This window comes from Ammospiza nelsoni, chromosome 13 (genome assembly GCF_027579445.1).
Source record: "Ammospiza nelsoni isolate bAmmNel1 chromosome 13, bAmmNel1.pri, whole genome shotgun sequence".
NCBI lineage: Eukaryota > Metazoa > Chordata > Aves > Passeriformes > Passerellidae > Ammospiza > Ammospiza nelsoni.
The window spans coordinates 10084113-10228291 of record NC_080645.1 but is presented as its reverse complement, the minus strand read 5'-3'; the positions used below and the strand labels follow the sequence as shown (position 1 = coordinate 10228291).

The 144179-nt window shown below is 41.5% G+C and overlaps 1 protein-coding gene and 1 long non-coding RNA gene across 2 annotated transcripts; both read right to left on the bottom strand.

The window, feature by feature from the left end:
• Positions 1–11968: 11968 nt before the first annotated feature.
• On the bottom strand, positions 11969–18193 carry LOC132079176 (uncharacterized). Its single transcript, XR_009419357.1, has 3 exons — positions 18123–18193; positions 12978–13116; positions 11969–12771 (listed from the first exon to the last, which is right to left on the bottom strand). It is a non-coding gene; the product is annotated as an uncharacterized LOC132079176 (long non-coding RNA).
• Positions 18194–26426: 8233 nt separating this feature from the next.
• Positions 26427–133726, bottom strand: NKD1 (NKD inhibitor of WNT signaling pathway 1). The gene is made up of 11 exons (XM_059481778.1): positions 133629–133726; positions 132862–133016; positions 132689–132721; positions 132221–132378; positions 64836–64893; positions 46657–46763; positions 44059–44154; positions 35634–35781; positions 34558–34642; positions 30719–30849; positions 26427–29982 (listed from the first exon to the last, which is right to left on the bottom strand). Exons 2-11 carry the CDS (start codon positions 132884–132886, stop codon positions 29408–29410), a joined length of 1416 nt encoding a protein of 471 aa, XP_059337761.1. The 5' UTR covers positions 132887–133016; positions 133629–133726; the 3' UTR covers positions 26427–29407.
• Positions 133727–144179: the final 10453 nt, after the last annotated feature.

The window sequence follows — 144179 nt, the reverse complement described above, 5'->3', positions numbered from 1 at the left end:
ATGCTAGCTGTTCCAGATGTAAAAATCTAAACAATTATCCCTGAGATAAGCATCACAAAGTGTATTTATATTTCCCCCTAGGTTTTATTTTGTGTTCATTAATATATACAACATTTTCCTTTTTAAAAACACTTTATGAGCCACATGCTCTCTCTGTGTACTTTTATGGAATTGCTGTTGGAGTTGGATGAAGCTGCATTTGCATTCAAGGGAGAACTCAACTCACTGTAATCATGCCTAATTTGTTGGAGCACTGAGTATTTAAATCAGATTATTATAATGTTTACAGCTCCCACAACCCCCAAATTGCATGATAATTGTCATGTCATGCAATTTATAGCTATGCAGGCTCTGCACTGAGACTGACAGGACCATTGTGTATATTATTAGTCAAACATTTGTGAATCTGAAGAAATTATGAGGAATCCAAAAGAAATGTGAGGAGCAGACATTACCACAGACAAATGCAGTTTAAAGTAAAGCCCTTCCATTTCACTACTGGAAATGTGCAGTCCTTCTGCCCTTTTTGATCCTGGAGGCTTTGCCTGACACATTCAGAGGTTCAGGTAGCAAACAGCCCCCAAGAAAACCACAACTGGCCAAAGATGAAACTCCCTGCAAGCACAAATTCTTCTACTACTAGGCATGTTTACTCCCTCAAGTTTATTCCTAAAATCAGACAAATATCAGGACTGGAGTGTGAAGAATTCAGAAAGGAACTAGGAAGTACCTGGACAACAAAATGCATGAAGCTTGAGTTTCAGCTCTGCTTGCTCTGTACATCAGCTCTGTGTGGAATTCTGGAATCCAGCAGCTGAATTGCAGACTTGTAAGCAAATATCTGCCCCTGAAAGAAACCCACCCTGCTCATTTGACAACACTTAGCAGTGTGCTGATGCTTTGTGCATAGGTTTGTAGATGCCACTATAAAATCACTAAGAACAGTACTTTCTCATTAAGAGGGGAGAGGGAAAGGAAGTTACAAGACAATTATATTTTCTGTCCCCAAAGAATAATTTCCACCAGTACAAAATGCTCACAGCTGCTAGAAGCTCAGTGGTGGTGCCACTACTAATGTTCTCCTGCAGAAATCTGGGAGAAATGTGGTCCTGGTTTTCCATTCCTCAGATGCAGATTCCAGACCCAGGGGCAGTGGCTGCTGCTCCCATCCTGAGCTGCACAGCCAGTGGCAACTCCTTGTTCTCCTCTTTTAACCCAGCAATGCCAAATTAGTGGGGAAGAGAAATGAAGGCCACTGCAGTGATCAAAGGGGAAATTCTGCACAGAGGCATGTGTGGTTGGCTGCTAACTGAAACACAATGTCAGTGGTTCTTTTAAAGCAGGAAGTGGATTCTCCTGTCACTGGTGGAAATTGGTGAGGCCATTGAGAGGGGTTGTTCAGGAGCATCCTCCGGGAGCTGCTGGCAGGGATGGAGTGTGGGGCTTCAGGAGGGGCTTCCCTGTGGCTTGTAAGGAAATGGATTACAAGTGAGCCCCTGGACAGGGGCAGGCTCTGCTCAGGAGGGGTGGCAGCCATGTGGGCAAAGGGGCTGGGAGCAGGTGGCCAGCAGCTCCTGCCAAATCACCATCTTGGCCTCATCAATAGCCAATAAAGAAACAGAACAGGAACAAGTTACAGATGGCAAATAACTAAATAAAAAGTCATAAAACTGCAAAAAAGGAGCTCTTCTGGGGAGTAAATTGGCTCTTACAACACCAGTTCTGACTGAGAAAAAGAGATTAAATTGCTTGCCTAATTTGCCTGATGTATTCAAGGTGTGATGCATGTACCCTAGTATTCTAAATAGTTTGAAGTATTTAGATGGTCAAAGATTATTAACAAGGTAAATAATATTTATAAAGATGTAAAAATATTCTCATTCCAGAAAACACAGTCAGGGACACAGAAAAAGAAATGGACCCTAGAGACCAGTTTCTAATAAAAGTTGATTGCAAAACAAAATGGAGAGTAGGAAAATTATATATTAAAAATCAGAGTATTAGATTACTTCCAAAATCAAGAATGTAAGTAAGTAAAACAACTCTTTTTTTTTTTTAGTATTTAAAAAATTCAACTTCCAACAACCTGCTAAAGATTCAAAATTCAAATTAACCTGTGGGACAGAAGCAGCAGAAAAGCATGGCCTTTGCAATGTGCTACCAGAAAAACGTGTAAGATAAATGAAACACAACAGTCAAAACATCCAAGTCTCCTGTGAGTCATGACAGACTTGTCCTGACATAATTGTCAGGATCGTGGAGGATGTTGATAGCCAGAGAGCTTCAAAAGACAAGGACAAAACATTAGTTCATTAGTTTAGGAACAGCTGTTTACAAAAAAGCAGGGATTCTTTATCCAGGCATATAGAAAGTTGTTAGATGAACATCTTACCATGATGAGGAAAGAAAGATAGGAGCTGATGAAGGAGAAAGTGAAAAAATGGAGTTATGATAATACTGTCTTGTTAAAATTTATTTGTAAGTCAGAATTAAGCATTGCATGCTAGACTTCTCTAATACAGCAATGCAGAGAGAAAGGGGGTGGAGGGCTGTAGGATTTTGTGCATCCACAATGCCCTGGGGTAGCTACATCAAAGAGCAAATGGAAGCAATGTCCAACTGCATCCCCAGGTGCTGAAGCAGAAATACCAGATCTGGGAAGGTGTCCATTCGTGCAGGCTATTATCACTGAAATGCACAAGACAGCAACTCTTGAGAGCTGCCTCATGTTAGCAAAAGTGATGCTGGAGATCTGCCTGGCCTGTCAGCCTCACCAGGTCATTCCTCCCTTGGCAATCTCAGTACAATAACAGTTATTAAACCTTTTTTGTTAACACCAGTTTGCTTGCTGGTTTGTGCTTGTTTGCCACCCAGCAGAAACAAAACAAGTTTGGTGCCTACATTGGAGGGCATGGTTAAAGCCCAGTGGTGCCACTCAGCACGTTTTGATCCCAGTGGGACAGTGGGAGCAAGTCTGCAGGGAAACAAGGCCAGGCACAGCAAGGATGGTGGAGCCTGCACTCTGCCCTGCCCAGGGCTCCTCTCCTGCCTTCCAGCCCAGCTGGGACCTGCACAGGCCCTGTGAGAGATGCCAGACTAGAACAACCCCCATCCCCATGTATTTCTGTGCCACAGAACAGTGCAGTCTCCCTTAAATCCACAGCCTGGACTCTCTGTGCTCCCTCCATCCTGCTGCTGTAGGAGCAGGGGCTGCCACCAATGAGGAACCCCACCAGGGTGGTTGTGTGAGATTCTGCACTGCCCCAGCTCTGCCTGCAGCTCTCCCTTGGGATTTCCCTGCTGAGGGGACAAACCTACAGCCCAGCTGGGCCCTTGGAGGTGGCCCTTTCTGCATGGGCTGTGCCACAGCTGTCAGTGAGCATCACTGCTGGGCAGGGCTCAGCCCAGAGCAGTGGCCATGCACACAGACTTCATGGTTTATAGACACTCAAAAACCCCCAAAAAACATACAGACACACAAACCCTTCCCTGCAGCATGTGCTCCCTGGTTCCAAGATGTCTCCATGCACCAAAGATTACCAGGCCCAAAAGTCCTCTGATTTTCTTTTAAAAACTGGTAACTATTTATTAAAGGTAATTATTAAACTTCAAATTTCAGCAAATGCTTAAAATACAATGTGTGGTAGGAGCTCATATAAACTGCACCTGTAAAGTGACATCTTTGCAATGCTCTTGTACATAGGAGGCTCAAAGCTATTTCTTGCCAGCAGCAGTGATCTGCAGACTTTAGATGTTGTTAAAAAGCTTACAATATCAGCAGGGCAACTGCTGCCTCCATTAGAAACATGATACTAAGATGCTGATTAATACCAGGAGGGGGCTTTAATCAGCCAAAGCCATATGCTATTTCACTTAAGATGAAAGTGCAAATGATAATCATTATTTCAGAAAGGATGTATTTAAAAGAAGAGCAGAACAGCAAGTGGCATCTTTTTATCATTAGAGCTTCTTCATGCAGACCCTTTTTTTCTAAAGCTTCATAAGCTTTTATGAACATCTGGATCATTTCTTCATTATATAGGCTTCCAATATCATTATGTTTGATGTAGTGTTTTTAGTGGAGTTATGCTAAATGTCTAAATATACAATTAATTCCTATTAATTGTAGTTTTCAAACTGGTGAAATTATCCATCATTAACTTAATCACTTGCATTTTATCTTAAAATTGTATTCACTCTTTTATAATCCCTACATCTAAAGCCATTTCTTCCCTGGGCTTTGTGTGATGTTTTGCATGCTGTTTGTATAAAGGTTTGCCAGCCATTTTCAACTGCTTGTAGAACTGGGGCTGTCAGCAGCAGGCCATTTTAAAATAGAATCTAATTCAGCTCAGTTGTTTTACCGAGAAGTGCTTCAGAGAGAAAGGGAAAAAAGAGGTGAATTTGGATCTGTAAAGGGCAAGACTTCATTAGACCTGATGGATCTTTAGGTCTGTATTCCTTACACCAAAGCAAGGGGGGTGAGGGAGGCTTAACAAGAGCAGAGTAAAGGAAGAGAGTTATTCACTGGTTTCCACTTCATGTGGCAGTAATTCAGCATGAAAAGAGCCAAATGATTTGGAAGTCTACATTGACTGTACTTGAAGAATTAGGAACATCTTTAGTGTCAAGTTACAGCATATCTAAAGAAAAAAAACATCTCCAAAGCTTTTTTTGAACACTCTGGCCTCATTTTGGGCTTCTCCTGTGGCTTAAACTGGAACTTACATTATGATACATTAGTCAAATGCCTCCCCTAGTTTTGAAGCCTCAAGTTGGATGGATATTCTCTTTTCTTTCATATGGCATTTGCAGAATGAAAAGAAGAAGAATCAAAGGATTAAAAACACCAGAACAGACCTGCTTGGCTCTCATCAGTCTCCTTTCAGGCACTGAGAGGCAGGAGGAGTGCAGCAAACCAGAACTGCTGTTAGCACTGATGAGACACAAGTACCAGCTTTGGTCCAGTAAGGAAATGCACAGTTACTGTCATTGTCACTTCCTCAGTGCCCAGCACCCCTCCTTCCTGCAGGAACACCTGGCCTGGGTGCTCAGGCTGAGAACAGCCCATGGTTTCACTCCAGTCAGGAGGGTCCTGTGCCCTGAGTGCCGTGGGGCTCTGCTCATCCATCCATCCATCCCCTCTGACCATGCACAGCTCAGCCACAGGAGTCACACAGAGCCCAGCACAGCACAATCTGTGCAGCACAGCATGGCACTCCATCCTGCCCACCCAAACCTCCCTGGCAGCACCTTTTGCTGGATCTGAGGCCCATAAAAACCTGCCCATCTTCTGGACTCTTACCCCAGCCCAGCCCAGGACACACCTCAGGTGCCTGCTTTGACACACCTCAAGGAATGAAAAGGACATTTCTCTCAGAGGTTCATCATCCTGAGCAGCCACTTTCTAATCCCATCACTCTTCTCCACGATTGTAGATTTTTCTCTGCTAGACCTGAAGGAGCTTAAATGACACTTATATGCATCTTTTACAAGGAATAGAGTATTATCCTGGTTTTGTACCAAGGGCTCACAGAATGCCTCCCCTGCTTGAATTTACATAGGAACTGTTAAATACATCACGAGCACAAAGACCTCTAATTCTCACAAATAAAGCTGTCCTCTTGTCTTTGCTTTCACTGGCATTTTGTGGTAGCAAATACTTTCTCCAATACCAAATCTTCAATTCAAATGTCTCCTATAATTTCAGAGTACTCTTGTCACAGCCCTGGATGGCTCATTCTCCTAGTCAGGTCACTTTGGATATTCCCTTTACTCACGATGGGATATGATATCAAATGATCCTTTGGGGCTCAGGGTACCTTGAAGGAATGCACTTCATTTACAGTTCCAGCTGCCTTGGAGTCACAAAACCATGTGCTCTGCTTGTCCTCCAGGCTCCCATTTTGGGAGGCTAACACACTTAAACTGCAGTTCCCAGTACCTTAGATTACAAAGAAGCAGATTCTACATTTCTCCTCCTCTTCCATAACATCTTGGAAAACTCTTTCTTCTGTCAAAAAAAAAAGGAACCAGCCTGACTGACACTGATAGTTTTTCTTCCAGGAGAGACACTGAGCAGGAGCTAAAGTTTGTTCTATTCCTTCTGTAGTGAGACAAGGCTGTTGCTGGTTTTGAAAACTTGTGGCAGCATGTGAGCCCCAGCAGCAAAGTTGTGCCAGCTGGGGATGGGACCCTTTGGTCTGTTCTAATCACTGCTCTGTTTCCTCTCAGCTCCTGCCCCTCCTTTGGCTTTGCTCTCATTTTTACTCCCCTCCTCCAAATGGAAAATTTAAAATCTAAGACAGAGGCATCTGACCCAGGGCTCACCTCCAGGTGTGCCACAATGTGCCTGCTCATCACAGGGGCTGCCTTGGCTCCAGAGGGCAGAGCTTTGGGCTTTGATCACTCCACATGTATTGTCTCCTCATAATAAACTGAAAATTACTATCATCCCTTTTGGGTCTCCAACAGATCATTTACCCTTTATTTCCTCAGTAAGGTGTTCAATGAATGTTGTCAAAAGCTACACAGTCTAATGCAGTTTTCAACCAAAATTCAGAAACAGTAAAAAGGAATTGTCTCTCCACAAGTAAATTAGCTGCCAGGTGCTCCAAGATCAAGACATTGACATCCAGATCCTTCAAGAATTTAGGATTTACTTCAGAAGTTTCTAAAAGGATGGCCCAAAGTTGACTCTCTGTAGTTCTGCATAATGTACATCCCACTCCTTTGGAAATCCCTCCTGACTAAACACAGGCAGAGGAATACTCTCTGTTGCTTCTGGGTAACACAGAAGAGACATTCACATGGCCACTTTTCAAACTTATTTTGCAAAAGACACCATGACTGATTCCAGAATATGAGAAATACTGGACTAGGCCAGTGGTGCACCTAGACCAGTGTTCTATCTCCACCAATGGAGAAATTACCTCTCAGCTCAGCCCTTTATTTCCTGTATCTTAGCCAGTTTTCAGTAAAATAACCTGCCCGCTAACATTTTTGCAATGCAGTTTCTTCAACAGCCTTTTGTGTGTAATGTTCAAAAGGGTCTTTTGAAAATTGAAATATTGATGTGCACATGCTTATTGGCTCCTCACTGAACTGTAGCAGGTCAGGGGCAAGACTTTTCCAGAAACTCTTGCCCACTCTGCCCTCACTGTTCTGTTTATCCCAGGATCCCCTCTAAAGCTCTATTAAGGTTTCATTAAGTCACCATTTGAGTAACCTCAGACAGAAGCACTCAGGTGGAGTCTGAAATCCCTGATGTTCTCCCAGCATAGTTCATGTCTGGAATGCCACAGCTACAGTGAGAATGGTCCCTGGGCATCAGTACAGCCTGCAGCATCCGGGGGGCTCAGTCCATTTGGTGGCACAATGTGTGACAAAAGCTTGCAGCTGCCCCTAGATATATCATATAAACACAACATTTTGTACCTTCAGTGCTGCCACAAATCAGCCCCTTCTGTAAAACCTTCTTTTTAAATTTTTTTCCCATGGTAAGATTCTTTAGAATGAACACACAGAGCCTTTAAAAGATTAAGGTGCTTGGCTCCCAGTGATCCCTTTGCTTACAGAGAGAGCTGGGGTTGCAGCCTGAGGGATCTACAGGATCCAGGGCAAATAAACAAACCAGGCAATTCAGACAACAGCAGCAAGGACTAATGACCAAGGGGCTCAGTTTGTATTAAGATGCCTTGAGCTGGAGTCCCAGCCCTGGCAGGCTGCAGGACCTTTGAAAGCCTTTCTGTATCCACTGCAGTCTGTAATTATCCTGTCTGTTTAGATTGTGATCTCCTGGTGTCAGTGACTGACATGATACATTTGTACAGTGCCAGTAAAACAGGAGTCACAACACAGCCCAGGTTAGGACCCTGAGGTGCTGTTTTAGTAACAACATCCCTCTGCTCCTCTGGCACTGCAGTAATCCACAGCTACATTATAATATCCACCTGCTTTGGGCCATCTGGTATGCATAAATGTCCCTGTGTCTTTTTACATGTAAATAGAACTCTTTGAAGACTCTTCTTATTGTTACCAGACACTGCTTGTTAAGTGCTGTTGGAGTTTTCTGCCCCACAGGAGAGAGGGGTGGATGCAAGGAGCCCTGGAGAGCAAGGACACTCATCCCAGCAGAGCAGCAGACAGACAGAGGGTGAGCCAGGAGCTGGCTCCCCTTCAGAGGGTCCCCAGGAGGGGACTGCCCTGGAGCTGCTGGAGGTTCCAGAGAATGGGAAAGGGGACAGGATGTACATTCTGTTATCAGCTGTGCTTTGGAGTGTGGAGGGAAGCTGCAGGTTCAGGAAGCACAACACAGGACACTGTGCTGACCAAGGAGGCAGATATAAAGACAGGAGAGTGTGAAGCCAACAAAAGGAACAAGAGGAGGGACAGAACAAAATCATTGCTGCTCTCTAGGGACAAAGCAGATCAAAGCTCCTAAAGCTAAAAAAAAATTTAAATTATATGAAAGGGATTAAAGGCATAGAAAGTTTCAAAATTGGGAAGGGGGGAGACTTTGGTTGTCACATACCTTCTAATGTCAGAAAATATAGGAAGATCCCCACTTTTTCTGCTATTGCAATAACATCTGCCTTCCTGTCAACAGCCCTGAACTGCAGAGCTGGAGTGTGACAGAACTCAGATTCTCTAACAGATCAGCTCTGCTAAGCAGGAATTATCTTTGCATAAGATTTGTATGAAGCTGAATAGGGCTTTCAGACCCAACTGGAGAACAATTCACCCTCCTCACCCCCAGTGCAGGCTGAAGCACTGTGCACCCCATTGAAGCATGCTGCAGTCTAAGAGAGGGAATATACCTTGATTTAATTAATCCACTGGTGCTTCTATCTTTTAGATTCAAATGCCAACATCACCCCTTACCTGCCAGTCCCATTTCAAGTCCCTTTGTCTGAAGAAATTGAACTGAGAGAGAATCATAACAAAACAAGGTGATTTAGCCTCCTAGAACAAATACAGTTCCTTCTGCACAAGTGTTGAGGGGTAAAACTTTCTTACTTCCAAAGTCTTCTGAGAGTCCTGAAATTCTTTTCTTCTGTGTTGCATTTTGAAGTTGCTCCCCATGAATATCATTGTCAGACAATAGTAACTCTCACCCACTGACTGTCAGTAGTTTTCACAGAGATGACATTTAAGACTCAGAGCTTGAAAGCTAATCTCTCTTCTCAAAAGTTATATTTCCCAGCAAATATTTGGATGTATACTAGACAAATAAAATGAATGCAAGTGTTCCTTGTAACTGTTCAACTAAAAAGATGAAAACTATATAAGAATGGGACTTAATTTGACAAAATTGTGTCAGTTTAAGACTGGAGTTCTATGTAACTGCAATTCTTTAGGAAAAGAACAATAATCTGAATTAAAATTTTCTTTTGCAAATACAATACTGTTTACACTGTTGTCTGCTGAATCCAGAGTTTCTATGAATAGTGCATCAAATCCTTCAGCATACTAGTGTGGCTCCTGGCAAAGAAAATATCCACACTGCCATGAGAGGTGTGATGGCTGCATTCAGAGCATCAAATCATTCTTAGCCCAGTGTGGCTACAGCTCAGTGCTTGTGTGACAGGGTAGATTTGAGTGTGCTCAGCAGCCCGGAGGAGCTGGGCTGAATTTCACTCTGTGACAGCTTCCCTGGCACCTGCTCCAGAAGCAGTAAGGTGAGCTGGAGGGTAAATTGAAACCTTTCACTGCACTAGGAATACATCTGAAATCCTTGACAGTGTCTTAGGAATATTTTTGCCATCTCTTTTCTTAGAAATTGTTATTATTTTTTAGAACTATCCAATCCAATTGCACCTCAAATTAATCCTAAACTTTGAATGGCAGCGAGAGACCTCAGGCTTTCCTTTTAGACCTCAAGTTGGAAAGTCTCAGATGTTGCACACCAGCAGATGACCAGACACATTATTTCAGCTGTTTCTCTTGCTATGGGTCAGCCCTTTGGCCTAATCAGTGAGATTATTGCAGAAACATTTTCTGTAGCTGTGTCCCTATGCCTGAGAGCATGAGATGTGACTACAGATCTCTGCGAGAGCTTGGTGCAAGGATGAAGAACCCACCCTCTATTTTACTTCTCCCACACAATGGTTGGTGTTAGCTCTGTCCTGTAACCACTGCTGCACAAGGATCTTTTTTCTTGCTCCCATATTCTGTTCAAACCCCAAAATGATGGTCCTGAAGCCTGGCTCAGGGAGGCTCTATCTGTGTGCAATGACATTCAGCAGGAATTTTTCCAAGAGCTCTCCAAAGGGCAGGGCAGTTGCACAGAATTTACAAGAAAGCTTTCCCATTCTTGAACTTTCCAAAGCATTTCTTTACTGGGCATGAAATCCAGAGGTTGATGATAAAACTATGAAATAAACCCAAGTTTAGAGGAGTTATTTAGCAGTTGAGATTTAAAATTGGGCCAGATCTCCCTTACTTATATCCATGATGTGTAGGTTTAGGCAGCTCATAGAACTCACAATCAGATGATCTCTTTTCACTTTTGTCCCACCTTAACTGAGAAAAAAAACCATCTCTCAATGTTGACTTTGGACTTTCCCCAAACTTCTTCCATACCTAATCCTCTTCAGTCAAAATAGCCTGAATCTGGCAAGGAGATCTGGAAGGAAGTGAAGGTCCCCTTTTGTCCAGATTTTCTTTTTTGTCTCTGCACATTATTTTGTTAAAGTAGAACAGAGGAAGAAAAATTCAAGAAATACAAGAGATGATTCTTTAGAGTAATAGATAGCTTTCCAGAGAAAACGTAGGCATTCTCTTGAAAAAATATTGTTATCTCTTACAAGATGTCCCTCCTGTAAGAATGAAAACAGATAATGTGTCAATGTTCCCATGTGTTACACCCTCATTTCTCTTTTAGAAGTTATTATCCCAAAGCTACAAAATTTCAAGGGATTTTTAGGCAGCTCTGGATATGTGTTCTTAAACAGAAAAAAGGTCACTCAATGTTTATGATTATCTCTCCCCCATATTCAAAGTACTAGTAAATACTGTTTTCTTGTTGTTACTCTCAAGTAACAGAAGAAAAGCCTGATGAGAATATAAGTGCCTGAACTGAAGCTATGCAGCTTTACCTCCTATTTCCCTGGATTCCTGTGGATATCCATTCCTTAACTACCATACATGAAACATCCAGTCATTTCTGTGTTCTGACAGGTATTTCTGATCTTAATGGACAAGACTAAGTATCATACAGGTCAATACAGACAAAAGCAGCCTAGCTATGCCTGGAAACTCACCTATATACTCACCTGTGCCTTATTCAGATACACCCCACTGCAACAGGCACCACTGCAAGGTTTCTGTGCCCCGTTCATCAATCTAAACCATTTGCTGCCTCAGTCCTATTTGCAGCAGACAGATGGAATATTAAGACATTGCTGCATTTCAGAGGACACCCCTGCAGAGCTGTCTCAGCAAAGCCAGAGCCTGGCTGGCTCAGAGCCTGGGCTCCTCTGGGTGCTCCCCTCTCCAGGGCAGCGTGCCCTGCACTTGCTCTGGGAGTAAATCGAGCAAAGCACATGCAGTTCATCAAACCAACTTTTTACAGCTTCAGAAATAATGGTAAGGAAGCATAAATTTAATGCTAGCAGCTGGAAGATAGAGTAGAAACACCCTGTTCTGCAGCTAAGTCTCTAGCAACATCACTGGATGTTGTTCTCCTGAAAATTGTGGGGTTTGGGTCCAAAAAGTGCCTTCCCCTTGATCCCAACACTGCTCAGCCTCCCTGAGCGACTATCACTCTGTTAGGGCTTCTAGATCCTCAGAACAAACCAAGTTAAATAATTGACACTTTCCTTTGTTTGATTCAGCATACAGCTCTTGCCAGTGTTCAGACACTAGAGACCACAAAGCAGCCACTATAAATTTCCAAAATGCACTGTGCTGGTGTAGACTTTCCTCTCTGATGCTCTTCCCAGTATTAACTCTGTATCTTCTCAAAATTACAATTGTCAAATTAAGCACAGTTGGTGGCACATTTATTATTGTTAAGTAAAGCCAATGAAAGAACATTCATTTCTTATAGAACAACAAGGATTTTTACAGAATTCCTGTCTTGGTTCCACACTTTTAAAAAAATCTGCTTTTTCTTAATCTCTTAAACTTGGGCTAAGCAGAGTTTTGAGGTTTGCAGAGCTGTTCTCCAGCTGAGTGTTTCCTTTTAGATATGCACACCTCCTTGTTGGACATTCATTATCAAACCTTGTGTTTGCCTTTTATCTACAAGTCCTCTTCAGTGTTCAGCATAAACTACATGGACACCTTGCAGATTGACATTTCTTCATTCATGCTTTACCTTAAACAGCATGCGAAGACATCAAAGAAGAGGAGCCGACTTTGATGTTACAAAATGAAAAACGCCTCATGATTTGCCAAGACCAGGGGAACTTGTAGTTTGCTCTTTTTTTTTCCCCTTAAAGAAATACTACTGCTTTCCCCATGGATACATGAAAATCTTTGCCATTTTCACCAAACCTGTATAAACATTTTGTTCCCAGTAAGAAAGTAAGCCAGATCTCATTGCAGCGTGTTAAAAATTGGCCCCACGGCCTAAACTACACTGGCTTGAACACACCCTTTATTTAAAGAGAGTTTTTGTTTCTCACCTGTGACCTTGCACACTCAGAGTGTCAGGACCCCCAGCATCACCTCACTAATAATGATGCTGATAGTGCATGCACACGTGTTGTGTTCTTCATTCACAGGTCACCGAGAGGGATTTAGAAAAACATGGTCATTCCTCTGCTGTAGATAAAGGAATTGTGCAATGAGAGATGTTATTTGGTTTGGCCATGGTAGCAAATAGCCAGCAATAAAAGAGAGCTGTCCCAATTCCTTGTGGGCACTTGGCTCAGCAGCTCACTCTGATCATGAAATCAAAGGTGATTTATTTCCTCAGCACCACAGCAGACACAAAAAGTGCCAATAATCCTGGGAGGAGCCGGGCATACCTTGTCAGGAGGTGCCACAGAGCACAAGAGGAAAGGCCAGATCTGGTCCAGAACTCACATTCCTGTTGTTTTGAGCACTGGAAGGGAGTTTTCTTTGCGTGTTCTCTTTCATTGTTTGAAGTGAAGAGCTGCCCAGTTCCTTATAAGGACAGAAGGAATGTGCATAATTAGTCCAAGGCTAGAGAACAGAGACATTCAAAATGAACATTTGTTATTGATTTCCCAGACTGCAGTGGAACTGGGAAGAATATCATGGGAGGAAAAGATACGTAATTAAATGTGATTTGTTCGAATGCTGCCAAGCTAGGTCATTACATATGTATCATTTGCATTGCTCCAACATAAAGTGCTCAGTCCCCTTCCCTGGCACAAAATCCTTTGATGAAGCAGCCTCCCTTCACTGCCTCCCTCACTGGAGGAAGGGGCCAGTCCTTTTGTTGTTTTGCTGCCGGCAGTGTTGCTTGTGCTATTTCTTTAAGACTCCTCATCAGATGTGGTTTGTCAGGAACATGCCCAGACTGTAAGTCAGAACAGAGCTCATTTTCTTTGATGTGCATTTGTAATGTGCCTGCTCCAAAAAAGAGGGGAATGAAAACTTTGGTCACACTGTTTATCTGCAAGAACTACACTTTAAGTAACTGGATGTGAATGGACTATGCACAAACTGCAGTGTTCGCTACTCCTTTCAAACAGAATTTTATCAATAATTGGTGCCAAGACAAGAACATGTGTCAAACACTTAACCACAACCAATTCAGGAGGAATGTGTTTAGTCCAGACCTTCTGCTATAGAAAGACTTTATTTTCAGTTTAGGACCAGAATTTTTCCAAAACAACACGAATAGCTGTTTTAACCTCATTTATTGTTGTATTGTGCTCAAGACCAGCACAGATATGATCAGTTTGGCTCTTTGGCTCTGGTGTTATAGGTTTTGTACTCAAGGTTTCTACCCTTGAGCAAGTGTTTTGCATATGAAAAAATCTGAAAGTGAAAGGGTTACACTTCCTGGAAGGTCCACTTAAATGGCTGTGAGAAGAGAGCCAAAATGGTAATCACATCCCTATGAGATCATATTGAAAGCAGCCATGGCTATTGCATAGAGCCCTCTGATGTTGCAGGGATCTGTAAAACATTTAATCACTGGAGTTTCAATAAGTTGAGATTTGTTGTGAGTACTGTAGAGAGCACTTGTCTCAGATAAAATGCTGCCTGGTAATGCTCTTACAGCTACATGAGCCAGAATGCAATCGAATATCCATGGTGATTTAGCCTTGCACCGTCATCCCAGAGAAGGGGATGCAGGATTTTCCCAGCTACATAGCAGTGGATTAATATAACTATTCATTACAATTCATGGGAGGCCTGATCCCACTTCTGTCAGCAGAGGGAAAGATGACATTTGATTTTACTGTGAGTTTGGATGGGGTTTTGTGTGTCTAATCCTGTAACTGCCCTCTCTGCCACAGAGGCTCCTCCAGGGCTATTACTCTGCTGCCCAGGTGGCACCTCCACGGCTGCTGCTCTGCCCTTACTGCTCAGTGGAGCCCAGATGATGCTAATTCTGCCAGGCAGCTAAGCATTGCCACAGAGAGGTTTAATAGCTAAACCTTGTCTACCTTGCTTCTATTTATTCAAGCTTGTGAAGTTCTGACTGACCTAAAATTTAAGTTTGGCATAAACCACGTCAATGCCAGTCTCAGAAAGAAATGAAAAATGGAGTTTTGAAGATGGCTCTGCAAAAGCTCACAGATGAGACTGTGTGAGTGAAACCCAAGTAGCTCCACTCACAATGAACCTTCTCCTCTGGCCCAGAGTGTCCAGAGAGCCAAGAGACAATCCTCATTAGCTTGCCTTCATTAAACTGCCAGCAATCTCTGTCTACTCAAGCTTGCACCAAATAAACCTTTTATTAAGGCTATATTTTGAGGAAGCCCTTCTCCACCAATGGCATGGTTCAAAGCTTAATTTGAAAGATGCAGAAACCAAGCTAAAAGTGGGCCAAGGTTTAAGAGCAAATCACTCACACAGTGGGTCAATCCAAGTGACCCCTCCTGGTTTCTTGCAAAGATCCAAACCTATAAACTGTCAATGCAACTTGAAATATTGAAGAAATCAGAAAGGTAGTTTGTGCCTCTCAACAAAACAAGCACCTGAGCCCATTTTATTGTAAAGGTTCTGTCTTCACTACCATTACTGAGCACAGAATGAGCAAGTCTGTAGATACCTACAGTGAAAGATGGTTCAGTATATGGTTATATTTTGTCCTTTGTGCCTATACAATCCAAACATACATTAGATGAAAAAACCTACCTGGGCTGCTAGAGCCAAACAAATGAAAAGGATGCCTCTGACCAAAGAGCACTGAGTTTTCAGAGACAGCTCCTGAAATGTGCCAGGTTTGAGAATGGAAGCCTCAGAGCATCAGTCCTTTCCCCTTGGCTGACAGGGTATTGCAAAAGAACAGAAAAGCTTTTCCAGCAAATATTTTGAGTGTAAGGGGAAAGAAAACTCTCATGAATTAATGTGGATTTTGAGGAGAATGATATTGCCTAAAAATACCATTGTTAGTACAGGCTTTTCTGACAGACTTGGCAGGTTTCTATAGCACCTTTTGACTATATAAAGTTGTGTGTGCAACTTAATCTTTTTATTTCTGCCTTTTGGAGTTTAGTCTCTGTCACTGTTGCCCTCTGAATTCAACTCCTCTGAACCCTCAGTGCTCCTGACACTCATTGTTATTCTGCTCTCTGCTTTCAACAATATTCCAGTGAGATTCCCTTCCTGTCAAAGCACTGACTCAGTCCACCTTAGAAAACTCTAAGGATCTGTTCATCTCTAAGAGACAAGTGAATATTTCTAGTTTCACTATCATTAATAACTGGCAAAATGCCAGGATTACAACCTTTAACAGAAAAAAATATGTTCTCAATGTTATTTATTTCACTCCCAGCAAAAGAAATTTCACATTTTAGTGTTTTGCTGTGCTTGAAAGTTGAACATTTTTAAGACCTGTTTGTCAGCATCCCATTCACTTCCCACCTGCTTTGCTGCTACTGCCCAAGTCCCACACCATGGCCCCAATTTCAGGCTGTTGTTTGCAGATGTTGTTGAAAAGAACTCTCTGGAGGCATTAGCCAGGTGAAATCCTGTGTGATGCCTTTGTTTTGCAGGCCAAACACTGAAAGCACACCATCTATAAGCCACACTTCTGCCCCTTTTTTAGTGAGCCCAAAATAAGGTCTGGTCAAATCAGCACAAATACTCTCATGAAGCATTAGCTCATTCTTAAGGAAATAGTTGTCAGTATCAACTGCAAGAAGCCCTTTTTGGTTTTGTAAAAGATGTGCAGCAGCAGGCTAGAGATGGGAAGGTAAGTTCTCATGCAGTTGTTCCAGTTTTAGATGCCCACAACTACAAACTACACCATTGTCTGTAGCAACAGCAGTCGCTTCCCTGTCATTTTTGGTGTGTTCAGGCATCAGGGAAATTCCCCAGCATGCAAGGACCATATTTCCAGGCATGGTTTCAGCCAACCCCAGGACTCCGTGAGCTGCAGCCAGCAGGGACTGCAGCTCCTGCTCTCCCTGCAGCCCTGCCAGGACCCTCTGACACCCCATATCTTGCTTGACCATGCTCAGTATCTCCCTAAGGGCAAAAGCAAAGCCTCCCACCTGCTCTGAAATTCCACCCCACACTAGAAGACTAAACCAGCCACAAACAGAAGTAAAAGCCTAAGTAGCCTGCAGTAAACAAGAGCAAAAAGAATCAGCAGAATCCCAAGAGTGAGACCATGACCCAGCACAAAGGTCTGAGAGCTTTGCAGAGGGCAGGATCCCCTGTTTGCCTCATGCCCCAAGGAGTCTCTGGCTGCTGAGAAGCCTTGGGAAGAAACTTCTCAACACTAAGGAGTTTACCCCATCCCATGCCAGACACCCATGCAGCACTGGCTGCTGTCAGAACTGTACTGCTATGCTGAAATACTGGCTAGCATTGCCTCTTTGCAATATTTGGTTGCACAGATTTAGGACCTTTATGCTGCATCATGATCTCTGAAAATTTCATAAATAAACCCCTTCCTTAGTAGCATAATGAACTGATCTCCTGTAGCTGTAAACTCTGGAAACTGGTCCATTTCCTCCATGCTGGCAGATAGCAAGCATCACACAGCAGTGACCCAAACACTTCTGTGAAACCCTCCACAAAACAAGGGCTATGTTGTAGTTTTTGCTTGGCATTACAGCTCTAGAACATAGCACCACTGTGATGTCAGATTCTCATTCATTTTTCCCCAGTTGCACTCCTGCAATTTTGGGAGAAAACCACTTCACCTGTCTTTAAAGGCCCATGAAATGTTACAGACTTTGAATTATTACACACATCCATCTAAAAATATCATCTACACACTTGTCTCCTTACTAAAGAAGCTCAGAAGCAGACCTTAGACATGTGAACTCCATCAGCAATTAGCAAACAAGGAAGAGGAGAAAAAAATATCAATCTATAGTAAATGGCCAATACAGCAAGTAAGACCTGACACTTACTGCTAATTGAGGTACTACAGTATCAAAATTATTAAGGACTTAGCTGGGTCTAACAAAATACATGAGCAATTAAGGCTCTTACTGTAAAAAAACTAGCAGTATTTTATTTGATTCATCCCCAGCATAGCAGCCTAACAATGTGTTTGTCTGTTCCAGGGCCTGACAGCTCACAGGACATCAGCTCTTCTGTGCATAAAGATGTGGCTTTGTTCACCCACAGCTCCTTCAAGGAGTCAGCAGCTCATGGGTTGTAGTTAAAAAAGATTGGGTTGAGCACTTAGATCCCAAAGACTGAAAAATGGGACTGTTAGAAGAATAAACCAGGAACATCTTGGAAAAAAAGTCACAATAAAGAAAGTGCGTATATCCCATCATAACTGGATTGCTGGTTATCAGACATGGTATAGCCAGCAATGAAAAACTCAAGGTTTCAGCTGAGAGATCAAGTCTGAAATTAAAATAGAGCTAAATTTAAACTCCAGAGTTCACTGGATACTGTATTGGAGTAAAAGCAAGCCTGTCCTATGAATTGAATTGAAGCAGCTTAGCAAGGCAAACTTAAAGCTGACTATTTGTTGTCATCATATTGCAAAAGTTCCATACCTTCTTGGCGATTTCTCATGGGTAGCTCCTCACAACACTGACTCCTCCTTCTTCACAGCACAGCAACAAACTCCAGCTCTCTCCACCACCAGCTAACCCCCTCTTTTGTAGCACTCAGCTTCTTATTGGACACAGCTGTGGCCTGTTAAGGGCAGGCTGGTTCCTAATCTTTGGTAATTAGTACAGCTGCAACTCCTCAGGGGCGAGATTACCTTCTGCACTATCTTTATTTTCTTATATTCTATCTCTCCACAACTATTATACTTAGAAAAAAGAGCATCTGTCCTCATTTTCATCCTTCAGTCTCTAGCTGAGCACCATTACAAGCAAACAATTCAAACCTGGCACAGCCCCTCAAGCTTTAGAACTTCCAACCTGCTCTAAAACCACACTTGAGCCAAGCCTTCCTTGGAGCTTGCTGGAGCAGCGGGTGGGATCACTGGCCCCAAGTGTCTCTTCTGCCTCCTGCTGGAGCACAAGAGACTTTGAAACATCACAAACTCATTTTCCACATGGAAGATGATTTTGAGATTAATTTTTCTCTTCATGTTTATCCTTAAGGTAGTTTTCCACCCAGAGCTCTGAGGAAGAAAAGGGGGGCAGAGGGTGTGGTGAATTCTGGCTCATGTGCAGCCTACATCAAAAGTTACCAGGGCAACAAACCAGTTAGGAAGCCAAGCTGACAGACCTAACCAAGAGTCTGCTGGGCCCCCTGAAGGAAAAAAAGAAATGACTGAAAGACATCAGAGGAGGAAAAATAAAAAATTAAAGTCCATCCTGTTGTGCTAAGCTGGTCAGAGCATGCCCACTTCATCCTATTTAGGGTGAAAGTATCTAATATTATACTTGACTGGAAAAAAAAACTTATAAAGCGAGGAACTTAATTCAAAAGTTCTGAGCATTTTCCAGGCTTTTCCCCCGAGCCTTGGTGCTGCTGAGGGCCCCTTTAGGGCAGGGCAGGCAAAGCTGGTGCAGGGCTGGCAGCCCCGAGCCGGGCTGGGAGCGCTCCCGCGGCAGCCAGGCACAAACCAAGCGGTTATTGTCATCAAAGTGAGGAAACTGAGCTGAGCAAAACAGGCAGAAGGCACTGTTCTGTTTGGGCTGTACACTCTGTACGCTGCCACTTGGGAACTTAATTAGCCCACATGCTTCATGCTGCTATCTTTAGTCTGATGGCATACAGCTGTTGTGCTCAGCATCGCTGCTGCTGCCCTTGCCCTGCTCTTGGGGTCCAGAGCAGGAAAGGAGGGATTGCCTCGAGATTAATCCTCTGCCAGCCCTTGCTGGTTACCTAGAACAAAACATTTTAGCCCAGATTGTAAATGGTTTCATTAGCTCATGGGAGTTTTCCCAGATGGCCAGGGATGGGGAGGAATCCCACAGTCTCAGGGTGCTGATCACATCACAGGACCACCCTTCAGAGCCAAAAAAACCCCAAAAAACCCAACCCTTTTCAGGGCAGTCACCTGCTGGGGTGAGGGGGAAGCATTTTTGAGTCATTGTCAGCATGAGGTGAGGAGAGCTGGTTCTGCTTCCCACCTCTGCTGAGGTGCAAGAAGAATGAGCCCTGGACACAAAGTATGAAGGGACATAGATTATTTCAGGATATGGCACTTTTCCAACAGCATGCCACGGCACACAGTGATCAAGACTGTGCAAGGATTTAGGAATTAAAAAAAATACTCCAGGAGATCGTGCTGAGATTGTGGTGATCCATTCATACTAAAATGCAGGAAAATATATCTTCTGAAGATGCCCAGCTGGCCAATGAAGCCAAAACTGGGGAAAGACTCAGGAATGAGGCATGAGCTCCCACTCCTGGCTGCCTCTGTGTTCAGCACCAGGTTAAGCCTCAGCCCCCCCATTCACAGCACAGGACAAAGCTGCTCTATGGCCCGAGTCTGCCCAGGGAGGGAGGGAATGCCCCTGCACTCTGCATCTAATAAATGAAGGTCTTCAAAATCCCTTGGCTGATGTCATTTCTTGCACAGGGTGCCACAGCCTTGGCCTTTCACTGGGACATTGCTATCTCCCAGCTGGAATGCAGCTGGCATCCCCAGGCCTGGCTGTAACCTCCAGCTCAGAGAGCAGCTAATTTCTCTGAGCAGTTCAGAAGTTCCACATTCATCTCCTCCCAGGCTTTATCCATATCAGTATCCTCCACCTCCTGCCTCCCCCCATTAGTTTTTGTCTCTTGTAATCATTTTTTTTCTCATATTCCAGAAATCCCTGCTTTGCTACCTTGACAGTGATGTTAATGTCAGGTGCTGCACATCATGCCACACTCATGAGTTTTACATTCTTGTGACATGCCAGACTTTGATACAATTACAGCTTGGCTACATATCTTAATTTATGTTACAATATTGCTGCAGTAATATCAGAGACAAATGTTTAATTCACAGAAACTCGGTTTCAAACTACAGTCCCTGAATGCAAACAGCAGACTTCAATATTTTTTCATCAATTTCTTAGTTCATAAAAATCAATTTTTGTAGAGTTTTTACACTGTACATAAAAGACTGTGGCATCAATTAGCCTTAATTCTTTTTTTTTTTCTTTTTTGGAAACCTCTTTGTAGGAAAATCTCATATTTCAGCAATTTGCATTATCCACACAATCTGCTTTGAAGTTCTAAGTTATGGTAAGAAAAGGATCCACTTATCTGCACATAAAAAATGTTCAAAGCTTATAAATTCCCTGAAACAGATGTACATTATCATTGGATTTGCCTTTCTCTCTTTGCTGTTGCATGGCTAATAGAGTTTCATGTGCCCCCTCACATCCTCCCCATTTAGCATCTTTTCTCTACAGAAGCATGCACCCTACTGTGCCAATCCACACTTCAAAGATTTCTGTCTATCTATTAGAAACAAAGCACAAAGTGAGAACATATGGCCCCTTTTAAATTTCCCACATTTAAGTCAATATCGTTTCTTTTCTCCTTTGGCAAAGAAACATAATAAGGTTTATCTTCTCCCTTCCTAAATCTGCTGGCTCTCTCAAACTGCTTGTGCCAATTCAGCAGTTACTTTGCAGTATCAGACTTGGCAGCGCATATGAAAACAAAATCTCTAATTTTTAAATTGCTTTTATTTCTTCAGATCAAGAAGATGCATTTAAATGATGAAAAAGGACAAAATGTAACTGCACACTTTCAGATAAGTGGATTTTAAACCCATGAAAGGGCACAACAGAAAGTCAACAGCAAAAAAATTGTCTTGTTCGAGTTCTTTTCATGGTGACATCTTTCTAAAGTGACTAAAGGGATGGAAGAGTACTGTGGAATGTAAGGGCTTGCTGCACCTGCTTGTCACACGTGCCAGAGCCTCCAGAGAACCCAGTCCTGGGGCTGAGGGGGTGATCAGACACTGAGACACCAATACCCCTCCTGAGGACAAGGGGCAGCCACTGCCTCAATGGCTTTGGCTCCTCAGCCTTCCCTGAGGGTGTCACAGACACCGTGAACATCCCTCTCGTGTGCCAGGGAGAAGCAATTCTGGACCATTCCTCTGGAGTGGCTCCATCCCCACACGCTTGGGGAGGTGAGTACGAGGGCAGGCAGGACGCTCCTGGTGAGAGCTGCTGTGCAGGGGATTTCCTTTGCAGGCTACAGCAGCAATATCCAAAGGAGCACAGGCTCCAAGTAAAACAAACTTCATTAACTATTGTTAGAAAGATCAGCAGACACATAATATCCTGTGAATGCTGAATTCCTGATTCAGTTATAGCAAAAGGGGCTGCAATGATGATGTTTTTAGCAGAGAAAGGAATTAAATTCTTGCCCTGCTCCTGAAAACACAATGACTTGCTCTAATTCACAGTTGCCAGCTCAAATGACTCCGTGTTTCAAGTAAGATATCAAGATTGTAATCTTTAAATTAATTTATTTTAGCATCCATTTATTAGACCAGGAAAGTTCTAATAAAAACCTGTCCCTGACCAGTGCAAGCTCTGAGTGTCCCAGGGCCCTGATTACATGAGAGTATAAATTGAAGGACTTCTGTTGATCCAGTGAAGCTGAACAAAATTTCCAGTGAAACCTATGGAGGTCACATGCTCAGAGCCACTGAGGGTTGTGGCCCTAGCAGATGGCACACTCAAACAGCAAGTTATGATTACAGACATCAAAAGTAAAAAATATTCCCTGAAAAGGCTGTAAAGAGACCAGAGGAATGTGAGGCCCACAGTGCTGCCTTATTGCTTCCCTTCATACTTCTGCACTTACTGGAAACTCAGAGTCTCTGTAATTGGGCTTTTCCTCCCCTCCACTCCTCGCAGGGTGAGAGGGCTAATTGCTTTGGACTGAAACATTACAGCTTTTGTACTCCTGCTTCCTACTGGCACATTGAGTATGCAGAGATGCTGAGTGCACACACCAACAGGAGCCCCAGCACTGGGAGCAGGGATGAGAGCAGCCCCAGAGCTCCATCCATGGGATGAGAGCAGCCCCAGAGCTCCATCCATGAGATGAGAGCAGCTCCAGACCTGCCATCCATGGGATGAGAGCAGCCCCAGAGCTCCATCCATGGGATGAGAGCAGCTCCAGACCTATCCATGGGATGAGAGCAGCTCCAGACCTATCCATGGGATGAGAGCAGCTCCAGACCTCCCAGCCCTGGGTATCTGTAGAGCTCCTATCTCTGGCTTTGAAACTCAGAACTGGCCAAGTGAGACCTTAATGCTAATTGCTGTAGCATTTCACTGTTTATCTTAGTCGAACTAGCATTACCAGTCATGGTTGTTAACAACCTCAAGTGGCACTTTATTCATCTATCAACAGCCTTACCCTGTGAACAAGCAAGCAAAGAACTATAAACACCCACTCCAAAGCCACTCTGTAGGTTTAAGCTGAAGCCCAAAGAAAAAAGGCTATTCACAGATCATCAGAGAGCAGACAAAATACAACCTCCAAACCAATGTTTTAATCTACAAAGTTTTATTTGTCTTTTTAAACTTGTAAACCATAAAAAGAGCTTATCAAATATCTGAAATTAGTACAAGAAAAAATGATGAATCATAGCAAACTGCATTTGTAAGGTCCAAATTCCAAGACATGCATGGGGCTCTTCTGCTTCCATTTATGAAGCTGAAAACAAATTTGGCCCAGTTTGTTAGGTGCTTTATTAGAAAATTCACAAAGCCTCAGCATGCTATACTTCGTGAATAGAACAGAATGGGAAGGATTAAATGCAAGAAAAAGCACTCAGCACCAGAAGGATCTGAACCCCACATCTTCACCCACAAAATACAACACCAAAGGAGTACATACATCCCTTAGCTGGTAGCCATTAGAGGCAGCTTTGTCTCTATGGACTAGGCACTCAAAGGAAGACACACACCCCACCTTACAGACATGTCCTAGAAACCAGCAAGAACAATGCTCACCATTACCACTATGCCTGCTATTGTTAATGTTTGCCCACTGCCAAATTTATGAAGCCCCTTAACATTATGTCTTCAACGTCCTTGAAAATCTTGTGGAACTTTCGACTCTCAGACCCCAGAACACCAGCCTGAGACAACCAACACAGCCTGTTTGTCATTCCTTGTGCTATAAAGATCACCCTGTGTCAGTAGATTTCATAGGCATAGTGAATGCTCAGTGTTTAGAAAAATCAGGACAGATACGGAAACTTTGGGTAACATTTGACCAATTTCTGCGTGTTTGTAATCAAAAAGAACTGATGTCACTGTTCAAAATGTGTTCTAAGGAATATCTAAAACATCTGTAGAAACACCTCTGCTTCCAAAACCACTTCCCTCAGCTTGGACAGGGACCCGGGGATCCTTCCTTATTCTGCCACAGCCCCAGTGATTATCTGCACCTTTCCTGCCTTGTCCCTCCCCCTGCACGCTGGAGATTCACCTCTTAAAGAAAGTCTTTCAAGTTTTCCCAGTGAAAAGCATTCTACAAACTACTGCTGCTGTTTTATGAGCAAAAACTGTACCAGAAGAGATTCACAAAAGTAATATGAATAAGAATTTTTCCATACAGGATTTTCCTGCCTCTGGTGTGTCTCTCCCAGCTCCTCTGTTGGACAGTTCTGTGCTATCCCTACACTTCTCAAATCCTTCCATCCTTCCCTTGCCAGTCTTTCTTCACAGCTCTAACCCTCACAGTAATCTGCTGAATAGCCCTTAAATCCTGGTAGTTTAAACCAAAGAAATTAGAAGACTTCATCCATGTGACTCCTATAATTTCAGCTCATTTAGGATTGAGTTATCTAGAAATATATAGAAATATAAAAGTAAATTAAAGCATAATTGAAAACCTCATTATTTAATAACTACAATCCAAGCTTCAAATAGGATGCATTTCAATGCATATTGAATAATTTCAATATAATTTGTTTTTCTCTATCTGTTCCTTTTAGACCATTTTAAGCACATTTTAAATGTGCACAGAACAACAAAAAACCCCAAAGCAGACCCTTCCAAATCAAATCAACTCAACATCTGTTCAAATATGCAAAAAAAATACATTATTATGTCATAAATAGAGGCTGGTTTTACTGCTAAGTGCATCAGGAAATATATCTTCTTCCAGAAGCTATTTAGAAAACACATTAAGTTCAATTTTTAGTTTATGGATTTTCAAACATGTTTCTGCTGGTATATATAAAAAAAAAAAACAAAAAACAAACCAAACCAAAGAAGTCTGACAATTAATAGGATGCTGAATAAGACTTGGTTCCCAGCAAAACCATGAATAAGTCATGTTTGAAAAAGTATTTTCAGATCTTGATGAAATGCATCAAGGTAATTAAAGGTGAGACATGATTAGCTGACATGTTTCCAAACATGAACATTCTTGCCTGTACTCCAGGCAAAAATTATGGTGAATGTTTTTGCAAATTTTCTAGCATGATGAATTTTTCTCAAGTATAATCTAGGCCCAAAGGGGCCCAACTTTCCTGTTAATTGGAATACAAATGAAATCTGTCATTCAGTAATTGAGGTACATGATGACATATGGAGAACAGTATGCATTCATCAGAGCTCGGTGTTTATGTGGCAACTTGTGGGCTGCTGAGCACACACAGAGCTCATCCCTTTAGAAAAAATCACCTCTGTCAGAGTCCATCTTGTTCCACTCATTAACTTCTGCCAGAGGGCACACACACTCACACACATACATATATATATATACACATATACACACACAAAGCACACACCTTTAAAGTACTTCTCCAGCTAAACATTGCTGTTCTATCCTCACAATGACTAGAGTAGAAAAACCATAATAGAGGTCATGTATTTGGTGATATATTTGGGGCTGCTCTGCCAATATGCCAGGAAAATCTGTACCTCATCTTCCAAGGGCAGAACTGGGTCTCCATTTCTAACAATGACAAAATGATATGAGGCTGTTTCAAAGAGTTTTGGAAGTGCCTTGAGGGCTTCCAATGACATCAGTGTAAAGAGTATTTGCTGCTAATGTTAATTAATTTACCAGCTTGATCTCTTCCAGCAAAACTTCCATTTACTATTAGCAAACCCATCAGCAGTAAGATGCAGAAAAAAATAAATACTGGAGTTACTGGCTGCGCATTATGTAGATTTCAAACCCACCTTCCTGGAATAAAATTACAGGCACCCTGCAGCCAGTGGGAACCTGGCAGCCTTGCCAGAGATTTCACTGGGACAGAGATTTTACTTCACAGGCTTAGCTTAGGTTAATTTGTATTATGAGAAGATCTTAGCAACCCTTCTTTTCAAAACACTGCCCTACCCAGAACTGCAGCTGGGAGAGATGAGCAAAAGTTTTCAATTTAATTTTTTTCAGCAAATAGTGCAAACTTCAGGATTGACTTCATTTTGCTGAACTGCCTTATGTAAAAACAGAAGAAGGAAGTGAAAAGTCTGGAGTTTTCATCTGAAATTACTTAATGCCACTCCATTTTCCTTTTCAATATTAACAATATACTCAACTCTGGTATGTTTTTCTTTGGAAGTAAATGTTTTGATCAACCAGAAACTAAACTCTGTCAAATTTTGATTCAGCTATGGTTTTGAACAACCTAAACCAATATTTTTATTTTTTTTTAAGGAAAAGTTTTCAGAATTAATAGCAAGATGAAATATCAGTTACTCAACACAGGTCCAACAGCAGGGGACAAGAAATTTAACTTTGAAACATGATATTTTAAATATTAGACCAAAGCATACCCAGCCCATACGTAATTTCCTGATCCTGTTCCCAAAAATGTTAATGCAAGCTCTTTCATCAGTGGGATCTGCAAGCACTGACAGCAATTGCAACAGGCCCCTGAAATCCACAACAAGAAGAAAGAAATATACTTTCTGAACTAGTAAAACTTTAATTAACAGGGGGTTCTCTTGGCACAGTTTTTGCTGTTAAATAAATAAAGCATTTAGTCAAAACCATCTATATTTACTATACAAAATACTGAAAAGCAAACATATTTAAAAGGTACAGAAATTTAAGGTTTTGTGAAAAGAAACTGTGCTACATGTTATTCACACTTATAATGCACATAACACAACTGCAACACAGTATTTAGGTACTGTATATTCATACATGGCTGGTGTAAGGTTTTCATAAGGGGATGCCATGTTATTAAGAGGCATTTGTGTTTCACAGACTGTGAGCAAGGCAGAATTTGTCTTTCGAATGTCCAAATATAATAACCCAAACCAAAGCAACGCCAGGCAGTAACGAATGGTCAGTTGTGTTCCACATCAGAGCCCACCTGGCACAGCCAGCACTGCACACCTCTCACTCAGATGGATTTCGGTAGTGATGCTGTTTTCTTTTCCACCAAAATATCTTTGGGTGAAGAAGCAGTTTTACCCCTTTGCTGCCCTTTTGTAGAAAACCCCACAATTCTGAAAGCACTCGTGTTTTCCGCAATGCTTTCTGGTTTTCAGTAACAATCTGCACTTAAAAAAATTGACTAAGAACAATTTCCACCTCTCAGCCTTTGTGGCATATGCTCTACTGAAAAGAGAACAGCTTTAATTACTTCTTCAAAGCAAATAGCATGGCATCCCTTCTGAGATGGAATGTACACTGTGTGTTTGCATGCGGTATAATGTAAGTCACTTGAATACATCAGACTTTTTTAACACTATAATATAAATAAGCTTATTCCTTCTACTAGACATATAAATGCCTTTTTTTTTTCTTTTTGCAGTCCATAATTATATATACATTGAAAAAGAATGATACACAAGCAGCAAAAAAGGCTTAGACTAGAACAACTCAGTGGTAACTAACCAAATTCGTGGCCTTTTCATATTCTCAACACAGAAAATTCTGCATATAAATATTTTTGGACTTTAGGAATTTTAAAATAAACAGAACAGTATAGTTGTCACACAGATCAAACACATTTTAAAAACATTTTGTTAGATTTTACAGAACACGCTGTTGACAGCTAAAAAAAGTAAAATAAAATAAACCAGATTTTTTCAAGGGGACAATAAGTCTAAACATCTGCTGATCCAGGGAGACAAGAGACGGACCTAATTACCACGAAGCAGTGATTCCATTCCAATTCCATGAGAAGGCAAAGTTTCCCCTGTTCTTTACAAGGTGATGTCTCTGTGTTCTCAGAAAGGACAGCATCCCCCTAAACCTGGTCAGCAGTAAGGTAAGACCCCATTTTGGACTGATCAAAACTCTAGTCAGAAAACAAAAAATACCCCAACCATAAAGGGCTTATAACAATGTCGGATAGTTACATTTTACAATATATACTATTGACAAAATACCACAACATTAAAAATAATTAAAACCAAAAGCAAATACATTTATAGAACAATTATGTCTTTATGTAGGAGTTCTCTAATGTTCCAAAAGAAATGTAGGTGTTTTCCAGTCACTTTCTATCTGCAAAATGGTGATCTGTACAAAACCCAACTGAATCTATTTAAAATCCGGGCTCCACAGAAAGCGAAACGTCAATGCACTGACTCCCCCCCTTTTTTTTTTTCACTTTTCCAATTTTCTTTTCACCTTCAAATTTCTCAGCAACCATTAAGGTCTTGAGAGTGTGGTCTGATTCTCCTTCATGGAATGGAAGCCCTTTGATATGGAAAAAGTAGAAGAATCTAGGAAGATTGTGAATGATACTTTTATACATGTGTCTAAAATGGGAGAAGCACAAATTGATAGGTGCTTGGGAAATTCAAACTGGAGGCACCAAGAAAATGCCATGGCATATGTTTCTAAAAAGTCACTGTTGTGGAAAAAACAAATATAATGTTAATATTCAAACCACAGATTTCTAAAACACAACAAAATGTACCTGAGAGTGTGCATATTTATATATATATATTTATATTTATATTTTATATATATTTGCCAACATTTAAAGTGAGAAAGTATATTTTCCTCAATTCTTTCTCAAAACAAAGAACTGTGGATTTAAACAAAACAAACCCCCCAATCGACCCCTCTCCTTCTCAAAGCCCCATGAATGATACTTATGGCCCAAGCACTAAAGCCTAGTGCTGCTTTGGAAAACCCCATTTCACATCCTTCTCTTTTCAAATAGTATCCCAAACAGAGTGGAGAATAAGCAAAAGAAAAACCAAAAATAAAAGAAGTATATTTAAATATTACCCAGTATACAACAGACTGTACTTGTGTCAATGAAGAATCTCCAAGAAAATAAAGTGTAAGTCATACAAATGTAGCCCTGTTGACAAGTTTAGCTAATATTTCCTTGCAATTAAGATGATTTGAAAGGATGTGAACACAAACAGGCTACACGAACACAGTATATTAAAATTCCCCCCTGTAGCACATTACAATCAATAAAAAGAAAATAAAATCTGAATAATACTAGAGGTAGCAGCTGTTTGTATTTTCCATTATCTGAGTATCTCTGGAGTCCAACCCTTCGAACATTGCTCCCCTGATGAAAGGCTTGTGTGCGATCAGCCGGCGTACAGCAGAGTGGAAAGCTGGATGTCTGCAGGAGTGTTTGAAGTATCTTTCTGAGTACACTGGAAGTAGTACTTGTACACAAGTGCGTTGACGACCTGTATTAAATCACAGCTCAAAAAGCTATGGCTGTTTGCTGTTTTACAAGCCACTTAAAACAAAAAAAAAAAAAAAATCCACAAGGTGTTTGAGTAAGCTATGCGGTTCCACAACATATAAATAGGGTGAGTTTCAAGAGTTCCATATAACCTCTAAAATATATGTTAGTAATGATAACATTAATAATAGTAATGCCTTAGTTCTGGTATCACAAGAACGCATTTCCTTCATTTGGGATGATTCCTGGAGGGTGTTGGTGGGATCCCTTCTATGTCTGGTAGAAGTGATGGTAGTGGTGGTGGTGCTCGTGGTGGTGGTGGTGCTCATGTCTTTGTATCATCTGTCCCACTTGGCCTTCATATAAAATGACTGTGGGCAGGTCTCTCACGTGCTCCTTTTCCACAACTGTCCCTGGAGACTGGAAGGTTTTGCACATTTGGTGATTCTCCTTCGCCCTCTGCTTATGCTTCTTGTGGATCTGTTGGGACTGCAAGGGAAGGTACGGGAGGTTCTGGCCCACCCGTGCACTTGGGGAAGCCATGGGCAAGGGCACCCCTTGGAAAGGTTTATTCCTAACTGCCCTTCCAGGATGCACAGGGGCAACGTTTTTGCCCTGGGCTTTGGGAGACCTCACAAAGTGCTTGTTGGAGTCCTGGTTCCGGAGCCTCTGCTGGATTTCTGCAATCTTGGCATAGGAACTTTCAGCCAGATTGATGTGGTTTGGATCCACCACTTGGGACTTCCTATGGTGAGCATGGAAGGTCTCAGGCTCATGAGAACGGGATCTAGTTTGATTCACAATTCTGCCTGGTGGGTCATGTTTTTGAGCTGCTGGAGGAGATCCTAGGAAATAACAAGCTGAGTTAGTCATCTAGTATTTCAAAGTTCTAATTAGTAGCATGCAGTTGGCAGGGATAGCATTATCGGCAGAACAAATTTTTCCTAAGGAAGTGAATGCAATTATAGCTGTCTAGTTTAATTACACTTAATAATTCTGGCCAGTAAATAATACACAAATATGAATACCTATCTAGAGAAGACTGAACACACACTGTGTGTGTGTATATGTGTATAAAAATCTTTATGTTACCAACTCTTGGTCATCAAATTAACTGTCAGGGGAATAGTAAAACCCTGGCAGAGGGCAGGGAAATGAAGGAAATACAAGTCTCTTTGATGTGGGGACTAGAGCCAAAATTCCAGGTACAAACACACATTCTCCTATTTTTGGGTCAGTAGTGAGTATAAAATATGTGCTGGTCTCATCTTGGGAACAAGCTCCAACATCCAAAAGTCAATCCTTACCTCACCCGTAGACTAAACTTAATAATTTAGATGTAAAGATTGTTCTCCTAGGCTCAGCTCCAAGTTTAGCTACACAAACAAGTACATCAAAGCAGTCTTGCAGCACATTACCCACTCTGTAGTGATATCACCTTCACCACTAATTATCTTGCAGTATTCACAGTCCTATTCCTGAGTCACTACAGACAAATCACACAGCTCCACAATTCACTGTCCCTGGCATGGAACATGCAACTGAAGGAACAAAAGATTATGAGGTTACAACATAAATTACCTGGCCCAAACTTTGATGTGTAGTTTTCTATTCCTGCAAGATCCAAATAGTGGTTTCTCCTTTCAATGTTCTCATCAACACAATGACGGTAGCACCCACTTTGCTCTGGATTGCTCTCACTCTGGTGGTATCTGTCAGCAGGAAGCAAAATTACCATTCAGCAGAACTTCTTTAAAGTTCTTATCACCATCTGCAAACCAACAACTAATGGACCCTTTGAAGTGACAGGAGGTGCTCACAAAGAAACAACAAACGCTTGAAATGTGGATGACCAGACCTGCTATGACGATGGGCCCAAACTGACTGTTCCTTCCCCTCACATAAATCAACCTTGGTGTTGCAAAGCAAAGGAGGCTTTCCAATTGCATCACATGTGCAAAGGCAAATAAAACCACTCCTAGCATTTATTACTTTCTGTCTTAGGGCCAAATCATTCAACCGATTCTCCAATTTGGACAGGCCAAAGAAAATCTGCTGTTTGATTCATGACCATTCCCACCACTGTGAGGAAGTGCTGGGGTAATCCAGATCAATGTCCATGTGCTCCTGCTTCAGAGAGACAGGCAACAGCACAGGTGTAGCAACCAGAGAGAGCCTGGGAAGAGAAGGTGTTGGCAGGACAACTCAGAGGTAACTGCTGCTTTCCAAAATATAATTAATAAGGTCAGATCAGACGCTGGCTTTAGAATCTCAACTCCTTTTCCTGCTCAGCTTTGCAATTTTATTTATAGCAGAACTATTTCCTGAGAATGAATATCTGAAATACCATTCATTTATGAGACAGAAAAAAATCAGGCAGAAGTTTACAGTATTGTAGCCCATAATGCCAAACAATTTTATTCAGCAATTTAAATGGGAAGTCTGCAAATATGAACATTTTCAATATAACAGTATAAGCAGAAAACCCTTGATTAAATTGCTGCTTGTCATTCAGACAATTCAGTCTCCAAGACCACGAGATTGGCTTTGCTATTTCTCTGTGCAAGTGCACTGAAGTCAGCCTAACATCAGAATTTGGCCTTGTATCCTACACCAGTTGCTAAATATGGGCTCTGTCCTGTATGGTGCCCAGTACTCTGCTTTTAGTCTATTAACACATTTCCAAGTTTCCAGAGGCTGCTGATCCCCTGAGCTTTGGCACAAATGGCTTTCCTGGTCTAGCTTGTACTGTTCAGGGACATTACAGAACTGAGGCCCCTCGTGTCTCTGTCATGCCTGCAGTGTCTTTTATCAAAGTCACAAGACTTGACCTAACTGGAAGATCATTTCTGCTCTACTTTGATAGAGGTAGAGTCTCCTGAATGGAGGAGAGTCTGCCTGGAAAGCAGGTAAGGTTTAAAGATTCTACTCAGCTTTGAAAAGTGACATGGGCTACTCTCAAAAAATAAAAAAAAAAAAGGAATGTCCAGATAGTCTCTACATTTTGGATACCTAACCAACTCAGTACTTTTCCTGTATCAGACACAACTTTATAGGTTGTTACACTTTAGCATGTCAACATAAAAGATCTCTGGGGCTAGAACTTGCCTAACTGCAGTTGCCAGGCATGAATCACCTACAGAAACCACTGGGACTTGAACCCATGTGCTGAAGACAATTCACAGTTAACCCAGAAAAAACATCACTGAGTTTGATCCAACACAATTAAGCAACACTGCATACAGCACTGCTCTTGGAAATGAAGCTAACAGGGAACCTGTTATTTTGTTACTGTAATAAATTAAATCTCTCATCAAGACAGAGGAAAAAAAATTATGCCAGTAGTGCCACAGCCCTACACTCTAACAACTTTCTTGCATGCAAGATGACGTTCAGCAATATTCATGCAAATACACACAGCAAAGCAATTATCCACTGATGAGAGATGTGCTCAGTGTCAAAGGAACTCCAAGCACTTGTGAGAACTGCAGTGTCTGGCACCCAGGCCCTCAGTGCTGCCCTGCAAACACATGGGAGCCCTTGGGCAGGCACCAACCACGCACCGAGGACTGTGCAAAATGCAGGGTTGTTACTGGGCTTGGGCTTGGTAAGGCTCTGGTTTTAATAAAAAAGGGCATCTGCTGGAGTGTTTGTGGGGTGTATGGAAGTCCTTTCTAAAATTCCCACACTGATGTGTCATCCTGATGGCACACAACAACAGAGCAGGAAAGGGGAATGGAGCACAGGGCAGAAAATGCAGGGACATCCCCTGATGGAGAGCCTCACTCACTGAGAACACAGAGTTTAAGTCAGCCAGGGAGAGCCAGGCTATCTAGCCATTAATCTAGCTACTTATCTGGATACTCATATTAGCCCTACAGGTGAAAACTCCTGCCTGGAGCCTTCAGCAAATGAAAAATCCAACCAATCTATCTCCCAGCCTTCAGGACAAAAACATTTCTATCCATTTTATCTTGAATATTAATCACATCTTGCCTAGAATTCCCTAAATGACTGAACGTGTGAAATGTGTGCGCTTCTCACAAGTTCCCATTGCTGCTTTCAAAGGGGAATCAACTGCATTAATATTGTGAGATTCTGACCTGAGCCTCAGCAGCTTTCCTGAGGGTTGTCAGCTTGGCCAGAGTGCACAAACATCCCTGAAACACACACAGTGTGAACAGCACACTCTTCATCCTGTCTACATTTAGTGGGATCCAACACAAACTGGCAGCTGCTGACCAGTGTCTGATGCTGATCTGCTCAGCTCAAGACATAGATTTTTCTGTGAGGAAGCCTCTCACCAAAGGAAGGAGAAGGACAAACATTTTGGCCCAACTTTTGATGCTTCCATGACTGTGGATTTAATTGGAAATGCCTGCTGTTCATAAAAAAGCTACATTTGCAGAGCCAGGACTTTAAGGTAGATAAGGACTTCAAACTGAAAAGGGATTTTTGCACTAGATTATCAAACAAAACCAATCTATTGAATTCACACAGGGCAAAACTTTGCTAATGGGCAGAGGGAATCTGCACACCACATCTAGGCCAGCAAGTAAAACCACAGAGTATTCTTCAGTTCATAGAAGATTCTGTGCAGAGTTGCTGACACAAGATTAATAGTAATTTTATTCTTCTTTTAATCTGAAATTTGATTGTACTGGGATTTGCTGACAGGGATAACTCACTAGCATTTTTTCTCCATCCAAAAAAGGGAGGTACTGTTCTCTTGTCAGTTTCAATAAGACTGAATGCTTCTTCTCCTGATAAATTTGCTATGTATCCAGACAAATATCCCTAAATCTAAGGAAAGCCAAAAGTTTGTTGTTTTTTTAAAATTTGCAGCTGAAGAAACAAACATAACTAATGAGTCAATGTCATTACTGTAGTATTTCAGCACACACTTCCCTCTGCCTTAGGAGCGGTTTCTGTTATGAAATGTAAAATCCTAAAATATATCAAATACACACCAGGAGGACCTGCTAGCATTCTGCTTGGGTTATGAGCTGGTAACCAAGTTAGCCCATGCAAAGCTTGGTACTGTTTGAGTTGATGAGTGAAAAAGATGGACTGGAAGGAGGACAGAGAAAGGCAGGAGATGCCCTCTAAGGAGTGGAAAAGGTTTTAGGACACTTTTAGCCAAAAAGCTCTGCTATTAACCTCACTTATTTGCAGATGGCATCTAAAAAGACAATTCAGATCCTCCAAAGAGCTCATAGAAAAAGAAAATTCCAGGATTTTTCTTTCTTTTTTGTTAATATAAGTATCCAGCTATGGAATGTGCTCTTAAGTCCACAATGAAAACTCCTGTAATTCTTCTATTTTAAAATATTTTTTTAAAATAAAACAAGCAAGCAAAGAAGGAATGGTTGAGGTTTCCTCAGAGCGCCTGTCAGGAGCCAGGGTTTACTCCCCCTTACCTGAGGGAAGCTCTCTGCTTCTTCTCAGAACTTCTTGCTTCTTCATTAGCTTTGTTTTCAGCTCTGTGCCTGGCACTCTGCAAATCTGCCAGCAGAAAGTACATTATTGTCACACTGCTGTGCTTGCTGATCTGCACAACCAACATTCCACATTCAAACACCTCTGCTTGTGTCAGTAGATCAGATGTGGTGCAGCATTCCCTGTAACCTCCCCAGTCCTGCTTTGCCCAAAGGACAGATTCTATTCAGAGGTGGCCTGGACTGCAGGATCTCAGCCAGGGCACTCCATGGGCAGCCCAGGTGGAGCCACACTCACCCTGAAGGCTCAGTGCTGTCCTAATGCACCACAGAGCTCCCCAGTAGTGAGAATTTGCCTGTGTCTGCTCCTAAGGGAGTGATTATTTTATTAAAATTGAGGTGACCAGGCTCTCCTTTTAGATCTGATGCCTACATTTTCTATTGAAGTATTATTTTAAATACTTCTAAGTATTTCAATTTAGTACTACTCTACCTACTGAAGTAATTATGCTGATACAATTATTATTACAGTGAAGATAAGCTAGATGAGCCATCATGGTACAAACACTTTTATAATGGCAGACTCTGCCAGCACAGAAAATGTACAATTTTTATGCACAGATTATTTAAGTTTCCTTATGCTTAATTGTTTATTTTTACCCAGCAGCACTGGTAGCTATGCACTGGCAAGAAACATTTTATACCCCTACAGCTCCTCCCACACAAACCAAGGGCTGCAATCTCAGCAGAGATAGAGTGGTGCAAGTCAAGATGTGCCTTGCAGTGCACAAAGACAATTGCACTACATTTGGGTTACTGCTGCTTCCAAAAGAAGCCATCCATCAGAAGGGGGAACCCTCATTTGCTAATGAGACACTGAGAGGAGGGCAGGTAATTTTACAGTTAAGATCATAAAGCAGGCTCATGGGGTTTAAAAGACCCACAAAATTATTTGCCTTTAAGTATATATGTATTTGTATTAACAAAGCATAGACATGGATTTTCAAGGGACTCTGGAGGTTTTTGTATTTTTCCAATGGCTGATTGCACATCCTTACCAGTATGATTTAACAAGATACTCTTTTTCTTCTGGCTGCTGTCCGGTGCCACAGTAAGTTTCACTCTCAGAGTTTTGCTGGAACTAGGAGAATGGTTTACTGATGCATCAACTACCTCATAGATGGTATGAAGCAAGCTGGTAATGTCCTGGAGAAGGATTGAAACACAGAAGAACACAGCACTGTGAAAATGGCATGAAACCCACAGCTCCAATGCTTACAATTGTTTTCGATTTGGCACTACTAAATGCTGAACTATCCTCAGAAGTCACTGAATTTAGAAGACTTCAACTTGCACAGTTACAATCATGAGTGTTACAATCTTCATCAAATGGGTTTATGAATTGGGGCAGAGCAGATAAAAACAATAACAACAGCACAAGATCTGCAGTTTTCCCAAGCTCTGAATCTGCAAAATGGTGTTCTGCCTTCTTTTTTCTTCGATTTACACAGAACCCAGGGATAATCATTTATACTCCACTAAAAATTGAGTTAATGTGGCCAATACATCGATTGAAGAAAACCTTGGGCATCACAGTCTTCCTATTTGTTTGGTTTTGTTTTGGTGGGTTTTTTCACTTGGCATAGTTAAATGGTTGATTATCTAGAGGAAAATCAGTAAGAAAAGTGGCAGAACTGTAAACCTCAGGTTTAGAAAGAAATTATGTCTGTCTGAAAGTCACCCTACCATCTGTGCTTAGGGGTTTAGGTAATTTTGCAAAATTCAATAGTTTTAAACACACATTTCGAACTGCAAATATTATCCACTCAGGCTTATTACAGAACCTTCTTCACAGATCTCTTTGAAGGCAATGGGATGTGATCAGAGGCTTACATGTCTGGCTATATTGGAAAGAACAGCAGCCAATTTTAACAAGGCAATGGTTTCAAACAGGAGAAACACTGTTTAGCAGCTGGTGATGCTCAGAGGTCTCCCAGATGGATTTACTCCAGCCAGGCTCAAACAGGGCACTACCTTAAATTGCCAGCATGAAAAAGGGATCTCTTGGCTCACTGCTTTTCCACAAAGGGATTTTACCCAAACTGGTCTTGGGCACCAAACTAAGGCCAAAGCATTCTGATAAAGCATTCTTATCATTGCAGGCTATAAAGAGCCCATTGAATGCATATCTGAGAACTTCCTCATGCTGGTCTTTCTTTCCCTTGATCTATCCTACTACCTAAGCTCTTTCCAGATGCCTGCAAGAACAAAGGCAATACCTGAATCATCATTTTTAAAGTATAACTGGTTCTGAGGATTAAGAGTCAGGTCTATAAAAATTCAAAACCTCTACAACTTTTCCTATGCTCAGGAGTCACACCTGTAACATGGGCAGCTCAAAGTTTAGTATGCCCTAATGGAGCCTCCCACCACTTTAGAAGTCAATACACCACACAGTCCTCATTATGGAACCAGTTTGATGACATAGAAATACTAATTTCTACTCACACCGAATTTAGGGAAACATTGACCTTATGGCCAGGACCAATGATATTATGATGGGTGATTTTCCAGCTCAATAGCAAGAATGAATCACTAAACCCTAGAGGGTCCAGACTTTGTCTTAACATGTAACTTCTCTAACTTTTCTGCACTCATGAGAATTTCTCCAGACCTGTAGGTTCAAGATAATATATTCATAAAAAGAGAGCCGAATTTGCAGTGTCTCATTTATTTTTCCACTGATATTTTCTGTCTCATTGCTGCAAGAGTCATTATATGGGCTGTTACTACATGTCAGTAGCTGCTTTCCATGCTCTTGACAATCCCTGTCTAAAGCTTGAGTGTGGGACAGAATGCTCTGTGTCAGTCTGGTGGACACCTCACAGCTCTTTAACATGTCTCCATTCTCACATTTCCACCCTAATTTGAAACCTAGCCAGATATCTAAATGTGGCCAGACAGAGCCACATCCAACGGCCAGCTTGAAGGCCTGAATTTTTATTTCATCTAAGAAGAAAAACCCAGGCAAGCACATAAACAGACAAACAAGCCATATCTGTTATTTTATACACCCTCCATAAGTCATGTTCCAGGAGCATTGTGCTATTATCCCACACTTTGATAAACCTTCTCCTTCAGCAAAACACTTAAGCACAGTATTTACTCTTAACTGGGCTCCATCTCAGCACATGGGTGACTGGGGCTTTTCCCATACATTCCTGGACAAGTGTTGGTTAGCCAACATGTCATCTTTCCACACAAGGCTGCTATCAAGAGGTCATTATCAACTCTTTCACTCACAATAATCTGCCCTTCTTCCTTTTTTCAGCTATGCCAGATAGTTGTAAAGCCAGATGTTTGTACATCCAGTCTATTTTAGCTTCAAAAACCAAAGACAGAAAATCCCCCACTGCCCTTTTACATGATTTTTTTCAGGGCTGAGGTCTAACTTGCTAACTGGCTGACAATCTGCCCCTTGTGTTCTGTGAGGGTTTTTCTCAACAAGCTGCTTGACTCAGCAGTTTAAAAACAACTCCCAAAGGCAGTCAAGGAAGGCAAAATGTGGCATTTGTGTGACACATACTTGGCAAATCACAAATATGTGCACATGCATGTCACATCAGGACAAGTTGCATGTCTCAGCCAAACAGGCCCAAATTAACCCAAATTAATGTCCAGGCTGTGAAATGACTGCACAGAGGACTCAGCACCCTTGTGGACTGACACACTGCTGCCTCTGCATTTTGTTATGTGTTTGAGGTGCAGCCCTGAAGTTTCTGCATTCTGGGGCTCACATTGGATGTGTCCCAAGATCGAGGTTAGGGACAGCCATGAGCAACCACTCAGTGCTTATGCTGATCTCCTAAATACTGACACCTATGTTTTCATTACAGGATTCATTTACTTCTGGTCCTAATTTGGGGTTGGGAAGTTCAGCAAATTGGCAGTTCTGATTTGGTCAAACAAGGCTGCTTGGGCTGTTCTGTCTCGTACACCACGGTCCTGGCTGAGCAGGTACCAGCCACAAGGCAGCTTGAGCCTCCTGTTGCTTCACAATTATTGTTTCACAACGATAACACATGAATTTCTGAGGCACTGATCTACTGAGAACGATCTTTGTCAATGAAATCTGAACTGCCACTAAAATTCCTTTCTCACAGCCCTGTTTTCACAGCTAATATGGTAATGCTTTCTTGTCAAATTGGTAGCAATAGACCATTGAGGTATATGTTATACATTCTGTATTTTATAGCTACATCTACATTTACCCCAAAAGTATTTTCATCTTCCAGTAGCCTGCCAGCAGACTTGTTTCCCTTGAAAGCTGTCCCACTGAACATTATCTGTATTTAAATTCATTAAAAACTGCCTAAATCCATTGAGACAGCTGTACCTTCTACACCCCAGCCTGTGCATTTCACCATCCTCAAGAAATTTAGCATCAAAGATCAAGAATAAAACCTAGCTAAATGTTCTCTTGTCTGATACATAAACCAGCATGACTCAGAGCCCACCTACCAAAGAATCAAACTTTTATGCACAATGAATGATGAGTTTCACAAATCACGGCATTTTGCAACTGTTTTGCTTTAGACTGCTTGGCCCTTCCCCCACAAAAAGTGAATTTTCAGACTACTATATTAAATGGGTAAGGAGAAACAAGAGTGAACAAAAATATTTCTCTCCTTCATAGCAAATGGAATATATTTAGAGGGCAGTATTCTGCATGACTCTAACTTCTGAGGGGCTTCTGGTATGAAGAATTTCTCTAGGTTAATCAAGTACAAAAACTGAAAGTAGGGTATTTTTCCACAGAGAGGAAAACAAATATTCACTGAGTAGTATCCAAACAACCAGCACATGCCATACCCAGATTTATTTGTTTTTTGCTTATTGAACACCACAGTTGGTTTTTCCAGGGTGAAAATCCCATCCTTTTTTATCAAGCAGCCAATGCAACAGAAGTATATTAACAAGAGAAAATTTAATATATTGCCTGAAATATTTCCATTTGTTAAGTCCACACATGTATGCTGCTCTCACACATCCATCTGCAGAATACTTTATGGATCTCCAGTAGGAGATTAACAGTAATTTATAACATTCAGAGAAATTGGTAACATTCAGAGGAACCAATGGGTCTGAAAAAGAATGAGAGCACCGAAGCATTGCTCATTCCTTACAGAACATATGTGAGACTGAGAAAGTCCCTATTCCAAGTATTATTTTCTGGTTTTAAGGAATATTAGTAGTACAGGGATGACCTTATTTTTCCCATATTAGCATAGATTATCATCACTAGTTAGCAAATAAAAAATTTTTATAGAAGACATTAATAGATTTTTCCATTAGAACTAATTTAACTGAATGAGATATTTGTACCCAAAAAAAGCCAACCAACAAACAACCCCCAAAAAACCCTAAACTACCAGCCTCTCCTCAGAAAAAAAACCAAACAAAACAAAAAACCAAAATACCAAACAAACAAACAAAGCCCCAGAGAACACCACCAAAACCAAAGAGTTCAATAAAACAGAAAGATTCAGTTTGAGTCTTGGTAGCTTGCCTGACACAGAATTTTTTGACTCTCCTTAAAACCAAGAGAGAAAGTTGTATTTTTTCTTAATATTTCCATCTGACATGAAGTCATCATTTCTAAGGACTGAAGTGATGGCCACAGATACAACAGGCACTGCTGCTCTACCCTTTGGTTTCATTGTTCTTTCTATATCCTGAGTCAGCACAAACACAGTGAAAACCTACAGATTTCAAGATAAGGGTCAGGCTAATACATAGTTGACCCAAAAAAGCCAATATCCTTCCCCAAGTCAATGACTTGGTGCTGAGCTCTAGATGCAGATATAACCTCAAACCCTTTTATTCATCAGAGTATAGGAGTAAAAGTATCTAAAAAGGGAAAGAACAAGTCACAAAGGAAACATAAGAGGAAAAATTGGGTATTTAATGTAAGATACAAAGAACAATTTTAGCATTAAAAATGCATGAAGAGAAACATCAATATCAGTTCATTACTTTTCCCTTGGAAAAACATAAATACAAATGTCTCATTTGTACTTTGTTTGTAGTCTGATTTCTACATACAGCAGGATGTTTTTATTGCAACATCAGCTCTGTTTGATCACATACATTTTTGAATCATTCTTATTTGGAACGCAAAAGGAACTTCACTTGCTATCTGCTCAAAAGCGGCTCTAAAAGAAATTTCCTTTTTTTTTTTTTTTTGGTCCCGACAAGCAACTTTTTGTGCTTATTCCTGTGCAGTCACTCACCAAAGAAACTGAATATTACCAGGAAGAACTGGTTACAAAAAAAAAAAAAAAGCTAGTGTTTATGAAGCATAATTACATTCAGAGAGCTCAATATAAAACCTCATGGATCAAAACACATTAGTTCAATTATCCAAGTTTCAAGTCCGATTACAAATACTCATGTGAAGATAATTACAGCGCAGCTGTCAGTTCTAAAAAGGCCTGCTGTACATAATGAATTGTCCTCTTATGGCTTATGGAATGAAGGGAAGTGGTATTAGCCAAGTTTTGCAATATACATATTACAGCAGGAAAAGTTATCTTTCACTAAACCAAAAAGGACTGAGAACTGGGCATCTTTATGACAGAAAAAGCAGAAGTTTAATAACATACAGTAATGTTAATTTACAATTTGCCATCCCAATAATTATGCTTTTATAACGGGTCTATCTCTTCAAGAAGCATGACTAGATGTGAATTTCTAATTATAAGGACTATAGAATAAGCCATGCAGACTCTAGGAGGAAATCAAAGCACATTAAGTTCTGAAGATGTTGTTAGATCCAGGAGAAATTTCACTAAAACGGAATTTGAATGCTTTAGCAGTGATCTGTCATTCTGTAGAACCCAAGGGAAGTTGTATCAACAAAGTACACGCCTTATTTACAATTTTTATACATTTGAATGAAAAAGCCAATTCAATCCATCAGTAAAACTGCTCCCCACCTATGTGTGTCTTACAAACTTAATTTAACACTAGATTCCTTTAGAAACTCTTTGGACATGAGGTACAATGTTTTAAACACAATGACTTGGAATCAAATGAAATAGATGTGGGTGGGCAAGCTACTTCTTTTCCACTGTCTCACTTTTACAACGTGGTGAAAAGCAAGAATAATGCTACTTACTTCTTTTTGTAAAGCACCTCCAGGTCTACAGGTAAAAACTAACTGAAAAAATCTCTGTTAAATCCAGATATAAATCCAGGAGACATTAAAGGGAAATTCTCCAAGAAGGAGAAAAGGTCCATATTAAGCTTTTCTCACCAGAACACTGGACCTTTGTTAAGAAAAGCTGCCTGGTTCTGAATGCATTTTCATCAGCTCACTAAAGGGCACTGGTACAGATCTGCCTCTTCCTCAGACTGCCCATTTTGTCCTTGCTCCAGCAATGGACTTCACATACTTTTGACTGAAAACATGTCTCTTATTAATTTTAATTGAAACTATTCAAATGTTTAATGTTCCCCCTGGTTAAGTCATTTGCAGGAACAGGAGCAGAGCTGCTTAGCCAAGGACAGTATCAGGCACACTATGTCTGCCCATCTCCAGGGGCCAAGAGAACAAGAAATTCTATGTCATATTAAGAGACTAAAATTCCTCTTTTGTGGCCAGGATTATCTATGAGCTGCTATTGTTGGTCATTCTTGCTCTAAAAAAACCCTCATAAATTGTACCTGGATTCAACAGAAGATAACCAAGAAGATGGCTTATACAAATGGCCCTGGAACCATTTGCAAAAGAAGTGTGTGACATAAAGGGGAAGATTTGGAATGGTGCATACTTGTTGTTTCTATCTTTGGTCACATGTAAAGAGCTAAAAATTATCAACATATTTGGTCCCTTGGTTGAAAGAATTTTTTTTGGCACAGGTTCAAGCCTGCATGTAGCAACCTCCAGACCTCAGAGCAGTATAATATTCAATCCCTGCACAGATTTGGTTTCAGTTAAGCTGTAGTCTGCTCTTGTAGCAGGGAGAGGTAGAATTTGGCTGTAACATATTCTCAAAGTACAGTCAAATTAAGCTCTTTGGTGTACCACAAAATCACAAGTAATTATTGTATACGTACTTGAAAGCATATTCTCGTTATGTTCAGCACATGGAACCCCCACTGACATTAATGGGAATTCCATGCCTGAATGTAAAAGACACCCATGTGTGTGGGTGTGTGGGTTTGGGTTTTGTGTGTTTTTCCCCTGTTTTTGAGAGTCACAATAATCTTGTAATGAAGACTTAGCCTTGGGTCTTGAAAGACCTGGGTTCAATCTGCCACTAGGTTCTTGTGAGACTTCAAGCAAGTTATTTCATTTTTCTAGTTTCTGTTCCACAAACATTAACAAATACAGTACTACTACCTCACCCATCCTTCCTGCCCTCCCTATGTCATCTTCCCATTTGAAACTCTGGACTTAGCCTGCAACTTTTCATCTGCCTGTTCTTGCACATGAGGGGCACAGACTTCACTTGACTATTCAAAGCTCTATAGAGTAGAGACAATAAAAATACCCTTGTAATGATGTTCAAATACATGTTAAAAACCCTGAACAACCACCACCTTTGGCAATGTCAAAATAAATTTGCTTCAGACTTTTTGGTGTCTAAGGCCACTACACTTTCAGTATTTGCCCTATTGCTTTCAAACAGTTTTTAGTAATTGTCACAGGCACCAGCATCAGATCTAAGAGAAAAAAAAGCCTTTGATTTTCAGCTGATTATCTAAAGGCATGGGAGCCAGTAAACACACATCACAAAAATCAATGACAGCAGAGAGCATAAATCCCAAGTAAAATACATTCTTCTAGAAGAAATATTATTCAATTTGGGTTGAAATAGTTCTCAGAAAGAACTATATCCTAATCTATACATCCTGTTATTTGGCTTCAAGACACCCTGATAATAAAAAATACACACAGGTATGCTTTGACAGCCATTCTTTATCGTCCTCCAGAGAACATCATCAGTGTTATTTATACTTGGAGGGAAAAGGCAGAGATCAGCCCAATATTCATAAAAACAATAGAAGAGTATAGTTAGTACTGATGGAAAGAATGTCAGCAAGCAACCTTGTTATTTGGTTAGCTTAACTCTGAAAAGCAGGAGAGAAGCCAGAACAATATACATTTGCAGGGGTTTATTTTGACAATGTGTTTAGCTGTTCACTTGTTTCAGATATTTTTCCTCCTCAAATGCCAGTACTACTTTTTAAAGGCTGATCTCAGGTATTAAACAACAACCAGCTTAAAAAATGGTACAGTAGATCTGAAAACAGCAAACTACTGGTGGGATTGTTCCTAGGAGGAAAGGGTCCATGGAAACTGCTGTTTAAGTTGGCAGGACACCTCTACTTCATAGTAGAAAAAATGTTCCTGTTATAAAACACTTCTCTTGTCAGCAAGTGCTGCACATAGAGGGGCAGCTGTGCTTTGCTTACCTCACGTGTGACTCTTCCGTTGTTATCAAAGTCATACAGAGTGAAGGTCCATTCTTGCCTGTTATCTTCCTCTACAGACACATCACATTGCAATTCCTAAGAAACATGCAAAGAGCAGCTGATTACCTACAGCAAAAGGCCTGTTTGCACAGGAGGCTCTGTGAGATGCTGCTTTCTTCCTTCCTCCTTCCCTCCCTTGTGGGAGGAAGCTCCCAGGGTATGTCCTGGAGAGGTCTCTGTCCACCACAACAAAGAGGTCCCATCATAATCACACAACACTCCTAACCCTCTGGGCTACACCTCAGAGATTTCACATCTTTCTACTACATTTTAGAAAACAGGAAAAGGTACAAGACTGTTCCCTGAAGCACTTGAAACATGGTAAGAATCCCCACTAAAATGTGAGAAGCAAAACTACACTTAACTCAGGAAGAAGAAGACAACAGAAGCAGAGGTGGCAAACCACAGGGCCAGGAGCAAGGATTGATGCAGTGTGGAACAGATCCCCACCAGAGAGACCTGTCCTCAACACAGATATTTGACAGGAAAAGGTTGTCAGAGTTAGTGCAGTACAGCATCACTGAAGCTCCTGAAACAGAGCCTGCCTTGGAACTGGCAAGAACAACCTGGGAGTAGAGCCTGCTCCTTGTTTTAACAATGCTTCTGTTAGCGAGAGTGTGATCTGTGGAAACCTGAAAGAATCAATTTGTTAAAGGGGGAAAAAAATCCCCAAACCAAAACCAAGAACAAAGGATGCACTTTGACTGACTCCAGTCACCTGGGTGCAAATCGTTTGCTGCCTCTCAAGCCCTGTGCAATCAGAATTATCCAGAGCCACAAAAAGGCAAAACAGAGAAGTTACAGTGTAATTAAAATGAAAGTCACTGTATGCAAGTAAAATAAACAGCCCCTAATAGCTTCAGCACGATAGACCTCAAAACACCTGGTTGATCTTCCGACTTGAAACCAATTCCCTGCAGCAGCTATGGGCACCCGTCCCCTGCCGAGTTCAAAGGCAGCTCCTCTCACTCCTCTCAGTCGTAACAAGCCCGGCTGAGAGCTGCCAAGTGCCCCACACTCCGCTGTGGAAACACAGTTTCGTATTACATAAACATTCCTGGCACCTTTAGAAGCCAAATCACTTTCACCTCAGGTTTAGACCCCTTGTCGCAACACTGCGTTTTGTGATTCTTTTATACCTTTGAAGCATTTACCAGTCTCTCAGCTCCCAGCTTACACTGCTGGAAAACTTTCATTCGTAGAACAAGGGAAAAAAATATCAATACTTGGTTTCTTGCCACATATTAATACTTCCCTGTCCCACATTGCCTAACACAACATCTTTATGTGAGGATGTGCTCTGCTCAGTTAAGAGCCATGGAAACCTTCCGTGCATTAGTCACAGTGCCTAGAACCAAGTGCTAACCTTTATGGCATGCCAAGAACTACTTGGGAACAAGCACAGACTTTGCTGGTACAGTGGAGCTCCAGCTACTCTGGCACCAACCATGTTGACAGGTGTCCTCCAACGTTCAAATGTCAAGGCACTGTTAATTGCAATTTATCATGCCTTTCCTGTCTGCAAATGTCTGCTACTTGAGGTAGAATATAAAATAGGCCTGGAAAAAGAGTTATAGCTGTGGGGAAAAAAAAACAAACAACTAGGAAAAAAGAAAAGTCACCTCCCCAGAAGGCACAAAAGCAACACCTGAACTACCCATGGGAAACCTACCTCCCCCTAATCTGCTTTAAAACAATAAAAAATAAAATTGTACCAGAGTGAGATGGAAAAGAACACTCCAGCCATGCTGCAAGGTGCCTGCATGGTCTTTGAAATATCAGCTGAGGAAACACAAAGCTCATTACTCACAGAGGCTGACAGCACCAAAAGGCTGGAGTGCAGAGATGAGTATTTGTGCTATTTTTTGCTGGTGCCAGAATATCTTCCTCCTCACCAAGACAGACAACCCACTGGCTGGGTGACTGCATGTTTCCATACTCCCATTAATGAAAATACTCCCTACAGAAACAAAATCTGCCAACTGCACACAATGTCTGACAGTTATATGATGTTCTACAGATGCAAGCCTACAAGAAATTAGCCCATAGGACTCATCACCCTCCTCCTCCTGCCATGTGACCAGATGGGTTTCCCATACAGCACGTCAGGGTTATTTCACTTTGGAGACCTGGGCACTGAAGATCAATCATTGCAGAAGCTGTCACAGGCATCTTTTACATTAGGCAGATTTAACCATATGCAATAGCACATGAAAGTCAATCTAGATCTTTGATAATATGGTAGCTGGCCTAATAAATAAAGGGTTAAACTGAAAGCTTCCTCTTACTATGCATTTCAGATCCTGCAGAGAAATAACCATCATTTGATTCTCTCCAAACCTGGCAATAAGTGTCACTAATCACCTCATATGGAGCACTGACAGCAAGGCACTGATTTCTGCCACTTCTGCTGCCTCCTGTACCACTACAAACACTGGGAGCAATACACGTGCATCAGATGACACTATTTGGTCCACAGGTTATTTTTCTACCATAATTATGTCAGTACAGTGAAACTTTAAAATACAAAGGACTTACTTCAAATTTCAGTTGCTTCTTGGAACTTGTGCGTGTGTCACTTTCTTTTTCTGCTTTCTTTTCATCTCCACTGCAAACTCCATCTGTCTTCTCTGGAGGCAAAGCCACTGCGAAAAGCATATTTAAGAAAAAATGCTTATAAGGAAATGTCAAAGCAGGCTCATATTTGCAAATCTGTCTCTATATTTAGGGTGAAATTGATATCAGCACACTTGTATGAGAGGATCATTATACTTGATTTGCTTTTGTGTTCACTACACATCTGGGATAATTTCAGCAGACAATCTACCAACAGCTTTTGGTACACAGCCTCTCCTACAAACATCACTAGAGTCACAGGAAGTTCAAACACAGTATTATGAGAATATAAAATAGCAGAACTGTTACTGCAAATAAGTTGAATAATTTGCAAAATATTGAAAGTTTCTGACATATTGCAAAAACCCATCACATTCACCAGCAGTGAGTGAAGTAATGAAGCTGAAATAAAGCCCTCATTCTGTTCCAGTTTCACTCTTCAAACACACACAAAGCTTAGTACCTTCCAAGAAGGCAACACTACCTGCCAAAAAGGTTAAGCTGCATTTTTTCAATGCATGAAATAGCATATTTCACTCAAGTTTCAAGTTAAAACATCAGGCACTTGTATAAATCAATAGCACTCATAAAGAGCATCAATATTAATATCTATCACAACATAGACATACAACAGAAAGATATATGCTTCTCATGTGGATTAAAAGACAAAGGTCTAGAACTTAATAGCTGTTCCTTTGGCTTCTGCAGGGGCATTCAGCCTTGCACATGATGAAACCCTACATCTGAAGAAAACTAATCCTATCTTCATTAGCATTATGAAAATATATACAAACTTTTTAACTCTACCCTCAGACTTTTAGACATGATTTTTTACACATCCACACACCTCTGCCAACATTATGCCCTCACTCCATGACATATAGCAGCAATCCTTCCAACCCCCCAAAACCCAACAATGTTGCAAAAACACAGGTCCTAAAGTCAGCATTTTCGTCTACCCAAAGCCTTTATCCCAATGCCATGTTAGGAACTGTTTCTTGGGGATGCCTTTGGCAGCAGCATCTCATTAAGTGCCAGTTCAAACAAGTCAGATTCCTTACAAAAGAGGTGACATGATGATCCCCTCCAGTTCAGGGTGACCCATTTCAGACTGGGTTTACTGGCTCTCCTGGTGTCCCACACTGCTGAGCTGCCTCCCAACCATTCTTCCAGGAAAGCAAGTCACTAACATGCTAGAAGTTAAGATACTTCATTAGCCATTTTCCTGGGCTTTCTTTCATGTTTAAAATAGAAAAATTAGCTTCAAGAAACCAACCAACCAACAACACCAATAAAAAACCAAAAGCAAACCACCAAAACACAAACCAAAATAAAACTCTTACAACTGCCATTACCATAGCTTCATACTCCCAGAAATTCCAGAAGATTTCTGCCCCAACATTCACATTGTCACACTGCACTACATTTGTTTGTTTAAATTTAACATTATTGTATTACTTTTGTTTGTTTGTTTTCAAAACTGTGGTATGCAATATAAGATGGATGTACAGTAAAGAAAAGGGAATAAATTTGAAATGCTGACCTTGGGAATTTCCTGTCTTGTGATACTTACTGGTGGTTTTGAGGTTATACTAACAACAGCTTCCCAATACATGTAATTTGCATTATACCAATGTGATGGTGTATATTGTACACATAATGACATGTTGATATGCTTTGATTTCTACTTTAAGTCATGTTAGGATTCCTTACACCAAACATAAGCCTAGTAGGAAGGTCAGACAAAGGAAGACAAAGCTGCTTCACAGCAGTTTCTTCCCTGACTTTTTTAAGCTGGTGTTATTGGTCGAGCAGGGAGTGTTTCTTAGGAGGCCTTTGTATAGTGTTTATAACAGGTAAGACAGGTGTTAAAATAAATATTATTTCCAATACATAACTGAAGTATATCTGACGAAGTGCTGTTTGCTTTATACTCACTTTGCCCCTTGAATACAACTCTACATTCCCAGAAGTTCAAAGCTAAGGTGACAAAAAGACCCCATACAACAAAAGACAACATTTATTTGTCTACTTCAGTCCAGCTTTGTTGCTACATTCTAAAATCAACAAGAAATGAAAAAGTAACCTGGGCCTTCATTACAAGGACAGTTACACTGATAGTGCTTCTTCACAGCGATTAGACACAACTATAGATTTTCAGTGCCTCATCTGCACCAGTGACTGGTTTTCCACAAGCACACTTATAACCTGATTAAAACTTCTCTAAAAGAGGCTTTTGCAGTCCCTCCCAGTCTTGCTCTAAAGAATGTGAAATAAATGAAAGCTGGGCTGGTATGACCCCTACCTTCTTTGGGACAGTGAAACATCCGCTCCTGTTATCACACATTTTTTAAATGTTTAGAAGTACACGATGGCCAAAAGACTTCTACAGTTGTCTCTTATCTGTTGAGGGTCAGCATCCCAAATGACAATGGCATGACAGACTGCACTGGGCACAGCACTGTGAGGCAGATCCTGCAGGAGGTGGCTGTTCCTGCCCCAGAGCCCTTTGTTGGGTTTTCTGTCAAAACAAAGTGTCCAACAGAGCATTCCCTCCTTGCCAGCACCACGCTCCTGCACTGAGCAGCCACTGGCATTAGAGCACCCAGCAGGTGCTTCAGAGAGCAACAGCAGAGTCACCTTGTGCTGAAGGAGCAGCCTTACCTTCCCCTGGCATGGTTAAAAACCTTTCTGGATGTACAGTTTGTGTGTTCAGATAGGAAGCTTTCACTTTAATGTATAATTTATGTAACAGAGGAAAAAATGTGCACTGACAAATTAGTCTTCTCAAAAAACAAGGGTTCAGCTATTGGAGAAGGAGGGGATACATCTTGCAGTATACTCCTTGGGAGAGTTTAAATACTGTATGCCAGAAATTATCCTCTTTGAGCCTCACTGACCTTTGATCTGAAGAACTTATTGGCCTTGCTGCTCCAGGGAATTATCCTTTGAAATCAGTTACTCATTTTGGAGCTCAAATGAAACGGGGAAATCTGGTGATCTCATCCTGATGTCAAGTTTCGTTCAGCAAAGAAAAATGAAATCTAACTGAAGAAACTTTAAAGGGCAATATAGAGATACTAAAATAATATTAACAAGTGATCAAATAATGTGTCTGTTCATATATCCCCATATGCCTTATCCAAACCGAATGAACATTTAAAAATATATACTGTTTTGTCTGAGAACAGAAGTGTTTGGTATCTTGCTGCTATACTTAGTTTTGACTATTGACATGTGCTCAATTTCATGAGGGATACAAACACATGCAGAGCCTACTTATAAATAAAATGAGAATGTCTGCTTGGGACAGTTAAAACTGGCAGCCTGTAAACAGAGATCCACCAGTGAGCCACATGCCAAGGTTTCAGATATATTCACAATGTGAACTTCCTTTCAGCTCTGCCAATGATATTAAACCAGACCAGACAAGATAGCTATCTCAAAGGACTGTGGAGAATTAATAGACTTGTGTTTCCAAAGTCTAGGCCATCAGAAATAGGTCTGCATACAATACATCATCTGTGCAAAAATACTTACTTACCTCCCTGCTCAGATAACAAGTCCTGACAAAAAGAACGTGCTACATAGACAAATATACAGAGAAACAAACCCTTGTTGTGGGAATCCACAACTGGAGGGGGAAAAAATAATATGTATTGCTTCTCATGGGAATAACCATATGCTCTCAAAAACAATGTTCCCTAACAGAATGTTTCATGAATTGAAATATTGCATATGTTTTCTTTATTATGTTCTTTTCTTGTTCATTATTAATGGTCTTGTATTCACTTCTATAACCTTAAGACACTATAAAAATGGGTCTGGACAATATTTGAAATTGGAAAGACAATAAAGGAAAAATATTAACTTGGAAAAATTGTGAAATACCATTCTTTCATGAAAAACAAACTGACTGGCTTAAGTGTATTAGCAGATGTTTCTCTCTACAATTGTTAATTACTACCACCCAATTGCTCATAATTGAAGTGGGGGAGGAAAAGAGTAAGAGAATGAGCACCAGTTTAAAGATATTAAGACTCATCCCAGAAGAATTAAGCCTTTTTTTTAGGGTTTGTTTTTTTGATTTTTTTTTTTTTCCATTCCTAAGGAAAGGGGGTAATAATTCAAAAGGCTGCTTAGGAATCACCAAAATATCCCAGAAATGAGGTAAACTGATTGCTGCACTCTGTGTATTGAATGAAGTTAGAAGAGTAAGCTTCAGGCAGAAAGCAAAATCTTTCTCTTGCCTCCATCCTGCATCTGACAATAAGGGAGAAAAAACAAAGCACCAAAATAGAGCTGCAATATAGAGCAATTACTTAAAACTACTACAAGAAGCAAAGGGACAGAATTATCTGTACATGGGGAAAAGAACAAAAAACCACACACTACAACCTGAGACGTGTGGGGGAGTAGGATAAAAGTAAAATTTAAAAAATTACATATTAAGAAGAGGAGGGGAAGTCATAAGTACTTCTATAACAGTCAAATTGAACTTCAGCAGCAGAATTTGACTGGTGGGATTGAGCACCCAAGAGCTGGCCAAGTTCATTAGTGCAATTCCTATGGACATCAACAGGGTCAGGGTTTCCCTTCCAATTTACAGACCTAGCAGATGAAGCAGGACTTAGGGACTATGAGAACCAAAGGGACAGAAAGAGAATTCATTTCATTGTTTCATCTGAGATCTCTGATGTCTAAGTTATCTGCCAACATTTTTTTCATTGCAAACATAATAAACATTCATTCATAACTGACATTCCTCACTGTCTGCACAACAACCAGAGCAGTAACAACCATCTTTGAAAGTCTAAATTGAGGAGAAGTCCTTTAATTAACAATTACATTCACATTCAGATTTCACTTTTAAGTTCTCCTGGAGGCCATGGATTAGGAAACATCACCCCCATCATTAAGCACACTGTTTTATTCCAATGATTTGATTGAAATTTACCCCTGATGGAGATAACTTTGCTTGAGCAGAGGCCCCCTTCTCCAGGGGCAAATGAACACAGGGAGAACGGGATCAGGGAGGAACATTCCTGTTCCACAGCCACCAGAACAAGCCCATAGAAAAACAGGCTCATCCTGGGGCAGTGCCAGAAGCGTTTATTTAGCTTTCCCTGACCGAAAGCTGAAGCTGATGAATTAGACACACCCTCCAAAACAACAAAGATCAAGCTGCCTTCTCTGAAACTTGCTGTAGGGAAATTAATTGTCCATTTTACGTCCAGTGGGACAAGTCAAAACCAACTCAGAGGGAGCTGTACTAGCAGTGCCTCCTACCAATGTGGGATGGGTATTTCAAGCTGAAAATACGGAGAGAACCCATGTTCTATTTCATGGTTTCTTGTTGACAGTCAGAACACAAATTAAAGACTCAACTGCAACCCATAAGGGAAAAGAAGTCACAATTTCACAAGATCTACTCACAGCACCTGACCAGGAGCAGACAGAGCAGAGGGACAGTGACTCAGACCTTGTGGCAGCTTGCAAAAAAAAAGTAAAAAAGAAAACCCAACCAAACCAGACCAAACCCTAACAAAAATAGACAACCAAAATATGTTTTAAATATTCAGGCATGGTTCTAACTGACAAGACACGACTAGGACAGTGAGGAATGGCTAAACTGAAATTCACTCCGAAATTCAGAGAACAGTTTCTCTTCCGAATAATATGTAGTCAAACTCACAGGTCTGTGCAACATCACCTTCCTTAAAGGTTCAATTCCTTTTGCCAACCCCAATAATTTGACATTTTTAAGTAGAAGTACTTCCAAACATTGATGCAAATTCACAGGTTTCTATCTAAGTCTGGCTTTTTTGGTTTGGTTGTTTTGGGTTTTTTTTCCCTATTATGTTGTGGAAAGGGAGGTGCATTTTTTACTATCTCCTTATAAGAAAGGTTTTGTATTAAAGATGCAGATACAAAAGACAATATGGTTTCTTTCTGCTAGCTAGGGTGTAACTCATACATGCATAAACACTAAACCTAGATTTTCCACACTCTATCTGGAGTGAGTTTGCTAAAAGGAAGGAGTTTGCTGAATTTTGCCAGATTATGATTCCCTTTTCCAATTAGTTCCCCAACTGGCTGTATTTCATCAACAGAAACTGCCAGATTAAATGCCTTTCTTGACCATCTTCACCCAAAACACTTTCATGTTCAGTTCTCAAGCTTCAAAATACCTTTTGGATGAAGATCAGACAGCACTAAACAGAATTACTAATTAATTAAGCAAAGTTAAATTTTAAACACTGTTTGTTGTGTTAGCCAAAAGCCCGAACAGAACAGTCCTTTTTTTTCCTTCCTCGTTGGAGATCAAAGAAGATAATTTCTCATTCCCCACCCCTAGTTAAAAAAAAAAAAAAAAAAAAAAAAGAAGATGAAAGCAGGGAAGAATCTCCATAAGCTTTGGTCAGAATAGCTCAGGATGATACCTGTAGAAGCAAGATTTTGTTTGATCAATGGACATATCCAATCCATATGCAATCTGTTGTATCATTTACATGGTAAGTGTTCCTTAAGTGAAAACTGTCAGCGTCATATGGACCACTTACCACTTCCTTACAGTGCTGTGTGTCCCAGGGCTCTGAATGGCGCTGTGAGGTGTTGAATTCAGCTACTGAACATGGACAGTTGGGGACATCAGCTGATCACTTGTGACTTAAAAGAAAAAAAGATCTCTCTTCTCTAAAGATGGTCCTACACTGATTTTAGTTAGAACTTGGTAACAATTTTGCTTTTTAAAAATCCATTCTCATTGTAAGTTGCAGACACGCACATTCATATAGAATTTTCTATCTTACGTTTCCTTTGCCTTTGTCTCTTTGGATTTTTTTCCCCCTGAGATTCACAAGGAAAGGAAAAGAAGAAAAGAACCCAGCCCCTGCATAACCCTTTATTCAAATGAAGACTGAGTAGGTAATGTTATTAATAACGCAGTCTTTGATATTAACTTGCTCCCATCTAACTTGGTTGCTCAATAAGAAAAATGCTGTTTCCACCACCTTTGCTGTGATAACAGGGCCTCTAAAGGTATCTGAACTGTAATTTTCAATTCCTCAGAATTGCCTTCCCATGAGGATGAATGTCACTCTGACCCTCACAGCACTAACCTGTTACAGAGAGCAGTGCTGTTGACCTACGGCTGTAACATTATTTTGGTTGTGATGAATTGTTACAGATCTGACAACTCTTTAATAGTTAATAGTTAATATTCAGTAGCAGGTTCAGTGGTCCCATCCTCACAGCCATTCCCATATTACTCTAGGGGGTGGGGGGAGGAGAATGGAGACTGATCCACAAACAAGAAAAAAGCATTATTGTGATTAATATCAGTAGTCCAGCATATACATGTGCACATGTCTCTTTCCCTTTTCATATTTCTGCATGGGTGAGGAATAGTACTGAGATAATACATCACATACTGCTAAACATGCAGAGAAATAAATTTTATCAAGGCTTGACTCAACCACCTGAAGTCTGAAGAGTACACAGGATCTCATCAGAGAAACAATTCCCACAGAGCAAAGGGAGGCATCTGCTCACCACTGAGCCTAAGGACCTCAGCCAGACATGGAAGCCCACATACTGCTCAAACACAGAAAAGGAGATGGTTTGGAGCATCATTTGCAACACCCTTTCAGGAGGAGCCAGCCCTTCCTGCTGCTCCAGAGAGCCCAAGTCTTTCCCACTCAAGATTCAGCTTCCCACTCTGAGCCACCCCTCTGGTGGAAGATCCTGTGATGTTCCCCTAGACACTGTCACTGTGAATTTACCTTCAGATGTAGCATCTTGGAATCTGGGCAGCAGTAAGATGTGCTAGAGGGGCTGGCAGCTGTCCCTGCAGGGCACAGGAGCTGGCACAGGGCAGCTCCCAGGGAGCAGATTGGCCTGAACCCCATCTGCCAACCATGTCCTACCACACCTGGATGGCTCCATTCTCTTCAAAACCTCCTTGAAATACCAAAACAAGGGTCTGCAGCACCACACTTCAGCTTTATGCCTCCACATCCTTAGGATGGACTGCAACTCCCTCCTAAAAATATCTTCCATGTACAGAGTCCAGGGCTGCCTTGGCTTCCCCCAGCAGCTCCTGTGCCAGCACGGAGCCCTGAGTGCAGCCCTGGCTGCCAGGCACAGAAATGCTCTCCACTCCTCCAGGGCCCTCTCAAAATTCCTTGGGTAGTGGCTCTTTTACTTCTGGATATTTCAGGCTACAATTACTATTCCTTTCCTCTCTTTCTGTTACCTTTGCAGTTTTAAATCCTTTTTGGTACAAAGTTGAGAACTCTGGATGACGTATTTTATTGGTAAAATGACCTGGATTGCTGGATCAGATTTATAAAGCATGAAAAAACTGATTTCTGGTAGTTTTGGGTTGTTGTTTTTTTTATTTTTTTTTTTGGTAGACTGGGGGTTGGGACTTTCCATCTAAAATGAGCAGCTGGACTCCAAGCTCTTTCAAGAGCAGAAATGTTGCTTCAGGTTCATTTCCACAACCCCACAGCGCTGCATTTATTATTTGCTTTTACTCACAAACTAGTTGTGGTTACAAAAAAAAGCCTGTCTTCCAAACAAATGACATTTTATCTCTTGCTCCACAGGAGAATAAGGTTGACTGCTACTTGTGCTTTGAGGTTTGGATATGATTGAGATGAAACATCTGTTAAGAAAAAAGGTGTGGGGGGACTTTTTTCTGCTAAAAATATCATGCCTTTTTTTTTCCACCAAACTTGAAACATGTGATGAAATTCAACTTTTAAAATATAACCCTGGAGCTACTTGAAACTATAAAAGTCTCCTCAGTATCTGAGGCAAGTCAGAATTTCCACTGTTCAAGCTGGGCTTTTATGAAGAGCAGACTTTAGAAAAACCTGTAATCTGTCTAGGTAACAAAGGGCACTTGTTCTGCCTGGTGAGGTAAAACTTTGGGTTTCTGTAGCTACTGCAGCAGAAGTGGAGTTGAAACACACAAAAGCACCCTGATACACACTTTGAATTTGGAACAGCAACTGGCAAAGCAACATGCTTGTCATGGCAATGGCCCCCACAGCTCTGCATCCACACAGCCCAGTGCTTGCAAGGCTCAGAGCATTGCTGGGCTGAACCCACCCAGCACAGGGCTCAGGCTCTGTCTAACTCTGCATCCATCAGGCAGGCCATCTGGATGGAACAAATGCTCCTAAACTCAGCCCCAGAAATGCAAGAACCATTCAACCCTGTCATAATGCACATCCACACGAGACACTCCAGGACATGAAATCCCTACGGGCAGGAGAGAAGGGCCTTGACAGAATCACAAACAAAAACCCTCTGCAGAAAGCTACCAAACCCCAGCAAAGGCAGCACTCAACCTCAGCTGCCTGGCTCTGCCACAGGTCAGTGAAACACAGGAAAACTTAAAACATCAGGAATATTTGGGAGTTGCAGCAGGACATATTGCCTATTAAATGCAGTGTTCAAGGTTTCTAAAAATGAGTGCAGTGTTTCATGTAAAGGCAAGGGATCTGAAACATATATGTTGTCTTCTGAAATATCAAAGGCCAAAACTTCTTTCAATTATAAGTGCAAAAAACTGGAATAATTCTAGGAACACCAGCATGAGAGTGTTATCTAGTCCAAAATCTTTGACTGGAAATATGCATTGGCTTCACATGGATTAAAAAAATAGAAAAAAAGAAAAGACAGAGCCGCAAGAGAATCAGAGAAGAATGGCATTTTGAGTAACTTTTCAAAAATATGTTTAATAAAACCTCCATGAACTGTGGTCAAAGCTACAAGAAAAATAACTGGTAATAATCGTTGCTGGGAAATTAAAAGTAGAAAAGGACCTTTGTTCAAGTAGAATAAATGAAACCACTGGTATTCATCATGTTTCCAGAGAGATTGTTTTCAAACTCCTGACTTGTTCCCATATTTCATTCTTTGTTCTTGGTGGAGGATGTCTTGGGGCAAAGCTGCAGTACATTATTACACTGCTGCCATGTACAGTAATGCAGCTTTATCTGAGCCCACAGACAGGGGCTGCTCTCTGCCAGGTGCCGCCTCTCCCCAGGCACAGCTGAGCTCACCCAGCAGTGCTGGGGCAGGAGGGCAGGACAGCCTGGCAGGGCTGGACAGGGTTAGCCAGCTGTGCCACAGCTGGAGCAGAGCTGTGCCCAGCCTGCCTCCCCCTGCACTGTGTGACAGTGACCCTGCCCAGCCTGACCAGCAGCCAGTGAGCCCAGAGCACTGCCCAGCCCTTCCCAGCTCCACGGACACACCACTGCCCCAGCCCTTCCAGCTGCATGGACACACCACTGCCCAGCCCTACGGACACACCACCACTGCCCAGCCCTACGGACACACCACTGCCCAGCCCTATGGACACACCACTGCCCAGCCCTACGGACACACCACTGCCCCAGCCCTTCCCAGCCCTACGGACACACCACTGCCCAGCCCTATGGACACACCACTGCCCAGCCCTATGGACACACCACTGCCCCAGCCCTTCCCAGCCCTACGGACACACCACTGCCCAGCCCTACGGACACACCACTGCCCAGCCCTATGGACACACCACTGCCCAGCCCTATGGACACACCACCACTGCCCAGCCCTATGGACACACCACTGCCCCAGCCCTTCCCAGCCCTATGGACACACCACTGCCCAGCCCTACGGACACACCACTGCCCAGCCCTACGGACACACCACTGCCCCAGCCCTATGGACACACCACCACTGCCCAGCCCTATGGACACACCACTGCCCCAGCCCTTCTCATTTCTCAGCCCTGCTGCAGGGAACCTTCCCTCGAGCTCCACTCACTGTGTGAGCAGCCTGCAGGGAGCTGACAGCCCAACACCCACCACCATGCCTTGCTCACCTCTGGGGTGCCAAAGGCAAGCCCAAGAGCCTTCCTGCCTTCTATGACATTTCCCTGAGCTACACCCTTTTGGCCTTCCATTCTTCTGCTTCCCACACGCACGCTCATGGTCTGGCTCACATGCTACAAGAGAAGCAGCTTGAGAGATCTGTAGATGTAGATTTACCAACAAGTGATTTTTTTGCCTCCTACCAAACTAGTTCATGACTACCCCAGAGCTGAGAATAAAAGAATATTCTTATTGTTAATTGATTATTTTAAAATGACCATTCAGGAAGAGCATTAGCTGCTCCACAGCAGAAGGAAAAGTTGCCAATCTTAGGTAGATGGAAAGAACATGGAAAACCAATATTTTTATAAATACTATGCACATAATATTATTTTAAAGCTTTCCATATTTAAGATATTCATTAAGGATGAACTCTTTGTTTTTTCTGAGGTGCTTGTTCACTTCCCTATTAACATTTGGCTTTCTTCAGCTATCATAAACAATATAGACCACTTGTAAGTTTGGAAGGCTTTCTTGAGTACTGTACTTTGTAATTCTCTCTCTATCATATTTTAAGGGATCAACATGGTTGCAGAAAATCCCAAGCTTCATTCTTAGCCTTGCTATGGTGCTCCTGACCCAAACATGCAACTTGCCTGTGTTCAATGTAACAACTTTCCAGCTGCGTAGAAAGATCTGAACACAGAGATCAATGTGAAACTGCTACTTACAGCAGGTATGATCTTCCCAGCCCAATGCAGAGGATTCTAACCCAGAACACTCTCAAGCCATGGACAAAACACATCATCTATCACAGCCTGTTGGGCAGCACCAGCAGGAGCTGGTGGGTGTCAGCTAAAGAGGGTGACATGCTCCATGCAGGGAACACGGGGAGGAGAGCACATGCTCTCCACACAGCAGCAGCACACTGAGGAGGAAAGCTCACCCTCTGAGGTGTCCTAACAGCCCACTTTTCACTGCCTTTCTGTGCTCTGCTTGCCAACATGGGTGGGAGCTGTTAGACATACTGTAAAGGTTCATTTGGAAACACCTGGAGACCACTAACTCATTACACACAGGCCATGGGCAACTCTTGGATGGCAAGAGTCTTTCATCACTACTGACCTGGCTGCACTTGAAACAGCAGCTCCAGAAGTAAAAGCTTCTGATCCAAATACCAACCCCCCTCAACTGGAACAGCTAATGTTAAGAAACACTTGCACAATTTTATATTTTTTAAAATTTTTTTAAAAGTGCCTCATGCCGTAAGATTTTCCTCCCACTCATGGCAAGCAGCCTACCTGCTTCTTATAATTTCCTGGATCTGTGCACAACCACAGGAAAACTTCTGCTAATCCTACCAGTCTCATGTTCTTTGGTGACTTTTATTCTAACTGCCAAACTAAGCAGTTTTCTCTTGGCACTCTCCCCTGCTCCTTCCTCCCCACACCCCCACGTCCTTTGCTGCTCCTTCCAGCCCACAGTGCCCAGCTTATCATCTGCCAGCCTCAGCAGGGACCTGCTGCTTGTCACACACTGCTGGCTGCTGCCACCGGGTCACCCCCTGGCCACAGACATTTTTCAGAGTTGTTCCATGTCATATTGAGTAGTAGGAAAGGATACAGCAGAAACCTCTTGGGAGCTGAAAGAAAATACAGCCAGTGATCAGCAGCCTGAGGTGATCACATAGCATGTACTCGTGCACAGCAAAACTATGGTAAGTGCACAGGATTAGCAGCAAGTCCTTAAAATGCAGAGTTCCCATCTAACATCCCAGAAGGCTGACCACAAGAGCACTTTTAAGGTAGAATTATTAACACTCTATTTGCAATGTCAGGGATAAACAGGTATTCTGTTTAGGAACCTGAGAGGGAAGAGACCATCATTTTCTAAAAAGCACCAAGCCTGCATCAATGGTACCATACAGGTAATAACTGTGGTGCCAACATAAAGAAAATTTGTCTGTGTGCAAGATGCAATCTATGCCTTTTCTATAAATACACTGGAATGTCATGTATTTAAAATAGAAAAAAATTATTTAAGCATTAGAAAAATAAGAACTATTATAATTGACAGCATTAACTAGGGAGAGGAATGCCATTTGAAATAGCTGCCTTTTATTACCTACTCACAGCTCAGCTTAGAACAATACATTAATTTATTAGAGTTAAAAGATTAACAAAGTATGGTAAAAAGTGTCACCCAGGCAAGTAGAAGATCAGCTAAAACTAACTAAAACGCTTGTTCAAGTTTTCATTTGCTGACAAGTTTATAACAATTTGGGCCCAAGTACCATACCTTATCACCCTTCCTCTGAGCTGACATCCCAACAAATATTCTTCCAATTACTAATTTTAGAGAAAACTCCAGGAACTAAAGCCTTCACTGACTTCTTTCTGAATGGAGAGAGAGGAAAGGGAGTAATCTCACACAGCAGCAGCCCCAGGGTGGGGTGCACTGGGCAGGGATGCTCCCCCATGCCTCCCCTGCTGCTGCATCCCCTGGAAGCCAACGTGCTCCCATCACTGGGATGTCTGGGATCAGTGGGGAGGGGGAAGCACGTGCAGCTGGGGGGTCCAGGCAGGCTGTCAGAGCTGGGCACAAGATCAGCAGCCTTAAACCACCAGTTCATTCCTTGTTATTGGTCCCTTGTTTGCTTATCAGTTCTTATTAAAGTCAAAACTAACCCAGCTCCTCATGCTGGAGCACTGCTAACCACACCTCAGCTCCCACTCAGCCACAGATGCTGGGGAGGAAGATGTGCAGGACAGACTGCACACACCAGTAAAATGTTGGAAAACATATAACAGTGTTAAGAATATAAAGAATAACTTTTCTGCTTTGCTGAATACAAAATGCTTTAATTGCAGGTTTAAAAATTACATAACGGCTTGTAAATATGTGAAAAGTGCAACAAGTAGCTCTTGTACAGATCTGCTAGGTTTTTTTTTCAGCAACAACATGTACTTTGAACTCTGTTGGAGGGCTTTCTAATATTAATAGGCAAGAAGATGACCTGAATAATTTGTCCTTTCTGGTAATAGAACAGAGAACATCTTACATCTAGGGCTTTAGATACATCTGTCTTAGGAAACATATATAAAAAATTTGGTTTGTTGATTCAGGCCAAGCTCTGTCAGTACTTTCAGCAGGGCTTTGGATATCATGTTCAGATAAGGCACCAGGAAGGCTTGGATCTTCTCCAGTCTTCTGTTGAGAGAATAATAATCAAGACATCACCCTTGGCTGACAAATGAAACAGGGAACAGATTGCTATCAGTGTAAGAGGCAGCTCCTCTGACAGCTACAGGACTAGATTGATCTCAAGAGATGCAAGATTTCTGATTAAGAGAAATACTTAGGTCATACTTTTCAAGAGAACAGTGACATGAGAAATCACATTATTGCATAAATAACTGGGACAATAGGTTAGGCATCAAGGTGAAGCTCAAGCCTTCACTGTGAACTCCAAAAGGCAGCTGTATCCCACAGGGCTACAAAGAGCTTGTACTGGGACAAGAAGAAATCACCCCTTTGTACAATCAGTCTGCATCAGAGGACTGCATCAGGAGCTCCTTCCTGAGCTGAACTTTCTGAAGTTTTTAAATGCTCAAGTGATAAGATGGAGAAACCCCAGTTCATTTCAAGAAGACATGGAGTGGCCAAGATAAGAAACCTCTCCTGGTCTACAAGCTTTAGCTGCAAAAATTTCTAAAAGCGTCCAGGGAAAGGAAGTGAAAAAAGTTCTAGAGAACAAGAGCAGGACTCTCGAACAATTAATCAGAAGCTTACTTACGCCTAGGAGAGCTGAGAGAGAATGGGATGTCATTATTAAGCACTCAAATAGCAGATGTCTTTCTGAACCACCTGCTTGTCTCCATGGCAGAAGAGTGACTTGCCATTTGACACTGCACTCAATTCCTGCCTGCCATTTTAGCTTCTCCATCGACACAAAATGGGAAACATCTCCTAATGTCTGTGCTAGTTTTTGCAACTTCTTCCAGAGCCAACCCCAGCCATTCAGTTCTGGTAACCCATTATTCTAGCTAGGGACCAGGAAGGGAAAACGGGAGCTCCTTTATATGTGAAGGGTCATGAAGCATCTCCGTGCTGTGCAGAAACTGGGGGAAAGGGAAGTTTGAGCACGAGACACTCCTACACAGCCACAGCAGATTGCACATGCACTTCAAGTCTGCCAAGTGGAAGGCTCTGAAATGCACTTGGAAATCACCTGGAATGCAAGATGCGAACAAATCCACTGAAGAATCTATATCCAGCATGCCCAATTGTTGTGTTATTAATGAAAGAGGAAGAAGGAAAACAGAGCAAGAGTAATATGAGACTGAGGTTTCCACTGGTGTCTCTTATCTAAGGAATCAGTCTCTCGACTGACCACATAAGAGAAAATCCAGAAATTTCAATTTAGCGACTTGCCCAGCAGCAGAATCAAAGGCAGGTGGTGGCTGCAACAGACAATGCTGGTCAAACCGTTTCTCTCTGCACAGCACTCAATAACAGAGTTGCTGCTATTGAGTTCTAACCTCTTGTCATGCAGCAACATTGAGTCAACAATCCGCTCTCATGGCTTAATGCTTTTGATGTTTACTTTGTTCTTTGTATAGTTCAAAAGAAAGCACTAATGCACCAGTCCTCTTACCAAATACAATCTTAATCCCAGAATCCCGAGCCTTTTGCTGTTGGCCAGTTAAGTCTGTTAAGACGAAAGGATTTGATCAAGCTTTACATAACAACACAGAAGTTAAATCCAGCAAAGAGAGTTCTTTTTATCTGTACTGCTCAGACAGCTAAGAGAGGAAAAAAAAAGGAGAGGGAAGGAAAAAAAAGGTAATGAACTTGGCTATGTAAAACAAAAAAAGGAATTCAATTATTTCTCTTATTGCCACTTTGCCTTTTCAGTGAGAGTCTTTTAAAGAACTCAGATTTATTCTCCAATAAAGTTCCTGAGAGAGAAGGCTCTAACGTTCCCCTAAACCAGAACTGTGGAACTTGCTGTGCTTTTTGTGCAAATCTGAGAAATGTTTCCTTTTCATCCCTACCATGAATTTATGAAGACAGAATACAGCTCACTGATGCATGGTATTTGCCATCGTCCTCTCTGAGCTTAGTCCAACCAACCATTTCCTGGGTTACAGATCCCTGTCTGTGAAGCTGTTGGTGATTTTGATGTTATCTCATGACACACGAGCATATATTCATGAAGCACATGTGTTACATCAGTACATACGTGAAGATCATGAGGCAGCAAAATAGAGGCAGGACTTTAGATGGAAAGATCAATCTATGTTTTAGAATATTAATTACATTTTCCCACAGAAACATTTCTATGCAGAGAAGAGGTACCACAGTTGCCATCTTGTACCTAAGAATTCAATCTGTGCCCTATCAAAGATCTCAAATCTGTTTCAGCTTCACTTTATCTAATACCACGATTTTGTGCTAGTACTAGCACAATCATTAAAGTATGATGCAAGTACAAAGTTACACAAAAAGGATGCTTCAACACAATGATTGTTGTGTTATCTGATAATTATAAGATTTTCTATATCTGAATGAAACAGGAAGTGGTTAGCACTGTCCCCAGCATGGAAAGCACAGCCTGGAGATCTGAGAGCAGAAGGGATGAGGAGCAAGCTTTGACAACTTGCATGCATTGCCTGAGCACAGGGTGGGAACAGCCATCTCCCTCCCAGCTGGAAAGATGCCACAGAACAGCTCTTCCATGGTGACAGCACACAAAGGATCGACCACTGCCGGTATCTAAATCTGGTCTTCACTACCCAGCTACCTCGTAACAAAGGAGACTCATCAGAAGCAATCATGTGAAACTGCTGAAAGACTGAAATTACAGTTACCTAAAAGGCTTTACATTCTAATAAAAAGAATCTTGCTGCTGACTAGTTCAAAAATATTACATATTGAACGTTATGTTTGCTATGCAAGATAATGCCACAAAATAAAGAAAAATAATTAGAGGCAAGGAAAGATAGAATGAGACAAAGAAAATGGAATTATTCACCTTGCTGACATTTAATATCCTGTCTGAGGTAGTTTCTCCTATCATTCTAAAATTAAAATCCTACCCTATATCCTAGTAAGGGAGGATTGGAAAACTGTGGTGAAGTTAAATACAAAACCACTCAACAAACACTGTCTCCACCATGGCAAGTATAGCTTGCCTTTGTGATTAACAGTAGCTTACAAGCACCAGCCAAAATTCCTGTTACGGCACATATGAGACATGCAATCTTTGTAAACTACAGAGATGAGAGAAATTTGTAATCCAAGACTCACAGTGCATTAACACATTGCACAGGTAAGGAACTGGAAGGCAGACATTCCTAACAGAGAATCTTTCATGTTATACAAAAGCTTCTAATACCAGAAACAAATGATTGGATTATAAAAGTATAGAAATTTCCAGCTTAAGCTTGACATGGTTCATTGCCCTAAATAAACTGGGCATAGTGTTTCCAGTGCTGTATAATATAAATCCAGCACTCAGCCCATGCAACCTCTTGTTACACTAGAGAGTTTCTGAAGTGTCATTTCCTTGAAAGGAATGAGCAACAATTTAATCTCCTGCACTCAGAACCCCCATTGTCCCAGAAGCTCAAGGTACCCTGGATGTGTTCTCTGGCAGAATGCAGCATCCACACTCACAGGCACCAATGTCCTTCCCAGCACAAGAGTGATTCCATCTCAACTGCCTGACCACAGATAAGGAGATGAGATGGGAAGAGAAACTGTCTGAGGCAATAATGATTCCATTCATATTCCAGAAAAATGTGTTGAGTAAGAGTCTCCAGTCCTTACTAGAAATTAACGTGGGAGTTTCTAAGGCTGGTTTGTGCAAGCCAGAAGGGAGTGCAGTGTCCCACACAATCAGAGCTAACAGTTTCACTCATCTGCCACCTCTGCCAGGGACAGGGACATCCATCACTCTACCAATGCCAGGAGAAGTACCTGGAGATAATGGTGAGACCCTGAGTTAAAACACTTGGTCCCTGTGATTCAGCTGGGTGACTTTTTCCAACACAACAGTAGCAGATACAGAAATAATACCCTATTTCCATCTTAACAGTTTTTTCAAGCAAACAACACATCGGTAGATCAAGAACTGCACACTAAATAAATGCATTCTTACACTTATTTATTCACTAACTTATTCCAATACTCCTTTATATTAACCAAAAAATGTAGTTCTTTAAATACCTTCTAGATGAAAGTGTTCATCACCAATAGTGTCTCTGTAGCCTTCCCCAGATAAATCCTGTTTAAAACAAAACAGAACAAATTAACTACAAATATACTGCACAGGAAGTGTTGAGGTGTTTAAAATATGTATTTATTATTGCCAGAATTAATTTATAACATGAATGAGAACACAGAAACTGTTTTCCAAGAAAGTCAATCACCTTATTAGTGGTAGTCAATGCATTTGCTGCTATTTTACAATGCTCTGGACATACTTCTGGACAAAAATTTGGTGAAGATGAATGGACTACACAGGGGAAAGAAAAAAAAAAGGATCATATTTAAATAATTTTATAAAGTAATCTTTAGTCTTTCAATGTCCTTTCAATCAAGCAAGATTAAAAACTCCAAATGGAAATGATAAAGGAGAAATAAGCCCTTCACTACCCACAGAGGAATGTCATCACTTGGTTCCACCAACAAACAGAAAACTTCCATATGCCAGAGGTCACCCAAGAAAAGCAGATAACAGATTCTGACAAGCTGCCTGAGCCTTCAGCTCTGAAATTAATGGAATTCTGTCAACCCCAGTATGTCTAGAACAATACAGAAGCAGATGCCATAGATATGCAGACAGACTTATCTCAGACCCAAAAACCATCTCTCCAGTGGTGCTGATGCAGTTATAAAGAGCATCAGTGGGATATGGAGCTAATCCCAGTTACAAACACTCTGAAGAGCATTCTCACTCCTATTAGCAAACCCTTCCAGCTCCATCACCCAGCCCAGCTGAACCACAAGCACTGGCAGCTTTCCTCATGTCCTCACTGCTCTCAGCCATTCCCAAGCTATGGCAGCACCAGTGCCACCGACCTTACACTGCAGTCCAGCTCCCTGGAGTCTCCCCAAACACCCTCTGCCTCTGATAAAGTCATGGTAACAAAGAAGGATATGGGGCCAAAAAACTGGCGTGCTGCACTCACAGCAAAAACAGAGCAGCAGCACAGAGCCAGAACTCTCAGCATCAACCTGTGGGATGGAAGCTGACCTTGGAGAGCTTTTAGCAGAAGATAAGGATAAGGGAGTAACCTGTGAAAATTAATGTCTGGTTGGATTCATTAGCTTTATTGTTAAAGAATTTGATCATGATAAAGGCAGTTCACCTCTTTTTCTTGAAAAAGCTGGCAGAGGTTCTTCACCTTCCACATGCCCAAATGTTATCCTTTGAGATTAGTTATAACAGAGTAACTAAGCCACAAAAGCATATCTTAGGAATTCTTCAGTATCAGTTTCTGCAGCAGCATGTTAAAAATTAGATTTCACTAACAATACTGGGATACCTAGCCCAGGAACCATGAAAATACTGCCTCTTCACAATCACATCCCCTGAAGTTAGACCTTACAGGACAAATGTCTCTGAGAAAGGCTGGCAAACTGGCCTGAATGCTGGGATACAGCACAGCACAATGATGCTATAAAAGCTGACATTCTGGATTTATCTTTCCAGGTACAAAATCACAAAAAACCTACTTTTGTTCCAGTACAAAAACTCTCTTTTTCTGGGCATGTGCTGATTAATATCAATCATTACCTTAAAAAGTATGGAAGGCACAAACAGAATGAAAAGAATACACAAAATGTTGGCATGATGCATATTGCTGCAAGATGATGATCTTTTCAGGACCACCTAAAAGTTAGTACACATTTATTTGTTTAATCAAATTCCCCCATCTCACAATTTTCCATGAAGCTGTGAGAGCATGCCTTGCCTGCTCCCATAGATAATGACACACAGAAGTGACTCTGCTCTCCCACAATGCTAAATACTGAATAATTGTTTCATTTGGGGTTTTCTTGTGTTGGAATTCCCACTCTCTTTGGGGGAAAAAAACTATTTTCTGTATTTATGATCAGCAATTATGCAATGGGTAGGTACTTGTGGTGTATCTCTGAGAACACCATCAGATGTTAGCTTTCACCTCCTAAAATTTTAGCTAGGCAAGCATTGCATCTGAGTATCAAACACTGCCTGTTAAAATGCCATTAATCTCATGCTCTACAAAACTCACAAGCCATTATTTGTTGTGATTTTTCATATGTCAAAAGATATCACTTTAAAACAAGCATACATTTGTTGATGAAAAATGCACTATCAAGTAACTCAAACGAAAACAGTGGAAGACAGGGAGTGTAAAACAGCAGAGTGAAGCATTAATATTCATTACACTAGCTGCCTTATTTCCTCACTTTTAATCATTACATGGGTCTTAAGCAAATATGTTTTATATTCCAGTCTAGTTTCACTCCTTCTCTAGCTCCTAGTTATTTAAGTTAAAGTAGTAACTTAATGCAAGCAAATTTCCACTAAGTGTTTCTGCCTTAAACCAAATTATTATAAATTAACACATTCTAAAAAGTCTTTTTCATGCTGTTGAACCATAATATAACTGCTAGACAGCACATAAATTGACAATCCATCCTGAAACTGATGAGAGCATCGTTTGAACAGTTAGTGACACCTTTAAGCAGACTTCCTCAGCTCCCATTCAAAGGTATTCCTCTGTGGAAGATTCTGACATGTATTATCTTTGATAGACAGACATGTATCTGAGAAGGGTGTGGGCAACTCTTAAGATTTTGCAGTGAAAAAAATGCAGGAGAAAAAAATATATATTCTCTCATTCATCTTATCATCATTAACTTTTCTGTCAAAAAAACTGCAAGAGAGTTACCCGAGTATTTTTAGCACCACTGAGATAGATGTTGCATAAACATCTATCTCACCTGGATAAACACCAAAATGCACCTGCCTGAAAAAAGGTTTCTGGGCAGGGTATGTAAACTCATACAACAGAAAAGCATAAAGGCTGAGCAAATATCAGAGAAAACAATTCTGACTGCAGCTCATCCTGAATGATATTCTCCCAGTGACCCACACAAATTCTCTTGGAGTGGATAAAACAGTGCATCTGCTCCAAGCAACCCAAATTCATAAAGTGGGCTGGAGTGAAAGAAAAGGGCCAGTGGGTAAAACAGAACCCACAGCTCAAGAAGCTCCAGTGGGAAGCAATCACTGCAGGGAACGCACTGGATCAAGCGTGTTCAAGCATAAGGAGGACAGGGGCTAGAGGGGATGAAAAAGGAGGAACGGCTCTGCATTGAGCCAGGCCCTGCCTGCCACAGGGCCCTCAGCACCCACCAGGGCAGGAGCAGAGCCCAAACAGCAACAACATTTGAGTCACAGGCAGCTGTATATCACTGTCCTGACACAGTGCTTTAAATCACAGCACTGCCTTCTCAAACTGCAACACTGAGTCATGAAACAACCAAAACCAGATGTACCCTGTGAAATACTACACAAATGAGGTCAGCGAGCACTTGAAAGAATAGAGAAAAGAAACATTTACACAGAAGGATTATTCTAGCATGCCATGGCTATGGGTTGCTGGACAGGAACCCATCTACACTAAGTGTTTCTACCTCACCAGGAGTTTCCCAGATAAAGAAGTTGGCCATTGCTGGCTATCCACAGTGAATGACTAAGATTCAGGCTCAAACATGTGCTTCACAGCCCAGAACAGCTGCCTGGCCTTGCTAGAAAGGACCTTGTGCCCCATCCATCCCACTCTGATAGGTGCTGCTGTACCCAGCTCAGATTTAAGAGTGTGGGGGTGGAAAAAAGAGTTAATTAGTGCAACTCCCTCAGAAATGTTGCTGAGGATATACATACATGAGGAGAAAAAACACCTTTGAAAGCTCCCACACCCCAGGGCTTCTATTCAGCTGGGTACAAGTCCAGCAAACATCACTCACTTCCCACCTTTGGTGTGCAATCAGACATCAATGAATTCTAACTCGATGGAAATTTTAATTTTTTTAACCTCAACTTCAGCCCTAACTGCCCTGTGCAGTCTTCTTCCTGATACAAGTCTCTGGAGACAAAGGCCAGGCACTCACTCTGGGGCTTCCAACTATTGACTTCCTTCTCACCAGCCATCTGAAAATGCTGCAAATGTCAAATATTGACCCTTCATTCTGCCTACATCACCTTTGCTGGCTCCCTTTCTGCTTCTGCCTTGAAGCTGAGCTTGACTGCACCTTCCAGGCTCTGCACAGGCGTATTTGCAGTCACATCCCCCAGTCCTGCCTCCTGGTCCCTACATCCACTGGTTGCTCCAACCTTGCTCTGCACTATTATCCCCTCCCTGCCCTGGCTCTGCCTTTCCATGTCACCCCCACAACACCCAGCACATTTATGGTACATGAGAGCCAAAGTCTCTGATAGCAACCAGAGGGTGTATTTCAGCAGCCTGTGCCTGACCTAACACAGTGCTCAACACAGTTTTGCTCCAGCGTTAAGTACAGACAGATACATCCATACATGTATTACATATTTCAAAGGATAACCTTTGATTTAAGAGGGTTATCATGATAGCAAGCACATTTTTAAAGCCTGGGTCCCCTTCTCCTTGTACTACATCTCAAGTCAATATTGCATTAATTAACATTTTTCTAAAAGGTGTTGCTCTTGTCAAGTTGAAACAAGTCGCTTTACCTCTCTCCTTCTCCAAACACCTCATTAAAATACCTTGATTTAGCCTTAAGATACTGAATTTTCCACGTTTTTGGCAGAAAACATGCACATATTTCCTGCTTAATGAAGTTTTTGTCGAGGAATCATATATACTTTTTTTTTTGCACAACACATGCAGAATGACAAATCATCAACCAAAAACCTTTCCCCCCTATTTTTAACCATCTGACTGAAACATGGGGTTTTCTCTCTTTATTCTCATACTGATGCAATAAAGTTTTGGAATGAGTGAAGTTGAAGAAATGCATTTCACAACAAGACTGCAAGAGACAAGATCTGTGGTAATTCTAATGTGCTGTGTAGATTTGAAATAGTTTTAAAGTCATTGCCAACAAGAATGCTGTGTCACCTATGCACAAACTTCAGTTCTTGATGTAGAAAAAACAATCCCAAGAAATATAGGCTCAGGAGAGTGAGGGTGCCCTTTGGCCTTTCAACCAAACCACTGAGGGCCTGCCAGGTGCCAAGCGGCCGTTCTGAATGTTTCAGTCTCACTTGCAGGAGTTTCCAAAATAAATCTGATTTTCATACAGCAAGTCCTTAACAGACTGTGAAAATGTGAAAACCTCATCTATTGAAGATGCTTCAGGAAACCCATCCAAATCCCAAAGCACACATTAGTATTGTACTTTATTTTCAGTCTTGTCCAGACTTGAACAGAAAGAGGAAAAAGACTTTTGAAAAACAGTTGATGGAAGGAACCTTTTTCCCCTTTGGGTATCTGAAATTTCCCACAGACTAGAAACACAGCCATGTGTGAATATGATCAGCTCAAGCCAGGCTTCAGCACTAGGAAGCCTACTCACACCTCAAATAATGGTGTAGTTTCTTTATCACTACTTTATTATTTATCTTATTTATTTATCTAATGTAAGTGGAAGCAGATACTCAGTTATCCTGAGGTCGTCATTCTTTAAATACAGGTTTACAGCCAGGCTTAAAACTTGAAAATGAAATAAATAAGGAAATAAATAAATAAACTGCTCACAGTCAGACATGTGGAGAGGATATTGTGCCAGGCCAGCAGCTTCCATGTACAGGTACCCATGCAGTCAAACATACATGAAAGTAGATATTTATGGACACGATTTTGTGCAATCACTACTTACAGGCAAAAGAGAAGAATGTGCTTTGGGCATGCATCTGGCTCTCTTGGCATTTGGAAATGAAGACTTCATTGTAATATTCTCTTTCAAAAATGCTTGAAGATCCCCGTCATAAGCTTTTTCAAATAAACCACACACTCCTGTATTTCAGTATTCTATTTAGGACAAGAGCTTCCTTTCCTTCTCTGTTCATAAGTAATCTATAAACCCAGGGCCCTACACAGATAAAAGTAGGTATGCCAAACCTCACTATAATGAAAATTGAAACCAGGTGAATCCATGTAAGAACGAAACACATGCCATACAGAAAAACACTATAGAGCAATATATGTTTATGCCTTGTTTTAAGCCTAAAATTATTCTTCTACAGCATATTTCCCTTTTTCTTCTGCAATCACGAATTACTTTTTTGAAGTTTGCCATTCTGGATAATTTAATAATAAAGATAATTCACTAGGATGCAACATTCTGTAGAGAATGCATAAACCATCTCACACATGAAGAAGTCAAGGTGACTCTACTTTTTAGATCACATTGAAATACACACTGCAACTGCAATAATGTAGATTGTTCAGCAGAAGAAGCAAGCTCAACTTCTATAATGTTTTCTTTCTCTGAAATAAGAACCTGTGCTTTGTCATTACAGAAAGGTTTTTCTTCCTTCACCATGCATTGAAGCTTCTCTCAGATAAAATTACTTCACCATATAACCACAGCACGCAGAGTTCCTAAGAAAACAGACTTTTCCTCTAAGATCTGTGACAGATGATCTTGGATGTGTTTAACTGCTGTGGCTTAGGATTTTACTGCCTTTATCTGCCTTGTTGGCCTCTGTGCCCAGAGTTATGGTCCTCCTAACAGAGAGAGCAGGACACAACGGGTGATACCAAAATTCATCCCTTGGGACCTTAGCATAAAGATCACAGTAATGTACCAGCTCCATAAATAAAATGGTGAAACACAAATGCCTTCGGTTTGGCTGCCTCTGTTCTCTGGGAGCAGTAACTCCCAGCCACAATAACATGGCAACACTGCTTGAAATCACACATCTGTGTCCACCAATTTGACAGAATTGGCACTCCTGCAGTCTCAGCTCACAGAAGTCACCTGTAGAGCAATTCCAGCTGCTGCTAAAATACTGTGGTGATAAAGACAGGATGGCAAAAAATATCCACTGTTGAACTCCAGTCACAATTATGGACTATTAGAGGCTTATGAGGCAGAAAACATCCCCAGTACCTTTATATCCCTGTTACAGGCCCTCACATGGTACCAGGAGCAGTTCCTGTATGATACACTTTCAAGGAGAGCCCATTCATAGGAATGTGAACATGAGGCTGTTGAGGAAGTGGACATGGACAGCAGATGGACACTTGCACAAAAGCCTTCATGGTGGCCACCCCAATGAGAAAGGAAACAGGGTACTTTTCGTTCCAGGTTGCTAGCACCATGCAGCTGAACCTCTTTTGACCAAAACAAACATGTGGACCAGGCTTTCCAACAGGATGGAACACAAATCCTTTCTTCATAGCCTGTGGAGATCTGGTAGTGACAACAATGAAACATGCTCTTTGCAAGTACCTTTGTCACCTCTACTGTAGTGGGCAAATGAGCATCCTTTTTCAGAGGTCAGTCACTGCAGCCTGCACCCAAAAAAGGCTATCTGCCTGCTCATTTAACTCATTAACTCATTAACATTTAAGTATATAAAAATATAGATGAAAAAAAAAGACCAGAAATAATAGCTTAAAATACCACAAACTTTTATCCAATGTATGTTAAGGCCTGTAGACATTCAGAAGATTAATTTAGGGTACACTTTTATTTGTTTATTATTCTAGTTTCAAGACAGAACATTACTATTTTTATGCTGTTTTAATGCTGGATTTTATGGATATTTATAAACCCCTGCTAGGTGTTTGCAAAGTGACATCTTCAATTAACGTTATTATTGGAATTCTGTAAGTATTAAGGCTTCTAATTTTTAAGGTGACAGGATAAAACACAGTTTTTCAAGGACTTCTGCCAGATAAGAGACCATATAATTGAGAGCAACTGTTAGAACAGATGTACAGAATCAGCAGTTACTTTCCTACTGAAGGGTCCAGCCATCTTCAACTAAAAAAGAACATCAGTCTTTGAGATTAAATAGAGCTGAAACAAGAAATGACTGCTTTTTGCTATATTTAAATTCACTTTGAAGCTACTTCAGAAGAATAAATGAACTCACTCCACAGATTCAGCTATTTACCTTACTTCATTCTAACTATCCTCTAATCTCCTTGCTGATTGGAAAATCAATTGTCCCCAAGATCTCATCTTCAATATAGATTATACTGAGGAACATGTCTAAGGACGTGAATGAAAGAAGACAAATCCTCATCTCCCTTCCAGCCTGGAGAAGCTCAATGATTTCTCTGAATTGCTTATTTTGGGCTTTTTACCACAGCAGACGGATGGGTGTAGCTATGTAATAAATCTGACTTTCTGTTCAACCTCCTTTTATTATAGATTTGGTTACCAAAAATCTCTTTAACAGACAGACTGAAGTGCACTGAGGTGATTGTATCCAGGCATGCACTGGGAAGCAGGCTTGTAGAAAATGGCTACAGAGCTTGAGGACAGAATAACTTGCTGGTTTAAGATGTGATCACCAAGTTCAGTGGTCATTACAGCTTTACCATACTGCATTCTGAGCCTTTCTTGTGAGAATAGCCTGTGTCTTCCTATAAGGCTCAGGTTTTCATACAGCACAAGGGCTTAAGGCTCCCCTAGAATGATAATCAATGCTCCTCTATTATGTTTATAGCTCTAAGGCTTTTCCTGCTAATGGATGACGTGTATTTATGCAGCTGGAGGAAACCTGGATTCAATAACTGCTCCACCACAGACTCACTGTGTGGCGTAGGGTAAATCACTTAAATCTCTCTGTGCCTTCATTTTTCAACTGTAAAGCGGAATTCTTGATGCCCACCTTTGCAAAGAGCTCTGAATCCTCAGGATGAAAACATTCCCTGCTAAATAATATTACCTTGTTAGGAAGCACAGGTGTGTGACCCTGGACACATATGCTAATGTTGAGCCATAAATCTGTCAACAAGAGGTGCTGGCAAAACAGATGGTTCACATTCCTTTTTAAACCACCTCTTTGTCCCAAGAGCCCAGGTATGTCAACTAATCATTTTATAACTGGTTGGGGTTTTAATGGGCCAGGAAGTCCCAGCAAAGCACAATGCCATCAACATTAAGGCTAAAAACAGAGCTGACAAGAGGAAAAGACAGACATGGAGGAAAGCCTGGCATGTAGGAAAGCACTGTGAGGCTCTGGAGGAAAAGATAAAATAAAAAACAGAACCTATCTCCACACATTCCTGTAAGCATCTGTGACCATGCCTGACTGGTGACTGATGCTGAATACATGAAAACAGACACATGTTTTTTAATTACAGGCAATAAAAAGCCACAGATGCACACCGTTTAAAAACCTGATTTAGATGAACAATTGCATGCTGATTCACAAAGATGTCAGGAGGATTACAACTAAATAAAAAGTTCCCTTCCAAACATTTTCTTTTTAACTCAAGAGTTGCCTCTGTTATTAGAAATTCCAATTCCCTATCTCACTTGCTAAAAATTGAGCATATGGCATTTTCCTTGAAAATGTTACTGTAGCAACAAGGGCTGGGGCAGGATTTGGGCTGCAGGCTGGGCAGGTAGGTGACAGAGAGTGCTTGGGCTGGTGGGGCAGGGCAAGGCAGCAGGCAGGGCAGGCAAGGCAATGGGCAGGGCAGGCAGAAACAGCAGGCAGCCCAAAGCAGGCAGGGCAGGCAATAAGAGCAGGCAGAACAAACCAGGCAGGGCAGAGCAGGCATTAAGGGCAGGCAGGGCAGGCAGGGAATAAGTGCAGGCAGGGGAAAGCAGGCAGTAAGAGCAGGCAGCAGAAACCAGGCAGGGCAAAGCAGGCAGTAAGAGCAGGCAGGGCAGAGGAGGCAGGGCGGGCAGGACAAACCAGGCAGGGCAGAGCAGGCAATATGAGCATACAGAAAGAGCAGGCAGAGCAGGCAATAAGAGCAGGCAGGCAGCACAAGCAAGGCAGGGCAGAGCAGGCAGGGCAGGCAGGCAGCCCAAAGCAGGCGGGGCAGTAAGAACAGGCAGGGCAGAGCAGGCAGGGCAGACAGGCAGAGCAGGCAGTAAGAGCAGGATAGGCAGTAAGAACAGGCAGCCTAGGGCAGGCAGGCAGCCCAGAGCAGGCAGTAAGAACAGGCAGGGCAGTAAGAGCAGGCAGGGCAGGCAGGCAGCTCAAAGCAGGCAGAGCAGAGAAGGCAGGCAGCATGAAACAGGCAGTAAGAGCAGGCAGGGCAGGCAGTAAGAACAGACAGGGCAGAGCAGGCAGCCCAAAGCAGGCAGGGCAGGCAGCTGTGCAGGCCCGTCTGCCACGCACATTCCCATAAATGGAATGGCAGGGCCAGCGGCCCACATCAAAGCATGGAGTTTAGCAGATTTCCCCTTCCCCTCCCCCTGAGTCTTTGAGACGGAGACTTCATACTCCAGAATTTAATATCTTTTTCCTCCCTCCCCCCATCAGCCCCTTTGTCTGTGTCTCTGTTCTCTAAGAGCTAACAGATGTTGATGCCATATAGTTTCAAAGAAAACTTTTGATGCCCACATAACTCATTACAACTAATATATTCCAAGAATGCTTGTAGCTCAGGAAACACTGGGGTGAAAAAACAGAGGAGAGGGGGCAAATGGCTACACTGAGTAAGCCTTGAGAGAAAATAAATAGTTCACTTCAAAGTCATCAGGGAATTCTTTAACAAGCTCTTTCTTCCGCAAAACACAGAACAAATTCAGCTGAGCCTAGAATTCCCAAAGGAAAAAAATAAGCCCAAACCCCATACAAATGGCAAAGCAGGGAAGCATCTGAGAGGTCGCCCGGCTGCCCAACAACAAAGTGCAGCATTCTCAAGGTTCACTATTCCCAAGCAACCTGCACTGTGCCAGGGCACAAAAGCACCGCTGAAAAGCAGAGACTGTCAACAATAACAATACAGAGAGCCCTAGAAAAAGCTAACCCTGTCCCTCTGCACGGAATGAATGCAGATGGCAACGAGATTGCTCAGTTCATGGAGCACTGTAGATCAGCCTTAAACACATGAGGAGGACGTGTCATGAATGTCACACCTAAAAACAAGAAACATCCCCTCATTTAGCAGCAGGTGATTGCATTTTTCAGGGCAGGCAGGTTCTGAGCTGTTGTCTAGGATTACATCTAGGATACAACCCTCCATAAATTTTGCTAGCAGGTCTCCTCCTCTCCTCTGCTGCTTCAGCACACAGCTGCATCCTCCCCTCTGTTTGGTGAGAAGCCCCCCAGGAGTCACCAGGGGTTGGTAGGGAGAGGGGTTGAGAAAAGGGGGGAGGGCGAGAATGCGATTACATCAATTTCCACAGCAGGGGGATCAGATTGCATCATTGTACACAACTTGGGGCCCACTCTTTTATCCCTGATGCAGGCAAATTTCCCATTGAAATCAGTGGGAGACTCGTCTGTGCGGGGACTGCAGGATCACGTGTTCTGTGATCACAGAATTAAAAAGCAGTAGGAAGCCACACCTGGCAGCACCTCCCTCAGCGGTTCTCTGCCCTCCGCCGGGATGGATATCAAATCACAACAAACAAAAATATAACACCAGTGTTAAATCCCTTCTCCCCTCATATACAAACTCCTAAAAATCCACCACTGCAGTTACTGTATAAAAGTCTGTATAAAGTTCCTGCCACTGTACTGAAGATTTCACACAAAGCAAGTGGGAAAGAAAACATCAGGGGGAGGCATACATTGACATCTCTCATCTAACAACTAGAAAGCAAAGAGTTTTAAAGGTTTTAGACAAGCAGGTGTATTCTATTGCTTGTTTTTCTTTCAGGGGTTTAGTTGGAAGAGGAGAAAAAAGACAGCCCTACTGCAGCAGCAACAACCCATGGTCTGTTTCTGAACCATTCAAATACAAAAGCACAATATGTGAAACATTACTTTTTCACTGCTGCTCGCTTGCAAGCACCACACTACATCCACTCACATGTGCATGAAAATTTTCCTTGTAGCAGCTCAATACTCTCCCCAGTTTAGCTGCTGCTACTCCCATTCACATCTTCTTTGCAAAATAATTATCCCTCAAACACACTGGCAAACAGCTTAGGAAAACCAGAACTAAAGTCCTTTATCAGATTTGTTGAGGATCAAATGTGGTTCCTTGTAAAATGATTCCTTATTATCTCTCCTGCCTCACCGTTTGGGGATAGGTCATTTCCTCTAGGGAGTCAGAAGGAAGGCATCCTCAAGCCTTGTGGCTTTGTAAGTTAAATTCTGTATTACTGAGGTCATCCACCACATTGCAGAGCATTAGGAAGCTTCATCAGGAGAGCAGGGAGCAGAGCTGCTCAGGTAATTCAAATCTAGTCTGTGACTGAGTGGGGCCAAGGTGGAAAATCTCAGGAGAAGACAGGGGATGGCACAGAAATACTCAACACTACTGAGCCCTTAGGGAACCAGAAGATTTGGAATTGTATGCCATAAATTCAAACTCTTATTGAACTCTCAAAACAATGCACCTCTAGGATGTGGGTTCTAAGTTTGTCCAGAACTCCCCACCCTCTCTGGCCTGAGGGACTGTGGAGCAGTGGGGAGGCCGGGCAGCCCCACCAGGAGCTCTCAGCTGTGGGGCTGCCTGGTGGCACTGGCTCCATCAGGCCATGGGTTCTGAGCACCAGGGCAGCACTGGGCCAGCAACTGCCTTTGGACAACACTGTGTGCATTGCCTGTGTCTCTCACCCCTGTCAAACAGAATGTTCCAGAGTGGGCTGATTCCATGCTCCTTCTGTCCCATGTGCACCAGAACACAGTGAGGAAAAAAACCCCCAAGAATCGTGAAATATACAATATAATATAAATGTTATGTTTTCATTTTCCTGGTTAGGCCTGGGTTTAGTTTCAGCTCAGCCCTATGATGACTATTTTGTGACAGCAAAATAATTTGGCTTTTAGGATGAAAAAAAATAGCAATTAATAATTAGAAGGAAAATACCTCACCCAGACCAAAAACATAGTATCTGTTACTTTTAGTGGCTGTGGTTTTGTCATCTGAGCTGGGCAGAATGATGCCCAGAGACATCCAAAGACCTTGGAAAGGCCTGGTTTTCATCATTTCAGGGAAAATGTGTGGTTTTCTGATTGGGTGTGTTGGAGAGTGTAGGTTTTGTTTGTTGCATTATAACAACAGAAAAAAAGATGAATTTTGCCAAATACTAAGATATTTGATGCCATATAGTTTCAAATATCTCAAGAAACACTGATAGAAAAACATAATGGAGCCTCACAACTATGGACAGTTCTTGTCCTCAAACAAAGGAACTGAACTTGCAGTGACCCAGCCAAGCCTGGGTTGCTGAAGCACTGAGGGAGGTAATATTTATAGGACCTCTTTCAAAGGCTTTTTTTGCCTTGTTCCCCTATTTCCATTAACAAGAATTACTGTATTACTTAGCAGCACTGTATTGCTCAGCCATTCCCCTTGAGCAGCACACCCTGGCAGGGAGCACAGCCTGTTCCTCATGGTGCTACAGACACACAAAGCCTCCCCAGCCCAGGGGAGCACACCCAAAAAGGCACATGGGGGGTCAGTTTTTACCTCCTGCAGGTGCTTGCAGTGGAGCAGATCCCACTGAGCTTCCTGCAGTGACCAAGCCCAGAGAAAGGTGCGTGCTCAGGTCCTGGGCAGCAAAGCTGTGTCATTCAGCCCAGGGCTCACAGGTACTCCAAGACCAACCCCCAGTGACAGGGGTGTGACCCCAGGAACAATGTTATGCGTGATTTCAGACACAGTGAGGGTCCCTGACAAAAGCTGGCCTTGGCATCAGACCCCACACAAAATGGGAGAGGCCAAAGCGCTGTGAGAAGCCAGTCAAACCAAGGATATGGGATGTTCTCAAAAGCCATGAGAGCACCATTTCCATGTTCTGAGCAATCAGCAGGGCTTGCAAATCCTCAGTGAGCTCCCTTTGGAAAGGTACAGCTCCCTTACACAGGTGGCATAGGAAACACTGCTCTGTGACTAGCACAAAACACCTGGACAAAAGTGGAGCCACTTGGGATCACAACAGACATTTTCTCTTCCCATAGAGGGTGGGAGAAAGCTGAAAGAGAAACTTCAGTTTCAGTACTTTCAGTACTTCAGTTTCATCACCAATCCACAAAGCCCTCAGCATGTGACTGTGACGGAAACTGGAGTTTAAACAGTCTCATCAGGTTACCATCCCACCCTTCTTTTTTAAACCAATTTAATTCCATCTTTGTGGCAAGGTTTTGTACTCATTTGCTATGATTTATAACATCTTATTTAAACACAAAGGCCCGTGGAAATCCTTTACAATGTTTTTACAATTTTTAATGTTTTCCATGAGGACCAGACACATCTGGGAGGGGAGGGAGGAAGGATGACAACCCAATGCAGATTACATGAAGAGCAGCAGGCTTGACTGGCCCCATGCAGCTAATAAAGGGACAGCAATATTTTAAAATTCACATTTACCCAGAAAAGTTTTACCTAGTCTTATGTAAACGCCAGAAAGGCATTAAAAGAAGAAGAAAGTCTCAGCATTTCCACACCATTTCCTGGTGCTGCTTTTAATGTGCTCCAGTAAGAAAGGCACAAAAAGAGGAGTGGTGCAAATAATCATGAAAATAAAGGAAAACAATAAGGAGACTTTACTACCCCAAGCTACCTTCATTTAACTTTTACAATATAAATTAGGGGAAATATTCCATCACAGTCATTACGGGCATCTCAGTTGACATTATTTTCATGTCAAATGCTTTTTAATGCTGCTAATTTTTAATAGATTGTATTTAAAGAATGAAATTTAATTAAGACAAACAAATCTTTCTCACTAGGCACAACTCTTAATTTCAGTCAGAAAAGTCTGTCAGGCAGCCCAGATTGCATCAACAGCTTCATGAGCTCATGACACACCAGCACATAGCACAAACTGTAGCCCAAGCTGTCCTGGCAGGACATGCAAACCTTGATTTTGATCCCAGTTTTGCCCTAGTTTCACATTTCTGTAACTGCAGCAGAACAAAATCAGAGAGGCTGGAAATAAAATTGTGCCTTCACTGGACATTAAAGACCAACTCGTTTTTTAGTCAGTTATAGCATCAATATCAACATCAATGTAAATATTTTAACTTAAATTGAAAACCCTTAATATTTCTTCCACAAGCAAAATATTCAAAACTCTGGCCTAAAGAAAGATAAAAGGAGCCAATCTCCCCTTTAAATTACCAAGCAGGCCTGGGCTTTGACTCCTTTTTCAATGGGAAGTCAAAACGTCTGACTCCAATCAGTTTGTATAAACCAGCTTTTGTTTTTCCTGTTACCCAAATGACTCCACTCTTAAGGATTTATTGTAACTGGATTGCTTTTCTACCCAGCAGGGAGCTGTAGCACTAGCAAAGCTGTTCCACACAGTAGGTTTTCCGCTGATTGAATTTCTAGACTTTCAGCTCTTCGGAAATGTTTGCTCTTGTACAAGCTGTCAGAGGGAAATTGTGCGCAGTCGATTTTGTCTCAGCTAAAGCCAGGCGGGGTTCCATATGCAGCAGCCAATGTGAAATTGAAAGAAGGAGGATCAATCAAATTGCAAAGGAAAAAAGGTCTCAGCACAAACAAATAAAAAAAAAACCAAAACCCGAAGAAACAAACCATACAACAAAAAAAAGGGAGGAAAGCAGAGAAGAATGAAAACCATTCCTGCAAATAGGTGCATTAAAAAGAACCAGCAACATCCTTTACAAAAGGAAAGCTTTTATTTAAAAATCACTAACATGAGGGCTAGGAGCCATGTGAAGAAGTCGTTCCATTAACCATGCACAAAGCCAACACGGTTACATTGCTCCCACTCCAAGCTGCTGTCTAATCCCTCATCCCTGGAGCAGCCCACCCTACCAGCAGTGCCCCAGCTGTCAGCAGCACAGGCACAGCTGAGACACACAGATACTCTGCTGCACGGGCTGCTGGCTTGGTTCTGCAGGCAGGAACACACACTGGGAAGATGCAGGAAGCCACTGGAAGCACCTCAGCTGCCATGTGTGTGTCACAGACCATGGAGGGTAATTTAACCAAAAGGATTTTTCAGGCATCACGTTCTCTCTCAGGACCTTACAAAGACACTAAAGTCACCTCCACTCCAAGTGGATCATTGCCATGTTCTTGCCACACACAGGGTCTCATGGTGCCAACTGCTGTCTGCACCTGAGGTTTTGTTCTGTGGAAATACAATAACTGACAGAGCCAGAAGTGCACTCGGGGGCCAACACAACCAAGTAAATCAGAAGCAACAAGCAGAGATTAACATATTTGTATTAAAGGTCTCAAAATCTGAGTATAAGCAGCACTTGCCTGTGGTCTGCTCTGCAGTAGCTTATATTTCTAACTCAACTGCAAGGACAAATTTTAGTTCTAACTGCATTGCAGGGAACAGAAATGTTTTTAGGTATAAGCCAATACTTCCAAATGACACAGTAACCCATGAATGTGACAGCATAGGTGAGCATTGGTCTGGGAGTCTGCCCTGCCAGCAGTGGGCAGATAAGCCTCACAATATTTAAGTAGACCATAACAGAACCAGGAGTGGTTGCACTGACACCAGGCACACCATCTTGCCTCTCTGCTGAGGTTTGTGTTGTGACAACCCTGTGTTAGAAAAGTTGTGTCAACTCTTTTATCTTTTAAGAAATATTTACATCTAGTGGGTCACTCTTTTTTGACATACAGTGGAAATCAAAAAGCCATACAACAGGGGTTTGGTTTTAAATTACTGACTTTACTGTAAAATACTTTCATGTCCTACTCCCTTGCACTGCTCTGGACTTATCCTCATGTCTAAGTTCAGTAAGTAGCCAGGCAGTATCCCTACTGTCTGTAAGGACAGTCATTCTGCCTTTTAAATATATAATGGGGAAAAGCACCTTGCAAAAGATCTTTCTTAGAGCATCCCAAGTGTCTGCAGCAGTGACTGGTGAAGAGCCTCGGTGACGGTGCAAAAAGGAACCTTCATTTACTGTGCACTGTCTCTCCTCAGAAAACACTACACAGTGAGAGAGGATGACATCTATCATAAAACAAATAATAATAATGAGGATTTTTGCAACAACTCTTCCCCAGTCAGCTGCCTTCCATTAACAGTGGTTTTCTCTCTCAGTTCCTCCCTCATTTCACCTGTTAAGTGTAGCTCAGTGATTTTCCTGCTGGGAGTCTGTTCAGACATGCTTTCCCAACTCAGCACACTGACAACCTGACATTTGTGCTCCTAATCAACAGTGCACCTCGACAAAGGCCTGATGATGAAAGGAAATATCCTGGCTCCAAAGTCTTCTAGGGGGCCACGTGCCTGACGAAGGCATTTGCACCACTATTTACACCATATTTAATGAACCTCGTTACTGAGTCGGTTGTCTGCTCATGTTAGTCACTGAAGAGTTTCCTAATTTTTTCTTTACCTCTTGGGAGGCTACAGTTCCTCTTCAACCATAAAGGAAAGTATTGCAAACAGAAAAGAAAGAGGGCAGTGAGCAAGAAATTCCTGATGCACAAGAAAGAAGCACAAGGCTGCAAATGACCTGAAACTTTGATCAGTCTGTCCTCCTGATACTATTAAAATTTACTCCAGATGTCCCAGGCACTACTGCTAACAGTGCCCCAGCCCAGAGCTGTAGCCATGTACAATAGCTGAACAAAGCATTGCCTTAAGATAAAAATTCACTCATAAATCCCAACAACAGTTATAGAAAGGTTATTGTTCTCCAGTTAGGATACACTGCCATTTTCAACTAAATGCAGATTTGATTCAGACTCACACAAAATTTAAGGTTCAATACTGCAAATGCACAACCTTCAGTGTTCTATGGGAAAACCAGAACAAGGACTGGTTAATTCTTCCCATACAGTCTGATGATGCTCTGACTGCATGACAGACTTTTTACTTCATTATCAATTTCTACCAAGTTTTCTATTGCACAATTTGGTTTGAGGGCACATGGCTGCACAAAGTGTGAAGAATTGTTCTGGAGCTCACAAATATAACTGAAGCAAGGCTGGTCAACAATTGTCCCTAACCAACTGCTTAATTCTTTAGATCTATGCCACTTCCAGGTCCTAAAAACCAGAGAACAATATCTGAACTATCTATCAAAGGTAGTGTTCTTCACTCCAACAGCCTTAAGCATTCTACAGACTTTGCTCTATTTACCTGCTTTGTATAAAAGCCTGCCTTGCTCTCTTGCTTCTAAAAGAAAAAGTTATGAGAGAGAGAAAGAAAAATGACTGAGTGGAGTAAGAGGGCAGCTGGGGACTTTGGAAAAGGAGAAGCATAGCTTGGAACCTCACAGCTCACCTCCACATTCTCCCAGATGAGACATCAACAATCTTACCACACTAACTCACCTGGGCATTGCAATGGAAAATACAAAATTCCTCAAAATGTTAGAACAGAAATTTGAATGTATGAGTCTACTCTGATGTGCTCAAATATACAAAATACACGTTGTGGATTTGCAACATCTCCCATTTAAGTAAATGAAGCTTTGTCATTGATTTTCATGGAAGGAGACCTTATTTCCAATGCTTTGCATAGGCCAGCTGCAGGTTAATGCCCTAGACCATATGTCATGCCTTGCAGATCTCACTTTAGAGTACAACTGTCTTTCATCCCAAACAAACTGCTGCCAATCTGCCTTTATTTGCTTCAACTATCACCTTACAGTTACTACTGTAAACTACCAACTGACTGTTTTTGAAGGAGCAAGGCAGCTTCACACAGACCCAGGATAATGACAACAGAGGAAGATAAAGTAAGAAATCTAGGAGAAGTTAAATGTTTTTTTAAATTATTGCTATTTTTAAAAACACAAAAAACACTGAGGATGGAAGAAGTTAAGAGGCAAGGCTTAAAAACACATGATGACTGGAAAACAGATGCAGAGAAGAAATTAAATGCACCCAGTAATGGAATCCTTCACACAGGCACTGAAGCTTACTCAAATGAATAGTTCTTTTGAAACCAACTTGATTCCTTAAAGGAGTAAATTAAAATTTGTTGGATCAATCATCTAAAATGAATGCTTAAAATAAATGGAAGAAAGATATAAGATATCAGAATACCAGTACTGTATCACACTAATACTAATCATCCCTTATTAGAAACAAACTTCAAAGTGGTACAAGAAGTCTAAATGGTAATATAGGCAAGATTTAAAAGTGATGATAGAAACAAGGCTAAGGTATAGAATAGCACATGCAGTGACAAGGGAATAATCAGAAAGACTAAAGCAAAAAGGGAAGCCAGCAAGGACTACAAGCAGGAAGGAAGATGGGATGTATGTACATGAAGAACAAGCCCAGATGTTTTATTCCTGATTTATTCAGGGCCACAACCTGCAAACATTTGTCACCTGATGAAAAGAATAAAGCTACGGCCATTACTGTGAATTTCAGCAACCTGGGTCTAACTCTTAAGGATATTCCTAGATGTGGAGTTGCAGGGGCATCCCTTCAAAATGAGCACACACATGAGCATCTGCAGGGTTTGATCATTAGCTCACAGCCATTTCTGAGCTCCAAATTTCTTCAATATGGTTCCAACAGCCACAGCCTTATCCAAGTGAGAATGAACTGCTGGGAGTGTGACAAAATGTGGTGCAATGCAGAGACAGATATCCAGTGGAGACTAATATTTCCAAGAAATTACGAACAAATTCTACTGCTCATCTGACGGAAATGAGATGGGCTCCCGGCTGACACCAGAGAGCACTCAGAACACTGCCCTAGTGAGGAAAATTGCTGTGGCATGTAAATGGTATTTCCTCAGATCATGTATATGTAAAATATAGGTTAGGTATCAACACCTAGTACATAAATGAAACTGCTTCAAATAAAAACAAAACAAATTAGCAAGAATTCAACAAAAAAAAAAATTGGATATGAAGAAAATAATTCCACGGATGATGTATTTCGGTAAAGCTCTTCAACAAACTTATATTATGGAAAGAGAGGCAGATGAATTGTGAATTCTCTGTCAAATTTCTCTGAACAAATTTCTGCCAAGGGTGTCACCCTGCTAACAGCGTGGGCAGCTGACAGTGCAGGTCCTCACCCAGGCTGCCCTGCACTGTCAGCAGTACCTGAGCACCCATGTCAAAGCAATCCCCAAAGATCCTCATGAGCTGTTCTCACATCAGTGTTTCAGTACAGACCTCACCCCTGAATGTGGCAGAGAAGCAGAAACTGTCTCCAGGGACATAGCTCAAACATAACAATCCATAACAGGGATGCTAGAAAACAAAAAAGACCTGGGCAGTGGGAAAAGCACAGACAGGCTAGAAAAACACATATCATAGAAGTAAAGGTCCTGAAAGTCACATCAAGTTGATGGAAAAATGAACTGCTCTGATGTTTATGGTAATCCCACAGTATTTCCAGGCTCTCCAGGCCAAAGGAGAAACCCCAACAGCTTCAGTTAGAGGAATGTCCCTAAAACTTCACCTGTTGCAGGCTGTGCAAACAAGATACAGAGGGTTTGGAGAGGACAGGAACACAACTTTACACAATTTTCTGGTCCATCTGAATTGATGGATACTGGAGACTCAAATGCTGCTGGGAAGCCCTTGGGGGAGACTGTTAATATGTGACAAGCTTTTGACTTTGGGAAACCTGAACACAACCTGTCTTAGATCACAAAGCACAGTCTGTGGGATAGTTCTGGCACACCAGATTAAAAATCCTCTGCCCTAGGATGGGCTGAGGTGTTTCATATACACTGGCAGTATATGGATTTCATGCTGAAATTAAAATTACTAAACCCAGAGCATTTTAGCTCAAGTTCATCTGCTTTTATGGCAAATAACTCTGGATACCCAGTACTTGTCCATTGTAATGTGGCACCAGAGTCCCTGTTAACAGCGTAATTTTGTGAACCTCTTAGACAATGCCTGCAAAGAAAACTTTGCAGCTTCTGAGCCTGTTATGGCTTGGGTACTCCTTTGCATCCTGACTGAATCCTGAATGTATCCAATAAAGTTCCATTTATTTTAGCTAGGAATATTTCCATAGGCCTGTTTTGACAGGCAAAGCTCCTTCCCCTCTACTTTAGTGTCATTTCCATTAAAGCGTAACAAATTCAAAAGTTTTAAAAATTAATAAATAAATGGAGCAGGAAACTATCATAGCTTCAAAATCTCACTTTCTGGATAGAATTTAGGACAAGGGACAATGCTAACAAATACAATTTGCACCAGACTTTAAAGCCCACATGCCATTGATCACATACATACACAGATTCGCGCTGTGAATTCTCTTACAAGTTTGCTGGAGATAACACACAAAACCTTGTTTAGAGACCTCTGCTCTTTTTTGGTTTTGGTCACTGTGTTTATTTTTGTTATGCCCTTGCACAGAGAGCCTGAGCTCTCCCCTGGCAGCGTGCATTCTGCTCATCTCATGGAAGCAGGAGGGGAATTGGAGGAGAACAATTTTCCCAAGTGTACACAGAGCAGGTCACCTCACCAGGACACTCTGTGGCCAGGGCTGCACTCAAGCCTTCTGCTCACAGCCCAGGCAGGCAGGTCTGTCACTTGGACATGTGAAACTGCACTGCCAGCAGATGCAGCTCCTTGGAACAGTCTGAGTGCAGGGTAACCAGGCTGTCACAGCCCTCCCCGCCTGCTCGACCTAGGCAAGAGTGAAACACAGCCAAGGAAAGAGCACGGTTCAAAGGCTGAGCCTCAGAGCAAACGCTAACAAAAAAAAAAAAAAAAAAAAAAAAAAAAGGAAAAATAAGAACAAAGAAATCTTAAGCTTGTTTGTCTTTTTCAATTTACACAACTGTAAACAAATTCAGAGGTTTATTAGTTTATAATGCTTTTTGTGGTCATGTAATTCAAATGCGAGCTTTGATTTAAGAAATGGAATTTGGCAAGAAAGGAGTTTCAAGGCAGCCTACTCACTTTCCCATTAAGAAGATTAAAAAAGAATTCAAAATATTTAACTTTGGGTAATAAGGTCTGTATTTGTGTAGCAACTAATTTTGTGCTCATGCACATCCCAATTTGGTACTGCACTTGCTTAACTTTAAGCAAGTAAGTAATCTCACTGACTTCCCACATTCTTCAGGAAACACTAAGTGCTTTGCTGAAATGGGGCCATGATCAGATTTAAACAGTGTCCTTTAATGAGGATTTACTCATTAGGAAAAAAAAGAAAAGCCACTCAGCCTGTTAAAAGCCACCCATTCACCTTAACCAGCAACTTTTTATCTAATTTTGCTTTTAAATAAAGCTATCCTTCATTCAAGGGTGGAATCCACTGAGAGTTATTTTAAACAGAAGATTTCAAGCTCAGCTAAATCTGGGAAAAATCAGAGCCTGGACCCTAAGCTGTATTCGGACTCACTGTGCCTATATGTAGAAGGCAGCAGCACATAATCCCCTGGTGTACCACAGCCACCTGGGCATTCAGCCTTAACTCTGAATGTGCTGCTTTGCTTCTGTAATCCAACAGGCAACATCTGTATTTTCTGGCCAAGCTCTTTTCAGTTATGATTTTTTCCAGATTTCAGTCATTACTTGCATGCAAAAGGAATTGAATTCAAACCTTAATGCTACAATAGGCTCTAATTGTATATACCACATACTTTTAAACACTAATCCTTCTCAAGAGCAGCAACTGAGAAATAGCCTCACTTGGCCTTCAAAATACAGAATGTTGCTAGGAATAAGGAAAAAATTTACTGAAGAAATACCATGTACTTCTCATCTCCAACTCAAAGATAAGGCCTTTGTTTTACACTGTGAATATCCATGATTTCATTTAAAAGCAGGTTTAGGTCTTTATCACAATTACTATTATTTTGCAATTACTTTAGCAGTGCCTTCTTGCAGGTGTTACTGCAGAAAATATCTTTATTTAACAGAAAGTTACCTAGAGAAAAAATTACATTATCCCACATACACACATAGCAATGACCATCCATTTAGCTGTTTAAAAAAACATCAGCCAAGCCACAGAAGCTGCAGTTTTTATAGCCAGTACAGATTTAATTTTCCCAGTGGGAAGAGGGGGAAGTTTTCCTGAGCAGGTACATCTGCACGCTCCAGAGAGGCTGCTTGGCCTTGCTCCCACAGCATTACTGTGGATGGGCTTGTCTGCAAAAGGAAGCTCTGCTGGATTTAAACAGGAGGCTTAGTTTTAAACAGAGTTCAAGTGCAAAAAGCCACATGGACATTTATTTCATGTGGTTTATTTTTATTTGGCTTAATTGATTCTGAATCATTTAAAGCCAAATAAAAAAGATAGCCAGAATCCTTAATGCCCACAATAGAGTCTTCACCATTCAATCCCAATTAAAGTAGCAGTTTATTTAAACTAAAGTTGTTGTGCATGGACAAGGCCAAAGCTAATCAAGTGTTGTCTCATCACAATCTCAGCAAACAGCCTGAGCAGAGATAATGGCAACCTCTGCTTCCTGCCACAGCAGCTAGCAATGAGGGAGGAAGGCTCTTCAGTCCAGAGGAAGACCAGTTTGGACTATACAGGGAAGAGGGGCTTCCTGCTGGATGGGGCTGGCAAATCTATTTCTGTGCCAGAGAAACAATCCCTTCAACGTCCCTCCAGTGTGTTGTCGAACCTGACCTGTGTGAAATTTGAGAATGGATATAAATCAAAGGGAGAAAAAGTAATAAAAAGCTCCCGGCAGACTTGATGACATGTTGATAATGTTCTCGTCCTGGAGTCAGGGTGACACCAGCCCAGAGATGATATATAGAACTAAGCCCACATACCGACGATTTACTGGCCTAACGACAGTTTTCATTGATCAGAGGCCAACAATTACTGGATTCCTTCCCACTGCCTATTTCAGTATCAGGCTCTGGCGTGCAATCAAAACACTAGCCCTGCTTCTCCACAGTTCATGTGCCAACTTTGCAGTGGATGCTCAAGCCAAGCAAGAATGATATGCAAATCTGGCAGGTGTTTGGGGCATACCAGTGCTGCTCAAAAGCCCAGCCATAAAAAAGGAAGCAGCAGACAGGCCAGGGGAGTCCCGATCTGCTCCAGAAGGGCTGCAGGCTCTGCACAGCACACAGTAAACAGGTCCCAGAAACTGGAGACATGGCTTTCAGGCAGCAACAGAAAAGCTCAATTATTTTATCTCAGTATAAACAAAGCACATTCTTTATATCCCCTCCAGATTGTCTAAAGGCCTCTCTTGCCACTGCAGCTCATTTCAAAAAGAACAAGAACTTACAAACAAATAGAGCATCCGGTGCTGGTACCAATCACATAACATTCCTTTGTATTTTGTTTTGCTTTGTGTCTTGAAGTAGGCAACCAGTAGAAAGAGACTTCCTTCCCAAGTGTATGGAAAATAGATGTGTCAAACTGAATTAATATCTGCAATAGCACATTTAAATGGCCATGATTAAGCTGCTGGAACGAGATGAATCAAAGCAGGAAAGGTGCTGGCAAAGAAATATTTTTCCAGTATATTACTGTCTCTTACAGACAGGCAAGTGCATGTAATTTGTCTTGGTCTATCAGGATTTACCTATCTGTCCCACAGTTTGCGTAGGGGAATGCTGCAAATTTCCAAAAGCTTCTATACACCTTCTTTGGGACCCAAAGAAAAGTTGTGAGAGGGTCCAAATAAACAACTCCTGCAAAAAGATGTGATTTCCTTACCGTAAAACTCATGAAACATACACATTTAGAAACTACACAGGAACTCAGACTGATACTGCAGTATCTTTGTACAACACTTCATACAACACTTTCTTTAAAAACATGCCACTAAATACTTTCCATCTCTCTTCATCTTCTATCCTCTTTCTCTTTTCCTTAAATCTGATTTGGCCAAGTTTTTCAACCGAAGCAAAAGGAGCTCAAGAGTTCAGAAAGGGAATTACTGTTTTAGGAACACAGACAATGGAAAAATATCTTCTAAAGAACAAATGTCTTTTGAAAAAAGTTACTTTTGGCAATTTCATAAGACATCAGAGTTGACTACTTTTAAGGGACATACAGGCAAAAAGACAATGTGAGTTTGAAGAAACTCAGAAGATTTGAGGTTTTCTATGTTTCAATAATATCTGTATAAAATGAAGCTACCATCAGAAATACTGTCAACATCTCAGGAGAGTAACAACCACCACCCAGGTTAATCTGATATTTGCATAGTTTCAACCATATGTTCTTTTTCTTTAAGAAAAATATGATACAACACACTTAAAATATTTAATCCTTTTCTGCAAAGGGGAAAAGGGTGTAACGAAAAAGAAAAAATTAGGCAGCTGGGTATTCAGAAGATGTTACCAGCACATACTCTGAAAAGAAAGGGAGTTTTCCTCTATTCAATCTTCCCAAAAGTAAAACTTCTAAGAAGAGAGTCTAGGAGGTTTCAACATTAGAAGATTTTTATAGAGAGAATTAACTTCTGTATGAGTATTTTGCACAAAGGAAGACCCCCTCAAAGTAGATGAGCCTGACATCCTTTATGTGCTGCTCTCCTCAATAGTGGCCATAAAGCTCTTCCTTGCTGCCTCCATCTAACTCCACTTCATATGGCATTTTATCCTCCATGCCTACTCACTCCCGAAAGTAACCACAGTTCTGGCATTGCAGCCATGCCTACACAGGGAGCCCCTCACTCTGAGCACTGCACTGAGCCTGTGAGTGCTGGCCAGGCTCCTGGCTGTCCCTGTGCAAGGACTCCTTGGCATCCCACAAGAAAAGCTTTCCCCCAGGAGTCAGCACCACCCTGCCCCAACTGCACTAGATTATCACAGGGGGGAATACCCCAGGCTCCCTAAAGACAAGCCACAGCCAGAGCAGCTCAAGTACCAAAAATACATTTATTTTTTTGCCCAATGCAGACAGGTTGTTGGAAACAGCTTCTCTATCTTTTGCCTTCTAAAAGATTAAACAGAGAATGAACAAAAAAGAAGCAGAGCTGAGGAACATGCTTTTGTTTTCCTTCTTATGAAAGGGAAAAGAATTTACTTGAAGGTCCCCATGGAGTACATACTTCTTTCAGTCTCTTTCATTCAGTTTCAGTACTCATCTGGATCGTAATTCTCTCATGCAACTGCTGAAACCAACCACCTTTAGTACTTCCATATCTCTATTGTCTTTATTTTTACATTCTTGGACAGGGATCGTTTCAACAGCACATTTCAGTATGGAATGAGAAGGTGGCACTGCTAAACATTTTCTATCAGAAATTGATATTCATTAATCTGAGCCCAAAAATTAAAGGGAAGCCCATGTGAAATGTTGGATCTGCCTGCCTGCATCACGCATCTCTTGGGAGGAAATACAGCACACAGCTCACTGAGAGGAGTGCCCCCATTGTGTTATGGGTGCTTGAATTCATTCTCAGCATATTCTGACCATGTACCCAGAGGCCATAGCAAGTTTGTTGAAATAAGTTTTCCCCCACCCATTTCATATCACTGTTCTTTCCTTCTCTCACTAGTATTTAGACAGTCTGGTGTTCATCAGCATGCCCTCCTGGTCAGGCAGGCATCTGTTTCAGCTTCAAGTTATCTGTGGGGAATATCAAAACTTTAAAGTCCAAAGAGGCCAAAATACCACCTGAAGAGGGTCCCCAGATCAGAACATCTGTACCAGTAAGTAGGTGTGTTTCTAAATATCAGATTTTTGGAGATGAAATAATCTACAAATGCAAAGGTGAAAGATTTGTTCACATCACTTACTTCAAATAGTAACCCTACAAATCAAGGTTAAAACTTTCTTTTCAGGTAAAGCTCTTTCCCAAGGGACTTGCTTTATGTACATGTGACCTCTAAGCTGTTCACTATACACCAAATGCAATGATAGGGCCAAATGTCATTATATCATTATTTTTATATCTGCAGAGAGATAAAGTTATGGTAGATAATCAACCTTCTCTTTCTCAGTTGCTGAAGGTGCCATACTCACAGAAGGGCACTGTCTCTGACAGTGTTTCAGGGCCTTCTATGTTGGATTTGTTTGCTGCATTTGATTGATCTTTGATGAATTTGGGTTATGACAGTGAACTGTTGTAAAGCATTGTGTTGAAATCAGACCAACAATGAGTTTATTTTACACCTTTCATGACACATGAATGATTTACAATTTTTCAATTTTTTCCCAAGCAGCAGGAGATTGTTTGATGTTGTTCCAAACTGCCCTGGACAGTAACTGCTCACACTTCTGAAATGTAAGAGTGCTGCAGAAGCTACCAGAAGCTCTGGCATTGCCTACAGACAAAGGCAGGTGTGAGGACATCCTGCTCAGCAGCACTCTGTCCAGAAGTGGAAGGTGGGGTTAAGTGTACAGTCAGGCAAAGGAACTTCGTATTGATCACAGAGATCAAAACTTCCTCAGTAGGACTCCCACCCCTTCACTCAGGGCTTCTTGTTGGCTGGTGCAAGGTAAATTTTTTTAGCTTTAATTCAAAGGATGGGTTACCTAGTGAAAACTCCAAACTGTCAGCCTTCAGAAGTTCCTGCATCTTTATTATGTCTAATCTTTCCCATTTCTGCTCCTCCCCACATTTTCCATCTCTCATTTCAAATCTCACCACATTAGCTTTTCTTTTTCTGGACAGTTGGGAAGATTGTGTTTATGTACAGAAGTCAACATACATCAAAACCTTCCTACATGCCAAACCTCACTTACTTAAAATGGGTGCCTAAATTGAGAAACACAAGAAATAAATTTGCAGAATTTAACTTTAAGTAATTTACCACACCAGTTGCTCTAACTTCATCTTCATCATGCCTCCTTTCAGTTGATACCAATAATTTGCAATAATACAAGTGAAATGAAAAATAGGTCTGTGTGAAATGATAGCAAAAATAAAACTAAAAGGAAAGAAAGATGAAACATGGAGTCATGGTGCACTGTGCAATTAGGATCATTTAATTTTCTATTTCACTAAGTGAAGGTTGCACAGGGCTGATCTCTGCAAGTGACTGTGAAGTAAAAAAGCAATTTTCAAGTATTTCTGCTCGGTCCAAGTAATAACTGAGTAAAAGGGATCTAAACCCCTTCTTGTTCACAATTTGACAACATCTGACAGAACAAGTTTCTCTACACTGCTATACTGAAAAAATAGAAATCAAAGCAATTCTCCTCTTAACTAAGAGCCCACACCACCAGACAGTGCAGCAGGGAGATCTGGATCTGCTGCACCCTACCTGCCCAAGTGGAATTTCTTCCCTTTCTTAATCTCTCTGGCAAGTGCTGGGGCTGCCACTATATTTAGCCAGCTCATGCAGGACTGGCTCCTGCTGTCTTCAAAAGGCATATCAGGTGCTGATGCCTATTTTTAAACAGGACATCTAAACTTCCCAAGTGTGGCGACCCATGAGTTTGGACATTCTGCTTTTAATCAAGTGAGTTAATTAACTACAGGGCTCTAAAGGAAAAAAAGGCATCAAAGAGGAAGAGCAGGCTACAATAAAGCAACTCAAGATCTGAGTGATAGGAGCTCCTCCTACTTCAAGCACAACTATTCAGGGAAGGAATTCTTTTCCCCTCCCCTTATCTCTGCCACTGAAATACAGGCAAGGCTTCTTCCTTCCTGCAAGAGGCCGACATCATCTTTTGTTCAAGAAAGTCTCTGGCACTGATTATTACTCACTCTCAAATGGAAAATTATTCAACAGACAAAATTTTGTCCCTAAATACCTTGCCATCAGGAGGATACAAAGAAAGTATTGAGATCCATGATTGAAAGTAACTCTACAAACTGCTTTACACACATTGGGAGAACTTTCAAAAACAAGCATGAGAACCAGCTATGGTATAAGCAGTGATGGCAAGTGATAGCTTGGTACAGAATGCAAGGGGGCTTGGAAAAACTTTAAGGCATTTTCACGAGAGATAAAGTATGCCATGCAGAAGCTAAAGAATTTGAGAGAACCAATGAGAGGACTCAGGATTTCTTATAACCTCAACTACTTTGTAACCTTCAACCAATAATCCTTCCACAGCCAAGTGACATGGTTATTACTTCTTCCTTATGCTAATTATACAAATGGTGAAAAAGATATCCAATATTTTCAACCATTCTGAGAACTAAAAAAAAACCCAACAAAACCCCTAAACAAAAAACCACAAACTAAAACAGCTTATCATTGTTATTATTTACACGGATACACATGTCTCACCTCTAACACAGTGGAGCTGTTATTTTGAGCTGTGCTGCTGGGGAAAATGCAAGGATTTTCTGTCTGTTCATTGTAAAAGGCAGATACAAAGAGATATGGGATAAGTCAGAGTTTAACACAAAGTTGAGAAGTACTGCAAGTGCTTATCCAGTTCTGTGACACAGAGGCAAACACTGAAAACATAGAGAACACGATGATCAATGGACAAAACCCCCCTATCGGCAGAAGAGATGCACCCACTGTTGATAATGGGTGTCATGTTCTGCTTCTGCAAAGATAAGTCCCTGGTCCTCTGTTTTCTCTCCCTCTGACGTGTACACACAAACACACTGTCCCTTAAACACCACACTTAACAAAGTGCAACAGAGGCCAAGCTTCACAGGCAAAGGGTCTTAAATCTACCCCTTTTCAGATAGATGAGATTAATGTTTTCGTGTCAGTCTGCTGACATTCCAATTTGCTCTCCAGCTTAAAGGTCTTCCTTAAAGCAATGAATAAAGAAAGGACAATCAGCAGCTTTCCTTTCTCCTTTTTTTTTTTGTCATCTCCTCCTCTCCATTCATACATATACATGACCTCTCCCAGATTTTTACCACAGCATTTCTTTTGTTAAGTTTCTCCCTTCTCAGCCATTGGACATGGTTGGGTTTTCTTTTCCCCTGAGAGACAGTGACAGTTTTGGACACAGTGACTTGCAGGACACAGAGTGGACATGAGTCTACCCGTGGAAACCTGATCTATCTCCTCTGGTTAAAATAGCACAACTAACTGTAAAATTTCAAAGCAGCTAGACACTGAGCAGCTAATCCTACCTTACTTACCTCCTGCTATATACTCAAAAATAACAGCGTTCTCCATGCTCTAAGAAAATTCTCACCCCAGGTCTATAAATACAGCAGCGCCCGAGGAGCGGCCGGAGCGCGGCCGGCACATCACACAGCCCTGCTCACGCGGCTTCCCAGAAACAGCCCCAGCTCCAAACTGACCTCACTGCAGCTCCTGCTGCTCGCCACTGATGAAAGGAGACAGCATGGCTGGCTCAGATGTCAACATTTACCTTGTAGACATCTAAAGTTAGCTGAGCTGGACTGAGCCCCAGACATGACAAGCAGTACAGAGCACTGCGCAGCGCCCCTGCGGCTGTGATGAGGGGTGCTGGTAAACACAAAGGGTAACCAGAAATTAAACACAGGTTCTGCATGGGAGTATAAAATCTGGACATCTTCCTGTGCCCATTTTATTTAAATAAGATGACAAAACTGTTGTCAAATTAGAAATGGAGATCCTATTTGTAGAAGGTGAAAGTCTTAGAATAAAGAAAACTATGGCAATTTACCTGAGTAGGTACTGCAGATTTTGTCTGCAGCTTCTCTGAGTTGAGATTTAAAACTTTTCTAGCTTAGTCATAAGTCACAAAACTCTTCATAGCTCAAGTCAGTAGCAAATCCAGAACACTTTTCTGTATTGTGTCATATGCAGCACATTTTTCACATTTGTTGTTAAAGACAACATTCGTGCCTTCAGTACCCTCTTTCTTTGCTCTGCTGTTTTTCCCATTTATTCTCATTCCTAACCTTTAATGGCAATTTTGAAAGCAAATCACAGCATTACTTTCATTACTGCTTGATTCAATATGCTTATTTGCTTAAAAAATGCTCATAACGTCCCCATTGCAATGAGGGCTGATTCCCCCAGACAGCTCTTGCTGGTATTATTGTATGCTTAGTTTGTTTAATAACCTAGTCCTCAGATACAAGTCATCAAGTCATTTTGGTCAGCCTCATTTCTGAGCAATCCAGTCAGCTGTTTAAACAACATGCTTCTACTTCTCATCTCCAAGGTGAATTAACTTCATTGGGAAGCAGAGTATTGTTAGCAGCATCTGCTGTGCTTAAATTAAAGGCAAGAGTCAAACTCTCTCACTGTTTCACAAACACCGAGCCATTTTTGGAGCTAACTAGATTATTGAAAATTTGTTATATTATTTAGGAAGAAAAAAAAATAACAGAAGCAAAATAAAATAACTCTCACCCCTATCTGGTAAGAAACATGTTCAGACACTACATGTTTTCTGCCACATGCTGGGCTTGCAGTAGGAAAACAGACTTTAGAGGCTTCCACCATTCACCATGTCCTATAAAAACTAAAACTAAACAGGCTTTCCTATCCATCCCTCAAACTGATTTGAGCAGTCATTTACACCAGTCCCAGGGAAAGGATTAAAAACTGTGAATTTTCAAAGGAGGGCGAACTCACACACATCTGGTAACCTGTGGAACTCTTTCAGCCCAAATTTCTTCTGGCTGACAGCTCTCCTTAACATTCATGATAATCATTCATGGATCTGATTTAAAAGAGAACAGTTTCCTCTGACAAATTTGGTCATGGGAGAAGGCTGTAACAGGCAAACCTACACTTCTATTTGGCAGAAGTTCTTTCTAACTCCAAATCATTAAAAAAGCCATTTTTATCAGCTTGAGTGCTTTTGAAGTTGTTATTTTTTCTTTGTGTCAATCATTCAAGCCATCAGATGACCTCTTAAAAAATTTATAAGGAGAACACCATATATGTTAAAGGCAAATTCTGAAAAACACCAAAGAAAATATTCTTCCTATGTATTTATAAAATGTGGGGCAACTTTGTGTCCAAGTATCAAATTTAAGGGAAACTGAAGCAGGTACAATCCTGAGCTCTCAGCTCAGGTGTCATTTAGAAGATGGACTCCTGGAAAACTTGGCCCTTTGGATAAATGTGTGGCCTCTTGCACTGGTAGTTGTGATTCTTTCATGTGATATCAGATGGTCCATGAGCAGGTTTGGACAGTCACAGTCAGCCCCAGTTAAACCTCAGGAAAGTGAGAATGCGTTTTTAAGCGAGGGCCAGCTCATATTTGGTTAGCAGGTTTTTAAAAGCATGTGTGTAAAAGGATACTGCTGCAAAGGAAGTAGCCCAGCTTCAACTCCCATTAACCCTTGACAGGTATGACTTAGCTGAAATCTCACACCTTCCCTGGTTTAGCTCTAAGTGCTCAGATATGTACATAGATAATTCTCAAATTCCCAGGGTTTATAGCTCCCAGCTCCATCTAATGAAGAAACATCCTCACAGTGTTTATTTTTTGAATGCACTAGCAAGCCTCCCTACTCTCAAGTCTCTGAATGCCCATTTCAGCCAGCTACCAATTCATGTCACACTGTAATGAGCATGAAATTGAACTGTAAACCACACTTGGCCAAATTAGTATTAACAGAGGCAGGGAAGTAAAACAGGAATAAGGGAAACCCAGTTCACAGCTGTGCAGATCATAACTAAAGTGCCACATACAAGAACAAGATTACATTTTCTAACAAATTCCACAGAGATTAAGTCATCAAAATAACCATTCTCCCTACCAGAATTAATTCCACTAAACAAATCTGATATATACAAAAGGAAGTCTACTTCCTCTAAAATGGAACCTATGATAGATTTGAGAATAGCTGTAATGGCCAAAACCAGAGAACTTTATGATCATAGTAATGCAGTTGATTACACAATTAAGCAAACTTAGAAATTATCAGTTGTATTTTGGAAATGTCTAAAAATCCAAGTATTCACTCATAAACACAAGTGGAAGATTTATTCTGCCACACACAGTCTTAGGAGGTGAGGGACATTAAAGTAAACACTGTACTGGAGAAAAAGATCCAAAGGAAATTAAACTACTTATTTCCAGTCACAGAAGGATTCAATAGAGAATTGAAAATAGTGTGGAAGTCCTTCCATCCCATCTCCTGAATTATGGCCCTGAGGCTGTACATAATTACAGAAGTATAATAAAATGTTCCATGTAATACTTGCTTTGTCATCCTTCTTGAATTGACATAGACACAATGCCAGGCAGTTTTAGCAGTATGCAAAGAAAAGTGAAATTTTTATTATTTCCCACATCTCTATATTGGATATTTCATGCCTCTAAGGAAGAGGGAGAAAAGGCAGAGTCAGGTGCAGCTTTGGTGTGCTGGAGCAAAAACCTCTTATGATAAAATTTTGCCCTAGGACACAGAAGAAATTTTGCTGTTTTACAGAGACCAAGACATGGAGAGAAAGAGAAGTCAAAGAAGAGGAAGAGAAAAATGAATGTCCAAGACATGCTGAGGTTAGAAGCTGAGCTGGAGAAAAGAAAGTGACAAGAGACAAAAAATGAAAATATTGATTAAAAGACTTAATATGGCTAAGCAAAAGCAAAATATTAGTCCATGGCTTTAGGAGAGCTCTTCTTAATACTGGGCTCTCAAGAGAACTCCAGGGAAGCTTCTGCTTTTCTCTGGCACATTGATCAGCGACATGCCAATACACCAGGCTGCACTGAGCAGTCAGGATTGAGGAGGCTCCCAGGAACTGAGCAGGTGGGGACACCTGGGCACGGTACTGGAGGCAATGTCTCACTGCAGGGCAGGGAAGGAACAGGAGCATGAAAAGCCTGGGGAAACATGCCCAGCTCCAGCTCATTCTCTCCCCATGGAAGCTGCAGTTCCCCTCAGTCTGATGGTGTACACTGACCTGCTCTGAGCACAATTATAACCATTCAAAGAATATCTTCTTTGCCAACAGCACCATTCTAATCATCCACACCATTCTAATCATCCACACTGCTCAGTTTCAGGCTATCATGTCAAATAACACCTAGACACAATTATTATTAGTAATAATAATCTCACACCAAATAATTGTGAGGTTTTGCCTCAACATGATCACACTCCTTAGGATCAACAATTAGAGAAAGTAAAGCATTCAATAACCATATTTTACACAAAACATAGATCTGCTGGTGCATTTGCTTTTGCTATCCATCAGGTGCTAATCTTTGACAGGACAAGAGGTTCATTGCCTCCAAGAGCAGCATTCTCATCCCAAGGCAACATCCAATAAATACAACAATACATCTGTTAAGCAAACATCTCTTTTGTCAGAGGACAAGTGCTATCCTTGTGTTTGGTCTCACATTAACCAAGTTTATTCATCCTTAAAACCTGTTTGCCACCATAAAAGTATCGCATATTATTAATAGCAAAGATGTAAGTAAAGATCAGACTTGCTACATGACAAATTAAACCCACAAGACATTATCTTCTTTTTGATGTTTAACCTGGGGTATGTGAAGAGAAAAAACAATGCAAGGTGAAACAGATAAACCTTATATGCAATATTGTTTCTCAATACTGCCACTTTAGATGAAGCAAACATGCAATACCAGACAATCAGCTCACAGGATGAGAGCTGAGCTATCTTTCTGCAGTCTCAGAAGCAACAACTCTTCCCAGACACATAATAAATGAAAGGGTTCAAAATCTGGGCAGTTACAGAAGCCTCAAAGAGCTTCAGACTGCTAACTCCCTGGGGTAGTCTGCCAAGCCAGCTGAGGGAATGGTGTGGTTTTTCCTTGGTAAAAAAGAAAACCAAAATTTGAGTAGAACATGCCACAGTCCCAACAAGTGCTGTCAGAGAAACAACACGAAGAAAGAGCTGAAATCTGAAATGCTGCTGGTGCTTGGGCTGAGCTCTTGCCTCAGGAAGAACTGGTAGGACTGTGACTCACATGGAGGGAAGTGAACAGGTGAGGTAACAGGTTACACTTGAGCCAGGTGTAAGGGCTAATATCATCACTGAACATGAACAAAGGTTCTCCAAGAGGCGCCACTGTTTCGCTAAAACAAGGTCATGGCTATGGTTTCCTAGGAAAGCAGCTTCTAAAGTTCATTTCCCCCTCAGTCCAGGGACTCAAAGCCAAACTCAACAATAGAGAGAAAGCTCACTCATCACACACACAGAAACACAGGTGAACACCCCAGGACAGGCAATGGCCTCTCAGCATCTCCCAGGGTGGGATCACCACACAGAGGTGCTGGGCACCATTTGCTGTGGCAAACCAAGTGAGGTTCTGCTCTTCCCTGTCCGCTTCCCACCTGGAAGCCTGCCTCCAGCTCCCTGCAGGTGCTGAACCACTGCATGAACCAGCAGCTGCAGCCCCAGCAGAGCCACCCAATCCCTGGGCTGCCACTCCAGCAGCTTCTTGCTCCACACGAAAACAGAAAGATGACAAATAAAAAATGAGAAGTAGAGGGGAAAAGAATGATCTGGGGAAAGGCAGATACAGAGGGAACAAAAATAATAATCAGGAATAAGACATACTGCACAACAACAAGGAAAGAAAACAAGTTCAGAAGGCACAGAGCGGGATGAAAACCTTGCAGTACACAAGAGCTGAAAAGGAAGACAAACAGCAACAACTATCTTCTGCTACACAGGGCTCTCTATAGAGAAAAAAAGGGGGGAAAGTTTGCCTCTATTTAGAATTAACTATTTCCCTTCACCTCCACAGCACATCAGCTTCCAAGTTCCTGAGTCAGTTTTCTCTCTCCCTGTTTGTGCTGGGCAGTTTCTCTCTCCTGTCTGGGGCAGTTTCTCTCTCCTGTCTGTGCCGGGCAGTTTCTCTCCCTGTGTGTGTGGGGTTCAGCCACCTGCACCCCGGGTGCTGCAGACAGCAGCTGCCTCCAGTGGGAATGGCCAGGGGCTGGCCCTTGCAGAGGGGTTTCACCTGGTATCACAGCAGGACCTGTCACAGCCCATTGCACAGACCTCAGATACAACAAAACAGAGTATTCATTTCTATTCTAAAGAAATTGCCATGTTCATTTGGACATGCCTATTAAGGCTTAGAAAAAATAAATTTGAGCAACTGCCAAATTTAAAGCCTTTTGCTTGATACTATTTTTTTTTCCCAAAGTAGCATAATGGGCCTAATCCATATTGTGGGCAAGTATCCTGTAAAATTTAATTAAAAGCCCAAAGCTGGTAAACAAAGCGATATTATGACACCAGAAATATAACAGTTTTGAGAGGTTTCAATGTAACTCAAGTCACAGGTGGTTCACAGTCCATGAACCCCTTTGCAGTTACTACCTACTGTACTTTTTTGTATATGTTACACACTGGAGCTTAGTGCCCCTAAATGTTTCCTGGAAGAGGAGATGAAATAATTATCTTGGTATACTTAGCCTTCACTAAACAAAAAAATATTTTCATTTCCACCCTTTGGGATTTCATACGCCCTGAAGTTTGATGGTTAAAAGTGCCGTACTAAGTACTAAGACAGATCATAAAAAAGGTTCAGGCTTTTCTCCAGGGAAATGTTATGCTGTGATCTCACTGTTTTCCCAGATAAATTTCATTGCATTGTTTCTTTTGCAGCAGTTTTAGACCCATGTGAATGCCATAGCCAATACCAGATGTGCCTCCACGCACTTGCAAGAGAGCTCTGAACAAAGAAAATCCAGGAGAGCTGGAGTTCTGCTTAATGAGAACAGCCCTGGGACAAAGCTTTAATAGTTTAACTAAAATTACATTCAAAACTTAATTAGCAGAAGCTCTGAACTCACAAGCCGTGGCCCATGAGTTCTAATACACTAATTAGCTAAGACACCCTTTAAAGCCAAGTGCAGCTAAACCTTCTTGAGGAGCTGTCACGTGAGCCCTGGGATCTGAGGCAACATTTGTGCTGCACATGCCAAGTTCAGCATTGTTCCACTATGGAGCTGCTGCACTCACAGTCACTGCAGGTCCCAATTACCCTGGGTAACAAACAAACTATAAAATGTTCATAGCACACAGTCCTACACACCAGGAGAGATCAAAGCCAACTTTAAACACGGGCTGTGAGCAAGCTGGTCCAGTGGAAGGTGTCCCTGCCTGTGGCAGAGGGTTGGAACTGGACTGTCATTAAAGACCCTTAAAGCCCAAACCATTCTGTGATGATCCCACAACTTACCCACAGGAATGTGAGCCAACAAACTTGGACAGCTGGACAAGAACTTTTAAAATTTCAGAAAAATTACATCTTAAAGAAGGATAAAAACATTAGAAGTAAAGATTCATTTCAAGCATGTAAAAATCTGATGTTTCAGCAATTTTGAATAAAATGTCAGATTTTTTAGAAATAACTTTGGTGACACAGTCTGTCTATTTTGACAGATTACATTGTCTGGGAAATAAAATTCACCACAAGATCCCAAACCAGTTCTGGGATATCCCACTCTCTTTAGTAACATTATTTAAGCAAGATTGCTGATTTCAATAGAAAATTTGGTTGAGTCCAGATTTTGGCATGTGAAGAAGCACCACAGATATTGCAGAACCTCACAAGGGATAGATACAGAGTTTTTTCCTATAAAATTTTCCCTTTGAAACTAACCCTGAAAAAGGTTAAAATACCTTTTTGTTATGTTGTGTTTCACATAAACATGTGTATTTCAGTTGTTACCATTTCCACATCATGGAAGTTTTCAACATGCCTTACACAGTGAAGAATGGGAAAGAGAAAATTGAATTTAGGGACATCAGGGCAATTTGTATTTATCAAGGAGATTATCCTACAGTCTTAAAGAAAAAGAACAAAAGGAAATTTTACACTCCCGTGACAGATTTCCAGCCAGTGAAATCCGCAGTGCTTAATTTATTTACCTTTGAAGGACAAACAGAGACATTGCCAGGATTTGGATCTCTTGTGCCAGGGCATTTCAGAGGTTGAAACCTGATGCTTCCAACAACCAGTCATTAGTTTTCTTTCTCTGAGGCCTTATTTTTCCTGCTAAAAAGGTGTTTCTACCTTTCAAGATAACTAACTTAGGCTAAAATTAGACATAGTTTGCTACCCAATGGTTAAGAAAAGAGGAACCTTCCCAACAGGAAAACTGGGAAACCTTCTCTTTTCCTGCTCCCCAAAGCAATCCAAACCCTTGCAGCATTATTGGGTTATTTTATTTTAATGGATCTTGGTCAGTTTATAAATGTGCTTATATGGCTGGCTGTAACCATAGGGGATAACCTGGAAAAACCAGAGGATTACTCCATTTTGCCTCAGTGTTTCTAATGCACACGTGACACTCAAGGTAGAGACAGAAGGTTTTAGAATATTTGGCAAACCAGACAGAGGCACCCCTGGCTGGGGCTGACCTTGTGTGGCCAAGCCCCAGGCACAGCTGGAGCTCCTTGTACAGCACCTTGTGTTTGCTCTGCTCCCACCCTGAGACAGCACACAACTCAGACCTCTGCGTTCTACAAATATTCTTCTGCTGGAGTGATGCCCACTGCCAACACCCAGATTTGGCAGACAATACAAACTAGCAAACTTTGACTAGGGACAAAGCACAGTGTGCTGTAGGAAATCCACACACAGGTCTGAGAACTGGGCCCTGGTACTGAACCTGACCCTTTGGGTCTACTCAACACAGGGAACAACATCTCACCCACCCCAGTGGAGTGGACACTGGGCATCCACTCTGCTTCCACCAAACACTGCTCGGAGTGGCAGGAAAACATCAAATATTACACATTGCAACAGCTCTGTCATGTGGTGACTCTGTTTTACATGTGGGACTGCATAAAGCTCACACTGACACAAATCCATAGCTAATAGCTATTAGGGTGCTTACTATCTACATGAAGTGTCCTTCTTTTCAGCTTTATATAATGTACATGAGATCCACAAAACATCAAGGGAAATCTTAACCAGGAGTGCAGAAAAACTTGCTCCCAACAGGTTGAAACCAATAACAAAATAAAAAAAGAGAGAGGAGTACATCAAAGTACAGTATTTAGTTCTGCTTGTATGTGTAAAGCACTAAGTCTTCCCTTGAGGATACAGAGTTGTGATGTTTGCTCCTGCACTGTGCTGCCTCCCTTAAACCCATAGAAAGAGTTCAGGCCTCATGATAACTTTGCAACTGCTGATCCAGTAAGCTGCTTAAAAAGACTCTTGATCTCTCAAAGCAAATTTTTTACTTCCAGTTTCAAGTTACATTCCCTATTTCAAGTGACTAAAAAAAGAAGAATCAATGGGAATTTTTTTTTTAAATGAAGAAAAATTAAAATGAGACATGCAAGCTTTCCATAGAAATCAGCCAGGAAGAATTCAGCCATAGCCACTGTTCAGATTTCAGTCCAGACTGTTCAAGATAATAGGCTGGCAGGGAAATGAGGTTAATCTTCCCCCTTCCTCCTGTAAGTAAATGTAGAAAAGAGTCTAGCTGGATCTACAACACAAAAATGAGTTTCCATTGCAGCCACAGCAGTGACTGCTGCTCTGCAGTTGTAAGGAAATGCTTCATGTCACATGGCCAGCAAGAGAAACCCATGGAGAAAGAAAACTCATGAGGTTCATCATCCTGCCTCCCTTCCAAATCCTCTTTAGTCCCCAAGGAAAGATAATGCAATCTCAAATTGGGTTAGATTTTCCATGGACTGTCAGGACAGCCTGTCCCAGCCAAGAGGGCACTGTGCAGAGCAGAGCTCTCAGGAGCCCAGGCTGGGGCAGCATCCAGGCACCTCTCTGGCTGCAAATGTACCCTGGCTTCCTTCTGTTTCAGAAAGTAATTCACGGAAATGAAGACATTCACCAGAAAGACACCTATGGTAGTTTTCCTCTTTTCATGTTAAGTTTGCAATGAATTTCCCACAGATGGAAAAAATCTGATCTTGTGCCCTAAATCTCCAGTTTGTAGAACTGTTTGCCTTGTAAAATGTCATGAACAAATTAAATGCAAAGTGAATTTATCAGGGGCGTTTATTTCTAGTAAGAATCTGGGAAAAAAAACAAACAAGCAAACAAAAAACAAACCAACAAACTCTTTGACGATCATTAAGACACTAGAAATGCATATCTAAACATGCAGAACAGTCTCTGTGCTTTATTTCTACTTGTGAAGCAAGACAGAATTACAGAATTCTGTTGAATTACAGAATCCTCTCAAATTCAAGTATTCCTGTCCATCCCAGGTGAACAATGAATGAGCTGCTCTGTAACAATGATGCCCTCAAAAGCCCTGTAGCAGTTTTGTTTATACAATTTAGACTTCACTTTAGTTACTTTCAATGAGACAGGGTTCAAACAATACCAGTTTTTATTGCCAACTATCTCATTCCCGCACATTATTTGACTAGCAGCACTGCTTCCTAATAACCATATTTGCTACGTAATTAATGCAACTAGAGTTTGCAAAAATCGCACAAGTTGTATCAACAAGGATGAGGCATAAAGGCCTCTGGCACACAAATAAATCTCTCCTTTTCACACATTCACTCTCAAAGTGTAAACTGAAAAAATATTTGGCTCATTTTCACTTTATTTAGGCCATACAAGACCAGGAGGTGGCAACATTTGGATACTACTCTCATGCTGAAATCTTGAGCATCTGGGAGAAAAAAAAAAAAAAAACTATAAATAAAATATATAGATGATTGAAGTAAATGGAGACTGCACATATGAATGCAAGAAGCTTATTTGGCCCATAGAATGGAAAACCAGCATCAGCTAAAACCACAACAGAAATGGATATAATTTGTCAGGTCCAAATGCAAGAATACAAATGGAAATGACAGAGACAGAGCACTAAAACCTCAAAGAGGATCTGCAATAGACATCAAAATACTTACAGAAATTATAGAGAAACACACTTGAAAATAAATGAGGACAGGCCTGTTAATAAAATTAGTTCCTCCAGTGCAGGAAAGGCAAAATAGAATCCGGAAGTCAGGATGTGGGGGAATAAGGAGATTTATCAAAAGTAGCATGCCTCTGTTTATAAGAAAAACCCCAAAACCAGTTAATAGTAACTTTCTACTGCCACCTCTTTCCTCCCTAACCAGCACATGCCCTCACCAGGAGCAGTTTATTTATGCTGTGCACAAATCCAGGGGGATATGATGCCAGGTAGTTTAACTACTGATGTCCCTGTGATTGTGACAGCTGAGTGCTTTTATGCAAAATATGACTTAAAAATCACACAGCATGTGGAATGAATCAATAATTGAGCAAATCTGCTCTCTCATGAACAGATTTCAGATTCCTGTGTGAGGCACAGCATAAGCAGAGTCCTTGGGCAATCAGACAATACAGCACTGAACTTTATGCAGCAAGGCTTGCTCTTGGATTACATTTCTGAAAACAGTGGTTGGCAGAAACAAACATATCTGTCTTCTTGCCAGAGCTTGATGAGCTCCTGTTGGAGAAAAGGATGCCCCTGCAAAAACCAGGCAGAATTAGGCTTTTCTGGAAAATGGAGGTATAGGAGTGACCACTTTAGAGTTTGTGTTTTCAAGTGCCTTGCCAGCACTCAAGTCTCAAGACAAGTACTGTTTCACTTCAGTAATGTCTAGCAATTATTCTCCTCCATCTGGATCTCAGAATATCTCTGGATACAAGATGACAGTGGCTGCCCACCCCTCTCCAGTCTATCAAAGAGCCTTTCTATTCCACGACTCCCAACTCTGATGCACACAGTACATCAGGCTCAGCCCCTCTTTCAAGAATACATTCTTACAGGTATCAGGGCTCTCCTTTTTCTTCTGTAAGGGCCTCTGATCCAGCAAGGAAGAAATTTGCTGGGATTTATATTCCCTTTCTGTTTTTCTGAAGCTTTTGGTATTCTGTCTTTATCCTTCATGTCTGATATTTGAATCTCACTGTTCTGACAGACACATCATTTCCCTCCTTACAAGTGCTTCTGTTACTCTTTTGACTCCGAACTGATCATCGTTCTGATTTAAATGCAACAGTTCAGTTAACAAGTTGTCTAAAAAGATAATCAAGACTCCTTTTCCTACATTTCCTTGTCACTTGCTAGCCTATAATACTCAAGGGCTTCTATTCCAAAATCTCTTTGAATTACAGCTCCTCATTCACTTCTAGAAGACTCAAGGTTGGATTAAACTTCTTATATTGCTCCTGTTACAATCTTAAAAGGACTCTTCTTGTGTCTTGCATTACTTTCTTTCCATTCTTCATGTACTTCTTTGTCATTTGCACTTCAGTAGCCCTCGGAGGTCCCGATGAAACTGTCAGAAGAGGTTTGCACATTACAGCTCTGGAATAGAGGGGCGCTGCCCCAGGAGTTAGAGATGGAAAGAAACAGAGAAAGGATCATTATCTTTGTGGGAAGGATGAGCAAGCAAAATACAGACACTAGACTTGCCCAAGCTTCCAAGGAAGTCTCTGTAAGACAGAGAGGCCAGATCTCCTAGAGCTGAAAGGCTCCCTATCTCCTCTCTCTGATATTCTCTTTCCCAGGGCACTTGTGCCTATCTGAACTATTCAATTATGAAAGACCAACACATGAATAACTGTCATTTGACTTCTGCAGTCTCCAAAAATCTGTTTTTCCAAGTGCCAAAGATGGAGTTGCAGCAGACCAAAAGCAATTGGTATTGAAAAATGAGTGAAAGGAGCAAACTGGAATGGATGATCCCCATTTCCACTCAGCAGCACCTCAAGGTACTGAATGGACTAAAATGACAGTCCAAGAGATTTGATACTAAATGAAGCAAACACATGCTTTGAAGAACAGAACATAACATCACTTCTAAGCAAAGATGAGATGATAATTTTTCACAAAAATACATTTATTGCTGAATGCCTTATATTAAAAAAAAATTAAAAAATAAAATTCTACAAGAACCCCAGCCTGGAGCATACAATGGTTTATGCAACAAATACTTGTGAAATGCCTACTTAAAAAGTTAAACCCCCTGGAGGGCTTGTGAATCTTTTACTTGTAATATACCCCTGGAGGATTTTATTTTGTATCCGCCTAGCCTAAAGTTAAAGAGCACTTTTTGAACATGTTTGCTTTACTTGAAGCTAAAATCTGGGTTACTTGGGGGAGGGCAATGGAGAGTCTAATAAATCTTACAATATACTTCTTGGCAAGAAAACTACTTACTGGTGTCATGAAGAAACAACTTTACTGCTCTCTAAAGAAATATTGGTTTCAGAAGTTACTATTGTATTCAAGACACATGGAAGCTACATTAAATCAAGTTGTGAAATATACTTTGGAATATGTGTTTTAAAAAAAGTTAAATCTTAAAACAGATTCTGACATATTAAAAACATGAGGAAAAAAAGGGGAAAAAGGAAAGCTTCTAAGGCTTCCATAAATTTTGAAGGAGGAAGTTTAAAACTTGGGTGTTCCTCTCCATAAGTCACATTCCACAAAGAAACAGCTTGATTTTATGTATATAGTTTTACCATTCAAACTTCAGTGAGGTTTTTTTTAAGTTTCTATTTTCACCATTAAAAACTGTGTATTTCTAAGCAGAGGAAATATGAAGAGGGAGCCCACTTGCTCTGAGAATACCAGCTAGAATATGTTTTCATACTCATATTTGAGAAAGTGCCATAACTCTTGGCTCTCAATGCTCCCAGTTACTTTCTTCCCTAAACACCGCATTCACAAACGGATCAGCTAATTAATCTAGATATAATTAATTAAGGCCACCAGCAGCAGCAGAACAAAATTGCTTTGCCAGTTGCCCATGCATCTGGATGTCCTCCCATATGCTGCCCAGAGGAAAAAATTGAGAAGCCTAATCTTTACAGAAAATCAACTGTAAAAACACTAAAGTGAATTTAGACCCTTTGAAAGAAAGCAGATTGAGTAGTCAATTTATCCTCTGAACAGGCTCAGCTCAGACAAGAGCAAGGTTCCATGTTCAATTCTGTACTTGAGGGACCATTACTACAAAGGAAACAAGTTGAATTCAAAGTCCCTCAATTTCTGTGCTTTCTGTTTGAAGATGACTACAGGAATTTGACATGAGAGCAGGTGCCACAATTGTCCTCCTGTGGCATAGCTGGTAGACTGTTAACAAAAAATGTTTTCTTGGAAGTATTTGCAGCCAGGACTAGCTTCTATTTCTCCTTCCTCACATGATTTATTCTGGGCTAAAGAGGCTAACTCAGTAAAATCAAGACAATAATTAAAAAGAAAAAATCATCTGCATAGGAGTTAGACTGATGCTTGCAGTCTGTATTTCTTAATTCCAAACTGCACTTCCTTTCCCAAGCCTGGATATAGCAGATATGGCCTAAGCCACATCACACAACTTTTGTCTTGTTAATCCTCTGTTGAATGCAGAGTGTAATTGTGAAATTATGGTCAGTTATACCAAGTTTGTGGGGGTTTGTTTGTTTTTTTTAAGAATGTGATGCTAATGATACAGTGAATTACTACTTCAGCTGCTAAGATGAAGCCACTTGTAGGCCAGAACTGGAAGGAACGGCTCCTAAAAAGTGCAGAACAATATTGCAAATGAGCATCCTTTTCCTAAATGTGAATTCAAAATTCTGTAGGACATTTTCAACGTATACTTTTCATACAGCAAAGACTCTTTAAGGTGGAAACTTGTTTCCCAATTTAGCCCTATCTTTTGCTTCCTCCGTCACCATTCCTATGGCACTGTGGGCAACAAAAAGAAGAGGGTTAAAATGAAAAAAATACAAAAAACCAAATCTTCAACACCTCAATATATGCCTTTCAAAACATCTAGATTCTGACACATCTGAGTATTAAACTCCATCACTGGCTACTGGTAATTGAAATTAAGCAAGCAGCATATTTTCAAAGCTTCAAATTCCAAAATAAACTTTATTGGGAACCTCAAAATAATTGTCTCAACTCTGCAAATTAGACTTAATATTCAATGTTACACTGCTACCACCACAAAAGGGCTACATCTTTTGATAAAGACACTGATGTATCTAAAAGCGTCCTGGGAGGTTGAAGCTGAAATATTGCAAGAGAAGCTGGCTTGGATCTAGGTTTCAAAAATGACAAAAAAATTATCAACCTTCAGTTCTTAACTGCCTAACATTAGTCTTCAAAGTTAAAAGGGGAATTAGAAACATCACTAAGTAAAGCAAAAAAATACCAGACATGCTGGATTTCCAGTACAGTCCAATTTTATCTCCTAATTATTTAAAATGCAAGCTGCCAAGTGCACCAACCATTATGACAACAAAAATCTGATCCAACTTTGCAACAACAAAAAAATGTTTATCAGAGAGGTCTAAACCACAGACTCATTTTGTAAACTTGGAAGCAATTCCAGAGCTAGTGCCATACATCTCAAAGGAAAAGATAAACCTTCACTCACATTTTTATGTAACAACAAATGGATCAGCGGTCTCCATGCAAAAAAAAAAATTAAAATCCTTCACAGTTGAAGCCACAAGACTTCAACAACAACTCCTTCTTATCAGGGATATTTCCACTAACATAAGTGCAAGTAAAACTCTTGGCAGAAGTGTCCTGGATCGTGCGTTTCGAGAGCAGGGAGTGAGGAACAAAGCTGGCTCTCTGAACACGCACTTGCTCCTCACAAGAAAGGAAACATTCTGCCTGCTTCAGGAAGGGTCTTCCAGGGCTTTGTCCGCTTCCAAATCATCTCTGATTTCCAAAAACTTTAAACAGAAATTGAAGCCAAATGGCACCTGAGAGCTATAGGCTGAACAGTGAACTGAAGACTTAAACAGCTTGTGTGAGAACGAGTCGCAGGCGAACCCATTTGAAGCAGGAGGAAAATTTCACGTTCTTGCCCGCCCTTCACATTTTTTCAAATGCTTCTGGAGGATGAGCTGGCTCAGCAGATCAGAAAGGAAAATGGTGTCTTTCAATAACAGGCTGCTGTTCCAAAGTCAGCCCAGTCTAATGGTGGTGAAAGCTATTATCCAACAGGTGGCCAACGTTGAATGAAATCGGGATTTCACTTCCAGTTTCTGTTAAGTGCCTTCAACACACAACTGGCAGCTTGAGCAGACAGGTCAAGCCCTGGCTCCCCAGGCTGTGACCAAGGTGTGCTGCCAGGGCAGGACAGTGGCTTACACCTGTTTTGTGGCAAAAGGCTTCATTTAACCAGTGCTGTTAAACAGGAATCATGAGTGAGCTTGTGTTTTATTTAAAAGAGGAGAATTTTACTTACAAGAGTTTTGCCTGATTAATCCCAGCAATGGGATATATGTCTAGTGTGTTTACACTATATAAATTATTATTGCATCAAATTAAACTCGAAACAACTCTTAAATTTTGTTTGAAGCTAGTAGCTGTAGGACCTTGCCATCTGATACAGCTGTTATCATGGTTTATGGAGCAAATGACTAAGCTATGAAATTTTACTGGATGGACCTCAGCAAAGTGCTACAGGCTAGTTTCTCAACATTAGGACATCTGAGAGTATGGCTACATGGCAGGCATTCCACAGTAATAGCTCATGTCAACACTTCTACTGGGGTAAATAAAGGCATAAGCTGCCTCAAATTACCTTGTATTTACTGTGGGGTCTAGGGGAAAGCAGACAGAACTCCATGGAGCAGCCAGTTATTGGTGTGTCCACTACCTCACTCACACAGAGACCATCTGCCCAAAACTGCAACCAAACTCTCAGAGCAGTCTCCAAAGCACTTGCTCCTGAGATCTCCCCCCTAACCAGGCACAGCTTGCCACATGGATAAGAGGGGATGAGGGGGTTTCACCTCTCCCAGCACCCCATTCCATTCTTTGGCAACCATTCTTTGCCTGGTTGCCAAACATCTTCAGTGCAAACAACCTATTTTAAGGTCCCTCTGACACTGGCTGTCCCCATAGGCTTGAAGGGCATGGCAGACCACCATGCAAAAGAACAGTCCCTAGGAGAAACCAAATAATTAGTAACGCGTTTTAGTACAGAAGGGTGCAGAGAATGTGGTCTTCCCTTTCAAAGCACACAAAGGAAAAGCCTTGGAAAAGCAGGGAACTAGATATTCTTTTCTCAGCAATATTTAGTCTAACTCAGCCTCCACCTACAATCACTTCTGCACTGAAAGAAATACACTGTGTAAACTTTTTAACATTTTCTTTCTTTTATATCCTACCAGTGTCTTCTCTCAAGAGTATTCAAAAAAGCTGGAAAAGGGCAACATCTCCTCAGGTGACTCTACAGTAGGAATTGTCTTCTGCACCACAAGAGTAAAATTCACTATTTCCAAAGCTGTGTTTTCACTTGTGTGTTATTAGTGACAATGTTATTGATGACCCAGTAACAAAGAGAATAAACCCCACATTGTCAAGACTGTGACTACATATATATGCACACATTCAGGAAAAAGAAGGCAAATTTAAAACAAGTATTTCAATAATAAGTGAGTGTTACAAAATGGTATTTTTCCTCCTAAATGCATGGATAAAGAACCTTTTGCTAGTCTCTGAATTTGCCTTTCACAGCTACATCATCAAGCAATGTCTTACCCAATAAAAATATTTCTGCAGAATTTAATAACTACATCTATAGCACCTTGTCCGAGATTCAAAAGCTTTGGAAATTAAAATATGGCAAGAGCAGAATTTATGACAACTCTGTGAAGTAATGTCTATGCATACACTCCCCCTTAATGTCATGATTAATTTACTGTTAGGACTATATTGTAACAAACTTATTTTTAAGTTACTGGTTCTCCCTCGAAACAATGCCCACCCACAAAAGCCAAGCTGTTGGTCCCTGTTCCTGCTGAGCTGTTTTCTGCCTACTGAATGATGGCAACCAGAATAAAAGTCAACAATTCTCAGATGTGTTAAAAGCTTCAAGCTCTTTGCAGCACTCCCCATAAGCCATAAGCAAATGTGATACTGCAAAATGGCTTGTCATCACCCTCTTCCTGCCCTTCCCAACACATATATTCCTCATGAAGGGATCTTTTCTCTCCAACAGCACCTTTGAGATACTGAAACCTTACTGCTCTAGGATAGGAAATAGCAGGCAAAGATGTCTGCTCCTACACAAACAATTCTATTTATGAACTGAAAACAACTTCCAGGGTTGGCATTTCCAATATATTTATTATTTCAAGGATCATTAATCTTTATAAAGGACAGAGCTCTGAGTTATAACTAACTGCTGTCAGCATAAACTGCTAAAGCCATGCCTAAAGTAACAACACTTCTATGTCGAATGGTATCATGTAAAATATATTCATTGAAAGGGAAAAAAATCCCATACATCTCAGTTTTGCTGGCATAGATACACACAGTTATTCTGTATTTTCAGTAGAAGAAAGAGAAATGGACAGAGTTCAATGAACTGAACTTTGAAGACCCTTTTCCATTACATACTTGAGAAAGTTTAAGAAATGTAAACTGCAGCTTTAACAATTCTGAGTGGAACTAAAATCGGCACCACTTTCCAATAATTATTACACATTCAAACAGACTGCTACTGCCATATCTTTACACCCAATTTTTCCCAAGTCCTACTGTTATTTCTCATCATTCTCCTTCACAGATCTGAGTAACCTTTTTTTCAGGCATCAAACAATATAGACTAAATTCTCATTCAGTCTCTAATTCAGTATTTACTGGCATGTTTACACATGGAAACAGATTGCAATAGGTATTCCAGAAAAGCTGCTCTGCAAACACTCTGTATCACAATAAAAGTCTGCACAAGTAAGCACATTAATTACTGACAAATAAAAGCACTTTTCATTCTTTCATTCTAGGTCTATAACAAAGGGTCTTATCAGCTTTCCTACATAAACAAGCAGTAAATAATCTGCCCTTTCAGTCTTCTTGGTTCAACCACCCTTAGCTCTTCTGTGAACTTCTTCAAGCTTGCCCATTATCTTTTTGGTTTTGTTTTGGTTTTTTTCTGGGAACAAAAAGATATTACAATGGTGGCAGACAATCACAAATTGCACACTGCCTGTGCACACTGCCAGCCTTGGACTGCTTCAGCATCCACACTGAAGTACAGCCCAGTGTGCATGCCCACACACACTGGTACCCACAGATCTCATAGGGCCAAGGTGAGCATTTGCAAACTCCACAAGGAACGATGGGGAGGGCAGAGTAACGATGCTTTAGATCCATGCCAGTTTCTGAAGAAGTGATGTCCCCTGCCATACTCCAAAAGGAACAGCAAGTAACAACTCAGCCAGGGTTGTAGCCTGCACTCATTGAGATTTCCTACTGACCTTCAATAATTCCCTAATGAGGGGTGCAAAAAGTCCACAAAAGGAAAATGATTTCTCCAAAGGTCACATTCAAATGCTTCTAAATGAGCAATTACTTTCAATTCTGACCTCTTTGGTATCAATTGGAACTTGGCCTGAGAAAATGGTTTCAGGACTCTGTCCACTGGTTTGTTTGTACAGTGGCACAGGAAATATGTAAATAGATTAAATTTACAACAAAGTGCCAAGCATTTGAGATGGCTGGTTCTGTAATATTCTCTGCTACATGATTATAACAGCCAGAGGCTGACTCTAGGCAGTCAGCACTAAAGCCCCTCTGAAAGCAGACACCCTGCAGGGCCCATGGACTCTCTGCCCACCATCCCAGCACCATCACACGTGTTCACACATTATCAGCCTTTGCTCAGAGCAAGGCCAGTCTGAAATTACACTGAGTGTCACACACCAGGCTACAGACACAATGGGTGACAGCACAGGGAAAAGCATCTTCTGTGCCCGGCTGATTTGTCCTGTTCACTTTTGGGTACGTGATTCTCACTGCCATTCATAAAGCATGTCTTCTGAAGAGAATTCTGATTTAATTCCTAACCTCCCTCTCTACAAACACATCACTGAGTCAGACCCAGCTTAACAGATCTGAGCAGGCAGCTTAGAGAGTTTCTTAGTGTTCCTCTTCCCTGTTTGAAGTTCTCCAAAACCAAGGATGTTCATGTTTAGTTTAACCTTTACCATGTAACAGTGAATTTCAATTACTTGAGCAATGAAATATATCAGACTATCAAACTGAAACAAAGAAAGAAAAGCTTTCCTAAGAAGATAGCATGACAGGACATTTACTTTCTTCTCTGTAAGAACATACAAGTTTTCACTTCAAGAGAATATATGAGAGAAGTACTGTTTTTAACATTTACAATTTTTAACAGACAATTAATGGTACATTTTCTGCTCTACAAGACTAGTTGTCCTTTTTTGTCTGAATATTCAGAATTTGCCTAGTAAAAGAAAGGATCTGACTGCAGCAGAAAGAAAACTTTCTAAAACAAAGACATGCTGAAAAAGTGAGACTTGCACTACTAGCAGAGGACATCTCCCAAGCCACATGGGTGAATTTTAACATTTATATCCCTGCTAACTAGACACAGGCTCAAACCAAAAACCACAAATATGGTGAAAGTCTGAAAGCAGATCTGAATTTTATAACTCACACCCCAACTCCTCTCTTAACAATGGCTGGAAAATGCTTTTAGAATCTCCTACAATATTTGTTCCATACACAGGAAATGAGTTTAATAGTACATCTTGGGGGATTAGCTTTGTTTAGCTGTCCAAACCTTTGATTCAAAGTCTGTAGATAGTATTGCTTTAGTTGCTACGCAGAAATAGACATATTTCCTGATGGGATGCCTCCCTTGCTCATTCACCTTAATCCCTGTTAACTTTATAGGATGCTACAGTGCACATAGCAGTGGCTGCAAAGGAAGTCCTTTATACAAGTTTCTTGGCCTCCCTCTATTCACAGCATGAAAATGGTGAAGATAAATATACAGCTGAAGCATGGGAATTGGGAAGTTGGATAAAAAGTATTACATTCTTGCAGAGGAATTCCTCATTTCTAGACAACATAAAGCAGCTCCTGAGGATGAATTTACTGCTTTTCTGCTTCAGCATAGTGGGCTGTATTATGACCCTGTAATCCACTGTGAGCAAGGCAGCAGCAGAGAGCTGCACTGGCCTCGGGCTGTCTGAGAGATGACTGTGATTCACTGAATCACAGTTTCCTTTCCAATTTCCACTCTGCCTCAAGTAACACAGCCAGCACTGCCTCTGCACTGTCCTCTTCCCTAAATGATTCTGCTCATGAGCTGGGCTATGCTCCACTGTCTTTCCACTCAAAACCAGGCAAGTAAGGAAGTAGGAGATTTGAGGAGAAAGTCTTTAAGCTCCAGAAATATGCACATGCTACACATGTTTTATGTTAGCCATCTGTACAGTAGAGCAAGGTGTGGTTATTCAGTAGATACGGTGCGTACCTGCCTCAAGCCTTAGTTTGGTGTGCTAGACAAGACATGATTGCAAAGGATTCCTGGTGTTCCACACCAAATGCACACCCTGCTAGTTAGACCGCTACATGGCTTTGTTTCTCCCCCAAGACTTAGTTTCTGAAGAATGTAGCATTTAAATCAAGCTAGAGGAAAGGCAACAGCTGTTAAAATAGAAGCATCTAACACATTTTGAGGCCTGAGGAACTGGGAGGGAAAGGAAGCACAGGGCAAGGACTGAGAAAGTGTGATCTGTGAGCCATAGGTGGCTAAGACAGCTTTCAGTGTCCAAAGGGAGAGGGGAAAAACCCTGAAAACAATAAAAACACACAGACTAAGAACCCTGATTCCAGCCAGACTGACCAAATTCTCCAAAACCACAGAGCTGCTAGATTAAAACCATCCTTACAATTCAATATTCAGAGAAATCATCCTTAAATACATAATAATAGGGATTGAGATGCCATAAAATCCTCTTTAGACAAGCAGAATATTCCTGAATTCTCTCCATATTTACAAGGAGTGGGGAGCAGGGAAGTTCCAGATTGGGATGTGCCTGGCTGCAACATGCAGCTCTGGGGCTGTGCTCACTGCTGCCAGGCTGACAGGACAGTGAGTGCCTCTTCAGCACCATATATTTAGCTGTGCTCTCTATTGTTTAAAAGAACAAATCACATTCGCAGCAGAGAATTTAGCAGGACCAACTGAAAAACTTGGGAGTACCCATCACTAACCATCAGTCACCATCAGGCCTTTTAAACATGACCGTGGGTGATGCATCACAGACAGCACCAAAGCAGGAGGGAAGAGGTGTTAATTAACCTGTAAACCTGCCCCACTTTGTGCTCCACACAGCACAAAGGGCCGCCGGATCCGAGGCATAGTTCACCCTCATTATAAGGCTCTCCATTACAAAGCCAGGGCAAAGAAAAGCCTACTGCTTTGACTCACCATCCCACTTCAGTTCTTTGTAAACATTTTGACATGCATTTCACTCATGGACAAACTCTGCTACTCCAGAGAATAACCTTCAAGAGAGGGTAATTTCATTATTCAAGCAAACACCAGAAAAACTTCATCTCCTTGCAAAGCTTCCAGTCGAACTGGTGCATCAGAGCCTGTCCTCAGTCGAATTTGAACAAACCTTTTCCTTCCCAATTTAGTTATGTCTGTGTAATCTGTTTCATTTAGTAACAGTGGTGGAAGTCTGGCATTCTCCTCATGCTGTATTTTATACCTATTCTAGTTACACACATGCTATCCCTACATTCCTATTAATCTTACCCTGGCTTTATATGCATCACCAAGAGCAAGGTAGAGCAAAAAGCAAGAAGTCGACATCACTTGTATGCACAAATCCTTGGACAGGCCTCCATGAGAGTGGAGATTCAGCTCATACATGAAAGACACATCCTTCTCACCACCTTCTACTCCCTTGTCCAAAGTCTCATCAGCATGACTGAGAAGTAAAATATCTTTTCTCTCTGTATGTCAGAACTGCTTTGATTAAGAAAAACTTTTTAGAATTAGACTTCTTGAGCTACTGGATTGTAACAAGAGCTGGACAGTTCAGAAAGGCCCTTTTCAGAAACATTTTAGGAAGATTACTGTAGATCAAAAGAAACAATGTAAGAGGCTGGGCTATTTTGCAAGGGGAGATTATATAAACTTCAAGGAGAATTCAAACATTCTTTTTCATTCTTACTTTGCTCAGGAAAGTAGGTGATAAATACCTGGCTTGTTCATAAAAACATAGCAATGAATTAAGAGTACAGCTGACACTGAAGTTCTTAATGAACTATAAATATTTCTCTGATGGAGAAAGTGGGAAAAAGTGCATAAAATCAGTAGGTTCTAAGAGAAGACAAATGAGACTAAAGGAGTGGCAAGTGTTTAGCTATTTTGGGTGAAGAGTGTATCTCTGTGAAGATATGAACAACCTTAGAAAAGATAGACACTTGAAGCTAGGATCTGGACTAGAATGCATGGCCCCTGGATCTCACTCCTAAACCGTAAATTCAGAGTTTCAGAGAGCAGGCAGCACCACAGCAGTGGCTATCCATCCCTGGCCACCCACATCACAAACACCTCCCAGCCCTACATCCCAGCCCAGACCAGTCTGCTAATCTCAGATGACTTCAAAGCCTACCTGCTTTGCAATCCAGGGAGCTTAAGAAAACTGTGTTTAACCTATTACCCCACCTCCTTAAGTACCACAGGGCTGACATCCTAGCCATGAAAATCCCAACCACTAAGCAGAGACCCAAGGGGCATCACCAGCAGCCCAGTTAGGAGAGGCCCACGCTGTTATCAGAGCCTGTGTCTGAACCACAGACAGCTTTAACCCCCAGGGATCTTCCTGCCACACAAACCTGAATATAAAACATGGTCCAGCTCCACGTGCAAATGGATAACTCTGAGAAGTGCTGCACTAGAACATGCAGTTCCCAGCAGACTGAGCTACTAGAAATTCCAGTCCCAAGAAAACACAAAAAATTATTTTATGATTGAAACAAAAAGGGGCACAGCCCAGATATCCCATCTGTACTGGCTGTACTTCTGATGTGCCCATTCTCACCTCCTCCCCTTAACAACCAAGTCAATGATTTTGTTATATTTGCATGTTTGCATGTTGTATGCATGCAAATTGAACTCATGTCTTGGACTGTGTCCTCAATACCCTGATTTTGCCTTTCCATCCATTACCAAGCCCGTTTACATAAGTTGAAGATGCACTCCCTCCTCTGTCCACTTGCTTCTTTCAGGCCTCCCTTCAGAGGAGAGGTCAAGCCTTTCCTCTCACCAGCCCTCTCTCTCTTCTTTTTTAGGAGAACATTTTCACCCAGTCTGAGGGGATTGCATTTTGCTCTTACCTGTTTGATCAATTCTTGTGAGACAGGATCAAATAAGATTGAAGGCCCAGAAAGCTCCATGCTGTGTACCTTGCATAAAATGTACTTTCTCTTACACTAGAAAAAGGCTTACATGACATATATTTTTTACAAATATATATATTGAAATTTTGAAAGTAGGCAAAAAACATCATAATATCATAAGGTGGCGAGGGATACAAAAGAAGAAAAAAAAACCACAGTGAACAGAATCCTTTTTTATAAAAAAGAAAACTATGCTTAACACAAACTCCTTCATGAATTCTCTTTATACTTCCAGCAACACAAATTCACCATTCTGCTGACACTGTTGCTGACGCTACTGAAAAAGTCACCCAAGATGGTTCATTTTAAAATAAAATTTTACAAGGAGACAAAATGGGGATTTGTAATGGAACATTTCCTTCTACTTAATCGCTGCATCATTACTGAGATGGTATAAAGTCCATTTGGTCTTTTAATTGATTTAATGATGAACATATAATATTTTGGGGATAACTCCCACAAAGACATCTAGTTAAAGGAGTAAAATCTTAAATTATAGTTGCCCAAAACAGTCCTCCCCTAATTTACTTAATGCCAACAAAGAAGAGATCCCTGGAGTGAATTCTGTGTTTCTAATACTGCTATCAATTTTAATACTACCTTCACTCATTTCAAGTGACTGAGCAATCCTTAAGTATTTACAATCATCAGTCAAACAAGGAACCATTTCAGCTCTTTGACCTTAGAATCATGAGGTATAAACTTTCAACTTCCATAGGGAAGATATTTTTAAAACGAAGAGTGCATTTCCCAGAATAATGATGCTCTAATACTAAACAGCAGCTCAGTTATTTTGTGTTAAGAAACCAAAGCCCTTCTTACACAATTTCAAAGCAGCAGCTGTGACTTTGAAACTAGGAACTCATTCTGGCCACCTGCTTTAAAACCAGCCAAAATAAACGTGGTGGGATGGTTCCTGTTGATAGCCATGGGATGGCAGGGCAGCACAGGTTATTTGCTGCCAGGGCTCAGGTCCCAGACATCACTAACTTCTCCAGGATTTCATCTGGATGAAGACTTTGGGATCAAGCTGCATCTGAAAGCTGGATTAATTATTAAGTGCTAGTTTGCAGTCCTGTTACTCAAGAGGAGCAAACCTTCATTGCACAGCTGAGATATATTGTTCACGGCATGCCATTCACAGTGTGGTGTTTTACTCCCACAGCAGATGATACTTCCTAATCCCTTGCCAAACAGAAAGCATTATGGTCTGGCTTACAAGGTATTGGTTTCTTTGAAGAAAGAGTTTGTTTTGCTGCTGTGTTTTTTGTTGGTTTTGGGGTTTTTTAAATAACTCAAACACATCAATAATAGCAGTAATGGTAAACTAAGAATTATTACTTTGAAACCTCAAACTAGCCTACTTCTTCTAGACGTACTAAATGCAAAAAAAATTGCAAAAAATAGTGTCCATCAGTGCAACTTAGGTGAACACTAACTAAACCTTCCCAGATCCACAACCACAGCAAATGTAGCAGAGTGTACCTCAGAAGATATTTCAGGGCCTAATCCCGCTCTCAGCAGAATTAACAGAGAGTTACTGAACTTCCATAGCAAAAGGATTTGGCCTACAAAATCTCAGCCATTTCTAATTCTCACTGCTAAAAAGCAAATGTGGTCCCCCTCAAAAAACTCCACTACAAAGTACTACAGAAGGAAAAGAAACCTTAAATATTTAAAAACATACAAACATGTTCCTATAAGTTTAATTTAATATAACATTGTTAAAGAAGGAGAGAAGAAAAGAAAAAAAATCAGGTCATTCACAAGTGTCCTAAGTTCTTTCTGCTTTCTACCCCTGTGTGCCTTGCTTTCCCCCTTGCACTCTCCTTGTGCAGAGGCACATTTCAGACAAAGCAGCCACTGTAACACTCACAGTGCCCAGGTGGGAACACGCTCTTCTCCTTATGGCCAGCAAAGGACACACGCTTTGATCTTCAAGGAAAAGACTCTGGATGGTGCAACTCAAAAGGCTGCTGCAAGTTTATTTCTTGGGTTTTTTTTCCTTCCCTATAAATTATCCCTCCTTTTGATATCTATTCTTGCTCTTGAAAAAAAAATAAAAACACACACATCAAGTTAAGATGAAAACTGCCCACACGACAAGTTTGTGTTTACAAGCTTAAGAGCAAGTTTCACTTGAACACAGGTCAATGCCTCTTTAAGAAAACATCACATACCAAAAAAATCACACATGGTTAGAACACATCATGAGCAGAGAGGAATTGTGGACTCAGTCTGTGAGGCACCGAGCCAGCCTGAGAAGCCCTTTGAAGTTAGAAAAACATCCTCTGGTCAGAGCACATTTGTGAAGCCGTGGGACAGGCGCTTTAAACAACATTCACTCCCGATCACCTGCGGTGTGCCAGCGGATTGGCGCCTGGGCAACTTCAACAACGTAACCCTTTCTACTCCACCAAGATCACTCACTCCAAAATCCCTCCTATCAACAGCACAGTCACAAACTGCGTGGCAAAGCATGCACCTTTCCCTCTCTGTACAGCTCAGGCAGGCAGTTCCAGCAGAAGTTTGGGGAAACCCAGCCACAAGCAGACCTTGGTCAGCAGAAGAAAGGCCACTGTCCCTGGCCACAGCAGTGCTGACACAGAGGGAAGGGCCACTAAAAAGCTGCACAAGGCACAACAGAGTCAGGAATGCAGCCAGGCATGACACAGAACACTGCTCATCACCTTTGGCAGGAGAAGGAAGATGCTTGGCTGTGGAAGGCTAAGTCCAGGTAACACAAGGGGTTTTTCCCCTCCCACCAACACACAGATAAGAGTGAACATCAGAAGACTTTTCTAGCAAAGGCAGCTCCCTCTGCCCAGCTCTGCCATCAGCTATTAGCACCCAGCTCCCTAGCAGCAGTGAGCTGTGCCAGCCCAATTTAAAGCACATCCACCCCCTGATCTGGCACTCAGGCTGGAGTGCCTCTCAGAAGAGTCTCTAAGTGAAGGCAGCAGTGGCTGCCCAGTCCTCACCCTGCTGGATACTGGAATTGATGTGCAGTAGCAGATGAGCTTGACTAGAGCCCATGTCCATTGAGACAGTGGAAGGAGCAAGCCTCACCCTGCCTTTGGACAGGGTTCCTGCTGCTATCAGGAGACACTCAGACTGCACACCAGGCCAGGACTCTTTCCTTCCTTAAAACATACCCCTAAAGGCACATCATTAGCATTTTTCTCATCTAACCATTCTGCTCTTCTGTGTTTGACAAGCTTTCCTACTTTCCCCAGTGGTGGTGAAATTCCCCTCATTTTTGAGGAGGCAGGGCTGCCAGTGCTGCCATCAGAAACACATGAGGAGGGTCAGATTACCCTGGCAGAGCTAATAAGGGACCTCACAGCCCTTCTGCTTCTCCCACAGGACATTACCCATTGTCTGTTATTCAATTACTGACAAATCTAGGGGGCTTCCCACTGCAGTGCCTTTGCTTTCTGTCTTTCCAAAATGGGGAAAATCAGAGGTGGTCACAGATTGAGGGCCGATTGTTTTAGCAGAGGTTTGTTCTGTATTTGAACACATGTATATTTAATGAATAAGCACAAACACCTGCATGCTGCAGTCTAGCTGGTCCCTCCTGGATAACAGCAAATGCCCAAGGACACAGAGCTACTTCAATGTGCCTTACTTTTGAATTTCAGTACAGAGTTCTCACAATTTTCTTTTCCTATATGACATTAAAAAAAAAAAAAGAAATCAAACACTCATCTGGAAAAGAGTGCCATGGTAAGGCTGATGACCAAATTCCAGTGAAGTCTATATAGCATCAGTGAATACAATACTTCCTTTCCAAATGCTATGGGTTTTTTTCTTTCTTTTTTGTTACATATCACCACATTGCAGTCTGAGAGCAAATATCATTCAAAGTAAAGCCCTGTACAATAGCTTTCACAGGAAGAGATCTCATTTACTCCTTTATGCTGTGCATTAGTCCAGAGTTAAAGATATTGTGTGCTTCCTATTAGTCATAAATAAATGATTGAAAACACCCTTAGAGTAGAAGAAAAAAAAAATGAGATGTGGTTCAATACTTTAACAAACCAACCTAATTAGATAAAAAAACACCTTCATACAATAAAAATCTGGCATTTTAATGGGTATTAAGCAGTGCTGTGGGAATAGCCTCTTTCAAAATATGCTTTTTAAACCTATCTGGAAGATTACATTGCTAATTACAAATGGGAATTTAAGTGGCAGTACAGCTGGGAAAAACTTTTGTGAACCTGTCATAAAATGATCAGATAAACTGCATCTGCAGGGGAAAATACACTGCCATTACACCAGCAATGTAGCTGCCAGATTAAAAGAATATTAGTCTCGTGAACCTTCCCTTGTCTTCCACTGATGTGGCAGAGAACCCAATACAAAACCACTAAAACCAATGAGAAGCTTCCCCTCTATTACAGCAGGACTTTTGCATAAAGCATCACAGAAATAATGCAGGATTTTTAAAAATTATAGAAACAGTCTTACCTGACTGCACCGAGTTAGTTAAAAATATACATTTAAATGTAATTTATTTATGGGATTTGAAAAAACTCCTTTTACATATAAATCCACATCAGGAACAAGACCTTGCACATAAGGTTTGCATAAATAAAAGTGGCTTTAACTGAGATAACCTATGAAGTTTATCCTCAAAATAAAATTAAATATTCAGGATGGCTAAATGAGGCACAGTTTTTCCATGGGAAAAAATATCAAAGTATTATTTATTTTCCTGTAGGTACTTGTTTTGAAAAGCCTTTCCTCCCCACCTGGCCTTCTGCTAAAAGCCACAATCTACATTTAAACAGTGCGTACGCTTTAGAAAATTATCAACCATCTTTTTTTACAGCAGGAGCTTATGAAATTATTTGATCCACTTTTCATATAGAAAGTCTATGGCTGACCATAAATAGGCAGGCTCCCAGTATAAACTTACCAGGAGTACATCAAAGACCTTCCTCTAGGATCAGACGATTGATTTCTTCAATGCTTTTTAGAATTTCTTCCAGGATATTTTGGGTTATTGCCTTAGACCTTTGCACAGCTGGAATGACAGATATTCTGTTTGCTGGACTGTGATGTTCTCTCTTTACAGGGGAATGAGTGTCCGTAGCGTATACACACGTACACTACACGAACAGAGAGAGACTTGGAGAGTTCACAGGCAAAATTATTATTTATTGTTTCAAAAAGAGCAGTTTATTACAGCAACACTGATACAGGCTTAACCGCAGCATCTTACGCAATACAGAGACTGCTTGTTATTCTGTGAGCTCAGGGCTGGGACTCTGCTCTGAGAAAATCCCCACTCCCCCAAACAGGCATTTGTTCTTCCTATTCACACAAGGCACAAGGCTTAGCCTTACAGCTACTACCCTCTTTACCCAACTCTCTTGAAACTAACTGTCCTGGAAGTATGAAAGATTTTTAAGATAGGACAAGAAGCAGCTTAGTCCTTACCTACCACTATCAAATCTTTGGGGAATCAGACAGCAAACTATCTCCGAGGGCAATGTGACACACTACCCACCGTTCTCCTTCCTCCCCCAAGACAAATCTGTCACCTCCATACCACTCATCATCCGCATCAGAGTGTGGATCAAAAGATCCGAGGCTGCTCCCAAATCCCATTTCTCCTGCAAGACGGTACTTTGTTCTGTCACTTCCCTACTGAGTCTATCCCCTTATTTTATGCCTCACAGCATGTGTGGCTGCACCCCAAGATCAAACACCCATGCATGATTTTCTTTCACAGATCTTGAATCACAATGTTATACTTTAATAGGAACCTCAATATACTTAATCCCTTTAAAGCTGCCACAGTAATGCCCCCAAATGCATTAAATTCCACCCTAATCGCAAAATACAAAGTATTTCTCTGGGTGGACAGTGCACAGACTGTTCTGACCACATGCCAATCCACCTCTGAGCTAAAGCAACATACACTGCCTGCATCTGTTAGTCAGAAGTCCAAGGATACATGGCTGAAAATTCCAGACACCTGAAATGTCCTATGCTGCAAATTTTGCTCGAAACATAACTGAACATTTAAGGGAGGATCTCACATTCTCAAGCCATTCTCATTGCAAATGACACAAAGAAACAAGAGCCATTGAGTCTGCATTTAAATCCAAACCCACTCAAACTGAAAGCAAGGCTGGTAGATATCCCCTTTCAAGGTGTAATCGAGACACCCACACCCCATCAGCCAACTCAATGAGTTTCAGAGTCCACTGAATTCTCAGACTGAGGAGGGTTAATGGATAAAATTACCAAATTATTGTAGCATTGACAAAAAGCTGAAAAACTGCTTGCCTGATAAGTCTTGTTGACAAGTATTAAACTTTATTAATAGCCCTAGGTTTAAGGAACAACTACCTTCTATGTACATTTGGCAGGGACCTTGGTTTGAACCAAGGAACCACAGGGTATTCTGCTCCCCTGCTGAGGGGTTGGTCACTGCTGGGACCCTTTAGGTGTATTTTTACAGGGCTCTTCTTGGCCATTGAGGAGCATCTCAGGCACTGATAGCATTTCAGTCTCCTGTGGCCACTGTCAGATCATCGGGGGAGCAAAAAGATTTATACCAGCAGAAGTTTTACAGACCAAAACAATAGGATCATTCATTGCTCTATAATATATAATAGGCCAAACCACAGAATTGCAGAGTGGTTCAGGCTGGAAGGAACCACATCATCTGGGTCATCTGCTCCAGCAGGGCCATCCCTGGGCACAGGCCACAGGATTGTGTCCAGAAGGTTCTTGAATCTCTCCAGTGAAGGGAGACTCCACAGCCTCTTGGACAACCTGATCCAGGGTTTGGTCACTGCACAAGAAGTTCTTCCTCATGTTCAGGTGGAAATTTCTGTGCATCAGTTTCTTCCAGATGTTTCTTCTCCTATTACTTAGCACAACCAAGCAGGGCCTGGCTCCAGCCTCTTGACACCCTCCCTCCAGATACTGACAGACAGTGCTGAGGGCCCCTCTCAGCCACCCCTTCTGAAAGTGCTACAGGACCACCCCAAAAGACACTGCAGCACTCCTTAAACAATTAAATTCTGTATGGCTAAACCACAAGTACTCCTGAGGTATGATGGGCACCTATCAGGTGATGTGAGACACAAAACAGAGAGATTTGGGAATCCAGCTGAACACTTGCTTACAGACAAAAGCCTGTTGGAAAGCCAAGTCCTATGGCAAGCCAATGGATCACCTTATTAAACAGTGGACAGTAAGTTACAAGGCAACAAAAAACATGCCATATTGCTCTGATGACAATAAATCCAGAAGCCTACAGAAAGTGAATGCCCTGTACAACAGATCCCCTTGCAGAGACACCAGGGGAGCAGTGATTGAAGGCACACAAATCATTTCCCCTTTCTCTTAGCTTACAATAAAAGCCAGCACAGCCCTTTCACCACAGCTAACACCACTGGCTTTCCACCACTGCAATGAGAAATGTCATGAGATACTGCAATACAAACACGCTTTGCTGGCTCAAAAAATCAGACACAACGAAGATTTTGCATTTGGAACCTTGTTAATAATTCCTAAATGCAATACAGTCCAACTCAGTCTCCCATAGCTGTAGTTACTCTGTAGGAGTAAATACAGGCTTAGTTTTGCTGCCAATGTTGGCAGATATGATTAAATAAATTCACAGAGAAAGTATATTTGACCCTTCCTTCACATTAATTTTTTTAACTACAACTTTACCTCATTTTCCATGAAAAGATTTTAAACTATGTGATATTTATAGATAACTCTCAAGTATTCAAAGTAACTGGGACATGAAGAAAAATTAGTTCCATTAAAAAAAAAAACCCAAAAAAACAACTTCAAGTATTTCATATGTCTGAACATCTACCATTTGCTTTCCAGCCAAGGTTTGATGCTGACATTCACGAAGCAAAATCCATCTGCAAGGATTTCTATAAAGGCCAACATCTGCAGCACTGGGAGCAATGTTCCATTCTGATTTAAATATCATTGCTGAACAATTATTTCCCGAACTTTGGAAAAACTAACTCCTACAAAGTTTTAGTACTCAAGAGACTTCTCTTTCCTCTGTTCATAACTCAAGTCAAAAGAAACCATTAAAGTCAACTGAGATCTTCTTCTGAAGGGTGCATACAAATAGCTACTTACTGAGCTGCTCCTGGGTCTTATTACAGATCCCAAAACCTACAGAAAACCCTTCTGGTAATGAATGCTGCTGTAAAGAACATTCCCCTATGTCAACTATCATGTGCTCTAAACATCTCTTTTTTGTTATAACTAAAGTTTTAGTGTGAAGTCTGGACTGCATTATTTACATTTAAGATACTAAAGAATATAACGAATTGTTGTTACTTTTCATCCCACATTACAGAAGAGAATACACTCCACAACCAAGGCCTTATCATTCAGAAGAATTAAAGTTTCACTAAGCCAACAGGGACTATCAGGAGCTCAAGAGACACAGATGAGAACTTGACCCAGCTACTACAGAGAATATGTTTTCTTCTTACAAACATCAACCTAAGTAACTGCACTTTGGCGGGGGTGGGAGAAAGAGGGTTGTTAGAGATCAAAAAAAGAGTTCCTTTAATGAGATTGTTTGCAGAAACTTCATGGGCCATTCGGCTTTCCAATCAACATGCCAAATTAAAAGTGCACCACATTAAATCTGAAACACCTATAAAACAAGCCCTGATGAAATACAGACAGTCTTCCATCTACCTCCTCCATATGGCTCAGGCAAAGTTAACTTTTAATTTCATAACACAAAATATTTAATTTATGCTTTTCTTCATATGTCAATTTAACCTCTGGCACACAGCTTTGAAACCATATAAGGATGCCTAACACTTTCCATATGGCAACTGAATTGTGGCTTTTAATTGCACCAACTGGTATCATTCAAGGATAATTCCCCTGGAATCCAGCTTTCTGCTACAGTATTGGCCAATTCACTAATCTCATCACCATGGCACTAATACTTGCAGAGACTCTTTGATTGTTAATATTCATATTATAATTTTCCCAAACCAGAGCTGTCAAGATATACTATGTACACCACTAATTAAATTATCTTGGTTTGTTGGCACCAAATTTCAACACTAAGTAAGATTCTGCTTTTCTCTCCCTCAATACAAAGTTTGGTAATTTTATTTTAAATGCCATTGACGATATTTTTGTGTACTAAAGTACTTTTTAGTCATACCAATATCAAGAACTGCTGGGCCTGTTGTTTATTTTCATCTTCAGAGTCAATAAAAATAATTATTTATATAGTACTGACATTAATGGACTTGAAAACATTTCAGTTAAAAAAAAATCACTTCAAGCAATCACTCGAGATAACATCCAAAGAAACTTTCATTGCTCTTGTCACCATACCAGTAAGAAGGCAGACTTTCAAATGTCACTTTACCCACTAAATGACCCCAAAGTAGTGCTACAATTAAATCCTGTATTTCAACAGCCTTTAAGCCATACTATGTACATAACACCAAAAAAAAATCTCATTTCTGTTTATTATTTTCATTTTGGATGAATGACCTACAGCTGTGTCTTCTGTAAGGCGATGTATTTTTAATATGCACACACACACACAATTTAACAGTGGGGGACTAGGAAGAGCTTCTTTTTTAATTTAAGATTGATCATACTAGAGGAGCAGTGAAGTTGACACTGGTGTTGTCTCCTCTCAGCCATGCAAGGAATGCCCATTAATGTCACTGGCAGTTACAGGCACAGAACAAATGGAGAACAAGCCCCACCTCAGAAGGACTGATGCGCCTCAGAATTTCATACTGTGTCAGTCCTAAACCAGATACTCAACTCTAATTAATATCAATTAGGGTTGAACATGGGGATCACTAGTACCAACAAGCCCAGTGGAAGTGGTAAGCTAAAGTCATTTCTATTTTACCTAAAATGATTACCTACAATGTGGTTCACTGAGAGTTGGTTTGAAATCTAATTAAAAATAGGATATTTTTTCCATTCCCAAGCACAGATGTCAATCAGACGCACAAGAACCTAGTAAAATTTCTTATGGCTTTGAAGATAAAAGTAAATGGAACTAAGCAAATGTCATATTTAATATTCCCCCCTCTAGCATAGAACCATTTCTCAGTTAAATAAATAAATACATGAATATTTGCAAACAATGTTGATTTCCAAAAATAGTTTGTAAAAGTAAACACACTGAATAAATTTAAGCATAAGAATTATACAGGATAATCCACAGTATCAGAAAAACCTTTCTGGATACAAGTTAACTCATTCATAAAGCAGCAAAAGAAGCGTATTCAGTTGCTAGCAGATTTACAGCCTCAGTGGTTTCAATTAGCTTTGAAACCAGAAGATGACTCTGGACCTCATACTTTTCATGGATGCAACAGAATTCCTTTTCCCTTTAATCCCCCACGAAGTGGAAGCTGCAGGCCAGCAGAGTCATTAAAACCCTTGGGGCAGAGCAGCCCCTGCCGGGCGGGTGGCAATGGTTTAATGATGGTTTAATGAGCCCGGAGCTCCCCCCCAGCACAGCGCCCACCACAGCACCTTCACCCGACCGTCCACCAGCAGAGCCCTCCCGGAGCGCTCCTGGCAACAGCGGGACGCTAATCGCTGTTCTGTCGGTGAATTGGAGGGGAGAGACAGAGGGACAGGACACAACAGGAACAACACATCAGCTGAGGGAAGTCTTCTCCGAGAAACTCTCAGAAGGAAAGGTGTAGTATAATGGAACTCTCCTTGAGTGACGTGATGTAAAGACCTCCCCTCCTCAACAATTGTAAATTCAATCATTCTAGAGAGGACTCCAAATGAAACTTTACTGCTTTCCTGTATTAGTTACTCATTCCTCTTGTAAAATGCTGCATGAATTGCCTGAACTTCAGTGTCATCTCCCCTGGATGACTAACTTTAGCAGAACAATTCACTGTCTGTTCTTGAGAGAAACAGCCTTCCACCTACAACCAAGACAGGACTTTTGGCTTGCAGACAGTAAAATAAATCAAACTGTACTATCACATCCAAGTTTTGATTAAATTATTCAAATTTTGAATTTTCAGTCTTGGGAGTTCTTCAGACTAGGTGCTCTCCTCTCCCATCAACAGCTCTTTGAAAGTAAACTGAATTTCACCAAATTCAGGCCCTACATTCTAACAAAACCATCATCAACAAAGCTCTGGTTAAGAATTCCTACTAGGAAAGTTATTTCTAGGACCATTATTTTTTTAACACAGCTGTATGTTTCTGTATGCAGGTATTTTCATCAGTGTCTGATCTAGCCCTTTCTGCCATAAGTCACAAACACGGTAATTTGGGATCTATTTTGGGGGGAAAAAATATGTTTTGCTGAGAAGTCACAGCTTCAGCTGTGACACAATAAAACCGTACCATTCCACAGCGCCTTGTAAGCTTATTGAACATTTTAAGATGAATTTTGAAGCAGTAAGGAGAAGATTCAAGCGCAGTAAGGTATATTAAAGTGCAACACTAGTACACTATTGGGGACTACACCACTGTCCCACACGACCCCGTGACTAACCACTAGCAGAAGAAACTACTATTTGTACATCTTGAGGAGACCAAAGAACCAAGAGGTTAGGCTACAATTCCCTTTGTATCTTGGTATAATTATACAAGAGATCAAAGAGATCTCAGAAGAGAAGCAGCCATGCAGTCTCAGTTATGGAGTCAATAGCTGTGACTCCGTAATCCTTGTCAAAATGACTGTACATATGGCACATCTGGTTCCAATGTAGGATTAGAAACGCATCCTTCCATATTCCAAAAGTTCGTATTTTAAAGGAACTTTAATGTAGCTGTCTCAGTGTGCCTGTGACAGGATGACAATTAAACTAAATCAACAAGCAGGCTATACACGCACACAGATACTACCTATACATTAGGCAATAAATGGCAAATATTTTTGAACATTCAGAAACATCTCAATAAGGATGACAGTAAAAGGCCTCATGGGAACAGTGCTTTTTAACACACTTAAACCTATTTACAGTTTTATAATGTACTAAAACTGCAGACTAATATTTAGTTAATGGCTTGCTAATTGCTGAGCCATCAAGAGGAGGACTTCCTCTTGAGAGGGGAAATACTGTTCTACTGCCATTCCAGCTGAGCAGACCTCACCAACTCAAGAGGGTTGTGAATAGAAAGGACCTTTGACAAAATATATTTTCTTCTTTTCAGAAAGCAAATCACCCTTGTGGAAGAAAATACATTTCACAAACTAAAGTCAAAGTTTTCAGCTTTAACTCTTTATATTAAATCTTTGTTTAGTTTGATGAGTTGGGCTTCTTTTCTAGAAAACATACATGTGAAAGGTAGAACATATGTAAAAAACATGACTTACAAAAACTGGGATAATTCGAAAATAATTAAAAACAGGTGCTCTTACTCTTTGCATCTGTATCATAGTACATACTCTTGTTAATGAGAACTTCTTTCTTTGAACATATTGTTTCCTAGTAAAGCACAATAAATATCACTTCAACCAATCATACCTGCAAGTTGAAGGTGATTATATTCATCAGTTAAAACAAATCAATATCTTACCCCTTTGTCTTTACTTCTAGTGACTCTCACACAATTAATGTTCCTCAAAATACAATACTGGTGGAATATGAAATGTCATCATTAGCTTTTCCCATACTACACATCTTCTACTCACTTACACATCCCACCTAAAATGAAGCATTCTTGACTTGCAAGTGAATTTTTCCTGAGACACAAGAAGTCCAGGCTTCTGACAATACAACTGGTAGCTGACAAAGCAAAGAGCCTGCAGGAGGTTTGGTGGCCCTGGCTCTGCCTGTGCTTTCAAAGCCACACTGCTTGCTGGGAAGCACAGATTCCAATCTCCCCATCTCTCAGGTTACCTTTCCAGTGATGAAACTTACAGGGCTTGATCCAAAGTCAATGGAAGTCTTTCAGTAAACATCAATAAGCTCTGGATCACACCCTGAAACACTATGAGGACCATATCTAAGTAATGTTAAGTCTGTTTACCTCCCATCATGCCTCTTTGTTTAAAGAGACAACATTAAAAATAAATAAAAGAAAACGGCAACTGAAATGTTTCCTCCAGCCCAGCTTTACAGGGAGGACTGAAGGGAAGAGAAGGGGTGGAAAGTGACCAGTGAAACAGCCGGGACAAGCAACTGGCACAGTAACTCTGGTGGGGAAAGTCAGCCTCACGTTATTAGCAAAGAGCAAATAAATAACAGTAACTCTTCGGGGACTTCTCCTTGACTGCCAAAATGTCACAGGCAAACTTGTGCACTAATCAGGGCTCACAAGCTATCGCACACTGGCTGGGTACTGGGCTTTCCCCAGATATTGTTTGTTCCTGTTTGTGAAAGGTTTTGTTCTAATCTTACTGCCCAGACACCAGCAGTCAGGTTCCCTTACTCCTCTGGCTTTTGTACCTCACCAAGTTTGCTCTGCAGCTTCTAACTTCATCAAAGGACTGAAGGAAACCACCCACGGGGCAGCGCCTCGGAGCAACATTAGGGCAAAGAAAACCTTCCTTTGCACAACCGCCCCTTGGGAGGGAAAGAGGGATGTAGAAAGAGCTTTTGCCTTTCAGTATTTCAAAGGGAAGGGGCGGGGGGGCAGCGAGGAAGCTGACATACCCTGGCGCTGGAGAGCCTGCACACGGCGCGGTGCTGGCAGCCGTGCTGGAGTCCCGAGCTGCTGCCGCCGCTGCTGCTGCCCCCGGAGTATTTCTGCTTCACCATCCAGTCCTCCAGCCCTCTGCGAGCCAGAGAGGCGTTCACCGCAAAACTATCACCTAGAAAAGAGGAGACAATGCCGCCGCTGAGCCGCCCGCAGAGCCCGCCCGACCCCCGCGGCCATCCCGGGCTGGGGCTGGGGCCAGGGCCGGGACTGGCACCGGGGCTGGGGCCCGGACTGGCAGCAGGGCTGGGGCTGGCACCGGGGCTGGCAGCGGGGCTGGGGCTGGCAGCGGGGCTGGCACCGGGGCGGCCGCGCAGAGAGCAAAGCGCGGCGGAAAGTTGAGGGGAGAGGGCAGGGGGCCGGGGGCAGCCGGCCGGACCGGGGGAAGGCGTTCAAAGTTACTAACAGTGAGGAGCCATCCCTACCTTCTGGACTTTCTCTGGGTTTACAAACGGCAGCTAGGCAGATCCGGAGGAAAGTGTGTGAGGGAAATAATAAAGGAAGATCGTTAGACACCAGTATAAAATCACAGCAACAAACCGAGTAAAATCCGAATAAAGGGAAGGGGCTAAGGAAGTAGCAAGTGAAAGGAACTAACCATGTTTCGAATGAAGTTTCCCCATCTCTCTGCATTGATCTGCAATTACGATTCATTTGACTGTTTTCAGGAGGGTCAGGTTCGCTTGTTGTTATTTTTTGTAGATATATAAAATCCCAGCGTGTTCAGAAATCCATGTGCTCCGCTTCTCCCTGCTAACACACGAGCGAGCTCAAATCTCAGCTCCTCTCCTGCAGCACGGTCCGGCGTCCCCCTCTCCGCTCCAGCCTTCCTCCTCTCTCCTCTCTTTCCCAAAGACAGAGGCGGTTACAAAAGACCTTACTTCACCCACCGGGGAACATGATTGACACCTCATTGAGATTAGACCACTTGCAGGCAGCCTCCGCCTTCCCATTGGGCCGCGGCGGCAGATGAAAGGGGCGAGTGAGCCTTTTGGAGGCTCAAAAAGGAAAAAGGGGAAAAAAAAAAAAAAAAAAAAGAAGAAGAAGAAAAAAGAAAAAGGAGCAGCCGGGGCGCGTTTCACTTCCAGCCAGGCACGGGCGGCGGGGCCGGCCCGGCTCCGCGCAGCCCCGGGGGCGCCGGGCGGACAAGGCGCCCGCTGCCCCCCGGCCCGGCCCGGCCCGGCCCGGCCCGGCCCGGCCCGGCCCGGCCCGGCCCCGCCGCCAGCGCCGCCCTCTGCAGCCGCCGAGCCCCGCGGGCCGCGCCCCCGAGCAGCGGCCGGACCCCGCACGGGCCGGCCCCGGGCTCCGCTCGGGCCGCGCCGCCGCCCGCGGGGCTCCGGGCACCCCGCACGCCGCCTCCCGCACCCGTGCGCTGCTGAGCCCCTCCGCTCCCCGCTCCGCCGATCTGGATCGCGGAGGAAGCCAGCGTGTCTGGAAAAGCAGTTGTTCTGCTGACTTAGTCGTGCAAATTGTTTTTCACGGGCATCCCTTCGCACACAAGTGGTCCTAATGAAGTCACTGTTAATGCCAAAATGCAGCTCTCGGGGTCAGGTCCGGAACCCTTTCTCAGTGATTCAAAATGTTGGCAGCAGGAGGACAGTCTCTCTCAGCTTTTTTTCATTAGTAGTTAAGTAGATGAGATTTACAAAGAATCTCCCCTGCTTCTCCAAATTATGAATGGTGTGGGTTTTACATAGAGCATAAACTAAAAGAAAACTTGCTCTTTCATAAAGATAGTTCTCACAGTCATTAAAAATTTGCTTTCTTCCTCTGGCTGGTCATTATATTTCTGTTTATGAAAATCACATCTCCCTGGAGATCCTTGTAGTTCAGCTAGGAGAGATAAAAGGGAGTACGTAGTAGATTCAGAACAAGAAAAAATGAAGACTTCTGAGAATTTAACTCAAGAAACTACTAGTCAAACTATGTAGGGTTTGACCCAGATGGGCCTGGTCCAAAAAACTTCAAGGCCACATCTGTGCTTTCAAATCCATATGTTTCAAGCACAGGGAGGAAGGAGTTAGACTTGGGAGCTCATCTGAAAAAAAGATTCAAAGCATATGTAGTAACACTTCTGCAGGGAATTGGGACCGGGAGAGGAGGGTCAGGCTTGGAGCTCATTTTTAGAAGGAATTCCAAAGCACATGGATGTGGTGAAGGTCTGGTATGAAACAACTGCACAGCACAGCCAATGCAATGCCATTAAATGAACCGTTTCAACCCAAATTGTTCTTTGGATGATTGCAAAGTCGTTTCTCACATTATTCCAACTATTTATCTGTCTAGAAAAGAAAACCCTTGCATTGTGAAATGCAGCCATTGCAACAGCATCATTGCTTGTCAAATAGCTAATAACATGCATTTTTTGTGAATTTCTTTTTTATGTATTTTAATAATTTGTTTGGCCCATTTTTTATATTGAGTATTTTGGTGACATGTTTGTTCCTCTGAAGATTATCTCTTGTTTTGGGGAGGTCAAAGAGGGAAAGAAAATAATTTAGATGGAGCAGGTTCATGGGAGCATGAGCTTCACTTGAACTGTGAAAACTTGTAAAAATTTTCTGATTCATATGAAGAAATTCTAAATCCTAATACCTCAGGTTGGCATAAGCACAAGTACCCTTTAAAACTTCATCAGCAATTTTATTTGGAATATCACTTATCTTCACTGTTTATGAGAAATAGAGAACAGCTTAGCATAAGTGACCCCAAATGGGATGGGCCTATCCATTCATCTTGTGAGATGGTGCTCACATTCAGCTCAATAAAACAAGGCCTTAGAAATGTCTCAAGTTCAGCAGGTCTGCTGAAGTGGGCAGGGGAAGAAGCCCTGGCTTTCTTTCACAGCAGATTACAGAGGTCCACTTGTGTTGAGGAACTCGTGTTCAGAACACAGCCACTCTTGTGCACAACTGCCTTCGCATACGCAACATTTGTTAGAGTTTAGAGCAAGCCCTTTCTCATTGCAGTCGATGACATACCCTGCAGAACCAACACAGGAGAGCAAATCTGACGAAAGAATCCCAAATGTCAGTAGCTGACTCCATGTACAATGGGTTCATGACTTGCTTGGGCACAGGACTAACACAATAAAAAGCTGGTGATGTTACTCTGGGTATGAATCACAACTGCAGCTAATTCTTCCTCCACCTGGGAGAAAGTTTTAGCTACTCTCAAAGTGACAAATCTTGTGATTCTCAGCATGGTTTTGCTCAGACATCAAATTCCAGTTGATTTCAGGAGAATTTAGCATGGTATAACAACTAAACAGGAACCTCAGGGTTCTCAGGGACTAAACTACAGGGACCTCAAGGCATACAAAGATTTTCCATGGGGCCAGAAGTGTGTTAAGTAGTGACGTCTAGTGAAATATGAGAGTCAAGTACACCATTCACAGAACAGTACTAATGATTAAAGGATCTCCAACCCAGTGACCTCAGTGGAATTCTCAAAGTTCGAAAGCTATGAGATAGAGTATTATTCATTGCCCTTTCATTAGGGCTGACTACACTCCACTTCTTCAGAAGATGGAAAACCCTTTTGAACCTTGCTATACTATAAAGCAGTTGATGATATGAAGTGCTTCTTAGCCAAGGAGCAAGTGAATAAGACCATTCTAGGAATTCATTGTCAATATTCAATAGCATAGCAAAATTAATTACAATAGTTGCAATAGCAAGAGTTACCTGATAGATGAAAGCACCACACTGATTTTCCTGTCTGGGTAGTGGTAAGATACTGCTTTCCAGTTCTTCTGCTTTATCTCCTTCCTTTTCTTGCGCTCTCCTGCCATGTTCCCTCCAGCTGGAGATTAAAGAAGGCTGGTATTGGCCTCCCACAGTCTCAGGTGGGTGCTGTTCTCTTCCACCTGGAAGTGGCATGCTGGTCATGCTACACCACCTCCAGAGTAAGTGAGGGTTGATACGTGTTTTTTAAAGTTGAAAAGCCCCATGTAATTCTTAAAAAAAAAACCAAAACCAAAGGCACACAGAAGCAGTAAAGTGGAAACTGTGTGGTTCCTCCTCTGCATTAAACAATCCATATTGAACAGAAGTGTTTTAAGAAAATGTTGCTCAGTTGTGAAGGAAAAACATATATATGCTCTCAGCAGCATTGACAGTGACAATGGATCATATGTAAGCTCTTAATATTTCCAGGATCCAGCTGATACATAATTTTTAACCTCATCACTGAGAATCACAGATGGTCACAAACCACACTCAGCCTCCATTTCAACCACGTTCCAACCAAATCCCTTTTAGTCCATCAACAAAGAATTGCCCACAGCAATGATCCCTCTCCAACAGTTGCCTCAATCACTACCCTGCTGATGCATTTAGGGCCACAAACCGTTTTATGAACATTTAAATTTTGGTTTGGTGACCACATGAGTGCTTTGCCTGCTCATTCCCAACACATAAATCAGATGCCTGTCACCAGACAGTGTTCTAGCTTTTGGGCCTTTGTCCTTGTACCTCTGGTCTTGGCAGTTTTTTCAGCACTTTTGCCTTAGGCTTTTTTGCAATCAGGCATGTTAGCACCTCCTGGCTTTAGCAGCTTTGCAGCCTTTGCTTATTGCCTCAAAGCTTTGGCATGAGTCTGCACTGTGGCATCCTTTCAACTCCAAACATACTTGCTTCACAGGTTTTCCTTGGGTTTTTCTTGGATGTCAGCAACTGCCCTGACCCTAGAGGGGGAAGAAAGACTGATCAGCAAGTTCAAACAGTGTCTGTGCAGCAGAAAGATGTCTATCACAAATGAGCACATTCACTACATCACCTGCCAAATATTGCACATGCTCAGGTACCATGAGAAATTTTTCCAGGCCTTCTTCAAGGTTACTCCTATAAATCTTCTGAGAGCCTGTGAAGAGTGGAGAAAACCCTGGCAAACTTTGTAGTCCCAGACTGTAAGACCACTGTGTCTCCATATTCCACTGGATATAGTTTCCATGATTAAGTAATTTCTCTTTCACTTCTCTTCAGAGCCAAGAACACTCATCAGATAGAGATGGATGTTGAGTTTAAGGGCTGGTAGTTCAGGGTGACAAGTGCTGATTTGGTAGATGAGCTGTTTTCCACAACCGCCAGTAGACACCCAGTAGTCCTTTGTACTGCCCCCACTAAAATATTAGTTTTCAGGTGGTACCACCTCTTCTTTCCATTGTATTCAGGGAAATGAGTCTTAGAAGTCCTAAAACAGAAGAATCCACGATGATGGTGAGTATAAAGGTTCATGCTAGGTTAGTTTTTGTTTTCTCCATCTATTACTCTGAAAGTCCTCATCAGCAACTGCCTTCAGTGAAGGCCTGAGTTTAGAAATGCTTTGATTTGTGAATTCCTAATTGTCACCTGTTATGTCCTGCAAGTTCTCTCTCAAAAACCTTTGCATAGCTAACTCAGTAATCCAAATTTCAGCTCACCAGAAAAGTAGAAAGGTAAAAAAGTCAGTTGATGCTGCCTACAACTAGTGAGACTCCTTCTACCATGTATCTCTCTATAGCTGAGGAACCTGGGCCAGGGCTTTTTCAGCAATTTAGAAGCAATTGGCTTTTTCAGTATATTTTAGTGGGTGTTGGATCTAGAATCTGTTTGCTTGGAATCTGATTGCAGATTCTCCAGAAGAAATTCAAAGATCATATAAGATTAGCAGGATTTTTTCTGTCATCATTTCCCCAAGGAAAATACTGTTCCTATCCAAATAAAATGAACTTACACTTTATTTACTAATCAAAAACTATGGATGTCTCCCATAGAAGGGAATCATTGAGATATTTTAAAGTGTGATTTTTCTGATTTTTCTTTTTCCAGTGGATATTTTGCTGAGATGAAATTTGCTAACAATTGTAGAAATATGCAGAGAAAGAGGAAAAAAAACTTTTTTCCACATCATGTGTAGTGTACTACACATAAAAAGAAAAAAAAGCAAAGTAGAAAGTACTGCCATGACTTCAATAATCAGAATCTTTCCTTTAGCATCTAAGAAATGACAAGTAAAAAAGTTTTAATATAGGAGAGGATTTTTATTTGCATTTCTTAACAATAAGGGTGGTTTATACTCCACCTGGTGTCTTTTCTCACATCATCTTTTATGGGCTTCTCTCAGTGACAAGTACCTTTGTACAAAGGTTTCCTCCCCCCCTTTCCCCCTTCTCTGGTTCTAACTCTCTAGCAGGCTTCAGCATACAAACACAATGGGAGCATTGAAAGGAAGACAGTGGGACACCTCCTTTGATCTTGTGTTCTAATAACTTGTGTATGTTTGTGTCCAAAAACAATGTTCCAAGGCTGTGAGGACTGCTGCTGCCGAAAAGAATACTCATCACAGGGGCGGCGGAATAGTTAAACTGTATTCAGGAGAGTAAAGTACTGGCCAACAACGTAAACAACAGACTGTAAACTGCGCTAAAACGCTTTGATGACTGAAGAGAGCCCCACTCCACAGCTGACAACACAGACATCATAGGTCTGTTCAAAGCATGGCACCGAGGGTCACCATTAAATCATACAATTCCCTATTACTTTTCATATCCATTCTAGAGGATACTCACTGCACATGGACAAAAGAAACATGTCTTGCATTAAAGCAAATGGCTACTGTCAGATAAGCCAGCTGAGCTCCTCCACTCTGCTGCTACTTGCTCAATGTTGTTGGGGTTTTTTGAACTGTAAGAAGCTGGATTTCTGTTTTCATTTTTCATTTTGTAACTCACTGGTGCTTTTCTTTCTGAAAAAAGGAAAAATTATTGCTGGGAAAACAATGGGCATGGGAACAAAGTAGGACCAGTCAGACCTTACACACAAAGCACGCTGCTTGTGTAGAAGTCACTTCTGACAAAGTGGCAACCCACAGCAAGGGGTGGAGGAAGGAGAAAGTTGCTTGATCAGTGTCTCATTATTTACAGCTATGGGGTGGTAAAGTCTTATACTGTTACATGTTGACAAATCCACGATCTTTGGGAAGAAAATGTAAGAATCAGGATATACACCTATATTTTGTATTTAGGTTCCCTCTCTGGAGTATTTTCAGCCTATTTGAAACTACAGACATTGACAGTCACCCAGGCCTGATTTCCAATATGATAGCATTTGCAAAACTCTCATGAAACGTGAAAGGTTTGAATTCAATGTATGGTTCAGCACAGCACTTCTATGTTAGTTTTGCTGGTTTTTTTTTTAAATAAACATAAAGTTTATTGAAGTTCTGTTGCTATAGTAAACAGGGTTGGTGCTGTGCTTACAAATAAGTAAGTGTAAGAAGTGTTAACTTAATAAATATCTGAAAAGGATGAAAAATGTTAATAAAACTACCTTTTAAGCTCTGCATGAATTAGAATGATTCCAAAGTGTTTTGGCAAACCCTTATAACCATATCATACTGGGGAAGAAAACTTTCCTCAAAAACTCTGCCTGGACTACCATGTCACTGTACAAACCTGGCTCCAGTAACTTGCCACAAGTATTTTGTCATTCTAAAAGAAACTTGGCTATAAAAGAATGCCTTCTTTTGAACATTAAGATTCAGCAAGACAAGCAATCAGATTTTTTACATGTTGTTTACACATTGAGAATGATGTATCATGTTACTGCTGTTTTTCCCCACAGGTACCCTGTGCACACCCAGGAGTGGTGTTGGTACAAAGCCTGTGATGCAGCAGGAATACAGGGGCTGGCACAGGTGAGGGGCTGAGGCACAGAAACTGCCCTTCTGCATTTCCCTGTGTGAGTTTCTGCTCTGCAGTACCCAGCAGAGCCCAGCTGCCTGTAGCCCACAGACCGTCTTGGGCATGAATTACCCAGAGTACAACAGAAAGATCCAAGCTGTGAGCTGCTGAGCACGGTGCTGGCTCAGTGCTCAGCCTTTGTGCAGCTTACCCAGGCTGTGGAATCAGAAGCAGACGCGTTTCAGGCCCGGACCCAGGGAGATGCAGGCACACAGCAGGAGCACAGAGCGTGTCAGCACTGCCCAGCACAGCACACGCACGCTCCGGGTCACGAGACATGGACAGAGCCCTGTGTGCGAGGAATTCCTTGCACGGAAAACAGAAATCACTAAAGCAGTTCAACTGTATTGAGGCCACCAGCACAGCACACACAGCTTGATCTAAATTGTCCTTGCTGCTTACCTATATTCTCTAAACTTTGCTGTGGAAAACAGCTCCGTTTTCAAAATTTACTGAAGTTTTTTCTTACAAGGTGCATCCAAAGGAACCACAAAACTGACTCATATAGATAAGACACTATCTTAAATGAACTTAAAATTAAAGTCTACTTCACTTCTACATGGAAATTTCTGAAGGACTGGCAGATGGACAGATACAAAACAACCAAGTAAACTCTGAACATTTAATTTACACTTCTTGGCTTTTCTTTTATCATTAACTATCAGTGTTACAAGACTCTACCAAACACACACTGCACATTGATTTAATTTGTGTTCTCTATACATGGCCTCTGCAATCTTTTGTTATGGTATTAATGACATAATTATTGCATTCAGATAGGCTGCATTAGTTGAATGAAGATAACCCATGGAGATCCACTTTGCTGCTCTGTTCTACTTTCTGTGTCCTTTTACATTGTGCATTTTCAAATACATGACAGAAGCTACAGGAATTCCAGGATTTGCATAAAACTAACAAGCCCTCAATTCTTCTGCTGGCATTCATAATTTTGCCATGGTGGTTTTGAACTAGTGCCAGACCACGTCCAACCAAGGCAGCATTTCTGCCAGCGTCCTGCAAAGGCAGGGTGCATCATAGCAGCCTTTCCCTTTTGCCTCTCTTCTGGCAGCCAAAGGGCAGACAAGGGAAAGAACTCAGGCACATAAACCACACACCTTGTACTTCCTCACAGCCTCCCTTACAGAGGGCTCTTGCAATGTCTTAAGAGAATCTTTCCCTATAAGACTCCTTCAGTATCATGAGGCAGGTATAGGACTGTGGCTGGGTCACTGCTGCTTATACCACATTCACACAGAGAATAAGAGAAGAGTGTCTTATTTATTAATCCAAATTTAGATTAAAAAAAAAATACAAATTCCTGAACATATACTAGGTAGAATTTATCTTCCTCTACAATGGAGAGAAATGGGTGATTCATGTGACCTATTTTATATGTCTCTACGAAGTTGAAATGAATAATCTTCTAAAAGTACCTATTAGGACATGATTTGTCTCATCTTAATATAGACATTTAAAATAGGTCAGATGAACAGGTCTCCCTTGGCTATAAGGGGAGACCAGCTGACCAGATCAAGTGAAGATATTGTAGATAGCTGAAGTTGAGATGCATTCTACTTTGTGCATATGGAGCAAGATTTTAAGGTTCTTTTTCCTCCTGGTCTCAAAGGGAGAGGTGACTTTCCTTTTTTTTAAACACAAAAAGACTACTCCTGCTTGCTATGCACTGTAAAACACTCAGGAGATCAGAGGGAACAAAATGCTGCTATGCTGGACAAGGTTCAATTAGGATGTACAAAAGCATGAGAGATCTCAGCTCTGTCACCATACTGAACACAGTCACTGTGTGAGTTACAGGTGTGTTAAGGCTATTCTTGTATGTGTAGTTGTGGGTCTCTGGAATGTTTAAAGGAGTGTTTTCTGTTTCTGCAAGGAGTTAGAATGTCAGCACAAAAAGTTTCTAACTGCTTCGGTCCTGGGGCTTGCTCTAATCAGCCCTCTGATGTAGAAAGATACTGTCCAGAAAAAGGCTGTGACCAGATCAGCCATTCCCACCAAGCTGAAACAGACAAACACATGCAAGAGCAGCTACGCAATCTCTGCTCCTCTGGTACTCCTAGCCAACTAAACAGTGGGAGTACTGTGGCTTACACAGGATCAAGGAAAGTTTGGGCAAACCAACATAAGGGAAATCCAGTGACGCTTTCTAAATGCAGAGAAACTCAAGAATTCCCTGAATAACAAGTTGTGAGAGACTGAGAGATGATTAAGTGGAAGTGTCATGATATGTTAACCCTATTATATTCTTCCCCAGGCATCTGCTTTGGTCACTGTTAGAGACCAGTGCCCTGTTCAGCAATTCTTGATCTGCCTACCACAAAAAAATAAAGTGGATCATGAGTGTTTCAGACCAACTGAAGAAGTTCAATTAGTGTAGTCCCCATAGAAGAGAGGAAGAAAATTCTTGCACCAAGTTCAACTAAGCCACTGAGCTGGTCTGGAGGCTCCATACTGATTTCAAGAGACCCATGAGGTACTATTCAGTCTCTTCATGTCTGAGTAACTGTACAATAATATCCACATTATTAAAATAAAATCTTGTTTCATAAGACAGTTTCCTCATATGTTCTGAGTATTTCCTACTGAGAGTGGGAAGGCATTAATAAAACTGGATTTAAAATTCTACAAATCAGCATAAATCTCTGTGGAAAAAGAATATACTTCAGCTCTTCCCTGCTGTTGGATTATTGTTGAATACCCTATGGTTCTCCACAAATTCTTTTCTGTAGCACAAACCAGTGAGACAGATAATAGAACTTTTGTTTATAAATTCTATATTCTCTTTACTATAACGTCTAATATTTTAATAGCTCATCTTCCACACAATGGAATCATACTCAGAATTATGGCACCCTGGCAAATAGTTAAGGAGTTTAAGTGTATCAGTCTTACATCAGGCCAAACAGGACTAACAGCCTAAAGCTGACATCGGCCCCCTGGTCATAAACAAAGAGGTTTAGCAGTGTTGGTTCCTGTATTGGCTCCTTGGGTACTGCACTGGGGCTGCCTCCAGCTGAGCACAAGGCTCCAAGCCCAGCAGTTCAGCCAAGGTTCAGCCCACCTGCCTGTGCCTCCATCCAGACCCTCCTCCATCCTCTGTCAGCAAGGATGGTACTGTGTTAGACAGTGTCAGAAGTTTTACTGAGGTCAAGATATCCTCTGCAACATCCACCTTTCTTACAGAAAGGTTTGCCAGGGATTATTTCCCCCCTTCATAATCAATGCTGAGCACTCCCAGTCACCTTCTGTCCTAAGTGGGCTTGCAAGTGGGTTCCAGGGCATTTGTTCCATTGCCTTCCCTGGGATCAGGTGAAGCTGGCTGGTCTGTAACTCTCAGAGTCTCCCTTTTTTCCTCCTTGAAGATACCTGTCACATTTGCTTTATTTCAGAAAGCCTTTCCCAGTAGTGGTGACCTTTCACTGATAGCTGAGAGCGGCCTCTCAGAGATATCAGCCAGCTCCCCCATGAGTGCATCCCATCAGTTCCCATGGGTTGGTACATCCAGCTTCTTGGAGCACCCCCTAACCTGACATTTTTTCACTGAGGGTGAGTCTTCACTGCTTCAGGATTTCTCACTGGCCCCATGAGCCTGGGCTAGCTGGAGGCTGGTTTTACCAGGAGAGAAGGAGATGAGGAGCTCAGCGAGCACCTTGGCACCTTGGCCTTCTCTGTGTCCGTTGTCACCAAGCCCCCTCCTCACTCAGCAGCAGACCCACATTTTACCTGTGATACACTTGCAGAAACCCTTTTTGTTGCCCTTCCCATACCCTGATTAATGAGACACCAGCTGGGCTCTGACTTTTCCAGCCCCAACCCCACATTTGCCTGGGATGCTGGAGTTTGCAGTGTGGAAGACTGAAATTTGTGTCTATAGCCAATCTCAAATTCAATGTACCAGTTTCACAAGTAAACATGGAATGGTCTTTTGTGTACAAACTGTCAGGAGACTGATTTTGCAAGGAGCACAAACTATCCCAGCCATCCATAATTTTCACTTCAGTAATTAAAAGAATCCAGATGTCATTCTCCGCATTCATTTAAAGAAAATAAGACAAAAGTAAATATTACAAGCAAATAAAAGAGTTTCAAACTGTTACAATGGTCCAAGCCTTTCTCATGGTTACAGCTGGGATCAGAGCTGTGCAGAAAATAGGTTTTCTGCTATGTTGGAAATT

What these genes read in the sequence shown, in the direction of transcription:
- NKD1 (XM_059481778.1), bottom strand. Translation starts at nt 132,886, where the DNA reads ATGGGGAAACTTCATTCGAAACATG. An exon ending in TATCTTGTTAAATCATACTG is followed by an intron (nt 34,643 to 35,633) that starts GTAAGGATGTGC and finishes TTCTGCTGGCAG; the next exon opens with ATTTGCAGAGTGCCAGGCAC. An exon ending in CACATCAAAGTTTGGGCCAG is followed by an intron (nt 29,983 to 30,718) that starts GTAATTTATGTT and finishes GTTATTTCCTAG; the next exon opens with GATCTCCTCCAGCAGCTCAA.